Source organism: Papilio machaon, chromosome 13 (assembly GCF_912999745.1).
Source record: "Papilio machaon chromosome 13, ilPapMach1.1, whole genome shotgun sequence".
Lineage (NCBI taxonomy): Eukaryota > Metazoa > Arthropoda > Insecta > Lepidoptera > Papilionidae > Papilio > Papilio machaon.
Window position 1 is genome coordinate 7,018,174 of NC_059998.1, and position 144,179 is coordinate 7,162,352.

General features: G+C 34.5%; 7 protein-coding genes across 11 annotated transcripts; 4 read left to right on the forward strand and 3 right to left on the reverse strand.

Annotated features, from left to right (window-relative positions):
* The first annotated feature begins 270 nt into the window (after positions 1 to 270).
* On the forward strand, positions 271 to 70,004 carry LOC106709221. Its single transcript, XM_014500974.2, has 2 exons — positions 271 to 3,597; positions 69,947 to 70,004. The coding sequence occupies exons 1-2, from the start codon at positions 770 to 772 to the stop codon at positions 70,002 to 70,004; spliced, it is 2,886 nt and encodes a 961-aa protein (XP_014356460.2). The 5' UTR covers positions 271 to 769.
* An 8,390-nt stretch (positions 70,005 to 78,394) lies between these two features.
* Positions 78,395 to 91,753, reverse strand: LOC106709180 (ankyrin repeat domain-containing protein 13D). 2 transcript variants are annotated; one of them, XM_045680520.1, is made up of 12 exons: positions 91,514 to 91,753; positions 89,514 to 89,655; positions 88,639 to 88,809; positions 88,209 to 88,352; positions 87,696 to 87,870; positions 85,793 to 86,015; positions 83,837 to 84,010; positions 82,240 to 82,357; positions 80,876 to 81,141; positions 80,490 to 80,581; positions 79,486 to 79,750; positions 78,395 to 79,206 (listed from the first exon to the last, which is right to left on the reverse strand). In XM_045680520.1, the coding sequence occupies exons 1-11, from the start codon at positions 91,613 to 91,615 to the stop codon at positions 79,504 to 79,506; spliced, it is 1,854 nt and encodes a 617-aa protein (XP_045536476.1). In that variant the 5' UTR covers positions 91,616 to 91,753; the 3' UTR covers positions 78,395 to 79,206; positions 79,486 to 79,503. The 2 variants fall into 2 exon arrangements, with proteins under 2 accessions (XP_045536476.1, XP_045536475.1); XM_045680519.1 differs by lacking the exons at positions 78,395 to 79,206; positions 79,486 to 79,750; positions 80,490 to 80,581; ... (1 more) ...; positions 82,240 to 82,357; positions 83,837 to 84,010 and having other exon boundaries at positions 85,798 to 86,015; positions 86,608 to 87,870.
* Positions 91,754 to 92,250: 497 nt separating this feature from the next.
* Positions 92,251 to 94,649, forward strand: LOC106709202 (dnaJ homolog subfamily C member 28). Its single transcript, XM_014500922.2, has 4 exons — positions 92,251 to 92,392; positions 92,971 to 93,189; positions 93,369 to 93,719; positions 94,215 to 94,649. Exons 1-4 carry the CDS (start codon positions 92,294 to 92,296, stop codon positions 94,647 to 94,649), a joined length of 1,104 nt encoding a protein of 367 aa, XP_014356408.2. The 5' UTR covers positions 92,251 to 92,293.
* Positions 94,650 to 95,781: 1,132 nt separating this feature from the next.
* On the reverse strand, positions 95,782 to 118,287 carry LOC106709179 (trifunctional purine biosynthetic protein adenosine-3). Of its 2 annotated transcripts, none has more exons than XM_045680540.1 (24): positions 118,009 to 118,287; positions 116,849 to 117,096; positions 116,196 to 116,376; positions 115,165 to 115,378; positions 109,762 to 109,892; positions 109,400 to 109,523; positions 108,914 to 109,136; positions 107,507 to 107,723; positions 107,164 to 107,362; positions 106,466 to 106,673; positions 105,893 to 106,140; positions 105,115 to 105,264; positions 104,118 to 104,277; positions 103,556 to 103,640; positions 103,064 to 103,310; positions 102,287 to 102,402; positions 101,395 to 101,530; positions 100,634 to 100,812; positions 99,976 to 100,086; positions 99,388 to 99,531; positions 98,442 to 98,603; positions 97,256 to 97,389; positions 96,757 to 96,880; positions 95,782 to 96,133 (listed from the first exon to the last, which is right to left on the reverse strand). In XM_045680540.1, exons 1-24 carry the CDS (start codon positions 118,177 to 118,179, stop codon positions 95,948 to 95,950), a joined length of 4,098 nt encoding a protein of 1,365 aa, XP_045536496.1. In that variant the 5' UTR covers positions 118,180 to 118,287; the 3' UTR covers positions 95,782 to 95,947. The 2 variants fall into 2 exon arrangements, with proteins under 2 accessions (XP_045536496.1, XP_045536495.1); XM_045680539.1 differs by having other exon boundaries at positions 104,118 to 104,280.
* A 943-nt stretch (positions 118,288 to 119,230) lies between these two features.
* Positions 119,231 to 120,779, forward strand: LOC106709192 (mRNA-decapping enzyme 1A). The gene has a single exon (XM_014500906.2). The coding sequence runs from the start codon at positions 119,342 to 119,344 to the stop codon at positions 120,608 to 120,610; it is 1,269 nt and encodes a 422-aa protein (XP_014356392.1). The 5' UTR covers positions 119,231 to 119,341; the 3' UTR covers positions 120,611 to 120,779.
* Positions 120,780 to 126,414: 5,635 nt separating this feature from the next.
* LOC106709197 (CTD nuclear envelope phosphatase 1 homolog) lies at positions 126,415 to 130,762 on the reverse strand. Of its 2 annotated transcripts, XM_014500916.2 has the most exons (8): positions 130,738 to 130,757; positions 130,510 to 130,590; positions 130,357 to 130,423; positions 128,672 to 128,862; positions 128,261 to 128,373; positions 127,738 to 127,853; positions 127,386 to 127,537; positions 126,415 to 126,841 (listed from the first exon to the last, which is right to left on the reverse strand). In XM_014500916.2, exons 1-8 carry the CDS (start codon positions 130,747 to 130,749, stop codon positions 126,836 to 126,838), a joined length of 738 nt encoding a protein of 245 aa, XP_014356402.1. In that variant the 5' UTR covers positions 130,750 to 130,757; the 3' UTR covers positions 126,415 to 126,835. The 2 variants fall into 2 exon arrangements, with proteins under 2 accessions (XP_014356402.1, XP_014356401.1); XM_014500915.2 differs by having other exon boundaries at positions 130,510 to 130,762.
* A 298-nt stretch (positions 130,763 to 131,060) lies between these two features.
* On the forward strand, positions 131,061 to 136,336 carry LOC106709189 (AP-2 complex subunit mu). 2 transcript variants are annotated; one of them, XM_045680592.1, is made up of 10 exons: positions 131,061 to 131,221; positions 131,399 to 131,592; positions 131,973 to 132,135; positions 132,208 to 132,323; positions 133,120 to 133,222; positions 133,577 to 133,699; positions 133,931 to 134,324; positions 134,456 to 134,594; positions 135,205 to 135,337; positions 136,085 to 136,336. In XM_045680592.1, exons 2-9 carry the CDS (start codon positions 131,416 to 131,418, stop codon positions 135,310 to 135,312), a joined length of 1,323 nt encoding a protein of 440 aa, XP_045536548.1. In that variant the 5' UTR covers positions 131,061 to 131,221; positions 131,399 to 131,415; the 3' UTR covers positions 135,313 to 135,337; positions 136,085 to 136,336. The 2 variants fall into 2 exon arrangements, with proteins under 2 accessions (XP_045536548.1, XP_045536547.1); XM_045680591.1 differs by having other exon boundaries at positions 135,205 to 135,333.
* The last annotated feature ends 7,843 nt before the right edge of the window (positions 136,337 to 144,179 follow it).

Sequence of the window (144,179 nt, forward strand, 5' to 3'; positions counted from 1 at the left end):
GGCGGCGGCGTGCAGCGGGCGGCGCGGATCGATGCTGGGCGGGGCGAGGCGAGGGCGCGCGGGGGGCCCGCGGGGCGGGGCGAGCCGCCGACCGCCAGTCCGCCTCGGGGCCGCGTCCGCGCGGTTGTCGCCTGAGAGTGGTCGTGCGGCGGCCGGAGTGTTTTCGCGGGCGCCCGGCGGCGGCGGCGAGCCTCGCGCCGCCCGCCTCGCCCGCCTCGATGCCGCGCGCAGCCGCAGCGTGCCGCCCCGCGTCCCCCGTACCGCGGTGCCGCGCCACCGGAGCGCCAGCGCCGCTGTGTCCCCGCCCGCGCCCCTGCCGCGCCTGCGACCCGTCTTCCTCTGGGCGCGACAGCTCGACGGCAAAGTGCAGGAGGTCCGTTGTGAGGACTACGACCCGCGGAATCGCATCCGTATAGCGCGCACCGCAGCCGGCTGGCGCGTGATCCCGCGCACCGAGATCTACAACTCGATCCGTCTGCCGCCACCGCCGCCCCCGCAGGCGCGCGAACGCCGAGAGCGGCGCGGGCGCAGGCGTTACGCACGGTCCCGCCGACGCGCCCGCACGCCGCCCCCTGCCGATTGGGAGCTGACCCCCGATCTGGAGTCGCACATCCCATCCCACACGATAGCGGTGCCCCGAGCACCGCCGACGCCCACACCGCTGGACAACCTCCTGGCGGTCGCTGAGCTGGAGTTCAACCAGCAGCGCGAGGAGCGCCTTCTCGAGTTGGACGGCTTCCTGCCCGCCGAGGAGGACGCGCGCGACGTCATGTCGTTCGAGCTTGGCGAGCCGAAGTCTACCGAGGAGATGTTCTACGAGCGGAAGGCGCCGGCACCCGGCGAGCGCACCGACGACTCGTACCCGAGCGACGTCGCCGCCCACAAAGACCTCTTCGAGACCATCAGCGAGGCGCACTACCTCCCGGAGCTGGATGGACCCCATGACGAGACCTTACTGGAGTCGCTGGTCGAAAAAGGCTGTGAGGACAACCAGATCCTGGGGCAAGCGCTGGACAAGCTGGCACACCTCGTGCACGGGTCCGGAGAGTACGCCGATGAGGAGGAGGACATGTTGCTCGGCGACGCCCCGGTAGCCGACATCATCGACCGTCTGGAGCATTCGCTGGAGTCTCCGGGGCGGAGTAGCATCACCGCGGCACAGGGTTTGCTTCATCTGCATCACATAGGAGATCACATGCAACCGCCCGAGCACGGGCAAACGGTTGAGCAGACATTCATATCGGATCAAGTGTTCACACGCGAGGATCGAACTGAATGTTCCCTGGAAACCATAAGCGGCAGTTCGGATATGCGAGGGACGAATGAGTTGAACAATATAGGATTTGACCATAGTGCCGAAAAGATGCTACAAAATGACATCATACCAAATGATACGATGTATGCTGAACCCGTACCTGATCCCAATGAGACTTACGTCGAAAAATCTTTCGAAGAGCAGCGACCAAATTTGACGGAGCCCGCGTACTCCGATATCAGCGAAGTAAACGAACCCGTCAACGACACCGTCACGGACGTCGCTGATCAGATGGAGGAGAAGTGCATGACCGACGAGCAAACATGCAACGAGCAGGCGATGGCGTCTGAGATGCACGTGTCAGAAAATATCAAAGACATGGACGATATTAGTAACGATGAAATGCCCACCGACCTGAGCATAAAGAGCCTCGATAAGAATATGAACCAACACGTGGTGGCGAGCGATGCTCACACCACCAACACGATAGAAGACAATTTGTCGGACAAAAGTGACGAACAACCTAAAGATTTAAGTGTGCATCGGCGGCTGCCCACTCCGCATGCGTCGCCGCGCAGGACGGACATACCGCGGGCGCCCTCGAGAGAGTCAGATGCGATGCAATCTCCGCAACCAAGCGGTATCCCCGCCGTGCCATCCTCGCCGGAAATATTTACTATGCCACTTACAAAAAGTAAACAGACCTTGTTTTTGGAAACGCTACTTTCCTCGCCGTCGCCTAAAATGTACACGTCCGAGGTCACAATAACAAAACAGCAATGCGAGCCTTTGAATTTGGGTAAACATAGGAAATCGGCAAGTCCTACGGTCTCGAGCTGTTCCGATGAAATGCGAAAACTTAATAAAGATTTTGGTGAGCCCCAGGAGAAAAAGATGAGAAGAGAATCTAACGAAGACCTCGTCAAGATAACTAAAGTTTTTAACAAGTGCAGTGAAGATCAAAGCGTCGATAAATCTAAAAAGTCCGAAAGAGTCGCCCAAAAACCGACCGGCGAGATGTCCCCATTAAAACAATTACATCATTTGATAACGAGTTCCGAATATAACATTCCAGATCCCCTTTTAGTCCCTAAGGATAGTCTTAATGCGATTATTGCGGCCCCGGGCAAAGAAATACCGAGGTTATTGATGCAGAGACCGGAATTAATGCTGCCGGCGGTATTCGCTTTTCCCTCGGTCTTGCAAGATCCAGACATAAGCGTCGTGGCGCTGTCACAATTGGAGCAAATGATTATAGAAAACGATCAGAAAAAACTCACATCTCCAAAGTTAAAAGAATCTAAGTCAGCCCCGCCGAAGAGCTCAGCTACAGTTATCAGCTCGAGTGCAGAAAAATCCAATACACCCCAGCCGGATCAAACGATCCAACCGAAACCGATACCGTCTATGGACGCGTTGGCCGGTGACATAGACGCTGCCACCTCTGCAGCTCTCCACCAGATGCTTTGGCTGCCCTACCTCAACCAGCTGAAGGCGATGGAGGCATGCTCCCAGAACATGGACTTCCTGAAGGCGCTAAACTCCTCCGGATACACAGGGGCTAATTACAACGACCTGTCTCAAATGTTCAATCCCTCGGCACGATTCATGGGTCCGTCGGGCTTCCCGATGATGCCCCCGATGGACTACGACAATCGGTTGCAATTCGCCATGTGGCAGGAGGCGATGAACCAAGCGAACCCTTCGGTCCCCCATAGATCGAAACCTTCTCTGGAGGCCCAAATGAAGGAGCTTTCTAAAGCCAGCGACGTCCAGAACCCATATGTGCATTCGACAAAAAGCCACCAAAGTAAATCGCACTCTTCCGCTCGTACGAGTCCTATAGCTCACAACTACAATAACCAACGGCCAGTGCCCCACAATCCCTTCCTGCAGGGCATGTATCCCGGGATGGCACCCAACATTCGACCCAACATGCCGCTGCCGGGTCTACAAATACCGTATTTCAATCCGGGTCTCGCGAGTCAGAGATCGCCCCGGACGGGGCATCAGAAGAGTCCGTCGTCGCCGTACTACCCGAACAATAATTATCTGCAATCGGTGAAGCAGTCAGAGACGAGCCACCAGAGAAGCACGCCGAGCTCGCAAGAATCCCCACGGCCGCGCATTAGCGTCAAGTCGCTGCAGAACCTGCTGGAGCCGACGGCGGCTGCGGCGTCGAACGCGGCGGCTCGACGGGCGAGCGCCGCGCCAGCCGCGCTGGGCCGCCGCCGCGAGGAGCCCGAGGTGGGCAGCACAACGCCGGGCGAGCCGCCGCCGCACCCACCGCCGCACCCGCACGACCCCGCTTCCTTCCACCTATGGCATCCACTATTTGGCAAGTAAGTGTTTTTACATATGTAATCTTAACTTGTGTATAATTAAATAATTTTTTTACAGTTGACGTAGGTATACCATTTTATGTGTGAAATAAAATGTGAGTCTAGAGAAACCTCAACTCAACTTTAATACATACAAAAATCACATTTTATTAACTTATTCGTTAAGAAAAGTGTGTGTTGTAAACCATATCGGAAAAAAAGTTATGTTTGATTCAATAACGTTGATCTAAAATCAAACTTTTAAGCCTGCAGTTTGTTTTAAAATTATCGTTACAAACTCGCACGAACTATGTAGTTGGTAAACTTTTCTTATCTGTGGTATTATTAGTGCAAAATTTCTGCTTGATTACACCACACCATAAAACTTGCAAACTACGTATGTAGGTATGTACATAACGAGCGAAATGGAAAAAAAACTTGACCGTTTTACAGAGAATAATAAAACAAAATATGTTATCTGTAAAACATATCTGACGTGCACTTGGCGGGAAATTGATGTTCATCCCGATCGCCAATTTCGGGTTATAAAAATTTATAAGCTTTTTGCAAGCCTTTTTATACTTGTTATTATTAATAAATAATCAATAATTGCACATTATTAAATTAAGCAGCATTCAAAAGATTTTTTTATACACAACGTTATTTTCGTTCGTTGAATATTTTAAATGATGGCCAGTAATTATTAGCATCCTAAAACAATGTAAATAATTACAATAAACCTATTAAAAAGTTGCATTTGCAATTCGCTACGCAATTCTGATATAAAAAAAATATTTGTTTCATATTGTTGCACCAGCAGTCTCTTTGACAATTTGTTTTATAAAATGTATTTTATTTAGAAATAACCACATAATTCATATACAAATTAAAAGAATTCTTTTCCAACCTATTCATTTGGTCTTGACAGATATTTATTTTAATTCAATCAATTAACTACAAAAACACGATAAAAGACCAAACATAGAGTTAAAATTTTTATATAAATAGAGTTTCATTTATATTTCTGAATGATTCATTCAATAAGATGTGATAAAAAGTAACGCGTTGTACCACATCGTTAGCACATTTATAACGGAAAGAAAACACTGTTAGAAGTAACGAAAGAAATCAATAAGAAACTTGTGTCATCAATAAAGATATAGAGTCAATAGAATTATTGAACTTTTGTATTTTAATATACTGTATTCTATTAATGCATTAATTATCTATGTAAATAAATAAACTCAACTGTCATTTTGAATTTTGTAGGTTAGAAAAATACTTAAAATGTATATTGCTATCTTATGTTTTTTTATAAGTTTCAAATCATTCTATGACCTTAATACCTTCTTCTTATAATCTATTCTATATACATATTAATTAAATTAGAGTGACTGTATCGAGAAAAAAAAACATATCTCGTACACCTTGTAATCCTGGACTAGGGCATGTCCTGTAACGGTTCAATGGAATAAATTATATTGAATTTTTTATGAATATATTTTTCGCTTTATAAGTTGAGAGGTTTTGCATTTTCATTGACTTTCAATGAATAATAATGTAAAGCGCGTCGCTGCGTTATTCAGTTTGACAGTTTCGCAATCAAATTCGGTAACGAAACAATATTTGTATGAGCTATAAAGTGTATCACAAAATCCTAGGCAATATATTGAAATTGAATAATTTCATACCAAGGACGAAAACTCCGGGATAAGTTCAGAAAAATGACCTTTGATATACGTAAAATGTTGAATTTAACGTATATATTTTGTAGAACAAAGTAACAATTCATCTTTTAGTCAATTGTACACCTCTATCCTAGATACCGAGTTCAATTCCAGGTATAAACTTTTTCAATTCAGGTATTAATTTCCATACAACAATAAGTCTTTAAAAACACATACAAAATACTTTTTAAAGCATATTATTCTTCAATTGTTGAAATGAAAAATCCTAAAGTGCTTAGCCGAATTCGGGAGCAAATTCAACGCGTGACGTCACAACTGTACCTAATTAGGAGTACTTAGCGTTGCGATGAGTCAGAGACTGCAGGGGCCGCAATGGGCTTTAAAGTCACGGGTAACCGCATTATGTTCACTACGTTTAGAAACTTACATAAACGGTAACTATGGACAAAAGAAGAACGTAAATTAAAAATAAATAATAAATTAACTTATTGGATTTCGAATTTCGGTGGTAACGAAATATGTACAGAAGAGGAATATATCCGAACTATTTTAGTTTAAGAACGCTAATAATACAATTAGATTGAAAACCATCGGAACCAGCAGAATATAATGTTATAATTGAAAGCGCAAATGACACACTAGCTGTAAGCCCATACGCAAGGCGTTTTTTTAACGCGCGCTTAAAACGTGATGGGATAGAACAACAACATTTCCATGTATTTGTTCCTACGGCAGCGCTTTTAAAACGCGATACTTTTTATCGCGCAATTTTGAATTTTGCGCACTGGAAGGAGGAAACAAGATTGATTTTTAAGCTCATCGCTCAAGAGCCACCATCGTAGAGTCTTATCGGGGCGTTAAAAAAGTGCCTTTGCGAATGAGGGCTAAGATCCACTGCTATAACACCTGTCATCTTATTCAATCTCTTTGAATTAAATAAAGACATATGTTTCTGTACATGTTTCAGCTATGGAAACGCTAAAGTAGAATATGTTTCAATGAGGTCAAGTTAAATATAATAGAAATAACTCAGACGGACGGGATTCTTAATTGATTGAGGCTATTCTGAGTTCAATCAAAGGTTGATTTTATTCTATTTGTGCTTATTTGTGTCCTTGGGCTTATTAGGTCAGGCTTCACGGGTTTTGGGACAGATCGATGTTGCTGAAATAGCGAGAAGTCAAACAGTTACGTCTGACCTGACGACAGATGAGTTTCGTAATTATAATTCAAAGTTTTATGAAATTTTATACCAATTATTGTGTTAAAATATTCTTATTGAACTGGTAATGTTAATATTTAAGGATTTTTCTAATATTTTAAATCTTACTAATATTAAAAATGCGAATGTTTAGATGGATGGATGTTTGTTTGAAGGTATCTCCGGAACGGTTCAACGGATCTTGATGAAATTTTGGCACAGGTGTAGTACATAGTCTGGAAGAACACATAGACAAATATGAAGTTTTTTACGCGTGGACGGAGTCGCAGGCGACAGCTTGTGTTCTATATTTGAAATCCTATTTTTAATAAATTTCCAACATAGAATAGTTTCACAATATAGTTTGTAGGTACTAACCGACAGACTCAGGCCAATAGGCGCATTAAGTTCTCTTATCTTTTTGCAAGTTATTGGAGCGCAAAATCTATTGATTTCATTATCCAGCGCAGGGCAGATGGAGGAGTTAGCGGTAAAACCTCTTTATTATAACTTCATACAAATCATAACTACGAGTACAAGTTAGTATAGAAAGCACTTAAGTTGACACGTTGAGCAGAATAGTACTCTTGTTCCTGACGTGCCAAGTCAAATGCCATTATAGTTTTATTATTCTAACGATACAGTAGGGTATTTTTTCTTTTAATAGAGACTCATCCTCGCTTAGGTATTTAATAGACAATTGATATATAACCTTAATCAATTAAATACGTATATTATTAAAAAACTAAGACTCCATCTATTGGTGAAAAGAAAACAATCCTGAATAAACAAACTGCCACTTGCTCTACGTTTCCATAAAGTTCAATGCTAAATAATGTATTTGAATGTATTTATTTATAAAATCAAAGTAAAAAATCCTATATCAAAGTCCAATATCAAATATCCAAAGTGTAACTTTGCATACTATCAGGTAAAAGCGATTTACAAAATCAAAAGCTTTTCAAGTACAATTGGGACGCACCCCTCAGCCAAGGCGCACCCACAGTGCCACTGGAGTGTCTGCTAATGACACTAAGTATACGATAATCTGATAATATCTACTAAATTAGTAACGATCTGTTTTCTTTTTGTTTAATCCATTTGAAAAGACATATAAATTGGTCATTTTTTAAATTTTCGAAATGTTTACTTTTGCTTCTATCCGTACCGAAGTTGAGTGTAGTATTTCATCAAATTAAACACATAATCGACGCCAAAATTATGAAGCCCGCGTACTTCTCGCACAATCGAAATTGTTTGTGTCCGGGAAACGATCAAATTTGCAGTTTTTTGGACGAAAGCATCAAATGAAATCAATTTGATCTATAGTCAAACAAGGATATCTGCACCGGTGAGAGGGGCGCTACTATCACGGTTTCCGTCAGAATACATATAAAACCTACTTAAACCTAGAAAATGACATAAAAGAAAAAAAACTTGAGAGGTGTCAAGGGACACCCGGATGGAACGAAGTTCCTATGAATTTTCGTTATAAATTGTCACGTCGGTGCCATGGTTACTATAGCAAAAAGTGTCGTGATAACTTTTCGTAAGAATTTTTTCCGTCTAGTCCCCTTTCACAACGCGCGATAAGGAACTTCGTTCCAAAAATCACATGATAGCTACAACAAAAGAAGATCGTGTGATACTTTTGACGTTGACAGGAGGTCGCTAGTGAGCTGTCATAATTTATTTTGACTTGTGCACACTGGTTCAAATAGTCTTTTCAGTGTATACGTCACTAATCTGGTGTATTTTCATATATTTTATTTAGAACGATGAGAAAACATATATGGAGGTGAAACTGACGTGGTATCTTTAATATTTAAAAAGGCCACGTCACAAAGAGCTGTGTCTAATTGTGTTAAACGACGCCGGCAAATTATATGCCTGAATGTAGGTCGCCTTGAAACGGAATATTTTAAAATGTAGACACAACTGAAAGAAGTAACTGAATAAGTCACTGTCGCTGTATAAATTGAAAACATTACCACGACAGCCAAAATGCTTTTGTTCCGTTGTTAAAATTATTATAATTATCATGTAATAAATACATATTTATAGTATTATTTCCATTAAACTTTATTCACACCTAACTCTCGTTGTTAACTTCCCGCGCTAATCTCCTTTTTCACCTATCTTTTTCCAAAATTAAAAAGGCAAAGGTTCTTAGTGGCAAGCATGCCACCCCTTTGGCAGAATGTTTAATTCTGTATTCAACAGTCGCTCCTAGAGTCGGATAATTCTAAATACAAAAATTAAAAATAATTTTGAACGTGACACTGTCGACTTCCGTTTATTTCAGACGACATTTTAGTTGTAAATGTCAAAAATGCAATTTGAGTGTTTCCGTTACGGACGGGTTTCCATTACTAAACGTTAAAAAAATATAGTATAAGGTGGTAAACGAGCAAGCGGATACCTAAATTCGCCAATAAGCGAAACAAATGCTGCCCATAGACATAGACAAGGTAACATTTCCCCGTCACCGCGTAACAGTTGCCGCGTGTCACGTCAAATTCATAGCGTTTAGGGAAAGAGGGATATAGTGCCAGCTGTCGCTGTCGAAATAAAAAAACTTAATAAGTAGCCTATGTGTTTTTTCAGACTATGTTCTACATCTGTGCTAAACTTCATCAAGATCCGTTGAGCCGTTTCGGAGATACCTTGTTACAAATATCCATCCATCCATCTAAACTTTCGCATTTAGGACATTTGTATGAATTATTTTTAATTTTCAGAGAGAAATATGTTTTAGTATGAATGTTTCAAACCCAACGATTAAGTTTTTTAATATTTTTTTTTTTCATAATAATTAGCGGATATTTTTAGAATCTGGTACCTTTGAGACCATCTTATTTAACAAAAAAAAAGTTAAGACTTTAGTTTTCTTGTTTGAAAGTTTTTGGCTGTTAAAAACTTTGGTTAAAGTCTCGAGTGACCTTTTCGTTTTCCTTCTCACAAATTTCCAAGTAAAGTTTTCGCCCACCTTCCGATATTCTATACGAAGCCATAAACAGCTTTCAAACAGATTAAAAAAATATTTCTACTAACTTTTCGTACATATTTCTGAAGTTTTAGAAAAGTTTAAATCCTTGAAAACTTTATTTTTATTTCTTTGTGACCCAGATTTGTAGATGTCAAATGGCTTCTTTGGATTAAATATAAATTGGGTAATTAATAAGATATAGGAAAACTGATTTGAACTTCTTCTGTTTATTAAAAGAGGAAAATTTTGTATGCATGTATTTTTGTAGCGGATAAAATCAATAACTACTGGACTGATTACAATAATTCTGTCACCGTTAGAATACTACATTATCCTTGAATTACAAAGGATGGATGGATGTTTGTTTGAAGGTATCTCCGGAACGACCCAACAGATCTTGATGAAATTTGGCACAGATGTAGAACACATAGGCTACTTATTACGTTTTTTTTTTAATTCCGCGCGGTCGGAGCCGCGGGCGACAGCCAGTATTTAATATTGTTTAAAAATTGTACAAATACCCACACACACGAAAGCGGGCCGCTAGTACAGTACATTTCAAAGGAAATCACCCGTCAAATAGTGACATTATTAAATGTTTTACAAAGAGAATGTGTCTAGAACAAAGCGTGGGCTGCATTTTAAATCTAGACAAACACAAGTTCTATGTATGTACAGTTTATTTCATACAAGGACAGTGCATAAATAACATATGCGGCCACGTCTTACTACCTCTGAATCGATTTTCTATTAATTTATTCTTGTCAAATTACACACGAGACAACCTGTTTTCCGATAAAATGTTCCCATTACAGACCTTTTATTTTATAGAGACAGTATATTTAATCATGCTCGTATCCTCACTTACTTTGGTCACGTATGTAGAAGCAATGATGATGCATCCATTGAACGGTTAGTAGTGCAGGGTTAGTAGATCGCCCATGAGGTGGATAGACCAGGTCAGAGCCGCAGTAGATGTCCCCTTACATGTGTGTGCGAAAAAAGCAGTAGTCCGGGAAGAGTAGAGGCGTCTAGTCAAACGGGTCACTGCACCTATTTGTTGACCACGACCAGTCTGTAAAGACTGAAGCGACTGAGAAGAAGATCTTTAATCAACATGCAGGTTAGCACTGGCTGAATATTGGTGAAATCATATTGTTATCTTAGTTCAAAGAGAATATAAAGGGTGGCAACCTTTTTTTTAGTTCTTTTTTTATCTAGCTGTCATTCTATTCATGAATTATTCTAAAACTGACATGGATATTTTTTTTAATAATTTGGGCACTAAATTGATGCCTTTGCATTTGCCATCTTGGCATCTAAGGCAATGATTACAGTTTGGCATTTGACAGCGACTTGCTTGCCAAAAACTGAGCCCAATTTTGGCAATTAACTTAACACGAAAGTGTGTGACTACAACCTACACTTACACTACGTTCCAAAAATATTTGAGCGTCCTTACTTTGTTTAAAATAAATAAAAAAGTCCAAATTTGCAAATTTTTACTGACACTATTTTTTTTTGAGTTTTATGACGTCACAATATTAAAATCCATTTTTTAGTCCTCTTCCCCTTCACTCACTTTTCTTATAAGGAAGGGATGGGAAAGGGAAGGGGATTTGGTGAAATATGGGACGCATAGGAAGGGGGAATATCCTCTTTTTGTACATCCCCTTCACCCTTGATTAAAGGTAGGCATCTGCATTTGCGGATGTCTCTGGGCAACGGTTGCCTGGCTATTTCGGCGAATCCAGGTGTCCGTTTGCTCGTTTGCCACCGTTTGATATATAAAAAAAATAATCCATCTAAAAATATTCCAATGCGCTTTATTGCCAAACTTATGGTTGTTTAAGCAATCCCTCAGCAAACACTTCTTATTACTCCGTACTAAGGGTCATATTTTAAGTGAACCTAAATTTAGTATAAGATAACAATCATTAAACAATTCATTAGAGCAGAGATAAGAATAAAAATTTAAATTCATCTCTGTAAGGATGTTTTTCCGCTCTATTCGGGCATTGACTTTTCAACTAAGCTGTCTCTGTGGTCACGTGAGAATCGAATCAGCCACGATTATTTAGCAGCCGCCTAAGTCCATGTACATCACAGTAAAGGAGTTTATTGCATTAGAGGAAAATGTGAAAATGAAATACGAATGTAAATGATAATGTTTTTCAAATGGTTTGACTTGAATTTAAAAACATTACATAATGCTGCCGTTTTCTTCTATCTTCGTTTTAAACATACATTAAGTCAGCAAAAATTGCGTCACTAAAACGTGTCATCTATGCTTGTTACCTAGGGTGAGCACACATTTTAATTTGGTGTGATCTTTAAATCGATAAATGCGAATTTTTAGATGGATAGATGGAAGGATGTTTGTTATTAGGTAACTCTAAAGCGGTTCAACGGTTCGATTAAATTTGGCACAGATTTTCATCTAATTAAGTTTTTTTTAATACCGCGTATACGGAGTCGTTAGTGACAGCTAGTCCAAACAAAAAAAAAAAAAGTTTCTCAAGTACTCCTTATATTGCCTTCAAATTTCAATTATGACTTAGAATAGTATTATTAAATTTACAGTGACTTTTTACTGAAAAAATCTCATGTTTTTGTTTCGTTGTTTCGGCAGTGGAAACACACGACATGTTTTACAGTAAATATGTCACTTACATGTGGCACAAAGTTCGCTCTACCTCGAGTGTAAAAGGTTCTTTACAAATGTATTTGATTTGGAGCCTCCATGACCTATATTTGTGCTCCTGTACAGGCCATGAACTCCTCACCCCTGACCTCCCAACCCCCAGCTACCAAGTTGCCTAGCGGAAGGTTAGGGGGTGGAAGAGAACAGGGGGATCGTAATCGAATATATCACATTCACAGTTTATTGCTTTATATAAATACCGCGACTACGTTCGCGCGGCATTAAAAAAACTTTATAAGTATGCCTATGTGATATTCTAGACTGTGTTTTACAACACTGCCAAATTTCATCAAGATCCGTTGACCTGTTCAACAGATACCTTCAAACACACATCCATCCATCCATCCATTCATCTATACATTCGCATTTATAATCCTCCCATAAGATTATGATATTAGTAAAATTGCTAATTTTTTCTTTATTAAATTCTTGGGTGTTTCTTGTTCTTCCTTGAGAAAGATTTTTATAGTTCTAGTTAATGTTAAGAGGAATATATAAATAAATAAATAAATATAAATAAATAAATAAATAAATAAATAAATAAATAAATAAATAATTGTTGCGGGTTACTGCAAGCTTTTCAGACTAAATTTAGAAAGATTCGGGTGAAAATTACAAACGTATTTGCCTCTAACAATATAAATAATACGTGGTCTTGAAATACATTACTCAATCAAGCAAAAATATCTCTTCAATTGTATAATTTGTTGATGAAAATGTTACAAAATTTCTGCAATTTCCAATGTTACGTAACACTGAAAATGCTACATCCGTAATGTGTTTGCACACACAGAGTAAGGTCTGGCAAAGCTCAAAGCTTGTATATGTACATATAGTATGTATATATTCGAATATCCGGGCCCAGGCAATCAATGGAGCCAACTGAAGGCTGTTCGCGTGACGTACGTGCGAAAGAGACGCGTATATATCGTAAGCTGAAGTGTGAACGGTGTAGACGCCCGAAGCTATTTTATTAGGGCGTTACAGAGTTTATTGCAGCGTGCACCAACGTTTCGTTTTAATTGAAATTGCCCTATTTTTTTTTACTACCAACTTAAGTTTGAGAATATAAAATTAATTTTTTTTTTAATTATTAATTAGGTTATGTTAATTGAAGACTATAAAGTTTCAGTTTCTTACATAACGAACTCGTAATTTTAGTGACTAAATGTCCGAAATGTAGCATACATTTATGCTTCGAGGATTTAGACTTGTCGAACTAATGAGAAATTGAATTACATGTATGCATGTTAAAAACTTTTCAATTAACCTTCTCGTCTCCGTCTACCATAATTGGATAAAAGGATCGTAATAATTACGCTTTGTTTAACCTTAAAATAAAAAAATATTGACTGAGCGATGTTGTCAAATTTTCTGTTCCTGGCAGAACGTCACATAACCTTTTGCCTTTATAAAAATTATATGTCAATCGATTTTGGCGCGCTATTGTTGATGTATTTCTGAACGATTGAAGTTTCATAATCGAGTGGCGACTGTACCGATATTATCGTATTCCCATCGACATTCTTTCGCCATTAAAATTGCTTACCGCATTTTATATCTTGATTTCATTAAAAGAACGCATTAAATGCTGCACGTATGAATCGGCTTACAAAACGACAACTGATATGTAACAATGAGTTTCCATTGCCAAAACATTTGTACATAAACGTATGTTTTCTTACATGTTTATTGGCAGAGGAACGTAACTTACAATAGAATAAACATAAATGTTTATTTGTCACACTGCCGACATTTCGGTAGTGGATGACGCAAGTGAATGTTTTAGCCCTGAAACAAAAATGTTTTTAATTAAGTTATTTGGTACACAAATCTTGAAGCAAAACTTCCAACCTTTGGCCGACTTTTTGCTAATTAAATTAATCAAACACATTAATTAACAAACGGCTGGACTGACAAGGAATTAGTGTTAATTAATTGCATAACGTTTTGATTAATTAATTCGTAAGAGGACGGCTCTCCGCTTTAACGCGATTCTAATTGCGTATTGAACGAGCGCTTGAAAAACAAACATTTGATCGCAAATATTTTCATTTCAACGTCAATAAAAAAGTTAATTGATTTGAATAGATGTTAAGTAAATATACTAATTGAATGAATACAATTTTTATTAATGATGAATTTTATCGCAATATTCAAAAGAATTAGAATCTAGAAATTTATATTTTCGGCTGATATTTTCATCATCATCATCTCCTTGACCTTGTCCCACCTACGTAGGGTCGGTGCATCAGGCTTCCGTGCTCCAAATGAATGTCCGCCATCATCTCCATTGTCACCCCCTTCTTGATCATGTCATCTTTCACGCAATCCATCCATCTCTTCCTAGGCTAGGACTTTTTTGTATGTAATAATAGGTACGTAATATTGGAATCAGTCTAAATCTTAGTTGTAGTAATGAGGTTTATTCCTTTTTAGTATCTGGCAGTAATTGTAACTTTTATCTCATATATTTTTTTTTAAATTCGTAGTTAAATTCTGACTGGTTTCAAAATTAATATGTTTCTTATGAGTATTAAAAAAATATTATATTCCTTTTTTAAAATATATTCACAAAAACTTTATCACGAATTTCATAATTCAATTGTCTGACGCAACAGTCCTTCAATTCGTCCTTTCCGTAGGGCATTCAGTATTACATCGTAGGTCGTCTAGGGCGCAGATCTCCCCCTACTTCAACCCCCACTCCTAAACAGCCCCCCTGGCAGCCCGGCAATACAAACTTTCTACAGTCGGAAAAATACTAACATTTTTCTAATATTTTCTTTCCAATAACTGTTTACGAAGATTACGTTCCGAGAAAAATTTCTTCCATCATATTACTTCTATCAACAAACTTTCATCGCATTAGATTTCGTTCCAATATTTTTATATTAAATTTCTAATATATATTTTTTCATTACACAAAATGTAGCTTCGATAATATTAACTTGGTATTGAATTAATTTATAAGGTTGAGAATAGTAAAAAAAAAACAAAGAGTAACGTCTTGATACAAGCATTTGACATTTTAGTTTTTTTTTATCTTAGGACTTAATAAGGAGTCAAGAATTAGCTTTATTGATACTAAGCACAGATAATATCGATCATTAGGTGACTTACGTAATATATTTATTATCTATGTCAATTATTTTAGCAATATCTCTTCATAAATTTGTCGAATATTACAAAAAAATAATATTAATTCAGTGTTAAAAATGTAAGTAGTATTTATAAATATTTATGTAGTCGGTAAATTAAACTTAGTAACAAAATCGAATGTCACTATTGACCCTTGCATTGTAAATTTGATTTAATTTGAATCAAATTAAAACGGTACTTATTCGGTATTATTTAAAACTTGGTACACTATAAAGGTGTGTGAAGAGTGTGGTTCTTTTTTTACTTGTTTTTTAAACTAAGTACACTTAAAGTCGCTCAGGCTAAGTGCACTTCGCGCGAGGACAGGAAGCGAGTACTATCTCTGTCTATCCTTATATAAATTAGATTGAACTTATGTATAAATACCGACTACGAAATCAGTAATTGATTATTAAGAAATGGAAACGGTTGCTTTATTGACTATTTATATAAGAAGATGTTCTTAGCGATTTAATTCACTTGAATTCCTGACAAGTATAGTGGCAACATCTGTCTTGCAGTTATAAATAATAGCTCGGTATAGTCAGTACAGTACATAGTCAAAGTTTTAAAGAAGTACCAGCCGTAGATATGAAACAATAATTTCCATTTCGATGAACAGTGTTGAATTTGAAAATTTTATTTAAAGTTATGAGTTATACTTTTGTTAAAAGAAAACAATTTTCTGCTTTCTCTAAAATTGTTATTAACCATTTTGGAAGCTGTAAAAACAATTTTTACTAAGTTTTCGTTTTTTATTACTGTAATTATAAAACGTATTTACCGAAATATAATCTACATTTCGCGGTCAAACTGCGACCATAGATAAAAAATTACCATCATAAAATTCACACTGGCACACAATAAGCATAGAAGCGTTGCGGACAGTTATAAATTAATGACTGACTGGTTTTCGGACGAATGCAATTAAAAAAACAAAAGTCGATTACATGAGGTTACCTCACCGCAAGGTTCAACGACCTCGAACACGTCGCGAGTCGCGACCTTTGTGACTCACTGTAGCTATGCTAAACCAAAATAAACCTTTTTTTATTTTTAAGACGCTTAATAATAGATTTATTACATTTAAGAGATCCATGTGATGTGATGAATTAATTTTGTTTTTTTATCTATCATATTTAAAGTAATTTTTCTACATTAAATGAAATAACTGGTATAAAATAAGTTGAATTCCATTTTTAAAAAACTCAATTAATTGTATGTAGTTCAAGGCAGCCAGTATTATTTAACTAGACTGAGACAAAATAATTCAAACTTCATCACTATGAATTGACACGAGTGCAGGTGTGAAGCTATACATGGGTTATTTTAACCTTTACTGCCACTCTTATGTTTTCATTTCTTTGGATAATTCAACCACACTATTTATTACAAAGCTTCAGTAAATGGAGTTCAACAATTCGTTATATTATTTCCAAGGAAAGAGTTTTTGTGTAATTTGTAAATTCCTTTACGGGCTATGTTTTAATGAATTAAGTTTGCTTTTATAACATACCAGCTGTCGCCGGCGACTCCGTACGCGCGGAATTAAAAAAACACTTAATAAGTAACCTATGTGTTCTTCCTATGTTCTACATTTGTGCCAAATTTTATCAAGATCGGTTTAGCCGTTTCGGAGATACCTTCAAATAAACATGCATCCAAACATTCTCATTGATAATATTAGTAAGAAGTGAGATAAGTAAGATATTTTATCATTACTGTATATTAAAAACACATTATTTCAGATATACATATACGTTATTTGTTACTTTCTCTTTTCAAAAATAAACTTTATGTCACTAAAGACAGAATTTTATTTTTAAACGATGAAATTAAATAATAAGATAATTAAACTACGGAACCACTGATTTTTTGGAAGTTATATTCGTTATTAATAATATTTTAATGCATAAATTAAGATGTAGCCATCCAGAGTAAATCGTCAACACTATCTAATAAGTGTTAAATAAACTTCTTAGTTTGAACAACGAGTTCGAGGATAAGGTGTTATTTCGGAGAGTGAATTTAAAATCAAACATGGTTTATTAATTACTTATTAGATAATAGTTGACAGTTAACTAATTTACATTTGTGATTATAGAGCGATTTAATTTGCGTAGGCTTTTTCTATAGGCATGCAATTTGAAACAACAATCAAAATGTCTATAGCTTCTGTGAATTCAGCTTTATCAGCATAACGTGATCGCGAATCACGTCCGGCCATTGTTGTTTAATTTCTAGAAAAAAATATGATTGAACATGCTGTATAAACATTAGGTAAAGATCCTTTGCAGTAAGCCGAAGAATCTATTCGTGTAGGATTACTGAGTATTTTGTGGCTACTTATATAGATAAGACGATATAAATACATACGCAGGTTCTTAGAATAATGTGTTTGACTGTAGTCTGCGGCGCAATTTTATAGTCACAACAAACTAGTATTCTATCGTAATTTCATATGTTGTGGCGTGGCGATAGGTGAACTGAAAACCAGCGCAGGGACTGCTATAGGCCGTCTCTGCATACGCTGAGTTGGCCCCTTTTACCACATTTCTCTAAATTATTTTCATAAATATGTGGTGTGATTTTTTTTTTCTCTTGTACTTGTGTGGTAATAAACGAGTTTCTATATGCACTTTAGATTACGTCATAACTAATTAGTTTTTTTTTTAAGTAAAATTGACTAATATGCAAATTTTAATCATCAGTTTATTAGAAAAAAATATCCAAGAAGGGCGGTATTAAGAGCACCCGAAAACGATGTACATGTGTGCGTAGATGTATGAATGTAGAAGAAGTGAGAGATGTGTGTTAGGATCGCGCCAAATGGAGGTGCATGGTCTCTGTCTACCCATTTGGGTTACGGGCGTGAGTCATATTCTTGTAGTTTATTAGTTTAATTTAGTCCTATTAGATGCAAATTCCGACACACAAATTGAAAGTAGATAATAGACGTAGACTACACAGTTGTAGTCGTGATATTTTTGTTTTTTTAATAAATTAGGTAGGTACTCGTGCTGAAACAAAATTGTTGTATCTCGTTCCAGAAAGAAATATTAAAAATGTAATAAAATTTCCAAGCGTATCGTTGAACAAAGGGTTTATACATAAAAAGAACGATTGCGACAAACAAACAGGAAGATTATCCCTTGTTATATTTAACCCTAATTAAATTTCACCGTTTCATAGCGCCGGAGAATGTTGACCTCTTTGTATGTAGATTGTATGTGGATTGTATGATACGTATCTCATTGTTGGTGTGGAAAGTCGAGGTCTTATCCATCTATTGTTAACGTCTGATCCGCTTACATACATATGTATTTATGTTTAGCGCGGGCGCTGGACCATCACTGTTCAGAATATATCATCGCTTTCACTGGAACAATGCTTTACGATTATATTTTTCGCTGGAAACAAGTACATTATCATTACGACTGCCGAAATTTCATAGACTTATTAGCGTTCAAATTTCAAGTCTTTTAATTAAAATTAGACGAACGGGTCCATACGCATCGTAACTAGTTTTTTTGAGTAAAATCACTTTTTATGCTTTACAAGATATTTGTTGTTTAAATTATGTGATTTTGAAAGAAATGTAGTCTTAACATAAGAATATTTCTATGTCTTTAATGTATACTAAAATAGCTCTCCTGTAAAATAGCATTTTCCCACCAATCTGACGTAAAGAGTTACATATCTTGTAATTTAGACAATTTGAGAGCTGTAACTTTTCTCGGATGGGTCGTTTAATAGTAGCCGTCGTGTAATCATAAATGTGCGAACATAACTGTATTCTAGTTAGAATTACATATCGTAGTAAAATTACGAAGCCAACAAGTCGTATCATTTTGCGTTCTCAAATTACAACCCACTTGATTGTTTTTGATTGCATTAGATTACTGATTCGCAAGATAATTTCTTTTAATTAGAATTAATGTTGAGTTTACTGTCTCTTCTTAATAACAGTAAACAAGAAACTTTACCTTGGTGCTTTATAGGACGTGTTGTTAAACTCTATGTTCGATAACGCAATAAAAACATAATTAAATTGCTTGAAAGACAAGCATCAACTTGTGTATGCAGTAAACAAGATCCGAAGCTCACTCTATTCTAAATTCAAACAAGTGCAGCTTTACCAAACAGTATGTTGTTCCTCTGCCGACTAATTTTCGCGGTCGTCCACTGTTTGTGCAAGTGTACACTCCATTAAGCTCGCCATTAGTTGGGTCCAACAATAACAAAAAAGTAACGCCTTTCGAGAACCATCTTCCACCTCTGCGTCCCCGGTCAATCCCCCTCGGCACGTTTTTACATTTGGTCTGAAAAGATCCATTAGAAAAGTCCTTTTTTGGATGATTTTCAGAGCGAAGTGCGACCGGATTCGAACCGATAGAATTGAAAATGCAAATGGATTCAACGCATTCACGTACCAACGTATTCGAGTCTCAATTTTATTTCTGCTCAATGGTTTTTATACTGAGTCGCGCCTCTTTGGTGCGAAATTGTGATCGCATTGCAAAAAAAAAACCACTAGTTTTTTGCGGAAATTACACGCGTGGAAACGAGTATTTGAATCGAACATTTCGTCGATTGAAAAATACACATGTAATTTTACTAATATTATAAATGCGAATGTTTGGATGGATGTTTATTTGAAGGTATCTCCATAACAACTTAATGAATCTTCATGAAATTTGGCTCAGATGGAGATGATAGTATGGAAGGACACATAGGCTATTTATTATGTATTTTTTAATTCCACGCAGAAGGAGTCGCGGGCGACAGCTAGTTAAGGTATAAAAATAAAATGTATGTGAAGAAGTGTTATAAATTAAACAATACCAGATCGGAATTGAAAATATTTGTTTCGTGATATAAATCACTTAAAAAACCTATCCATTAGGTACTTTATTAAGTTAACTAGAATAGAAATAACAGCTACATTCCGGTGCAGTCATTTGTCAATTAGGTCGAAAACTTATCATAACAACTACATATGCGCCAAATTATAGCTCTTATGGTTACGGTATACTGTTTATTTGAACTTTAGAGGGTGCGAATTTCTCTGACTGTACCTATATAAATGATGAGGGATGTAATAATTACGCGGCTTTCATCCCTCTAGCTATTGACAGACGAGGGTTATTGATGGCGAATTGCATTTGCATCTCGTATATCGTCAATAGTTGTATAGTCGGAAAATGTTAGGATGGTTCAAGTTATTATTAAAATCGATTTCAAAGTTCTGCGCATCATTTACTTCAGCTGTATAAATAAATAAAAAAACTTGAGAGGTGTCAAGGGACACCCGGATGGAACGAATTTCCTTTCAATTAATTAGTGAAGGAACCAATATTTATTCTATGAATTGTATAACATTTTATTTCTATGAATTTTCGTTATATATTGTCACGTCGTTGCCATGGTGAAGTAGCGCTCATTCGTCGTTAACATACTTACTATAGCAAAAAGTGTCGTGACAACTTTTCGTAAGAATTTTTTCCGTATAGCCCCCTTTCACAACGCGCGATAAGGAACTTCGTTCCAAAAACTATATGCATATTTACATTAAACAATTCTATCTACACAAGACTACATCTCGTTGTTAACAATTCCCGCGTGATTCTCTTTATTTCTCGTCTATCTTTTTCTAATACAAAAAGGCAAAGGTCTTTGTGGCCAGTATGTTTGGCAGAATTTTTATGCACTCAACAGCTACGACAAAAAATTGCTTTTTAATCGTCCTAATCTGTACCAAAAATTTGACAACCCTAAAAGATCTGTCGTAATAATGTATTATAATGATACATGATGAATATGATGGGTTGATATAAGTTGTGACAGCCCTAACTGAGCATGGATTTGCGACAGGAAACAATTACTCGATTGCGTCCAGTTAAGGCGATTATTTATAGCTGTCGGCGTTCTTTGATGTCTGCGTTTGCGTGTCGCGGTGATCTGTAACAGGGCCGGCGCTGATTGAATCCAAACTTTCAGATACCTGCCTATCTATCTTTACATATATAATTTATACAGAATATTCGAAAATTGTGTATACAAGCTCTTTGGCCAAAAGTGTAATAATTTAATCCAATTTTTTGTATAAAACCCAAATTAGACAAATGAAAACTGGGCTTAAGGAGATTTTCTTTGCCTAATTTACAGCCCCTCCATGACATAAATTCTAGCATTACTTACCTACTTTTTTATTTAGTTTTTAAAGTTGCTTTGTCGCAATACGACTATACTGCCCCATAAGCCTTTCAATTAATAATACATCTAATCATCTATATTATTTCTTAAACATATGTCAATCAACTTAAACATCATCCTGGACTCGTCCGTAGACTGGTAAGCCAGGATAGCGTTTATCTGAACGAAATTACATTCGAAAAACTGAAAATAATTAAACTTAAAAGGTTCGTTCCGAGCACACTTCAATACAACATGCTGAATGTCTTCCACTGCCCCACAACTTCTGCAATTAGGTGAAACAACTTTTTTCATTAGAAACCTGAACTTGTCCGGAATGTGTCCGGAGCGTACTAAACTACTTAAATCAAATACAATAATAACGGACATCCATTTCACCAAATAATATCCTTATAACAATGTTTTAAATAGTTCCAATAAATTGGCGTAGAAGTAATAACTTCGTTCTACATCAGCTACTCGTAAAAGAAAAATACCACTAAATAGGTTATTTTTGTTTTGCACCAAGCGATATGTTTTCCTTTAAGTATGTAAGAATTCAAATTTAAATGCGACTGTTTGAAAGGAACTTATTATTTCCACAACAATATAGTTACGTGATGTGTTTACTAAATTTCAAATATCCAAATACATTTTCGTTACGATCACGTACATTTTTAAATTACAATGACAAGTAAACTTGACCCTCATTTTAACAAAGAATAATTTTAGCGTGTTTTATTTTCTTTTTTCTTTTTAAATATCGGTAAATGTGGTTAAAATCAAGTCCATGAACGTTCACATTAATGCCTATAGTTTAGGCACATATTCCCGACTATTTTTTTCACCTTTATTTCTTACCTTTTTTACATAGATAGTGGTCAACGAAACAATTGCTATTCTAATTTATGGGATACTAGCTATCGCCCGCGACACCATTCCGAATAAAAAAACTTCATTAGTATTTATGTATTCCAGACTATGTTCTACATCTATGCCAAATTTCAGCAAGATCCGTTGAGCAGTTCTGGAGATACCTTCAAACAAACATCCCTATCCATCCATCTGCACATTCCCATTTATAATATTAGTAAGAAGTAAGATTTTAAGGATTAAGGGTACACTTACATACGAATTGTTTGCTGTACAACTTGTTCCATAACTGAGGACCTTCAATACTAACATTCGTACAAAATTAGATTCATCTCTCTTATTCACTTTGAAAAAAAAAACAGAGATAACAATCATTTGTTCTTGTACCGTGTTTAAGTCGTGGAAACTCACGTAAATCTTAATATTATTATTTCTTTGCAACTTTTGTATTAAAACTATCTTTGTGTCTTTACCCTGCCTAGAGAGTAATGATAAATTAATTCAAATCCGCCTCTCAGTCGTTTCGGTTACTTACACCAGTAATATATGTATTTACAAGTTGTAATTAGAATCAGTAAATATACGGTTTCATATAATTTGTTGCGGCCTATTGAGACGGAGGGCTTCTGCCGCCATTTCACGTCTTTTAATTAAATAATAATACATTTTTAATATTGGTCGTAGAGCGCCTTCTACTGTATCATCTAGTATAGTAGGCCATCCAAATACTTAATAACTTTTTCTATTTTTATATTTTGTTTGTTGAAATTTCTAATATCTTGAATATTCTATAGTTGTTATGGATTAGTTATATATGTAATTTTTAAATTAATTTATTTAAACAAATTGGTTATGTTTTTTTTCGGATTTCAACTGATTTAAATAGGCAGAAAACTTTCTATACGCCTGTATTCAAAATTGAAGACATGTGCACTAACTTCGTAGACAGTATTTTGCTGTGTATATTATAGTACAAGAGCCTGTCTTTTGCAATCTCTATCTATATTCTTCTTCTTCTTCGTCGCTACAGTCTTTTCAGACTGGTCGTGGTCATCATGTATCGGTGACCCGCTGTACTAAGCGCCGCCACTCCTCCCTGCTCTCTGCCTTTTTTGTGCATTCGTACACACTCTATCTCTATACAATGATGTAAAGTATATGCAAATTAAGTCCAAATACATTTTGAATTTCCCTATCAACTGCCTCTAGGAACTTTATAACATAAATTCTCTTGTAATCTTATATTGTGTAGTTACAAACTAGACTGAAAGGCAGTCAACAACACTGACGTATGTCAAATGCACAATGCAACATCTGCGCATTTCGTGTTACACAAAATAATATTGTTTTTGCGAAATGTTGTGAAATACAAAGTACCACGATATTTTTGTTGCGGTACGACGCAAAATATCTAATGCACCTGTTGTTTTGATTACGTAATATTTAGTCAGTTCTACAATATTTACTGAGTTTTTATGTCGTTTATTTGATGTGGCTGTTCTTTTATTGACGGTTACGAAGAAGCAGACATTATGGTTTTCTAAACGTCTCAAGTTAGCATATATCTAGACAGATATTTAACAAAATTTTCTCACCGTATATCCACTGACTGGTTCAATCTAACGTCTATCACATTATAAAGGTATTTTCGGCTCAGTGATTTCGACTTGTATCAAATAAACTCCCCCTTTACAAATCAGCTGCTGTACACATACTTTTGTGTGTGTACGCGGCCTTATATCCGTAGGGCAGGATCCACTACCGTGTCTAATGAGTTAAGGAGTGGAGAATTATCCTCTACTATATTTTTTGATGCAACGCCGAATTTAAATAGTTTTGTCTTTGGTTAAGACTACATTGGAACAAGATTACAATTTAAAACAATTTCACACTTTGGTAAAAAACTTCGTTCAATATCGCGCATGCGCTTCTCTGTTCGTCCATTTGTAAAAATATTTAATTTGAAATATCATATATTCCTATTACAATTTACACCAGGAATGTACATTCTTAATTCAATTTATTTATCCGTGCACTGGCAGTAGTTCCTAAGTTCATTTTTGTATTGTGACAACAAACTACAAGAGGCTCTAGCACGTATAATAGTAATTTTAGGACGTTGAGTTCAGTTCAGTGGTGCCTAGAGCGTTGAGAAAACGTTCCTAGTTTTACGCGCGCGGGGTGTAGCGGGGGCCGGGGAGGCGGCGGTCGGTCGATCGCCTCAGCGGCGCGGCAACGTCGCGCGGGATGCGGGGGCGGGGAAGCGTGGCAACGTCGCGCGATCAGCTGTTGGGCTTTATACCAAAACAGGCAGTGAATCTTCGCTTCTAGGACGACGTATTTGGGTTTTCGGTATTGCGTTTTGATTAAAAGCTTGTTTTATATTTTTACTTTATTTAGACTTTACATTCTCTTTTTAGTATACCCTAATCTGTCACAACTGTCAGGATACTTTATTTTGGCTTGTCAACTGTCATATTTTTGATCGATTTTTTTTATCTTCAGCGGTTCTTTGTTTTTTCTTCTTTTGAACTAGATATTAGATCAGATGATGGCAGATGTTAGAAGAACGTCTTGGAATGTTCGCCACAAATGGTAGGAAAAGTGTAAGGCCTTCCAGATGGACCAATGACCTCGTCAAGGCGGGAAATGGTTAGATGTAGGAAGATAACAGAATAATATGTAAAATATCTATCTAAGCAATGATAATTTTTACAGATTTGTTGTATTTAAAGCATGTACCTATTTGCTCTTGTTCAAATAACTTTAAGAGTCGATTGGACTAGTTTACCTTTGCGTTCTGTTCAAAAAAACATTGTCGTTGTTGTTACAGTCATAGATTAAAAGATCTGATTTACCAAAGATTAACGAATTAAACAAAAATGTAGGTAACATAAATATATTCCATATGTGATTTTAACTCCATAAAAAATGTTAGGTAAAAATATGAAACAAACCAATTTAACTAATGGCCGTGCTCGTTACACCGATAACAGCATGTTACGCAATGCTACATTTATTTTAACGCTATTATTTTCTTTGAAATGTCTGAATCATGTATTTTTACATTTTCATATTATATAACATTCCATGAAACCGTTGTAAGTTTAGAGCATAACTGGCAGTACATTATCAAATTGTTATAAAGATCGAAAGACTTTAATTACCAAGGAGAGTTTGACAAAATAAGGTTAAAATTGTAAAAAAAAAATATATAGGTAACATATACCGACTGGTTTAAAAAAATAATCCTATAAATCTGAATTTCCCCAAAAAAAATGACTAATTTCCTAGCCTTGCAAAGTTGGGTAGCTAGTTCACAATTCAGAATATAAGATAAAGTATATGACTCTCGGGAATAACTTGGAGTGCTGTAACATAGCTGTAGCAGGTCATACATATATTCATAGTATATGTACCCATCTCTCAGGTGCTGCTCAATCGATCGCAACAAATCGACAGCCAACTAAAAAGAACAAACACACTCAAGAACGCTTTTAACGTAGCTAGTTGTTGCAAAACCTAACATTTTATGCTTTCAATGTATAAATTATTTAGATTTGTAATTTTAATGCATAATTTTATCATACCTAGCTGTATTTTTATGTCTATTTTAAGAAATGAATAGATTCCGGATCTTAAGTGAGCGTATACGCTTCTGTATTTTACCACGGTACAAAAGTTATAAGTAATTTTTATATGTCTTAAAAATTATAGTTTAGATCCCGAGAGATTAAACATTTCTAACATATTAAATCGCTTGTAAACGTAAATTAACTATTGCTAATAATCCAGCAATTAGAAACTGTCTTACCAAAGACTACTAATTATGTAAATTAAATTACGCCTCATATTTTCTACGTTTACATATCTAATCACGCGCATTTCTCAAGAATTATTCTAGTTTCCTATAAACAAATAATATTTATGGCAAATAACTAGTTCACTCACCTTTCACCAGAACGTTTTCAAATCATAACCTAACGCAATCGCGCGGCAAAATGCCCGTAGCGGGGGTGAGGGAAACGCGGGTGCGGGGGCCAGGAATACTAGGGACGGACGAGAAATAACAGAATGAGTAACTGCTTTGTATAACGTCGATAACTAGATACAATTTTAATAGTTGTCGTTATATTATAAAGTTTTAAGTAAAATTATAATTGTCAGAAAAACCCACATCTATATATAAAACAATACGCTTCTTGCGATATATCGAAATAACTGGTTCAATGTGGTAAAGTTAATAATAGCAGTTGTTATTTAGGTGTTGCTATAAATAGTTTTAACAAAAGTGAGAACAGCACTAGGGAGGCGTAAGTGTAAGGGGGTTTAGTTCAATAATTTGCGTGCGGGGAGAGAGAGGGGCATAAAACGTGTGCGGTGCAGCGGCCACAGTAGAGTAGCAAGGTCACTGTCGCTTGCACGCGACTTCCCATTCATGATTCCATGCTTTGCTTATTATCGGCCATTTTCCTTTTCAAAAATGGGGTCGTTGAACTTAGTGAATGCTAACCTGAGCACGATTCCTCTAGACTCTAGGGCTTTGATTAAATTAAATTTCTCTATGCTATTATAGTTACACCGCACGACCACTTATTGTTTTATTGTTATTCTACCAATTTTTATATAATAAGAACTTTCATATGATAAGAAAAGATAAATGTAACCAAATCTATTGTAGTATTTAATGATAAGGTGCGAATCTCTGAATAATTTGTATTATTCGATAAAAATATAGAAATGGCATGCGTTTTATGTACGATATTTTAAAATTCAGAGCACATTTATTATTACAATGTTTAATTTAACAGTTCAAAGTAACAGTAAGAACTGATTTTAATGTAATTTTCACAAGACATAAAGTTTTTATTTGCACGCTAACACATTTTACTGTCCACATTATGCGATAATGTTATGTAATGTTACGAGACTTTTTATTAATATTGTCTCTATTACGGTTTGAACCGTTTCTTTATTCTTTTATATCTTTAAATCCTGATTTTTATTATAATAATAATGATGGTTTTTAGGGTAAGGATATTACCATGTTCTCAATTTCTTAGTCAATTTGACGAATTTGAAACTAAAAACGTCCATAACTTTATACGTCATGGTTTAATACTCCAGTCAATTAGTCTTTATTTCCAATCCCATTTAATCTCTTAATTGCAAAGTACTGTAATATTTGAGACGATGAAATTGCCTTTTATGACTTACAAAACTCGTTATTGTAAAGTTAACTCTATAAAACAACGGATGCCTTTTATATAGGGGGCGTTGAAGTAGGGAAATAAAAGGTAAGAAAGTTGAAACGTTCAATAGAAAGCTAGACGCAGACATAGCTTTTCGATGGCGAATGGCTGTAAAGAAAGTTGGCTACGTGCATTGTGCTATATCTCGTACCTGAGATGTTAAAGCCAGACGTGCTTACAAGTGTTGCCAGTGCTTGCTTTCCTTTTTGATATATAGAAACTACACGCTTTGTAGTTTAGGAACTGAATGTCTGAAACTTATGCAATCTATATATAAAACTTGCTGAACTCCGTATTAAAAACAAAAAACAAAAGCATTTTTCTTAAACACTTAAGTTGTCATGTGTAACTCAACTGAAAAGGATCTTACATTTCGCATGTGTGAGCATCAATCATTGAGTAGATCAGTGAACCGGTTCGCAGATCAGCTCAATTTGTACCTGCATAGAGTTATGATTGATCTGTCAGTCAACTCACTGACTGGCTAGCGGCTCGTCGGCTCGCATAGTTAGTACTTTGCGTTGGGTCGTGAGCTGCGAACCTAGTTGAGCCGCAGCTCAACGGTTCAAGCCTATGTGAGCTGAACTTTTGTTCCGAGTCAGAGCTGATCTCCACACGTCTACTTTTGAGTTAGTAAACCTTGCGGACGGCCCATAAAACACAATGTTTTTCTTAAATCAATTGTCTAGAGAAGCATAGAGGATATTTGCACAATTTTTTCCCGACTAACACTAACAAGATTGCAATTTATAGTTAGTTTTTCCTGTCAAAAGGAAAGAGAGCAGGTGTGGCCAAGAATTTCATTAGACACGACGCGATGCCTTAAGCCGAAACTCGACAGCAACGGGAAAGGAGACAGGATTAGACGTTTCGTCGTTCTCACTTGGGTGATTTATTATAAAATAAGATACAGAAATAGAGGTATCAGATAAATACAAACATAATTTGTCTCTCTATGTTCAGGCATGTCTTCTGTGTGGACATGGTACTGCATGGGGCGAGCGACCAATCGTGCAACTAATGCTTCAGCGGACTTTACCACTGTTAAGTGCATTCTTTTTTAATCTGCGATCTAGTATAAAATAAAATTTATCTTCAGTATGACATATTACATAATCTGTGATCGAATAAACCTCATATGAATATGGTGAATAAAGTTCAAAGTTTATTGTACTGTATCGTGTTATGTTGAATAAAAAGCGATGAACGGAAGCCTACTACCGCAGATCGGCCATTGATCGACCACTTCAGACCGCGTCAGCTCGTGATGGATTTTACTATAAAAGCGAACATTAAATACAGTAAATCGCCAGTCGTTTAGTAAATAATTTGGTAAAATATTTAAATTTTCTTGAAAAAAACCACATAAAGAAGATTAAATATTTAATATTACTTGTTTCATCTGTACTTATTTCAACAATTAACGAATAGATTCAAAAATTAAAAACATATACTCGTTGATAATAGAAAATGAAGACTTCTTGTAAATTAACTTTCAGATCATATTTTACAGTCGCAATTCTTATTACCAAACAATATCTTACCATATACGACAAAAGAATCTTGAAAAATCTCTAGATTCAATAGATCTTAAATAAGACATTCAACTGGTACGGATAAAAAGAAAATCTGAAACAAATGAAATCCCTAAGGCTATCTTCTCTCGTCCATTAAGTATTAAAAAAGCGAGGTGAATGCACTGTGCATCTAGGGCTGCCAAAAAAACACTAGCGGCAAAAACCGACGTCCAGTGTCAACCCTTGATTTCTTTGCGGACGACGAAAAAGCGACGTCCAACCTTGATCCTAAGCATATGACTAAAAAAAATCTGACGTAAGGGAAAATGGAAAATTTACGTAAATAAAGATAAATAAAAGCGCGAAAAGTGTCTTTTCTCTAACCCAGATATGGGTACTAGTTATTTGATATGTCAAATGGCGTTTGTATATACTTGAAGAGGTGACAGCCCTAGCAACTAACAAAGCGTCTAGGCCTTATCTTTAAATGGAAAGAATTTACAATCTACAACGCAAGTTATTTCGCTTCCTCGTACTGAAACATTAAGGCAGTCTTTGTTAATTAAACAATGCTTTAAGACCGAACCGAAAACGGCAAGTCCATGCCTATACATACATAGTACCGTATCAATACTGTCCGACATTTCTGTACTTAAATTCTTTTTAATTTAAGAGATAAATAAAAAGTTAGACATTGAAAAATAAATGATTACTCCATTTTCTTTATACCGTGACAGGGAAAAACATTGTTAACCAGTGTCTCTTTTCGATCCAACGCCGAAATTAAGAAATAAAAGAGGAACGTTAAATTTCATACACTGCGGGCATTATCACCACTCACCCAATTTCAGTTTGTTAATTAAATTTGCACAGTAACACTTTATTTGGCAGCAACAAATTTATGTAATTTGAACTGCAATTGCCTTATACACAAGTAGGAGGCGATTAAACAAAAATGGATTACGCTTTAATATTTTTGCTCTAGTAATACGATATGAGAGCACGTATTTAAAATAATATTTACTTTAAACGTTGTAACTGTGTGTTTTTCTCGTACTTTCAATTTGAAATAAAATTTTGGTTCCTTAGCTTGGTATTAATATTACCCACGACTCCGTTCGCGCGGAATTAAAAAAAAATATTAACTAGTCTATGTTCTACATCTGTGCCAAATGTTATCAAAATCCGTTGAGCTAGCCCGAAGATACCTTCTAATAAACATCCATCCATCAATCTAAACTTTCGCATCAATATATATAAAAGAAAGTCGTGTTAGTTACACTATTTATAACTCAAGAATGGCTGAATCGATTTGACTGAAAATTGGTGGGCAGGTAGCTTAGAACCAGGAAACGGACATAGGATAATTTTTACACCGTTTTCTATTTTTTATTCCGCTCGGACGGAGTCGCGGGTAAAAGCTAGTTTATAGATATTAGTAATATAGTAAGAAACATTTAGACCAAATTATTAAAGGAACTAAATATTAATCTATACAATTAAATGTATCAAAAACAGTCCTATTGGGTCAATAGGAAAAAAATTCCCATTGACCCGACTAATCGGTAGGCCAATCCGTCCATCGAGGAACTTCCAAAAAACGCGTAGAAACACTAAACTAGGTATATAGTAAATTCATATCTGAATTTAAACACATATCACCATAAGAGTATCTGGAAACGAAGTGCATGAATGCGTATATGTATGATTATGGAAGAAGCGAGGGAATTGTGTCAGGACTGTGCCAAAGATCAGTGGTCACTGCTTAACCCTCTGAGTTAAAGGCGTTGTGTTGTTACTTAATACATATATTATAAAAGTTAGCTTCTAAATGTGTCAGCATTGTAAACACATTTCACCTCTTTCATTATTTAAAAAAAAACAGAGATAGCTATACGAAACATTTATTTTTTAATAACATTTAATAGTACAGTACTGTCATTCATATAATTTACGTTATTTCAAATGCATTCTCATAAAATACAGATAAATAACACTCGTATGACATTATGTTGGCCAGGGACGACGCGGCTGCTATATTTCAGCTATAACCTAGTTGAATAACCGTTATCTACGTTATATAAGATTAATAACTCATAACGGTATGCTGTGATAGCAATTATTGCTCGTGTCAATCTTTAACTGTCTCACTAAAGTATGTCATAAAAAGTGACTTACCGTTGGTCTCTGAGACCAAAATCTCTTCATAAAACATGTAGTCACTGTTATTATCTTTGACAAAACAAAGTAATATGTTTAAAACGGAAATCTTGGTCTATGAAACCAACAGTTAGAAGTTTATTTTGTTGCCGAAGTAGTAACCGAGAAAAGACCTAAAAATAACGGAATAAAATAATTATTCGATCGCTTTTTAATAACAGATCGTTTTTCAATTTTTATAGCGATTTTTGGATCGCTTAAATTTGAACCAAATACATCACTATCGATAAGTAAAAATGGTTACAGATTAGTTATTGATTTCGGTCCTAAGAAATCGAATAGACATATCGCTCCATATATGCGTTACTTCTGTCACTTTTATTATACAATTATCTTCTTATATATATAAAAGAAAGTCGTGTTAGTTACACTATTTATAACTCAAGAACGGCTGAATCGATTTGACTGAAAATTGGTGGGCAGGTAGCTTAGAACCAGGAAACGGACATAGGATAATTTTTACCCCGTTTTCTATTTTTTATTCCGCGCGGACGGAGTCGCGGGTAAAAGCTAGTATATTATATATATTGAAACGTTCTAATACTACGAGTAATATGTTGTGGAAGTTGTAAATGTGATTCTTAAACTGTAAGTCATTGTATGATTCCATCATTTCATTAATATGAGGTCATTGACCCAATTCCCTTTGACAGGAATGAATACAGATGTTGAATGGGTTTTTTCTAGAGTTCTTTGAAATATGGAGGTGTGACTCGAAAAGACTTCACATCTTTTAAATACCAGAGAAGGTGGAGTGAACAATATTTATGACTAGCTGTCGCCCGCGACTCCGTCACCGCGAACTATAAAAAAGCTTAAAAATTACCTTATATGTTTTTGACTATGTTATTGTGTAACTATATTTACATAATGAAACATGTATAAAAACATGTTGCCGTCTTAGTTATTCTTTCAAATAAAACTGACATAACAATATTTTTGTATGGATTTTTCGGCAGTGGAAACCGACGGCAATATAAATCAATTTAAATCTACCATTCAAACGAGCGTTTTTTAACGCACGTTAAAAAACTTACAAATAGAACAAATGTATTTCCATGACTATTTATGCGGCAGCGTTTTTAAATACGACGCTTTTTATCGCGCAGTGTTACATTTTGAACGCTAGGCGAACATAAAAATGAGTGATTTTAAAGCGCTTCGTTAAAAAAGCGCCTGAGCGAATGAGCCCTTAATAAACACATGATGTAATATTTTTAAAAAACTAAAAAGTTATAGCGCGAATTCCCTGCTATCGAAATACATTACAATTTTTTAATTTTGCGTCACTGATAAACTATTATTTTTACATTAATCTCAAATCCTCTACAAACCGCATACAAATTAACCGTTACAATAATTAGCAACAAAGAGCATATCAAATAAAAACGCAACTGAAAACAACGGCATAATTTATAACGTGTTTGAAATAACAGTCTACTATAATTATAGCGCGTTATGATTAATATTTAACGAAAGTACAACGGAGGTTGCGGTTTAAAGAGTCCTATTCCACCAAGCAACTAGTTGCACGACTAATATTTCTATGAGCAACTAATCAGCCGAACTTCTAGCCCGCTGAGAATTGCTATCGAGGTTACTTCTGTCAGATAAATATGAAAAAGAGCATAGAAAGAGAGCTACACTTCGACAAGGATGTTAATTCACCTGCTTTTGACATAACATAGTTCACTTTTCCCCATTGGTACAGACACATTTCTATTGCGATGTCGCTCTCTTATTGAAATAGTCGGTTCGCTTCGTGGAAAATGGATCTAATGAGCGGTCATTTCTTTTAATCGAGTTCATTATACTTCGAGAGTTGGAATTTACTAAATATAACTCTCGCAATCGTAAGATAGATTAAGAAACCACAAATGAGATATAATCATAACTCCGACTAGCTACCGATAAAGTTATATTTTGCAGGGCATTCACTTCAGTACCTAATGGATAGATTTTAACTTAATAATCAATATCCTTAGTAGTTTTCTAATAAGCGCTTTCTTGGATGTTTATTTAAGTTTCTATTTATTGTTATCTTTCTTTTTTTTTAAAAAATAAGAAGGATAGATAGATGTTTTTGTACATGCCTAGCGTTAGTAGAATACTCACTCTTGTAACCATTAAAGTTCCATCAGATACAAAAAAGGACTGACAATAATTTTTATTTTTGAAATTACGACATAAAATATGTAGGTTTTCATTTCTATTGAAGCACTCGTTAAAATAATTACAGACTACGTATCGTATTACACTATTATTAATTCTTAATAACCATACTTTTATTCCATTTTTATGTAAAAAATCGTACATTCAGTAGGAAAATGAATGTAAAGAGTATAATGTTCTTTTCATTTATTATTTACGATAAGCTTTGTATTCGAATTATTGTAAGTTTTTTTAATGGACTATACGAGGACAATTAAATTTTAAAAATAAGTCAAAACCTAACTGTTGTATTTAATTTTGGGTTGACACTGAAATTATATGAAAAAATAAGTATTATGTTCCGCGGAATTATTTATTTTTCGGGATCAAAGAATACTAACATCCAAATATCAACATCCGTTTATACGTTGATAAATTATGTGCTAATATAAAAAACTGTATCATTTCCAACATTAATTAGTTAAATGTAAAAATTGGGATGTTCATTAGCAATTTCGATGAAAAGATTTACAACATTTTCCGACACACTTCATGTGACACTGAACTTATATAAGACTTGACTTTCTGAATTGTAGAGATATTATAAATTAAATACTTATGCAAAATCCTTCATCGTTATTGTATTGTAAGTCTGAGATGATAAAATATTCAACATTTTACAATTGCAGTCGTGGTATGACAATAATCCGGGGTCAAAGAACTTCTTACCGCGGAAGTGTGGGTACTAATAAATTGTACATAATGACACCCATTCTACTCGCCATCTTAGAGAAATCTTTGCTTTACTTTGTAACTAATACTGTCTCATTTACGTAAATAATTGTTTTAGAAGTCAAAATGTATGTTCTTTTGTCACTACATTGACTAGACTTAACTGCAAGCAAATTATAACCTAAAAATATCATTAGAAAATATACATTTCATTGTTAGATACGTTAAGCAAGTATTTTTAAGTAATAACGCAAATTATTAAATCACAGATTATTTGAGTTTGATATTGTGAAGGATTAGTTTAGTTAATTGCTGAAATGTTGCAACCAACGAGAAATCAGTGAGTAGAAATTGTTATGTAACAACACCCTAATAGTTTTATATTTATTTTTTTATAATAGTAGAGAAAATATTTTGTTCTCATTCTTTAGTAGAGAAACGTTTTTTTTTTATCCTTGCTACATAAATTCCTGTAAAGTATTAACTTAAGTCGAAGTCTAAGCCGGGCTTTCGTTCGGAGCTTTTAAGTTGAAACTTTTTAAAATGTCTAAGTCTTGTAACCTTCCGCCACCTCGAGATTTAAAGTTGTGCCTTCTTAAATAATGAAAAATTCTTATAATCGTAACTTAACTTGAAATGTAACCCTTTGACCGCCGGTGATTAATATTATGGTCGTCAACGTGGTTATAAAAGTGTGTTTTACCCTCAAAAATGTAGTCTTAAATGCATTTGAAACACTGTATAAGTTTTTTATGGTTAGAACCCAATCCTTTAAGAGTCTTAAGTACTTTCGATTGTCGTGACACATGTGTTATATTGCCATCCTTTTCATTATCTTTGACAGAACAGAGACAATATGTGTTTACATACAAATGCCACGGCAGTCAAAAACCCACTGTTTGCGATAAATAACTAAATGATGTTCTATTTTCAAAATTAATAATTTCCGAACCCCAATTTCCGAACGAGTGAGACGTCATTTTCAATTAGTGCGTACCCCAAAAACTAATACAAGTTAACAAGTGTATTTATGGTAAATCAACTCACCCCTATGTTTTCATCAATTAAACGCTGGCCCGCAGCAGAAAAGCTGTCGAGAATGCATGCATGTAGGAATGCAACGCACGCACTTTTTATAACAAAATCAATCTAATTTAGACTTTAATGTCAACGTGTAAAGTTTATTTTCACTTGTAAATAAGTGTGGTGAATATGACAATATTATGAAACAGTTTTGATTAAGGATATTGAGCTTTGTTCCGACGGCTTAAGGGTTAAAGTGACGGTAGATGATTTGTAAATGGTTGTTTTATAGGAGAGAGAGGGCGCGCCTCAAAGCGCAGGGTCATTCGATACGTTAAGTGAGACGGAATGCGACTGTTTGAGTGTTCCTTTGTTTCTTGTTTTGGTTGCGAGACAAATTGAGTGTTTAGTTGTATTTATTGAGGACATGCTTAGGATTTTTTTTTTTTTTTTAGAAAAGGCAAAAGCAATCCTTCCTTGACGTTGTTAAAGACTTGGTAGATTTATTCCTTTTTTTAAATGAATGAATAATGAACAATAGCGATTTATTTTTATTAAATTAAAAAGAAAAATATTTTACCTCGAATTTACTAAAAATTATTACTAATACACATCAGGTTTTGTTTCTATGCATTAATCTCAGTAAATACCAATCGAATTTTAATCAATCTTTTTGCATTTAACAGCCTAAATATATTAAAAGCGCTATTTTCCTTAAAAGCATTGAACGTGCGAATTCTAAATTGATTTTCACCAAATTTCCAAGCCACATAAAAGGCACATTAATCCAAAGTATCAAAGGCTATTTTTATTAATATGTAGAGCAAAATGCTAACGAACATAAAATATTGTAAAATTTCTATTTATCAAGAACATTTTATTATCAAGTTAGAGTCGTACGAGAAAACGTAATTTCCTTCGGTTTCCTAAGCCGGGAGATGTCATCTATCTTGGCAGATCTACGCGAGTTTCTCGCAGACATGAAATAAGATACTATAACTGTAATTACAAAATTATCTGCTAATTTATTATAGTTTTTAATTAACGTAATTAAAAAAGAGTCTTTTGGAGATGGTAAATTTTGACAAGAACGTAACGTAATGAAAGAAATTAGTAATAGAAAAATTAGTTGCAAATACATACAATAAACGTGAATTTTCAAAAATCATCTATCACTAATTTGACATTTAACCCAAAAAAGGTGACTTTTTATCGTCAAAATAACATGAATTAAAAAAATAGTGTTCTGCAGAGTAGATAAAAAAAGTAATGTTATAAATGCGAATGTTTAGATTTACGTAACGGCTCAACGGATCTCGATGAAATTTGTCATATATGTAGAACATAGTCTGAAAGAAAACTACTAAGTTTTTTTTTAAACTCCGCACGGACGAAAATGAGGGACAATGCTAATTATTTCATATTGGCAACACCACAACCAACCATTGACAGATAAAACAGTTGGTAACTTGTAATTATTTAGAAATAACAAATCTATGATTAGCAATCTCTCAATCGGCATTAAATCGACATTGGTACTAGAAAGCCTAGATACATTCTGAGTAGTACAGTTATCTGACTGTTACCGTTACCGACCGCTTGTCAGGGGAACGAACAAATCGTATATCTGAGAGGAAGGTGATCATTTATGCTGGTAATAGTATCCTTACTCAATATCCCTTAAACATTGTCCAGGTGGCATTTCCTCAGACGTTATTATAATGAAAATTTCGGGACACTGACAATCGTTAAATGATTCTGTGTGAAATAGTTTGTTAGTTCAATATGTAGGAAACGCAGTGAAAAATGATCAACATTTTTGATTATAGACCGTTCGTTAATAATATTTTTGGTATATTTATTAGAAACAAGCTGTCGCTAGCGACTCCGTCAGCGCGGAATTAAAAATACATCATAAGTAGCCTATGTGTTCCTCTTCTGTTCCAAATTTCGTCAAGATCCGTTGAGCTGTTACGGAGATACCTTCAAACAAACATCCATCCATCTAAACATTCGCATTTATAATATTAGTATAATATATTATGTTGTTCTTCGATAGTTTCTGTAGACGAAGTAAATAGACTGTTGTTAAAAGTTAACTCATAATTTTAATAAATAATGTTTGCTTATGTAATATAAAAATTGGAATCCGAATAAATACAGTGTACAAACGAGCTTGTTTTTTTTCCGTTACAATTCGTTCTTGTGGAACGAACCAATGATTGTGGTAAACTGGCCTAAATTAAATTGCTCTTGACCTCTCTTTTGTTTGGATTCGGGTTACTGTTTCACTTTACGGCATTTAATTTTCTGTAATTAGTTATTTTGTTTTTCTGGTAACGTGATATTTAACTTTGGAACATTTAATTTTTAACCTTAAATTCAAATCTGTTCCTTTAGATTTACATAGTGTTTTGTTTTTTTTTTATTTAATGTACAAGGCCTTAAATAAATAACTAATTTTTTCTTTTTCTTAAGCTTTCTGTAATAAAACTAACATAACAGAATAAAAGTATGCTTTTTATATTATCAATGGATGAAAGAAAGAAAAAAAAGTTATGTTCACGAGGCATGCATTTTTTTAAGTCGCGAACTAAAGAATAGTTTAAAAAAAAATTGTACGAATTCCAATTTGTAAACAATGCGAATGTATTAATTGTACATTTTTATTTACGAGTTGTTTGAATCAGAAAACTTTCCGCAATAAAATACCGCTCATGTCGCACTAATTGCAACTCGACATTCCTGCAAATACCGAGTTACACGCAATGCGCTGTCGCATCTTCTTTGACACTCGATACATCGTAAACATTTTCAGTATTAGCTGTAAATGTCGCTATCGAATTGTGAAATCTGTCATAATGCAAAACAACTGTTGTTTTCAAAATTGCTGATTAAGATTTAAGAGAATTGAACCAAATTAATTAATCGTCAATTTTTGCATTCATTTTTATATTTGAATATTTTTAGCATTGCTTTCATAAAAGGAATGTGTTCATTTTTATGAATGCTGTTTTGCAATCTCTGATTCGTTGGCATTAAGCTTCAAAAACCCCAGCAATCAATTATCAGAGATTACATTCAATAGATACAAGTACCAAAATGATTGGAGATTTCGATAGCGTCGAGTACATTTCTTATGTCCGTAACTAATTGGTACTTTATAGGTACTTTTAGTTTTAGTATTTACTTTTCAAATAAATACTCACTAGTATTCAAGTGAGTGAGCTGTACAAAGAAGTAAAGTATAATAAACAAGACCTATTTCCCCAGTGGTCCAGATTAACTACTTAGAACTGTTTCTCAAACTTATTGAATCACGAAATAAAGGATTGCCCCTTTCTTCATATTCTCATGACTAGATAGAAATAACTCTTGAGTTGGATTTATAAGTTCTGATATCAGGAAAGTTTTAGTTTTTAATTCTTTCACTCTACACTCACTTTACACTCACGTAGAGTACTAGAGTACTTTATCATCATCTTACTGGCCTTTTTCTACTCACGTAGGATGGGCACAAGGTTTTACAAACCTTAAAGTTTTGGATTAATTTTTTTTAATACTTTTTAGTTAATGTTTTAGAGATTAGAGGCATGGTGAATTAATTATGATGTATCAGTGTGACCCAGATGTGCCTCTCTGATGGATCATGCAGCGAGACAGATAGCGTCTACATTTAACCATTAATTTTGCAGTTCATTGATCTAAATAATATGAATATTTAGTCTCATTAATTATAAACTAGAAGACAGTATCAGTATATTTTTTCATTTGAAATAATTTGTCTAGCTAATTCTATAATGTTTAACTAGCTTTTGTCCATGACTTCGTCCGCACTGAATTTAAAATTTTAATATAAATAGCCTATTTTACTAAGTGGTAATGGCAAATTTCTAATGGTAACTTTCTAATGGCAAATTAGTTTTGATATATGTAGGTCCAGTAGTTATAGAGTTTTTTCTTTACGTACAAAAATACAAATCGTTTGTCTTTTAAAGTACCTAAGTATAGATATAATTAACTAGATATGTTATTACTCTTTTTTAGTTCGATTTTACTGAAATTTCGTAACATTTCGATCTTTAAGAATATTCAAATATATATATATATATATATATATATATATATATATATATATATATATATATATATATATAGTTGAGTCCCCCAAGTCCTGTTTTCCAACAAACATACATTTTCAGAGCAATTAATTAAAAAATAATAAAATTTATATATTAAAAAACATTAAAAGAAATTTTGAAAATCATAAAAATAATTTAGGAAAGACAGTCATATCTATTTCGTTGTAATACAGTGTACATGTGTTACGGTAGTGGAGAGTGGAGACCCACGGTTAAACATTAAGCTGTATAACGGTGTAGTGAACTAATATTTGATAATTACATTAACCCAGTTTAACTTGGCTCTAGGTACTGAGGCGTGAAGGTCAAGGGGAGGTTGAACCTTTAGTATTCCATTTCGTTGTTAATTTTAATACATTTTCATTTTGTACACCGAATAAATTCTGTTTCAATGACATCTTACTAATATTATAAACTAGCTGTCGCCTACGACTCCGTTCGCGCGGTATTAAATTAAAAAAAACTTAACAAGTAGCCTATGTGTTCTTCCAGACTATGATCTGCGTCTATGCCAAATTTCATAGAGTTCCGTTGAGCCGTTCTGGAGATACCTTCAAACAAACATCCATCCATCCAAACATTCGCATTTATAATTTTAGTAAGAAGTAAGATTTTTATTATGATACGTACTTGTGTATGTATATATATATATCAGTAAAACTTGTCCGATTAACATGAAACATCATTACATTGACAGGAGATATATTTTGTCAATTTTAACGATGTAGCTTCAATGACTTGATCGATCTTCAAGAGTGTGGTGTCTGTTTTTATTCTTTTCTTACATTACCTAGTTCTTAAGTGAAGTAACCAGGAGTTTTTTTAATTATGTATTCACATTAAAACGTCTACTATGCGCCATTTTGTATGTATATTAAGTATAAAACATAGTATGAAAAGCACCGTATTTTAAGTAAAACGTCGTTATAAAAGAGGCGCAGATGAAAAAACATCTGAAGAATCATTCAAGTCTAGTAAAAACGAGTTAATAGCGAAATGAAAATATTTATAAAAAAAAATAAGTTGAAAACTAATTTAACTTAACGAGCTTCTGGAACTAAGGAGAGAAAGAGAAAGGCAAAGGGTAGGAGTGAGAAAAAAAGAGTACGCAGACGTGAAAACACGGTTTTTATTTTTTATATTTCGCTCGAGGAAACCGCTCGGTATATTGGAGAGTTCACGCGTTTCTTAGATTCCGTGCAATATGCTTGTGATGTTTTATAGGATGCCTTCGTGCGATGAATCGTCGGGACTCGGGAACCGGGAGCAGGCGGCGGGGGTTGAGGTACGGGTGTTGAGGGGAGGGGGATGGGGGAGGTCATCGACCGCAGCCGAGACCGCTCGTCTCCATTGCACCACGTCACTCAGAGCCCGGACGTAGCGAGACTTACGTTGAGATGTTTTACGACTGAACGTAGTTCCGTTAGACATTTTTTTCATACACATATTGTGGTGACTGTTATCACTAGTGTGTCATTCATAAAAATGGTAATTTAAGATGGTTACAATATCTATTTTGCTTTGTAGATAGCGTCTTAATGTGAACTATTAATCCAAACCTCAAGTATAAAGATAATGTATATTCTTTAGATTTAGAGATAACGGAAATAAAAATAACATTATTGGAACATAAACATATAAAAAATATAGCTAAGTATATCTGTCATTAATCTCCGCGCAGCGCGGCGAGGCGGGCGTAATGGACGGCAGCAAATGACATAATTCTGAGCGATATCCCAGCTTTGACATATACCGTATCCTGCAGCTTTTTAATGCTAAAGCCAGACTTAAACAGCTTTTTGTTTTTATTTTCATTTCATTTAAAAAAGAGCTCTAATTTACATAGACATAACGTTCATTTTAAGTTTTTTAAACATTAATGAAAACGCAATGTTCTATAAATTATAATGTTTACGCTCGCATCATATTTAGATTGCTAGTTTAAACGACTACAAATGTATGATGTTTAGGAATAAGTAAAGAATCAAGTGTATATTTCTGTGTTTTAAATTATCTTAGGGCGCACCAACGCTCCCACCGAGCACGGCCGAATTTATATCAATATGACAAAGCGAAAACACTCTTCATTATAACGCAGTAACGTAGCAATCACGGCATATTTTTGAATAGTTATTTCGTAATAAAAGACCCTATACTTACGACGCACTTTAGACTATATATTTTGACACTATAAAATTTAGAGGGTGAGTAAATTGAAAAAAAAAAAATGTTATGCGGGAAAAGGACGAAAATCGCAAGCCAATAGCAGCAAAGATGGATGGTTGCCATGGTAACGGTAAATCTCAGCTAATGGCGAAGGCATTCGTTGTTATTTAAACATTTGCATTTTGACATTTGCAATTGAAAGTTTTACGTAATGTAAACAATAAAACAAAGTTTTTTGAGTGTAACAAAAATGAATGAAATTTCATGAGAATAAAGCCGCACAGGAACAGCTTGTATAATATAAATTATGGCCTCAAGCATAGCAAATAACTAGAATCCCTTATATTTGCGTAATGTTAAAATATGTGATTATCTTTGTCCAAAATACTAGTCTACATTAATGTCGTGGAAAGTGTTTTTAATTGCGACAAAATGTATACTAAATTAATTCACTTTTAATAATACTAGCAAATTTAAACTAAAAGCATTAGGCCTAGGTCCGCTCTGGTCCGGACAGAGCGTGTACAAAGGAGACCACAGACCGCGCGGCCTCCTGCCTGAACTAAACCACTGACTTAGGGTTGTCACTGCTCAACTTATTTTTGATTAAATAATGACTACACAATACGTCAGTATGGATGCAAATGGGATTTTTTAAGAAGTATTCGTAATTTTTTCGACTTCTGCCACTCTCATATCTATTAGTAATTTACATTGAGTCTGTTACAACTAATTACGTATAAGAAATCAGCACAAAGTACTTGTTTACGTAACTATTAAACAACTCTATAGAAATTCTTTAATTCGAATTCAATTTTTTAGTCTAATTTATCTTAATTAATTAATTTCTAATCCAAAATACATATCTAAGAACTCAAACACAAAAATTACTATTAATTTTTAATACGTTTTTTTGCTAAAATGATATAGCGTAGTGGCAACCCTAGATGAAACCGCGCTAGCCTCGTCGGTCAGCGCTCTAATTATAGTAGTTAAATTCAACTACGTTTTATTTCTACTACACCTAAAATTGTATACTATTTAGTCGCTGGATATTTTAACAAATTGACTCTTATGTTGTTTAACTACGTTTTACTGAATTTATTTTTCTTTTGCATACAAATTCTATATACATTTGGAATTATTAAACACGAAGATTAAGGAAAGCGCCATCTAGTTTGATAAATTTAAGACTATGAAATAGAATTAAGTAAGGATAAAGGTTAAAAAGTGTTGAAACAACTGCACAAATATAAACATATACCCACGTTCTTACTGAAAAAAAAACAACAATATTTCTTCGACGGTAATGATGGAGAAGTTTTTTTTTTATATCAAAAGCTGGCAAACGCGCGCATAGTCTTCTGAATTCGCCGCAATATCGAAGCGACCGCTGCCCATAGAAATCCACGATTGCAGATGCGTTACCTACCTCTAGTCGAAAAACAGTGACGTCCAGAAAGACTTGACGCCTGTCTTCTGTGTGGTCGTGGTACCGAGCGAGCCGACCAATTTGTGCAACAGATGTTGTTGCTGGCTTCTACCACTGTTAAAACGAGTGTTTTCTTTAAACTAGGTCTAAAATAACATTAAAAAGCAAACCAAAGTCCAAGTTTAATTTCTAGATCATGGATTCGGATCACTACCATATTTATGTTATCTTTTTACATATCGAGTTTCTTTATATGCTATTTTATCATACATTATATAGTGAATTCTGTTTATAGTACCAGTAAAGTCGAACATATAAATGTTAATCAGGACCCCATTTATGTCAATGTTCAATCTTTTGGCTAATGAGGTCGTTAAAACCGATCCAAGGACTCGCTTTGACTGCTAATTGGTAGTTTTCTATTATTTTTGCCCTATTAACCATGTGTTTTTGAGACCGTAATCTCTGTATAAAACATATCGTCATTCCTGTCATTATCTTTGAGAAAGCAGAAATAACATTATGTTTTAAACTGAGATATTGGTCTCAGAAACCCAAGGTAACTAATGATTCAAGGTTATGTAAATGAATACAGTCGAACTAGGAAAAGCGAGAACTGGATAGTAATCTCTATAGTTCAGTCCAGACATACGACTTCCATAAGCGAGTATCTCGGTTTAGAAACAAACCTCTATAAGAGAGAAAAATAACTCGGTTCCTTGGATTCTCTCATCCAGATTCGACTGTATTTATGGCAGTCCTATTACGATCTAAACGACTTGACCACTTAGAAAAGTTGGATATTATTCAATTTATACATAACTAGCTTTTACCCGCGACTCCGTCCGCGCGGAATAAAAAATAGAAAACGGGGTAAAAATTATCCTATGTCCGTTTCTCTGGTTCTAAGCTACCTGCCCACCAATTTTCAGTCAAATCGATTCAGCCGTTCTTGAGTTATAAATAGTGTAACTAACACGACTTTCTTTTATATATATAGATTTACATGACATTTCACTACAGAAACATGTATAAAAACATGTTAATGTGTAAGTTTTTTCAAAGATAATAAAAAGGGTGACTGTATATTTCTGTAGTTTGACCGACAGATGGCAAACTTTACTATCAATGTCTATGTATAAAACACAGCATGTGATTTGGCACGTCATGAACAAGAGTACTCTTTTACCCGACGTGCCAACTCAAACACCGGTAAAAAGACTATCGGTAACCATTCTCATTTCAGTATGACTAGACGTAGTTCACGTGAGACATTAGTATTCAATAAAGTAACAACTCCCGCGCTATACAAATCAACATAAATTGATTTTACGCCCGCTTTAGTTCTACAATTGTTTCTTTATTGCCCTCGATGTCGGTATATTTAAATAAATTGCTTCTTAAAATTAGTTTTAATGCTCACTCTGTTATAGGTCACTCGTTATGGTATTTAAATTAAATAACAAATGTTTGTCCTTTAGCTACTATGTTAACGCACTCACGGACCTTTAATGGTTACTCAGCGTTCTTTTAATATGGATTTAACCTATTAAATAATCTAAGGGACATCCGTTAATAGATATATCGTAGGTTTTTGAGGCCAAAATACTAGTTTAAAACATATTGTTTGCTATATCTGTTTTGTTAAAATAATGACAGAGATGAAGGTATGTTTTAAACAGAGATTTTGTTCTCAGAAACCAACGATTAGTATATGTCTCAGTTAATACTAGATCTGTTGTACATTATGTGCAAAATATTTTGTATAAACCTAAAATATCAAATTAAGCAGACCGATATGTAACTTAAAAGAATTTTGGCAAACATCAATGACGAGGATGACGATTTATTTTATACAAAGATTTTGGTTTCAAAAACCCACAGTAACATAATCATATTTGACATATTGAATATTCGTTTTTTATTTGTATGAAATCATCTTATAGTTATGAGTACAAATAAACGACTTATGTATACATCAGCTTATGTTAAAGTTTTCCATTTCTCAGAAGGTTTGAATGCATTTAGTAACCTGCACATGTACACATCGCCGGAAGATTGTCATCAACGCTAAATGATCTATAACGTTGCAGGATTGTATATTGCTTTATTAATGATATATTTTTTAATAATTTTTGATTGATATGTTGTTATGTTTTATTAGAATTAAACACATCAGTGATTCGATGTTCCTTATTTATTATTCTACTAGCTTTTACCCGCGACTCCGTCCGCGCGGAATAAAAAATAGAAAACGGGGTAAAAATTATCCTATGTCCGTTTCCTGGTTCTAAGCTACCTGCCCACCAATTTTCAGTCAAATCGATTCAGCCGTTCTTGAGTTATAAATAGTGTAACTAACACGACTTTCTTTTATATATATAGATAAGATGCGTACCACTTTATATATATTGACATATTCCATTTGAGTTATAACAAATTGATGGAGTATATATGTGCTTAATAAACTAAATATAAATACAATGCAATTACCATTTAAAGTGTATGTTTAAAATTTTTTTTTATTAATTTTATACTTTTTCGTAATAAAAATTTAATATCCGTACAATTGGGTTTAAGTTAGTGCATTCAATTATGAATCTAGGTAATCCAGGATATCACGCGACATCGCTATTTGACCTCCGGTGCATAGGGTTGTCACCTTTTCAAATTTGACCAGAATCTTTAATTTGCTTGGTGCATATTCTGATTACGGATATCAAGTAAGAAACAGTCAAAATTTGTCAGTTGAAACAAAAATTTCACTAGTAGTATTTTTGTTGTGACGGTAGAGTTATAATAAGTGATAATATTTCGTAGTCTGATATGGTTCGAACTGTTCTAAGTCGCTGTTCGAAAACTTAAAATTTAAAGAATTGTGATCCTAGCACGAATAATTGTGACAAACGTCATCGTGTCGTTATCGTCAAAATTAGTGCAGTGCCACTATCAGGCTTAAAGTACACACGTTGATGATGACAATTGTCACAAATATTGGTCCTAGGCCCATTGACATTTTGACACATTGTGACAATTCTAATAGCGATGCGATTAAGTGTGATCGTCGTTTGTTTTTCGTCACTCTAAAAGTGAAGAGTTAACAAGTTGACTTTGACCGTCTTTTTTGGCCGTTAATATTATGGTCTCAGTGTCTTAGTTGACAACCCTATAGGTGAATGACGCGGGGTGAGTGACTGCGCCACTGCCTGAAGCGTTTCGTAACACTTGAGGTCGCGACACCAAATGTCATAGGACATTGAACTTAGTGTTGGCATTATTTTGTTATAAGCAAGCCCTTTGTTTTCTAAATATTAATGATGTTGAAATTAATTTGCATATTCACTTGTCATGGGTTAGTACTGCAAAAATACATTGTTGTCCCTTTCGTTATGCTTAAAACAAGCGAGATACCAATATTTTCATATTGATAAAAATCCACTCAATTGCACACATTTCTTTTTACATCTTAAAGGCACTTAGCTCTCGAAGAGTATGTCTGGGTTAAGGAATGCAATCTCTGTGTGCGAATTCCCGGAATTAAGTACTCAAACATTACAAAGTAGAAATTATTACAGCAATTAGATGTCTAAATTCTATAACTAACAGCTTTTGCCCGCGACTTCGTCTTTGTAGTATGAAATAAATGTGAAAGTATATCATGTGTTACTGGAATCTATGTTCTATATCTGTGCCTTATTTCAATAAGATGTGATAAACCGTTGCGGACTTATCAAGTAAATATGGGAATCAAACGTATTCTCCAGGAACCGTACACATTTCGCGGATCTGAGGAAGCCTATGTGTTCTTCCATAATGTTTTACATCTCCATTCGATCCATACAGCCGCTGGTTATACCTTTTAACATTCATCCATACTGAAATTCATGAAATTTCAGACTGAAATGATGAACGTGTGACAAAAGTAAATTTAATTTAGAGAATTTTTTACTTATGAATTATGTTAGATTTTTACCTTATATGATTTGTTTAAATAGGCTTTTGTTTGAATATCAAATTTCTTTAAGGTTGATGCAATTCATGCTCCAGGTAAAGTCGGAGCGAAGTCGTTAGTATATCTGGAATATAACACAATTATTTGTTAAGCAGCAGTCAGTATGTATGCAATTGACTTATCTTTAATCTATAGATTGCATTGAGATTACGAAAAGTATATATTTTATAAAAAACGAGAGAAGTACCAGTCCCGATGAAAAAAAATATCAGTCACGATTCACTATACATTCGAAATAGATACATAAAACTATCTAGTATAAAGGTGCGAATCGCTTGCATTATTACAATACTTACGAGTTAAGTACATTTATAACGGTACGTAATAACTGCAGTGGAAACAAAAAGTTCAGACGAAATGTGCTCACCTGGCGCAGAGGACGTGAGGAATTAAACTTTACCTTTATATATACCTATATACATACTACCTTATGGTCAATTCGTGTGAACATTCATCCGGTGAAAACAGTTATATCTCTTAAGATATTTCATAACTTAATCTTTACCTCGAATGCGTAAATTTTGCATAACATCGACCGCATCAAAATGAATTTATTCTTCCAAAATGAACTTGAAAATCAGCTGTAAACCTCTCTCCGTGATTATATAAATTTGCATAGGTGCTAATTGATTTAGTGTTGTTTTCTAGTACATCATACTTTGTCATTTCATGTTTATTAGAAACATTGAATTTAGCAGCTTTTGCTTTATAGCTTTTTAACAAGTGAATCGTTATAAACCTACGCATAGCCTTATTTACTGCAACGAATGATAACCATTGTATTCTATAAATAGAAAAACTTTTTTTGGCGCCATATCCTGCCTAGATTTCATACAACAATAATGTACCAAATTAGCATATATCCTTGTACGAAACCATAAGCTTTTAAAATCATTACAGTCACAAATTTGTGGTCAAAGGCCACTTAATACCAGTATTTAACGGCTATTATTGTGGGCATGCAGTTTGCGTTCTGCGCCCGTACCGGCATAGCAACAGCCTTGGCCAGTTACGTTGAACCTACGTCAAGGCGTAGCCGGGGCGTGCATGGCGGAGGGGAGGGGTGTTGCAACTGGCAACATAAATATGTAAGTTGCCACGACAACTGCGCCCCCGAGCTTTTAATACGAGAGGTAAATTCCTCAAAAGTAGCACATTTTTTAAAACGACTAATGTTAGTTTTATATAAAAATAAATCCAATTCGTGAGATGTTGAAAACTGTATTTGGTATTATTAATAAATGTCGCGTAAAAGATAAAAAAAAAATATTATTCATATCTGATAGATATAAAACTTTTATACTCTGTGGAATGACATACGTTGCTAATAATACTCTGTGGAATATTTTTTATTCGACCTAATATTTTTCATATAAATATGTAGAATTTACTTTTAAAAGTTTTTTTAACATCTAATTGCTTTCTTAATCGCCATCTCTGCTTACTCCTTTGATTCACGTGCGTGAGTTATTAGAAAATTACTTTTGTTTTATTGCAATTTACGTTTATTGTTAAGAATTTCAATAAAACGTACACCAATGAACATTTATTGGTTTATTTAATTATTAACAATTGATTGCTTTTCGTGTATGTGCTTTATTAATAGTAAAACTATAAGACACGATAGATAGGTGAGGATTCACATAGTATTTATACCTTTAATCAAATCGACATCGACTAAATTTATATGCGATTTGTGCAGCGCCCCCTATCGGCCGTAAAATCTACATAGGCATATAGAATTCAAATTTACTCTATTTTTCAAACAAATTTTTTGATTCATAATTATGTAACGTCGCTTCAATATGAGATTACGACATCGTGAAACCTTTTTGGCACAATTCTGCAACTTGACAATTTATTAAATGACTACCACAACTACTACAATCACAATAACTAAATATTTCACTATATTTGTTGCCATCAGATGAACTTCGTATGTTTTTAATTTCACTCATTAATATTACAGAAGGCAATTTGTGAACTAAACTTTACAGTCATTAACAATGTTTTAAACATCGTAATTGATGTTAACTAACTTTGTAGTCTGTCAAACTTTTATGACCCCGTAATCATTTAAACTAAATTAAAATAGCACATTAGCATTCTTATATCATTGTAAAATAAGTATCACAAGATCATTGTCCGAATATATTTTATCATATCTGATCTTTTGTGAAGTCTAAATAGTTTTACATTTCTTTTGAAAAACAAACGCGACACAGAGTCTCTTAAAAGCCTATATAAATAAGTTTATCACACTATACAAATGAAATCTCACTTTTACAATCTAAAAAGTCTGAACATAACAGTTATTTCAAAATATCTTATCGAACATAAAATTTGATTGTATAAAATTGTAACGACAAAAAGCAACAAAAGACAACTCTACCGTTATAACAAAGATATCCGTAAGATTAATTGCGAGATGTTATTAATATTAATTTAAGCAACGAGACAGATAATGTTTTTATTTGTGAACCGTTAGGAACATTACTCTTTATTACTTTAATATTTATACCGACTTAGGTAATATTAAGATGGATGTAGGCTGCCATTAATTTATTCTACATTTACGATGTAAGAAACATTAATTAAGTATTTTATACCTCGCCTTAAAGCCTGGTACACGCGTTCAGTTTTAACTGAAATGTCAGACTGTTTAGTTAAAACTGAAAGTGTGTAGCTGTCTTTAATCTAAGCATACGTACGTTTTTATTGATATACTAGCTTTTACCCGCGACTCCGTCCGCGCGGAATAAAAAAAATGCACACAAGATAAAAAAGTTCCTATGTCCGTCTCCTAGTTCTAAGCTACCTCCCCATCAATTTTCAGCTAAATCAGTTCGACCGATCTAGAGTTATAAATAGTGTAACTAACACGACTTTCTTTTATATATATACATAGATAGAATTCAATGCAAATTATAGTTTTGTGTTTCGAACGAAATAAAAACTCGGTACTTAATTAAAAAAAAAACTTTAGATATTAAAACGAATCGCTAATAATACAATAATTGTGTAGTTTTTTATTACCTTTTGATAGCTTATTAGAAAACTGTAATATTATCAAAACTTTTGTAGAATTGTAAAGACTTACAAAATAATTACCTAATACCTGCACATAATTATACTTTCCTCTCATATACCGGATGACTGGTAGAGAATGCCTTTAGGCATTAAGTCCTCCTTGTACTTATAAAAGTGCTAAAGAATAAATAAATAAATAAATAAATAAAATAGATATCGTGATGTAAAACTAGGTTTACATTAATTCTTTCAAATACCTTATAACTATCCAAAAACCGAAATCCACTTAAATAACAAATGTATCCAATTCAATGAATAACTGAACCCTTCAATCCGGGATCTCGGGTATTGATCCCATGGGAGCGACCAATGCGGGATCCAACCGCTACCGATAGAGATCAAAGTGTGGTAATACCGCGGCTTTGCCAACAGACTGGGGATCCGTTTCCGCGCTATCCTCACAACTGGGTTAATTGAACTGGGATCTCGAGTGTACGAGTGAAATTAAATTTAAAATTTTCAATTATACCATATCTACTGCAGAAAGAAATGTAAAAATAAGTTCAGAATTTGATGATCTTCAAAATGTGAACAAAATAAAATCGGTTTTCGAATGTGCTTTGTTCCAACACATTTGTGAGACTGATTAAAAAGTCGTCTAAATTTAAATAGTTCAAGCTGACACACTTGCGACAATACCCTCTTGTAAGTCGGGCTATTGCCAGTCAAGTATAACGATTACAATAAAATTGTAGTATGTTCGGTTACATATAATTTTGGAATTTACTCTGTCCAACGCCTTCCACGCTACCGCTTGTGACGTGGACCGTAGTTGGCTTCGTCCGCTACCGCTCGTGTCGTGTAACGCAGCCGGGACACAGCTCACAAAATGCCGCGGGCTTAGATAAGGCATCTACATTACAAACAGTTTCCGTTTCCGGTAACGCGAGCGCTTAATGCTCGCTCAGACAATGCCATTAATGTAATTTAGGTACATCTTGTTACATTGATCTTATAGATATTACTATAAGCTACAAGCTATCGCAACATATTTATTTATAGCTATTCTACTAATAACTAACATCCGTGTTTCCATCCTTAAGTAAGTTTAAAAATATTTTGTTGTCTGTGTTTTTCTAAAAAAAAAATTAGGGAGATGATGCTACATGTTTTTGTATACTCACAGTGGAAACTCACGCTAAATTTTTTATGTAACTGAATGAAACTACGCCGATTACTAGCTGTCACAAGAAATTCCGTCCGCGTGGAATAAAAAATGCACACAAGATAAAAAAGTTCCTATGTCCGTCTCCTAGTTCTGAGCTACGTCTCCATCAATTTTCAGCTAAATCAGTTCGACCGATCTTGATATCTTATAAATGGTGTAACTAACACAACTTTCTTTTATATATATAGATTCGCATTTATAATATTAGTAAGATGTCTATGATGACTCTTATTATTATGTTCTAAAAAACATGTTACGTATCCAAGAAGTAATGACCATTTTATAGAAAACAATAAATAAAATGCTTCTAGTATAATTGAATAAGACTTCCATAGCTCAGATCTTTGTTATTTACTAATAATCCGATTTACGAAAGCCTCGTAAAATTATATCAACTAATAATATAATGTTATATGGATTCCTTTAATGTATTTAAAGTTAGCAAGGTTCTAAGTTACATACGTGATATATAACAACATATAATTCTATGCTTTTAAAACCACATTTCTATTAAATAGTAATCCATATTGCTTTTATAGAGATTTTTTTAGAATTATCTAGTGTTTTTATTCGGCACATTATATCACTAATTTAATTAAAATATCAATTATATATTAAAGGAAAGGAAAAGGTTCTTTTGTGATCATTTAACCCTCTTTCCGTAGGTTTCTGAGACCAAAAACCCCGTTTAAAACATACTGTCATCTTTGTTTTGCTAAAGACAGGGATGACGATATGTTTTATACAAAGATTTTGGTTTCAAAAACCAACGGTCACTCACTTAAAAGCATATACACATATATATATACTTCAACTATAAGTTGAAAATGAATAATAAATAAATTTAAAACTACTTTTAAACAATCTAAAATCAGTTAAAGATCATCTCATTTTAAACTCAGGTGAAAAACAAATATTGTATTTGTGTCACGAAACGGCCCTTTATTGGCTACTTGAAGTAATTCTCAAGATGGCTCATAACTTATTAAGTGCTTTTAGCCTTGTATATATCATAAAAAAAAGTTGTCAACACTTTCTAGGTTATTTCTTAAAGCACTTAGAGACACCATTATTGTAAGATTCTCATCTAAGTATACAATAAACATTATTATAAAGATTTATATTTTTGTATGTTACGAATAAGCTCAACCTACTACCTAACCCTACAACACCCTTAAACAAAGTGCATTCGCTCCGAAGCTATTCCATAACAAAGTTCAAAAATATATAAAACTGACAATAACTTTAGATATGTCACGTGATTGTCATCTGTCAGTTCTGTACATTTTTAAAATTTCGTTATGGAATCACTTCGGAGCGAATGTATCTTTTGGTGGGCTGAACCCATATTAAAAATTATTTTACCACAACATTGACTGCGGCATTAACTGTTGATTTAGCATGAGAATTCAACCTAATCATGGTTCATGATAGCCTACAAATGAACCAAGTCAATCATATCCACCATTGTAAAGTGAACTATTCGAGACAAATATGTTAGATAGGTTTTGTTCTAATATATAATAACACGGAATCCAATAATGCTACAAATTTCAAATGAAATAACGTTAATTATTTCTCAATAAAATGCACATAACCAGCGTTACTGTGAGCGTAAATTGAAATCGCAAATGCTAAAGGAATTTATGACAGCCATATTTTGTATGCAATAAATCAATTGCCATAATGTTTTTATAAATAAGTGAATCCGAAAAATTGATTTTAAAAATTTGTATAAAGAAAGACAATTACTTTAAATAAATGTCTGATTATGATATTATAATGATATTATGAAAATTACGGATCCCTAACTATTACGTAATTACTTACGATTTAGACTTATTAGATTTGCTTTAAATCTATTGTACCCTGTCGAAAACAGATACCACACTCATCATTATGTGCTGTGAGTCGTAAGCGGCACAACAGATGTCGCTGACTGTATAGCGTACATCCATTCCAGATAGGTTCCCTTATCGATCACAGCCGGCTCTTCCTATACCAAAACATGTTATATATCTGTTACACGCCGCAAGGGAATGTAAACTTAATTGCGTTTGTGTTAGAGTCGTGTTTAGTTCGGCGCTCCGTGACCCATAAACTTGTCCGGATTAATTTGCGACGGGTATGTGCCGGGTGAGAGAGAATATTTTTTTGACATGACATGACGTCATTAATATTAGTTTCCGTATGTGTGCACGCCCCGGGCGAGGCGCTAGGGGTGGGACCAATTTGTTTTTTTCGACGTTTTGACGTTTGACATACGAATTGTACCTCAAACGTCAATTTCACTAGAGACGTATTTGCATATTGTTTTTTTATATCTGTTCGGCTTTTTGATATATTTTTTATTTGTATTTTTATTTTTAGTTTTTGGCAACCTTTATATTTCACAGTAAAGATAAATTAACGAAGGATTTGAGAAGTTGTATAACTATTCTTCTCTATTTTAACTCCTAAAAATATTACATAAAATTGATTTTGTACAACCCTAATATACGATCGAGTTCTGGTATTAAAAATGCCAATTTGCATACATTCCCTAAAACTCCACGGTGAATATTTTTACATGTGTAGTTCCAAAAAGAAAATTACATTGCCAAAGTGTTCGACCGTGTATTTACGTTTAGCAAAATTTTTATAAAATACCTTTTGAATGAAAACAGAAACAAAAGTTAAAATAAAAAACAAACTGTTTTGTTTCATTTTTCTTTTAAATAGATGTAAAATTTTCATAGCGGTTTTAAAAAAAAAAATTAAATAATCAAACATATTCAAGTAAGCTTTACTGGCGCAATACCAAAATATGCACAATTCTCCGAGGCAATTTTTAAAGTGAGATCCATTTTATAAATAGTGATCGCTCATTGGTCGTAATTCAACCATAATTTAAAATCAAAGATATTTAATTTTATACCTACTCTTCTTCAAATTAACAATGTTAAATTTGAAGTTAATCTGTTCGCATAATTTCCTCAAAAAGGGGTACAAAGTTTTCATTACACGTATTAATAAACTGATAATTTCAACCATCGCTTTTCATGTGTAATTAACAAAAAATAATCAAGTCCAAATACACCATCGTACACTGTGGTAAGTACTCTTTTCTGAATTTATTATCACATTGTTCAAGTGCTTGTCAAAACGTTTTAAGTGGAAGATACGAGGGGAGGTCCAAAAGTTCGCGGAATGAAAGGGTTGTCAATGAAATATAACAATAAATTTATTTTTCCTTTTCAATATAATCACCCTTAAGTCTAATACATTTATTCGATCTATGAATTAATTTTTCTAAACCATCGAAAAAATATTTTTTGTCTTTGGCCTCAAAATGGGCCGAAATTGCCTCCTTCACTTCATTATCGTCGGAAAATTTCCTTCCCCTTAGCTCTTTTTTTAAATTTGGAAATAAATAAAAATCGCTAGGAGCCAGGTCTGGACTGTAGGGTGGGTGAACAAGTGGTTCGAACCCATGTGTGTGCAGAGCAGCCATGGCAACTCGGCTCTTGTGAACCGGCGCGTTGTCTTGCAAAAGCAACACACCCTTGGCCAATTTTCCTCGACGTTTTTCTTTAATTGACTCCTTTAACTTTTCTAATATGAGTGCGTAGTATTCTCCGGTTATAGTGGTACCTTTTTCTTTATAATCAATGAGTAATATTCCCTTACAATCCCAAAAAACAGTGGCAATCAACTTTCCCGCCGATTCTGACACCTTGAATTTTTTGGGAGGTGGTGTACCCTTTTTGTGCCATTGCATGGACTCCTGTTTGGACTCAGGTTCAAAGTGATGAACCCATGTTTCATCTCCAGTAACAATCCGCTCCAAAATCTGCACGGGCTCGTCTCCACACAACTCCAAAAAGTGCTTAGACGCGTCGACGCGCTGCTGTTTTTGAAGCGGCGTGAGCATTCTCGGCACCCATCTTGCACTGACTTTTGTCATGCCCAGGTGGTCGTGCAGGATACGCAAAATAGTTGTATCTGATACTCCAACAAATGCAGATAATTGTTTCTTCTTCAAACGTGTGTCTTCGAGTACAAGTTTTTCGACTTTTTCGACGATGTCTGATGTGGTGGCGTCAGCTGGCCGCCCAGAGCGAGAGTCGTCTTCAATTGAATCTCGACCATGTTTAAAAAGACCATGCCACTTATAAACCATTGTTTTACCAGGGCACTGATCTCCATAAACGGCTTCCATTTCATTTAAAATGGTTTGAACGTTTTTTCCTTGCTTGGTAAGGAATTTTATCACAGCGCGATGTTCAATTTTCTCCATAGTTGCAGTTTGCTTCCGGATTGACTTGTTCAGCAGGCGAGTACTCGTAAACGAATGGCACTATAGGGTTGAAATGTTATATATATACTAATTATGAGTGCCCAATTAGTATGACACTAAGCGAGCTACCCTATCCCCACTCCATCCCCTCCATTCCGCGAACTTTTGGACCTCCCCTCGTAAGTGTAAACAACGCTTCAACAAGTTATTCGATAGCCGTTATGTAAATAGAATAGCGTTGTTAAACATTACATTAATAAGATATTCGTGTATACGTTCTTGAACAAAGTTGACAACAGTACGTTGCCCCTAAGAAAAATTAACTACAGTAGCAATAGTGTAAGTGAAAATTTCAAATTGATATCCGAACAAAGAAAGTCAATATTTGTCTGTGACACTTACCATTGTCTATGCTTTTATTGTTTTTATAATCTATGTTTACTGGTAATATTTTAGTATTTATTTCAATGAACTTTTGTTCCTTTTAATTTAACTTTAACCAAAAATCTATTTATTTAAAAAGAATTAATAACATTATTATTAACAACTGGATATTAACAAAATATTGAAATTAAATATCTATATATATAAAAGAAAGTCCTGTTAGTTACACTATTTATAACTCAAGATCGGTCAAACTGATTTAGCTGAAAATTTATGGGGAGGTAACTTAGAACTAGGAGACGGACATAGGAACTTTTTTATCTTGTGTTTCTCAGAAACCAACTATTACGGAAGCATTTAGATTTGTTATGTGATGACTAAGGAGACCTTTAGTGTGGATTTAGTATAAAAAGTTACATTGAGCTAACTTTTAAGCGATGAAAAGAAACAGTCAATTAGCTTTAAATTCTTATATTAAATCCATACTAAGTTTCTCTTTTCCCTTAGTTACGACTGTAAGTGCGGAAGTAAGCACTAATTATGTGAAATAACGTGATATATTTGTCATATAAGCAAGTATATTTGTGTCATTGTGCACGTACTCCATGTAATATCCGGGATTCCATTATCCACATCTAATATTCTACCTACACGTGACATGTCTCTCGGAGGACGTATAAATCCAGACAATACCTAGCAATTAAGGCTCGATTCTATAGCGTCCTCTTGTATGTAAGGCTCGTTCACTAACACATATAGTTAGTTGAAACACAAATTGAAATGAGATTGAAAATGTAATTAATTTTAAAATATACATAAAGTTCTAGTTGAATTATCTAAAGATTTGACTCCATAGATGGCGTTGTTATAAAATTGAAATCGAAACATTTTTTTCAAGTCATTTTCTTAAAACCAATGTTAATCACATCAAATAAACAAAAATCTATTTATTTATAAATTCCATAAAGACTCATCCTATGAAATTATAAAAGGTGTGTAAAAAAAGACGATTCTAACATTCAACTTCTTTAAAAGTTATTTACGTCAAGAGTCCATCGCAATGTTAAATGTATCAGCGTTTTTTGTCTTAGCAGGTTGGTAGGTCGTAGAGTTCTTAAGTGACTTGACCTTCTGTAGAAGTACTTCTAGTAGGGGAAATGACTTCTGACTTTTTTCACGGCCTGTATACTAATCCAACTTAAGACCTATATTAGTGGTAACGTAGTTGTTACCTCCCTACCCTTTTTCATACATGAGTTTGGCACAGTATTTATTTTTCTATACATCTCTATCAGCCGTCTCATACAACCATCCATACTTTCTTTTCTCTCCCCTTTGTAACTATCCACATATTCGATACTTTCTTGTTTTTGCTTCCTAAGTATTATTTCTTTAATGTTAGAAGATATTTATACTAGTTCTTGTCAGGGGGATGAGTATGTATACAATGGCAATCCCCACCCTCCAGCCTTATCGTGTTACCGTCTTTGTCTGCGCTCTCTAGATGCTGTCACAGGATCTTTGTTATCACATCACACACGCTTTATACATTTACCGGATTATTGAACCATCCTGTATATATACTAGGTACATACATCGAATTCAATACAAATGAGAAATTATATTTACAATGTCACTGGCTGATAATTTCATATATTGTATATGTTTTTTTTTTAAAACCATGAAAAATTTCAATGTTTAAATTGATGGTATAAAGTTGTCATACGTAACAAGTCTTACAGTTTTATAAAGGTAAAATTGTTTAGATAGGTGTTAAAATTTCTCATTTCCAATTCTACAATACAGAATATACTTTGACTGTATGGACGGATCATGTTGAATCCCAAATATATGTAATCTTTAAAAAATCTTACTCCTCAATCAATGTACAATTAACTTTTAACGAGACCCTTAGTGTTGATTTAGTATAGGAAATCTTCAGTCGAAGAGACTGGTTAAAGAACTCTGAGAATGGCAGTTGAAGAGTTAATAATGAAATGTTAACTCAGATCGCTTTTTTTTTGTTTATTAATCAACGAAAAATGTGTTCAACTGGAAAATAAAGTATAGAATGTCTTTTTAAGTTTTATCCCTTTTAAGATAGAAAAGATAATACTTTACCGTCGTAGCGTTTGTAATTAGGTAAGCGCGGAGCACACCCGCGGCTGCGACGTAATCCTATTAACACTGCCCTGTCCTGCGCTAATGGTCGAATTGAGTTAACGCTTTCGTCGGCGCTTTCAAATTGTTTTAACGTCATATCAACTACACAACAAGTTATGTTATATTTCCACCACTAATATGTCTTGTATGTAAAACATTGAAAATCATATCATGACTAATCGAAATCTGACGTAACTTGTCAGATTTCGATTATTCAGAGGAGACGCGTTAAGAGAGGTAACTGTTTTCTGCGGATGGGTCACAATAAAATTGGTGATAACAAAGAATTTCGATATTAAGAGTACCTTTTACTTTTTAGCGTATAAGTGAAAATAAGTGTATGGAAATAAAGTGAAAGAAATGTACCAGAAGGTGTACCTTATTTGTAGTGGGTGATCTCAGGAATGTTACGCGAATTGCCGCGAAAAGCCGTCAATGTATTATTCTACTAAAGGATCTTTTTTCTTCTTCTTTTCCTTTTATCCAGTACCTTTTTAAATTTACTAACGTGACAATATTATATATGCTTTTTTAAAAATTAAAACTGTGAAGCGTTAAAATTCAATATGGCCGCTTGATTGGCTTTCGTATCGTTTGTGGAAATATGAAATAAAAACATTTAATTTATTCATAACTGGAAACTTTTAACGAGCTGAAGAATATTAATATATTCAAATTGTATTTTATTTTTTATTTGCTTCGTTTGAAACATGAAATAGTCCGAATACGATGAAAACAAAAATACAGCTCCTAATTGTAGACAGATTATTCAAGTTATGGTTCTAACTTCAGTACAAAAAATGGCAAACACGTAGCCAGTAAATGTAAGCCATCTTTTTGGTAATTTTAGTACATACATACAAATTATACATACAAACATATTTGTGTATTTTTCCTAAATATAAAAATATTTTACCGCACCGAAAATCACTAGTTGGAAGATATGAAACATTTAAAAATAGACTGGCCTACTTTCCTCAAACCGCAAGTATCCCTGTAAACGTACCCTTATAGACACGCACAGGGGGCGGGGGGTGTCTGCAGGGGGCGGCCACCCTTCGTTAGCGGGGGGTTGGACACACCGCACCACCCCGTGCGTGTACTTCCACATTTTACTATTGTTATATTTAGATGTTTGGGCTGATGTCGAGCTGATTTATTACCTAGGTAACCAATAGAATTTGCGAAAGAAAATATTCAATGATAATTTTCCTTGGAAAGTCACCTTGTACGTTGATACTTTATTGTTCAAAGCAAGTTTATGTTCATACATTTGTATGAAATTTTAGCTAGACAAAAAATGTTTATTCAGTAAACACTTAGGAAATCTAGTAAATTAAAATGCAACGTTTTAAACCATATTTTTAATTTAATAATTAATTCTCGAGAGCGTCGGTGGCTCAGGGGTTAAGCACTTTACTTGCAATCTGTAGGTCCTGGGTTCGAACCCCGCCATGTACCAATGTGTTTTTCGATTTTCGATTTACATATGTGCATTTATCCGACGTTCTTACGATGAAAGAAAACATCGTGATGCAACCTGCATATATCTGAGAAGAAATTCAATGATATGTGTGAAGTCAACCACTTGGTCAGCGTGGTTGACTATGGCCTAGTCACCCCTAACTTGGGGTAGGCTCCGAGCCCCTCGGCGGGGACGTATGGTGAGCTGATGATGAATTAATTCTACTTGACTAAAAAAAATTTGTTGAGATTTCGAAAAATGTTAAAATTTATAAAGCAGGTCAGATAAATCAGATTAAATATGTTCAGCTCTAGTAAATAAAATGTTGCAAAAAGTATAGGTTTTAATAAAAGTTATTTGATATAAAAATATAACGGATAAAAAACTTCAGCACAAAAGCGAATACTTTTTACTTTCACATCGTTAACATATTCCGACCTTTTTCATTATACTTTTTTTTTCCATTTCAGTCACCCGCATGCATTTTGTTATCTAACTCATGTTGGTATTGCATTTTAAACTTAATTTCTTATGGTATAAAATAGAAATTACGTTACTAAATATGGTACCTAAAATGCCGTATAGAACAATCACGGATAATAATATCAAGGGTTCCAACGTATACGGCAGTAACTCGTATTTTGAGTAAAATTACTTTCTTTACTTTTTGAAAATTAGTATATTTTGTTTAATTCATGAATTTTTTAATGGAATATACTTTTACATAGGAACATTTCTATGTCATTAACGTATTATTTGCGTTACGACTTTGCTTAGGGACCATTTATTTACATGTCTATAAAGATCTTATTTAGCGAAGAAAAACACAAAAATAAATTATGCTCAAAAAAAAAAGAGTTACGACCTTATTTGTAGAACTCGGACATTTTATGAATAAGGCGTCGGAGCGGTACTCTGACGCTTTTAGTTAATTGTTTTGGCACGAGATTTCGCTTGGTAAAGAACACGTGCGGAACTGTAAAAGGGTAACCCTCCGCGGTTGCTTATAGAACTTTTTTCTATAATATCACGTAATATTTCATTACCCAATGAATTGCGCAATGATACCCAAATGACGAGTTCTATGTATGCTATTGAATTACTTTGTAAGTACAAAGCTACAACGTTAATAATTCCCTTCTTTTGTTGAAGTCCTTCTTAGTCATATTCTTACTTTTGGTTGGTTCACACATTCTTTTGACATACTTGAAATTAAATCCGAGCTTAATTTTTGACACTTAAACTCCTAAATGTACAAAAGTTTAAAGAAATATTTGATAATCGCTTTCGTCATGATCTTAGGGCTGACATACACGAACTGTTCGATGACAATCACCACACCACCATCAGCTCACTACATCTCCACCGAAGTGCTCGGAGCCTACCCTAAGTTAGGGGTGACTAGGCCATAGTCAACCGACATGACGATCAGCGGTTAATAATTGTTTGTTGACCTTTATCAAATGACCTTGAGATGAGTAAAAGCCATGATAAATATTAAATCTAATATTCAAATTAATTTGATCCCCTCACGCGGCGCCCCACTGAACAATCGGGACTCATTATATCTGCTCGAGTAAACGCAATGAATTATTTATTACTACACCCTTAAATACGTCAACGATGATTATATCTCGAGAATATTTTGTTTCGTTTTGAAACAAAATGAAATTTACCTTAATATCCGAAATTAATTTCGAAGTCTCTCATTGGGGAAAACGTGTACGATATTAAATTTTGACTTATAAAACAAAATGTGACATTAATTTTACGGAAATATTTTTTTTATTCATATCCAACCAAACGAATCTTACTATCTTACTAATATTATAAATGGGAATGTTTAGATGGATGGATGTTTGTTTGAAGATATTTTCGGAACGGCTCAACGAATCTTGATGAAATTTGACACAGCTATAGAACACAGTCTTTAAGAACACATAGGATACTTTTTAATTTTTTTTTAATTCTGTGCGGACAGAGTCGCAACCGACAGCTATTTTAGTAATGTACAGTAATTAAAATAAAAAACTTGAGAGGTGTCAAGGGACACCCGGATGGAACGAAGTTCCTTTCAATTAATTAGTGAAGGAACCAATGATTATTCTATGCATAAAAAACTTAAGTCTTCACAAGAAGTACATTTTATTTCTATGAATTTTCGTTATATATTGTCACGTCGTTGCCATGGTGATATAGCAAAAAGTGTCGTGACAACTTTTCGTAAGAATTTTTTCCGTCTAGCCCGCTTTCACAACGCGCGATAAGGAACTTCGTTCCAAAAATGTAATAAAAACAAAACTTGTTTCTCAGTGACTTATTCATATATATTACATTTCTTTGTAAAGAAAACATGTAACATTTTCATATTTACGTAAACTGTCATATTGCGTTTGTATCAGTAATTTGGAAGTTGCGTGGGCGTTTTGACGCTGTAACGTGTCGCCTTCTCTCATGTTTACCAAACACTCCAAAAATAAATCCTTCACAGGTTATTTGAAATGATGATATTTGTCACAAAGTGTACAGTACGACAAACTCATTCGTCCTGGAAAGAGATGTAATTTATTCATTTAAAAAAATCAGCATAAAAATATAAAAACAAAAGATAACTAAAGATCGTGTGGCATTTTATTGACTTTAACAGGACGCCTATAAAATAAAAAAATAACTGCTTTATTGTGACACTCATATACACAATTATGTGGAAGCCTTGGTTCCTGAACTAGGGCAAAGCCCTGTGTTTCAGCCTATGACTTAGTACTTTAGTTTAAATTTAACTCATCAAACCAGATAACTTCGTCGCACTATACCACTATACGATACGAACACTTTTCAACAGTAAATTTATACAAAATGAATAAATAACCTTTCTTAAGGCTAGATTTTAGTATATAAGTGATGAAAAACTATATTAAAATTAATTACATTATGGGCCACACTAACAGTAATAATATTAAGAAAGTTCAGTGACACTTAAGCAAAGCATATTTCGGTCAGAGAATACGCGTTACTACGTCACAACTGACAGTAACGATGATATATCGATTGGGTAAAAAAAAGAAAGCCTGGCAAAATAAGTCGTGCTCTTACAGATGGTTAGATATAAGGCCGTGTAAACTAACAAGGGAGGATATCGAGTGGTGTCATCTTACCAAGATATCATAATTTCTTATGAATTTTAGTGTCATTAGCAAACTTTTTGTGTGGCAATAGGTCACCAGTATTAGAGTAAAATATGATGCGAAATTTGTATTCTACTTAAGCATGCTACGAACTACAAAAACTTTATTGCAGAATTTTTATGCTAGATGGCAGTGTGTTTTAAATTGTAACTTATACTCTTCTATCAAAGGCTGACAAACATCATTTTCAGGGAACAAAAGTGCTCGCTGCCCTCAAATGGACCGTCCGAAACAGATATCCCGGGCGGTAAAGCATAAAACGTCACGAAACGACGCAAACATAAGCTACCGAGTTATAGCTCAACTACTCCCACACCCGAGCCGACCCCGGGCGAACCCGGGCATACCCGGGTACAACTGGGCAAGAGCTACGTACACCCCCACTCATCCCCCTTCCCCCATAACCTCCTTTACTTTCGTGAACACTCTGGGAATAGAGGGAAAATCTCGAACATTTTTTTTCTACTGTTCGAGAGAATCCGTGAAAAAATTCCGAATATTTTTGCATGGGATTAATTTTTTTTTCGCTCATTCGACCTTTCAGTGGGGATTTTGCGTAGCCGGCTGTTGCGAAACTTTGACGGTATTCAAAGCTAAAAGCTCAGGCGAGTAAGCTGCTTTTTCATATGAATTAAATTTATATTCCGAGAATGTTATATAAAGATTTTTTTTAATACCAACCTTTTTTTGATTTTATATTTAAAAGAAATATATATAAGTAGCATAAATACATATCAAACACATATTAACGAAATTAAACAGTAGCACGATTCTATCCCACGAAATAACAAAAGGCAATCGACAATCAATTTCGATTGGCATTAGGCTACCTAGATGCTGCAGCTGGCAACCCCGCTGACCCCAAGCCGTGTACAATTGCCGCCAATTGACATGGGACCGCGCGGCAACCGGCAACCGTGAGACACAGCCACGAAGCCGACTGGTACAAACAGACAATAAAATAAATCTACTGTCCTTTAATTGTCACTCAGGGACTCCTCAATGTAGATTTAATAAATAAAAATTGATTCAAAATTACGTCATATGTAACTATTACTTGATTTTAAGTAGCCGTTACAACAGCCATACGCGGGTTGAATTGTATAATCGTAAAACTTGAAGTGGTCGGCGTTGGTCTGTAGTTTTCATACAAAATTGATATACGAAATACAAGCATCACAGTTTGCAGTCGCTAAATTATGAAAATAATCTGTTACACAAGAACTTTATATGAAATTAAAGGCAAATACATTTTGCGTAAAATTATAAGCTGTCAAACAGACTATAAAGTGTTTGGCGCCATTATAACGCGTCCTAACCAAAGGTTGTCAAGTTACCATCTAAATGCTCAAAGTAATGATGTATACTTACTTTATTATCCATCTGACAACATAAACGTTATGACATTTCGCTTAAATACTAAAATCGTGGCAAATAATTGATTGGTTGTTATTTCATTGCAATTGCCTCTAAAGGAATTTACTAGCATTACTAGGCACTATTTAAATAAATTTTAATTACATTTGTCTTAACGATTTGGTGTCAATTATTTGACATTAACAGTTAGCGTCCTGCCGGTTTGTGCGATGTCATAATTTAGTTTGACTTATGCCCACCGGGTCAAATAACTTTGTCAGTCTATAGTGAATCCCATAAACTCAATAAATCCTAGGACAATTGTCTGAAACTATGAGACGATAAACTTAAAATAAGTTGTACATTTTTCACAAATACAATAGCTTTTTTATAGTCGATGAGAAAACAACTAACAACAACAATTCAATGAATAATTGAAATTCAATATTTTAAACAATGAATTAATTAATTTTAAACTTTTAATTCAATTAAATACTTTTATATTTATTTATACAATTACAAAACAATGTAGGGTTAACAACCGACGCTCAGGTGGCAGAATCACGTGCAGTGACATTTCACGTTAATGCCATAATCAAATCATAGTGTTGTACAGTCGCCGTCTTACGCGGTGTTCCGCCTTAAGAGCGACAATCGTACGAACGTCCGATAAAACGATAAATATCGCAAAATTATATTATACAGTATTCAGGAATAAAGGACAGGTTTTATACATTACTAGCTGTCGTCCGCGACTCCATCCAAGGCGTTCCGCGGATACCTTCTAAAAACATCCATCCATCTAAATTATAAACTTTCGCATTTATAATATTAGTAAGATTATTAATTTGATAAAATAATATCGTTAGGACCTGTTGTTTATTTATAAAAGGTGCAGTTTAAGTTATTTGCGAAGTGCATGGGAAATTTTTTGAACTGTAACAACGAGAACGAAGGCGACTGTAACTAGCAGTAGTGATTGGCGCTTAAATATCGATAGTGCATTGTAACCATTCATTTTAAACGGAACGTGAAATGTTTGGTTCATTTTAAAATAGGTGCCACGATACCAAATATCAATTGCGATGAGATTTAAATGTCTAAGGTGCGGAGGATAGTTCACCTGGAACTATGTAACCTTTTATTTCGTAACATTTCTTGATCCTTTATGTGATTCCATTCCTAAAATCTTGTTTAATAGATAATATCGTGCTCTGATCGTGATTACCACTCGTTGGTAATTTACCTAGGTAAATTGTGATGTCAATAATTATTTGATATTAAAACAATAATTCACAAAATTATGACTTATATTTCGATGTTTTATAACTTACGATACTGTCCAGTTATTTCATACATTTTTGTAATAAGAACAGTGATCAATAGACTATCTATCGATCAATGTTTCTGAATAGCGTTATTCATTATTTATTTTAATGGTTAGTCCTTCACTCACTTCAGACTATTTTCATCGAAAATCAATAACCAACTACATGAGAACGATGCTAAACGTTTGTTAAGATCTGATTTATTCTTTCTTTTGAAGTGAAAAGAATATCCAAGAGATCTTATTATTACTTCATTTTGAAATTAAAATTATTTTTTCTATTTTTTTTTTTTATAGGAGAAGTGGGCAAACGAGCAACGGACCTCCTAAAGTTATTTGATCAGACGCCCATGAACATTTCTATATAGGAAAAATGCTGTTTACGTATAGTATAATTTTCTAATTGTGTTTTAATTAAATAATAATATTATTATAAAACAACTAAATTTTTATATACGAAAATACAAATAATAAACAACACTCCTGTCATGAGTATGGTATTTAATTTGACTATTTGCTTGTCATTTAAATTATGTAATATTTGATGATGCGTACTCAGTGAATTAATCTATATATATATATTATATATATATATATATATATATATATATATATATATATATATATATATATATATATATATATATATATATATATATATATATATTATATATATATTATCTATATATTAATTAATCTATTCAATGTTCCCTAGATTCATCCACATTGAAATTTGAAGGGGGGCAACGTAGCGTCCGCAAATTATTCCAGTCTCCCGCAGAACGCGTAATGAAAGACTGAGCTCCTACAGAATTAGTGGAACGTACATAACAAAAGGACCAAATCCCAGCGTCCATCCTAACGTACCTTGTTGAACATAACTCTAACTTATCGTTGAACTAATTAATAACGCGACTACACATTCTTCATATATCACGATTGTTTCTCGAACTGAAAGTTTTTTTTTAATTTGACATATTGCAAAATTGTCGAAGGTATGTTCTGCTTCTACAATTTTATTATCATTTAAATGTTATAATTTGTTGCATTTAACGATGTTTTACGAAATTAAGTCTAATTTAGTTGCACGTAAACTAATATTAAAACGCTATTAAATATGATAAAAGCAAGCAGCACAGTTTAATGACTACGATATATCATTGTTATTGGACAGTCCCGTACTAAACTGTGTTACGGTATTTTGTAACGTGTCGACATTGTCGCCGACTGTGACTGTACTCGTTAGGAGCTGTGACCAGATGTGCCCTATTTACGATATGTTTCGTGCCAGATACAAAATTATTTGTTGTTGTCAACACGATGTTGTAAAAGAGTAGAAATACGTGATGGTTGGATCTGGTTATTTTGGATCTTGAGAAAGAAAAGGCTGTTACTCGTTCGAAATTTATTAACGACTCGCCATCTTTTACAAAAATCATAGATAATTGAATCGATCATAGATTATTGAATTGATCATAGAGTAAGTATAGATTATTATCTAACAATACGTTTATTATAAAAGATATTTTTCCGTAAATTCGGTTGTTCTTTTACATAAAGTTTATACTAAATATTAAATAATAAAAACAAATAAGAAAAATATAAAAAAAAAAATAATTAGACTAGTTAACAATGGCGCCCCAAGACAAAGTAAACAGTACATCGCTTCGGACATTCGAATCACGCCATATAGAAATCAGTCATGTGATTGCACAATAATATTGCATTTGAACAGGAAATTGCAATTGTTGAAGGTTTACTCTTCGACGTTATGATTACAAAAACATTTTTTAATGTACAGATAAAAATGCCTTCGGTTTTCAATTACAATACGTCTCCTAGCTGTCGACCGCGACTCCGTCTGCGCAGAATGAAACACAAACTTTATAACTAGCATATGTGTTTTTCCAGACTATGTTCTACATCTGTGCCAAATTTCATCAAGATATGTTGAGCCGTTCCGGAGATACCCTTAAACAAACATCCATCTAAAATTTCGGTCCAAAAACATGTTTTCGTGTGATTATTGATTTTTATGGCAATTAAACAGCGTTGAATTCAACGAAGGACAAATAAATAATGAATCACGTACACTGAAAACAATATTAATCATAATAACGTTATGAAGTTATATTAAATTGTAGGTATTTGTAACCTGAAATAAAACTTCAAACAGTTATTATGTTTATTTATCTTACTTCTTTCTATTATAAATGCGAATTTTTAGATGGATGTATGGATGTTTGTTTGAAGGTGTCTCCAGAACGGCTTAACGGATCTAGATGAAATTTTTCACAGATATAGGTCATAGTCTGGAAGAACACATAGGCTACTTATGAAGATTTTTTTAATGCCGCGCGGACAGTGTCTTGGGCTACAGCTAGTTGTTATAAATGCGAATGTTTAGATGGATGGATGGACGTTTGTTAGAAGGTCTTTCCAGAACCGCTGCATGATCTCGATGAAATTAGGCATAGATGTAGAAAGTAGGAAGAACACATAGGCTACTTTTTTCTTAATTTCACGCGTACGGAGTCTCGGTCGACAACTAGTAGTCTTTATAAATATAATATTTTTAAAGGTACGAGTACGAGGTTAGACTACGATATAAATTTCGACATTAATGTCTACACTATTTACACATGTACGGATTTTTACACAGCGGCTGACGCGCACTTATTATATCTTGTCTCAATAAATTTTACAATCAAAGACACTCTTCATAATGAGACATTCGACGTACATTCACTCAGGAGAGTGTTAATTCTAAGACGTGTAAAGTCAAGCAACCCGCACTGGGACAGCGTGGTTGTCTATGGCTTAATCACTCCTAACTTGGTTAGGCTCCGAACTTCTCGGTGGGAACATAAGTTGACGAGTTTATTACAGTTATAGTGTTCTTATACTTCACAATACTCTGGAAAAAAGAGAAATTTTTGATATTGACGCAATAAACAATAGAACTAGTTCCTCTCGTTTCGTCAGGACGTCTTTAAATAAGAGCAAGTTGCTGCATATAAACAAAAGGCTTGTATGTACCTAATTAATTCAATTTCTTGTCATTGTGGACCGTTGTTACGGAATCCCTGACTGAGTGGATCAAGTGGTCTGTCCACACGTACACACTTCTTGTCCGTTTATACAATGATCACCACTTTAAGCGACTTGCTTATTTGTGTGGTGACAGTGTTAGCGTATAAATTTTAAATTATTTTGTATTTACCGATACCTAAGATTAACAAATCAATATTTCATTAAATATTATGTACTAGCTGTCGCCCGCGACTCCGTCCGCTCGGAATTAAAAAAAATGTTAAGTATTATATGTATTCTTCCAGACTATGATCTATGCCAAATTATATCGAGATCCGTTGAGCCATTCTGGAGATACCTTCAAACAAACATCCAACCATCCAAGCATTAACATAATATTAGTAAGATGTTAGTCGCAAAAAAAAAATTGTCTTATTTTTTAATGTCAACGTACCTTGTTAATCTAAAAAAAAACTAAAGCATCCAATCTTGAAACATTACCATAGTCAATTGTAATAAATTAGCTCGACAAAACAAAGCTGACCTTAAGACAAGCACATTGATGCCACGCTTCCTTTGTGATACAATCATAAGTAATTGATGGCAACATTTAAAAGTCAAATCGACTGCGAACAATCGTTAAGAACACCGCAGCTTTCATCTTCCTTTACGTAGGGTTGCCGCATTAATGCGCGCCAACGTTATTTATATCTATCACAACTTACATTATAAATTATGTTTATGTTCCAAATGGCTATTTGCCGCTATAAAATGTACATAATCATTACTTATGAGTAGGGCAGTATACTTAGATTTTTTTTTAAATTAGAAATAATGTTGTTAGGTCACATCTTTTACTCTGTGCTGTGCTAATCAATAATGTGTAGCTACTCACTGCACGTGTGTAGTGGAGCCCCACCCATTCTATAATTACTGTATTTTAAGAAAGTTTGCAGAACATTGCGTGCGCTTGAAATACGTCGAGTAAATAATTCATAACTTCCAAGTAGGTCAAGTTCGCGTGTGTCGGCTGGTCGGTGCTCGCATCCTTTGCCACAGACATACAATGCGATGCAACGCTGAAAAACCGGTCAAACTTGACACTGGCCGTAGGGCTATTGCATTGCACCAACGAACCGCACGGTAAATGTGGGAAATTACTTGATTGATTCGCTCCGGACCTTTTCACAGTCGATTATTTCAAAAGAACGAAACAACTCAATAAGGCTATGGCCTTATTTAGACAACAGTTCGAAAACTCACATCAGCAGTACATACAGTCATGTTTTAAAAAATGTACTTTTAAAGTGTCATCAGTGATCACCTGTGTTTGACAATATTGTATCAGTCACAATTTTCCCCACTAGCTAGATTTCTTGGTATGCTAGGGTAGAGACCACCTCATTGTCGTCTCGAAAAGGGATCAGCCACTACTTGAGCAATTTGATATATTTGTAACATTATGATTTTCTTTATTTCCAGCCAAAAAAGCTGCTACAGCCCTTGGAATTGGACGTCGGTGACGGCGACGGGCGACTGACCGCGGGCGCCGCGCGGGCCTGCGCCCGCGCGCCCGCCCTGAGCGGTGGCTAGCCGCGCCGGCGGGGGGCTGCGGGGCTGCGGGGCTGCGGGGCGCCCGCGGGGAGCTGCACCACACACTACGCTTCAATAACAACTGTCACTTCGCCCAAATTTCAAGCAAAGGAACAGTTATGGACCCGTTAAATTTATGTTCTAAGTTAGTATTTATGTTTATAGACATTTATATTTATTTTTTGTTTTATATGCTGGAATCCTTTGTTGTCGTCACTGGCGAGGCATTACTGATTTACGTTTAATTATGTTCTATTGTAATAAATTTTATATTTTCAATTGTTAAAAAATAACGCAGTATATTTTTGTACCTCGAAGCAAAGTGTTGAACGAAATTTTCCGTCCGATGTCGTTAGCTCCCCGCGCCCCCTGCGGGCCCCCGCACTCCATAATCTGCCGGTCACCTGTTAACTTATCTGTACAAAGCATTATTCAGCCTATTGTTTTATATAATTATTCTAGCCTTAATTGTTTTTCTAAAATGTTTGTATTAACATTAATTCTTCTGAATTATGAGTCTGTGGTGAATGATGAATTTCTTAATTTTCTTTAAAGGAGTAATATAATTTAGAACCTTCAGAGAACTGTGATAAAGTCTTGAGCATTTAAGCGAGTAAATAAATGTAGTGGAAAGCTATCGCGCATTTACACTATTTCTCCGACGCAAGAATATCTTGTTTCCGAGCCATTGAAACTACCGATTCAGATATCTTTGTATCTACAACTATAGAATATTTCTACGTCACAGACTAAACATCTCACATTTTTTTTCTAACATTTTCTTTGCATCGATATGTGAATGTAAAAAAACCTTCATTGTCTTGTCAAAAATATTTTTTATAACTCAATTTTTTTAATTATAAATTACTATAATTGTACATTTCCGCAATCATTATAAATGTTGCCAGTTTAATATTTTTATTGTGTTGTACAGATAAGTTCACACCGTTCATGCTAAACCACTGGAACGGAATTGCTTATCCTTAAAAAATACACACCTTTACTAGAGCCTCTGTTGTCTAGATCATAATCGGTACAGCGATTCAACAGAAACACTACAGTTATGTACGTGTTTACCTCCTCTATGCGAACAAAATGAAAACTATTTTTGATTACATGAATTTCTTATTTATTTTCAAGTTTATTTGTGGTTATTTCCTAAGAATAGTTAATGCAATTATGCACTCAAAGAGATATCTATAGTTTGACAGTTAGCAGGTGAATTACATTTTATTTAAACAGCGGCTTAGTTTTGTTGAAATTTTAATGTTTCCAAGAAAATATGTGCAATCTGTTGATTTTTTTTGTATGTTTTTACTAAAATAATGTTAAAGTTCATTACAATGCCTTTATTATTTATTAAAACGCTAACCGTTGCTTATAAATGAATGTCGGTATTAGATCTATTTTTTAATCTGTTCCATCTTTTGTCTACTCTTTTATTTGTGATTTTGTTTTGGTATTTTGACTCAGTTAACTAATAACTATAAACACATTTAAGTTTTATTTTGTATTTTCATTGTTAACTCATAAATAGATACGATTTATTTTTTTCATAGATTATATTCTTATAAGAAATCTTTAAGTTTTCATTGTAATTAATTATAATGCATGTGATTAAGAGGTTATGTGGAATCCAACTCTATAATAATAAACAGTTGATCTTTTTAAGGTTGTACTAGCGATAGGTATCTCTTTAGTTCAAGAGATGAGGCCGAGGTTATGTATTTTACGTACCTGCCAAAGCTAGATAAGTACATAAAAGTATTTCTGTGTATTAAATACTTTCAAAGAAAGGCTCTCTGGGTAGGTACAATTCCATTCGTACCGTATAAGTGTGAACATTTTTAATACCATATCTCTAAATTATAAGATGGTGCAAAATAAATGAGTTAAAGTGGCGGACAAAGTGCACAGAGAGTTTAATTATAATTTAGTTGTGATACAAGTGCGCGGAGGCGTTCGCATTGTTGCAAACAAGTGCAATCCTGTTGGACTGTAAATGTATATCGTAGTTAGGCAAGTTAAGAGGTACGGTGCATTTAATTTATCTATGGGTGCGACCGGACCCAGGTTGATTTTGAAATTAATTGTTTATTACTATGTATTTCCGATTTACAGTTGTTTATGGAAGATTCCAAGTTTAAAAAAACCTTATTGTTATATAAAGGCTGGGTAATCTGGATTATCATATTTTTTCCTTTTCATATAAATTTTGACGAAGCTCTCTTTTGCAGGTATAAATAATTATCGACTTTTATATATCAAAATCAACCTGCGTCCAGTGCTCATTATAATAAAGACAAAACGTTACAAGTTGACATCTTCTGATGAGAACTCATAGTATGTCGTGTTTAGTCGTTCATCATACTGGCCCAGTGAGTCGTGACATTTTACAAATTTACAAGGCAGAATAATTGCCGTCAAATATTCAATATTTATTTATTTAACGTTCGACTAATGTTTGAGTCGTGAGTTCTCGTCCCGAAGAGTCGACACGAGTGACAGCAATCGGGCTAAAATGAGAGTAGGACGGAGTTTATGGTTCCTTTGAACTTAAAGCCACGGCCACATTGATGGAATTAAAATTTTAAATATTATACTAATTATTACTTATCGAGATAAGTGTAATCCTACGAATATATTTCTATTAAACTTTTTATGATTAAAATAAATTTAAAATGATAAATATTCCTCTCTCAATTTAGCCATTTTGTATCTGTGTTAGCGTCGTATTTAAATTGTATGATTCACATGATAATAATTCCTTTGACATTTCTCTAATATTCGGTTTATTTAGGATAGCTTAAATGAAACAAGTAGTGTCTGTAGATACCAAGTTATTAAGTATGCTAACATTGGTTATGACTAAGTAACTTCAATAAAAAAAATAGTCAATGTTTGGGCTCGCCGAAGTTTGCCTTAAGATATGTACAATAAAAATTAGTGATGCAACGGAAGTGTCTTACCGGAACCAGAAACGGAAACAGATGTCAAAAATAAATTTTAGCAGAAACGGAAACGGAAACGGATGCGGAAACAGAAGTGTAAATAATAAAAAAAACATATTTACAAAAAAATTTTTTTTTGGAAAATCACTTTGTATTCGTTTTTAATTTATTAAGGCATTGGATATCGGTGTCCTTTAGCCTTCAATGTATGTATTTTTACTGTGCTTCAATAAGTTTTTAAATTTATTTTCAGGAAACAAAATTACACTATTTAAAAATTAATGTTCGCCAAACCACTCGTGTTGAAAAACAACAAATATATTTTTTTATTAATACATTCACTGCTGACCACTGTTAAATACCTCCTGAAACCCATTTTGCTCTCCCTTCATTGCCGCCTTCAGAGCTACGTTAGGGATGCGATCCATACCCGGCGCCTTCTTATTCTTTATTGCGTTGTATGCGCCTACGAATTCCTCGTTCGTGATTGCAGGGACTTCGGCGGCGTTTGCGGGTATTTCGTAGTCCAGGTCTTCTTGTTGTGGGAATAATGTAGTGAAAATGCTATGACACATGTGTGTATGTGTGGGTGTGTATGAAATGTTACAAGATCTTGAACCGAGAAGATAAAAGCTGGTTTTGATTAGTATCCTTACATGTTCTACTCAATATTCTGGAATTTGATGAAAAACTTGACATTGTCAAAATCTTGTAACATATTAGTACATAGAAATGCAATAGTGGAACAAATATTTACATATTAGTGAACTAAACCATTGCCATCCCTAGTGCTCAAAATGATGATCCTAGTGCTCAAATGCAAAAAATGTGTTTTTTTTAAATAATTATAATAACATTATTAATTTATCTATATGTTCAAACATTCCCAGATACTAAATAAAAATTCACCATAAAAAGTTTTGGCTCCCATCTGTTACCTTTTTTTATTTTGTAAACAGTGAATGTGCTAAGTATCAAATACACCAAATCTAGATTAGAAAAAGATATAATTATTAGGCGTCGGTGGTTCGTGGCACTTGACTTCAGGTCCTGGGTTCGAATCCCGCCATGTACCAATGTGTTTTTCGATTTAGATATGTACATTTATCCGACGTTCTTACGATGAAGGAAAACATAGTGATGCTGCCTGCACATATCTGAGAAAAAATTCAATGATATGTGTGAAGTCAACCCGCTCTGGGCCTGTGTGGTTGACTATGGCCTAATCACCCCAAATTTGGGGTAGGCTCCGAGCCCCTCAGTGGGGATGTATAGTGAGCTGATAATAATAATGATGATGATATATTGCATGGTTATCACTTATTCAAAAGCACATTTAATAACTCGTAAGTATGAAATAGTCACATTTTGCCAGTTGTCAAATTTTATATGGACAACAACTAAACAGTCAACTCCAGCAAGAGAAGCTGATTGTTTCAAACAGCAGCAGAAAATATTACGCGCTTAAATTCACGAAAAAGTACGTAAACAAACAAATGCGACAAGTGCCGAAAGGCCGCGCGCGGACTGCGCGTCTCGCGCCGCGCATTTGGATCTCCCAGGTGTCGTAAAGTTCCGTTTTATCTCCGTTATAAAAGTTGCGGAAACAGAAACAGAAACGGATGTTGAAAAGGGTGCGGAACTTCCGCACTTGCGGAAACGGAAACAGACATCCGTTGCATCACTAATAAAAATATTAACTTAATGTTTCACTGTAACTGTATTAATAACAACAAGAATATATTATCAAAATAAAACCAACGAAAAACGATGCGTAAGTTAACATTTTGGAAATTTATCTTATCATGTAATAATAAATAAAATATTGTTAGTACATAAACGTGGAGTTCTGTCATAAAATGTATATTGCGAAGGACACAAATAATTCCGAGACTTTATGTTCGCGCCGGAAACTTTATAGATCAATACCGAACGAACATGGCGGCCATCTTTTAATCTATAAGAGAAATGTCATATCTCACAATACTGTCCTTTTGAAATAAATTTAGTTTTGATTTTATTCAAGTTCTTATATGTAGGTTAGAATTATTTATTTCGTATACGATTTAAAATGTTAAATGTAATTGAAAGTGTTGCAAAAAAATTTACTATATATATGAAATGTCAATGGAATTGTTAAAACGAATCAATGTAATAAGAAGAAAAAAAAACATTTTTAACTAAAGTATTTATTTTGTTATTATTTAAGTTTTGGATGATTTTAATTGTTCTCGTTGCTTTACTTGGGAATCTTTATAGATTTTTAGACGTAGTAAGTACAATACAGTACGGAAAGGAGATCGAACACATTTAGTACACGTTTGATGTTAATTTATCGAGTTAGGCTACTTTTCTAGTGTACAGTTCCAATTTTTCTATTCCGATGTTCGTGTGTCCGATCTTTCCCCGAAGTGTAATGTTGTTATGATTCGTGAGTACTCACTATTCCAAAAGTTTCCTGATGTAATTTATTAACTTGATAAATAAAATGACGCTTCTAAAGTGTACTATTACATATGTAAATATAGGACGAACTAATACCTATTATAATAGTGAATGTTGTAATTTGTATATAAGTAACGAAAATTAAATTTTAAATACATAGATAATATTGTGCGTATTCATTTATTTCACTGTTAATATTCTGTTCTACGGTAAATAATATTACAAACTAGCTTTTACCCGCGACTCCGTCCGCGTGGAATAAAAAATAGAAAACGGGGTAAAAATTATCCTATGTCCGTTTCCTGGTTCTAAGCTACCTGCCCACCAATTTTCAGTCAAATCGATTCAGCCGTTCTTGAGTTATAAATGGTGTAACTAACACAACTTTCTTTTATATATATAGATATATGTTCAAGTTGGGATTCTTCCTATATGTTCGCATCACTGAAATTAGCACATTTTTTATATCAAAAGGTGACAAACGAACACGGCCACCTGAATATCTAAAAATGTGTCCGTTGCCCACAGACATCCGCAATTGTAGATCTGTTGCCTACCTTTAATCGACAAAAGAGGGGACACAGAGAAAGTGGATATATCCCCTCCCTATGTCAAATACACTTTCCTTTATCACCCTTTCCTTATAAGAAATGGGTGGGGAAGGGAGAGGACTAAAATGCTTTAGGCACCACACATAACAAACTGGACGCGGAATTACTTCTACTTGACGCTTGTCTTCTGTATGGTCAAGGTATTTCACCAGGCGCGCCAACTTCGTGCAACAGATGTTGTTTCCGTCTACTACTATTAAACATGTTTTTTTTTAATAAGAGAAGGGGAAAATGTGCACCGGCAACAGAGATGTGTTAAGATGGAGAACTTACCTGGAATAGTAAAGGAGTGTATACAAGGAAAGGGAAGATTTTTAAAATAAAAAAATTGATATAATTCAATCGATTTTTAATAAATATCACCGATTGTAAAACGTATGTATAACTGCATACAATTTTTATTATTAAAACCAACTTTCAAATACTGACGGTCAAAAATGTACCCTAATACGATACAAAAACGATACAAATTGCATTGGATACTTATTAATTAATTTTGTCTTGTTTACAACTCAACAAACAACCTCACTCACAACTAATAGGAAACGGGATTAGGAATCCAAAATGTAAACAAATTTCACATTTATTGCTTGGCGTTATGGACTTAATTTGATTGGCAAAATAACCGATAAAATTATACATAAATAAATACAATTCAAATTTATTACATTAACTATCGAAATAAAATTAAAAAAAAATTGGTACTTGTATGATAAAATCCGACTCGAAGGATCAAAGATTTTTTTAAATGCAATATAATTATAGAAAGTTCATTTTGAGATCATTTTCGTATAAAAATAAATTAATGCAAACAAAATATATTGAATCAAGGACATATTTCGCACCTAGTCAGAGATTTTAAAGACAAAACATAGCGAAAAAAAATGTTTTCATACATATGAGTAAGGCACCAAATAATACTCACCAGCTTTGGTAATTTACTCAAATATTATGTATATACTAAAATAATTAGTTGAAAAACGTTGCTTTTTTCTTATAAATTATTTCTAGGGAATTTCTACTGTGGAAAAAAAAATAAAAAATTTAGTATTGGACAACCCTAATCACTTAGGGGTGTGAAAAATAGATAGAAACAGAGTCTCAGACCTAATGAATCTAATATATAAAATTTTCGTGTCAGTTTTCGTTCCCGTACTCCTCCGAAACGGCTTGACCGATTCTCATGAAATTTTGTGAGCATATTCAGTAGGTCTGAGAATCGGCCAACATCTATTTTTCATACCCCCCCCCCCATTTTTTTTTAACTGCGCGCGGTCCGTCCGCGGGCGACAGCTAGTATGTATATAAAATTACATAAAAATCTGTCAAGCAGTTTCAGAGGAATATGGTAACACACATTGTGACACGAAAATTTTATAGATGTATAAGATTAGTTAAATAATAAAATAGTGGATTTTAACAAGCACAAGAAAAATAATATCAAAGATAATTTGACACAACTCCATACATACAATTTAAAAAACCATATTAGATTATAAATGCTATCTATAAGTATACAGTAGGAAGAACATTGAGGCTTTTCAGGACGTTTTTGGGGCATCATTACAGTCTGCTAGATACAATAAATAAACTTAAATTAATAAAATTTAAAATACACCCTAAATAAGATTTAAGTTTCGAAGGACGCAATAAACAAATTGGTTTTTTCTAGCATTCTAGATTTTTTTATTTGGTTCATATTCTTTGCTGCGTCTTTTTATCTAGTAAATTATAAAATTAACGCTGACTTTTTACTGTGGAAAGTTGTCAGAAATACATTTACTATAATTTATACAATTTATTTCATAATAAATCAAAAGTAAAATAATTGTCTATGGTATTTTTGGAACGAAGTTCCTTATCGCGCGTTGTGAAAGGGGGCTAGATGGAAAAAATGCTTACGAAAAGTTGTCACGACACTTTTTGCTATAGTAAGTATGTTAACGACGAATGAGCGCTACTTCACCATGGCAACGACGTGACAATATATAACGAAAATTCATAGAAATAAAATGTACTTCTTGTGAAGACTTAAGTTTTTTATTCATAGAATAAACATTGGTTCCTTCACTAATTAATCGAAAGGAACTTCGTTCCATCCGGGTGTCCCAACACACCTCTCAAGTTTTTTTTTAACATAGAGCTTAATATTAAACGCGGTTTAATTTAATATATTTTATTGTATCTCATTTCTTTGCAAGAGATTATTTAAAAAAAAATCAAATTAGGAATAGACAATTTTATGACAGATCATTTGATTTATGATCAAAAAGTACTTTTAACGTATTTTACTAGTTATAAAAAATACGCAACTACACTATTCAATGTAAACTCGTAACAACTTTCCATCAAAATTGACATAACCTCCAAATATAATCACAAATTCAACTGATATCACTGAAATGAACATAACATTTCAAATTACCTATTCATATAAGCCTTATTTGAACCCTATATACATACATCCATACATACATACATACAGATGTAATATACTAACGTAAGTATATCACAATATTTTAATTATTTATTTTTCTAACAATTGTTTGTTAATTTTTTTCGATATATGGTACTTTTGAGGCTATTCATTGGTGACATAAGGCTTTCTAGGGGGAGCCGTTAAAGAAAATGTTAGTAAGGGGGGTGTAAAATAAAAAAAATAGCAAAACTCGAAACAATCTTAGGTAAGAATAAGATGTTTTGAATTCGCTTAATTCACCCTTACGTAATAAATTGCCCCTTGTGTTGTATATCAGCCCTTAGCCCCTCCCCTCTCTAGACTACATAACTAAAAAACTACTTACCACTTTTTTTCATTCCCTAACTAATAAGTATTACCTTTGGAAATTTTTCTTACTTACGCCCCCCTAGATCTAGCCTAGATCATCGGCTGACAACGCCCTCTGTTGTTATTATGTCAAACTAAAAAACAGCATAATGGAAGGTCAAAATGTTTAAGGGTTCAAAAAAGGCTTGTAATTATATAAAATTCACTATCGTGTTCGCATTTACCGCGTATTGTCACAGACAAGGTGAAATAAATCTAATTGCCTTTTAAATAAGAACTAAATTTGTCTGCAACATTGCAGCGCAGTTGTAAGGCGAAGTCAAACTTGTGGACGCGTTTACTTTGTGATGAAACCTGAAAAACATCTATTTTAGATAAAGTAGTGAAACAAAGAACAAAAAAATTAAAAAAAGGATTTCTATGAAATTACATTTAATTTTCTCAGGAAATAACAAAAAAGCAGATGTTTTTCTCATAAAATAAACTGTGTATTGATGTTAAATACTAACAAGACAGCCATTAAGGGGGTTTTAGTGGGATTGTATCCCCCCCACCCCGATACAAAAAAAAGTGTAAAGGGGGAGGAAACTGCACAGTTCAAGGTCAAATGCCAAATATATTAAAACCCTTTACCTGTAGAATGTCACTTCGCTACTTATCAATGAGTGAGAGACGCAGCACTTCATCTAGCGCGCGCTCCTCATCCTGCCTCCGCCGGTCCAGCTCGGCGTGCTCGCGTGCTGACAGCTCCAGTGCGGCGCGCAGCTCCGCCTCCGCATCCACCTCCACCTCCCCGCCCTCCCCCACCTCCACCTCCGCCTCCAGCGCCGCGGCCAACATCTCGTCCGCCTCCGCGCGCTCCTCCGGACTCAACAGCGACAGAGACGCCTCTATCGCTCTGATACAATACTTAGCGTTACACAAACTCTAGCGGAATACAACTCATAAAGCATAAATATAGCGTATTTAAAGCATATATCACACAATTGCTAACAAAAGTACTTGTCATATACGATTTTATTAGCTCAATTAATGTTCTAAAATTTCCAGAAATTTCATTTCAAGCGTATAAAGAACTTAGATCAAATAGTTGTTTATTTTAGCCTAAAAATCTATTGTAACTTGTAGTTATTTAATAGCTTGAGAAGTCACATATATGAAGTTTATTAGCCCATAATTAATGTATAGTTGGTTTCTGAGATTGAAATCCTTGTAGAAAACATATTGTTATCTTTATTTTATCAAAGATAATGACAGAAATGATATGTTTCTCAGAAACCAACCAATAGTCATAGACTTATTGTCAACTGTACCTAACAATAATAAATACTTTAGCGAAAATTACTATCAATTAATCAAAATAATTATTGAATTTAGTCGCATTAAAAAAAAAGTTCATATAAATATCGCTAGAAATCATAATAATAGCAGATTACATAATTAAGTAGATATAAAATAGCTAAGGGTCATAAAAATAACAACTAAAATCTCCATCTCCTGCAAAATAATGAAAAAATAATTAAAAAAAATATGCTTTCCAATCAAAGACTATACAAGTAAATAATATCCATCTGAAACTTAAATACAATAGAAAGGTACCTTTTATAATAAAAAAGGTAAAAGGAAAGGAAAGATACCTTTGCAGTTGTCTTTCTTCAGCTGCGAGGAGAGCGCGGGGCGGCGCGGGGGAGGAGGGCCGCGCACCGCGCAGCGCCTCCCACACATCCACCTACATACATACAAATTATGCAATAAATATATTTTAAACTAGCGATCACCCGCAACTTCGTCTGCGCAGAATTAAAAAATATCCTATAACATGCCCGCTTTCATCAACTACCTTCCATTGAAAATCACGTTAAAATCGGTCCAGCCGTTCCGGAGATTACCCGGAACAAACGCGGCATTACAAACAGACAAACAGAAAAAATTTAATAAACTGGTTTTTCGTTATCGGAATTTTTTCATATTTCCAAAGGTAAAGCAAACATTGTCAACTATACATGACACCCTGTCAACTGACCTGATCATCATGTGTGCCAGCCTCCATGAGACTCTGCTGTATCGCGTATTGGAGCAGACCTTCATCATCGTCGGTGCCATTTGACATCCTGTCATCAGAGGCCGCCGCGTCTCTGTACCCTCGCCCTATCTCAAAGCAAGCGTCGTCCACTATACACGACAATCTCTCCCCTTCCTGTATACACTCGATGTTCGGTACAGGGGACTCCGTCGCGAATATATTCCCGAATGTTATCCGAGCATTCACCACGTGGAAGAGTGGGATCTCTGTAAGAATACATCTAAGGTACTTTCTAAGGTAAAAGACTATGATGGTGCGTAGTGCGAAGTTTAACACGTTTAATGCCGACTTAAATCGATGTTGAAATAAATTGTGGCATAAAATGTGTTAAGTATATAATTAAATATAAAAAAATGTTTATTATGTTACCGTATTAAAGCTTTATTGTGGTATTCCTAACTTTGATAGGCAAATATAAGCGCGCCTCACTATAATATGCGAAACGGTAGCGTCAATTTCATATGTATTTCCGACTTTAGATAAATCTGTATTTAAGAACTTTTTGATGTTTTTTTTTCTTCATATAAAAGGAAGATATGATGGCAATATATTATTCTACATGTATTTCCACCAATCAAAGTGAGGGTATTTGAAATGTTGATGAAAGAAAATAATAATAAATAATTTAATAACATTGTAAGAATTGATTTCAAAACTAAATACACATTTCTTTCTCTTAGTTATCGTCTCGCATATTTAGTATTTTAAGCTCTCAGTATAAGACTTCGCTCTAATATTAGCTGTTATAAATAAAAAGACATGCCATTTGGCAAATATTACGTACGCCTAATAAACTGGCATAACATTCCCATATTTCTGTAGTTTTGCTGCAAATAATTTAAAAGGCGCCTAATATACGTGAGAAAAGTGTCGAAAAGTTGTAATTAAACGCGTTATTTTTTCTTTTCTGTCTACTAAAAAGCAAGTGATGTATTTGCGGGTGATAAATGTATTTTTTTACCTTCCACAGAGCGTACAACTGGAACGGATATATATAATATAAATGAAGTGTGAAAAGGACAAAAAATGTACAAAATAATAATTTTGAGACGCGCTTATTTCTAGTAATATTATATTTTCAATTAGTTAACTAATAAATGATTAATTCACTTTTTACTTTTCATTTCAATTCATTTTCTTACATTTTCACGTTTTTTCACTTGAATTGTCAGAATTATTATATCAAATAATTAAATTTATAACACAAATTAGTGTATACCACGTACAGTCGCTTACTGAATACTTAAAACATCCTTAGTAACCATTAAATGACTAAAATATTGTTATAATTGTTACCAACTTACCAATTTTAACAGGGAAACCCGCTGGCAGTTGCATTTGTATAAAATCTTTCAATTTAGCGAAGTGCGGAGATGATATCGCCGTCATTAGATCAAGAATCGGCATTATTTGTTCTTGCAACTGAAAAAATTACAAACTATGATCACCTTTAACTTATGTATATATGAAACTTAAAAGCTTTGCTTCGAATAACTTAGAAATACAGTTGAACATAGATAAGAAATAATCCTTAACTAATATATAAACGGCTAAAACACTAACGTACATATGTCCGGTGTCGGCACCGACCAATCACCCCAATGGGCTCGAAACTAGTCGGTGCCGACATCAGACAAATGTACATGAGTGTTTTAGCCGTTTTATATATTATTTAATGATAATATCTCACGAAAAGTTTAAATAATTTAAGACAGGAATCCCCAAACTACTTTGGACAAGTGACCCCCTTTTCCAAAATGAACTGTTACCTCAGACCCCCACATGGTCAAATTACCTATTTTTAAGATCAATTATTATTATTATTCATTCTGACTTAGGTCAATAGAAGACAGAGTGAGAATTAGCAATCCTTTAAGTCCAATATCGTCCACTTTGGGAATCCCTGATTTAAGAGATAATCCAAAGATATTTCCCTAGCACATAGAGGGTTTTCTCTTATCTAAGTCTTTTTTAATAAAAATAAGCAGGCAAATGAACAGCAGAAACACTGATGTGTTCAACGACATCCATAGACATCTATAATATTAGAGGAACCACAGATTCTTCTTGAAGGATCATAAATCTTAACGGTTTGTAATTATAATTTAGGAAGAATTATTATCCACCATATTCAGGTTCAACTGTATTAGTACAATCATCATCAACCTGTCCTTATTCCATATGGCGGGTCGGCACAGTATGTACTTCTCCATACATCTCTATCAGCCGTCATATCTGATATTACCCCCTTCTTACACATCCTCTTTCACACAATACATCCATACTTTCTTTGGTCCTCTACATCTATCATCTACTATATCATCATCTACTATAGTCATCCACATTCAATCAATTGCTACAATCACAAATCTTATTATTTCTGTCCTATTATTTAAGATGACAAATATAATTTTTCAATAACCAACCCGGCTGCATACAAGTGGTTTCTTTACTAAAACTAGTTTTAATCTACTAGTTTATATTTAAAGATAGTTTACTTAGTCCAGTGTTTCCCAAAGTGGGCGATAATTCCCCCTTGGGGGCGTTTGAAACCTAGGAGGGGGCGATAAGGGGCCCAAAAAATGGGGGCATTGAAATTAATAAAAAGTAAAGAAATTGTGGTTTTTAAGTTTTAGGGCTGAATAAAAATTAGGGGCGCTCTGAAATATAATTGATATTCAAAGGGGGCGGTGAAAGAAATAAGTTTGACAATCACTGACTTAGTCCAACATTTTATAATCTATAATAAATTAGATGAACTCTAAGTAAAAAAATATGAGAAAATAATTTTTGTGGCGTTTCAATAAAAAAAATTAAAAAAAAAATAGCTCTATAAAAGATATATAAAAAAAACAAACCCATAAGAGAAGTGAACCCATAATTAGTGATTACATGTCTTACTTCAAGGGGGTAGTCCTCACAGAGCCAGAGCGTGGCCTTGAACTTCTGCACCTTGGTGGTCATCTCCTTGGGCCTGCCGATGTCCCTCTCCAGCGGCATCTCGCTGAAGTACTCGCACCATGTCACCGGCTTCACGTCTTCTGAGGATCTACTCGTATGAGGCTCTTCATCTACCTCGTCCTGGAAACATTTTTTTTTTCATTTTCAATTACACAAATTGTTAATTCTAAAATAGACGTGTGTAAATAAGCTCAGAAGCTCAAAAGTTCAACTCACATAGACTTGAAACTTAGAGTTACGACTTAACAACTAAACTAGTATCTCACGACTCAACGTAATGTACTATAACTATGCGAGACAAAGAGCTACGAGACATCTAGTGAGTTGCAGAGTAAATAATACAGAGTACAAAGTGAGCAGTAATAGTTCACTGATCTGCTTCACGTAAACGAAACGTGAGCTGATCTGCAAGTCATCAATTTTAATTGATTTACCCATGACTATAATTTACATTTTACACATAATAAATTCCGAATTTGACATTGTTGTTTTCTGAACTGGTTACTAGATAGCGCTGTACAGATAGAACCAGAGCTGGGCATTAACTCGTTAATCCGTTAATCGTTAATTAACGAAGTTAACATTTTGCTTAACGGATTAACTTTTAAGTTAACTTCAAAAAGTGTTAACGCTTTTGTTAACTTCCGTTAAACTCAACTTCCGTTAATAAAAGTCCGTTAATCGTTAAATTAGAAACTTTGAGACGTGCTGTTATTTTGTTTAAATTACGTGCCACGCCACGCTCGTAAGCTCGTAAGCTATGTTGGGCGACTGTCGGTGACTCGAATTGTGAACGAACGAGTTGATAATTGATATAATATGTGAAGCGTGCAAGTGTGATGCATCAGAGCGTCCGGGAAAGACGTGACCAACAGGACAAAATCAAAACAAGGTTCGAAGTAGTATATTTCATTACGAGTATATAAAAGCATGAGTATGTAATAGCCCACATTCCAAACGCTCTTCGTCCCTGCAATACGCCACTTTTTGAGCAACTGTATTAAAACACTTTTTTACTCTTGCTTTTTCTTTAGCTTTTCTAAACTTGTCTTTCCCAACTGTCAAAATAATGTCTGTTAAAAAGAATAACCAACCACGAAGTTTTTACAAAAAAAAATCATTGAAGTTTTTATGATTCATGCAAATATTTCTAAAAAGAAGCTTCTAATTTGTTATAATATCAGATTTAATGATTTGATTCAATGAATTAGGTTAGTTTTCATTTTATTTCATCTCATTAAATTTCATTTTCATTTCATATCAATAAAAATAATCTACTGAAGACTTGGCTGTTTGGGCATAGTTCCCTTTGCCTACCCAGAATGGGTGAAGAAATTGGTGAAGAAATTCTTTTACGGTTGGCACCATTTTCCAAACATTTTTGTTAGTTGAGTTTATTTTGTTTTTATTATTCTATTAAATTGCTTCATTTTTTCGCAACTGTATCAAAAATAGTTGTTTAGTACACGTGCGAAAATGTCATTACAACGTGTTCCAAATGTCAACCGTCACCTTCGGCTGCGCTGCGGCTCGGGTAGATATTTGTCGGAACTCTTTGCAATGACAGGCTTTCCGCACTCGTAATGAAATATACTATAATGCATTCATATTTGTCTCTAATACTAATGTGTACATTCTATAACTGTATAGTCAAATTACAATTTTAAACAAGTGTCGCCACATAAGTGTGAAATTAGTATGTATAACTTTGGTATGGTTAACTGTTAACGATTAACTTTAACTTGCGTTAAAATTTCGAGAATTTAACGCTTTAACGATTAACGAAGTTAATTTTTTAATTAACGAATTAACGATTAACGAAGTTAACTTTTCGATTAACTGTGCCCACCTGTGGATAGAACGTATCCTTACATGACGGTAGCGAGTGCGGTGTACCTGTTCGGGTGTGAGCAGGGGCGAAGCACCCTCCCTGTCGGCGAGCGCGAGCAGGCCGGCGAGGGGTGCGCGGGGGGTGGCTCGGGCGCGCTCTCCGCGGGGCACGTGCTCGCTGCGCGTCTTCGACACCAGCTCCACGTTGTTGGCGCTGAACACTTTGCACTCGTAACCGTTCACCGTCTCAGTCTTGTCCTGTCTCCAACCCCAGATGCCACTTTTGTTCCTATAATACAATTTGAAAAGTACATTGACACGCTATTATTATGCATACAAAGCTCTTAAACATAGAAATGAGGAGTGTCGGTGATTCAGATCTTGAACTCTTGACTTGTAATCTGCAGATCCTGTGTTTTTTGACGTTCTTACGGTAAACTTCGAACACATGCGAACATATGCTGCACATATGGACCAGCTTGGTTGACTATGAGACGTAGGCTCCGAGCCTCTCAGTGGGGACGTATAACTGATGATGATGAGCTATAGAAATGTGCGTGTCATGTCATTGGTAACAAAACTAAAAATGATGATTTGCATCTTCGCTCTCAGTTCACATGTGTAAAGCAAATTAGTAAACCGACTAGCAGCTCAGCTCGCTTTGTACCTGTATATAGATTTACATTTCAGCTGCGAACTACGAGTCTAAAAGCAGTTTGCGACTCTTCATCTCACATAGTTATAGTACATAGCGATGATCCGTGAGCTGGTAATTTAGTTGTGGAATCGCAGCTCAGCAGTTCAAGTCAATGACCTGAGCTTTGGTTCAGAGATGATTCAATCAGTTCTATCGTGTAGTGTTTGTGTGTGTGTGTGTATACCTCTCGAAGCTGATCTTGTCTGTGTCGAGGTAGTTGAGTGCGAGTGGTGCGGCGAGACGCTGCAGCAGAGCACGGCGCGGAGGTGAGTGGTGCGCTGCGGGCTCGCGCGTGTGTGTTTGTGTGTCTGTGTGTATACCTCTCGAAGCTGATCTTGTCTGTGTCGAGGTAGTTGAGTGCGAGTGGTGCGGCGAGGCGCTGCAGCAGAGCACGGCGCGGGGGCGAGTGGTGCGCTGCGGGCTCGCGCGTGTGTGTTTGTGTGTCTGTGTGTATACCTCTCGAAGCTGATCTTGTCTGTGTCGAGGTAGTTGAGTGCGAGTGGTGCGGCGAGGCGCTGCAGCAGAGCACGGCGCGGGGGCGAGTGGTGCGCTGCGGGCTCGCGCGTGTGTGTTTGTGTGTCTGTGTGTATACCTCTCGAAGCTGATCTTGTCTGTGTCGAGGTAGTTGAGTGCGAGTGGTGCGGCGAGACGCTGCAGCAGAGCACGGCGCGGGGGCGAGTGGTGCGCTGCGGGCTCGCGCGTGTGTGTTTGTGTGTCTGTGTGTATACCTCTCGAAGCTGATCTTGTCTGTGTCGAGGTAGTTGAGTGCGAGTGGTGCGGCGAGGCGCTGCAGCAGAGCACGGCGCGGGGGCGAGTGGTGCGCTGCGGGCTCGCGCGTGTGTGTTTGTGTGTCTGTGTGTATACCTCTCGAAGCTGATCTTGTCTGTGTCGAGGTAGTTGAGTGCGAGTGGTGCGGCGAGGCGCTGCAGCAGAGCACGGCGCGGGGGCGAGTGGTGCGCTGCGGGCTCGCGCGTGTGTGTTTGTGTGTCTGTGTGTATACCTCTCGAAGCTGATCTTGTCTGTGTCGAGGTAGTTGAGTGCGAGTGGTGCGGCGAGGCGCTGCAGCAGAGCACGGCGCGGGGGCGAGTGGTGCGCTGCGGGCTCGCGCGTGTGTGTTTGTGTGTCTGTGTGTATACCTCTCGAAGCTGATCTTGTCTGTGTCGAGGTAGTTGAGTGCGAGTGGTGCGGCGAGGCGCTGCAGCAGAGCACGGCGCGGGGGCGAGTGGTGCGCTGCGGGCTCGCGCGTGTGTGTTTGTGTGTCTGTGTGTATACCTCTCGAAGCTGATCTTGTCTGTGTCGAGGTAGTTGAGTGCGAGTGGTGCGGCGAGACGCTGCAGCAGAGCACGGCGCGGCGGCGAGTGGTGCGCTGCGGGCTCGTGGGCGTCCAGCTGCTCGCACCACGCCGTACCCAGCGTGTGGTCCAGCTCAACCAGGCTCGCACGATTACCTATACACAAAACATAAACACACAAACTAAGACAATTTTAAAGTGATTTCCTCCCCCCCCCTTTCTTTACTAGTTATCGACCGCGACTCTAACAAAAAAACTTAATTAGTAGTATTAGTAGTATACATTCTTCTAGGCTTTGCTCTACGTCTATGCCAAGTATCAGCTAGATCTATGCAGTCGTTCTAGAGATACCTACTAACAAACATCCATCTACCATCCATCCATCCGACATCCAAATAGTAGCATAGTAAGGTTACTCCATCGTCTCCATTTATATAGTGAAGATTTTCATATGTACGTTCTTTGCTTAAGATAAGCTGACGCAGTGTCCATACCCTGTCCTCGGAATATATAGGACCGCTCCCCGCGCTGCCAATTGGTGTCATCGAAGCCGGCGAGCGTGGTGTCAACGCGCACGTTGCCACCGCGCTTGTACACCTTATACGTATCGAAGGGACAGTAACGGGACACTAAAGGCACTGTAACAAACGACGTAATACTTCGAACAGCGCATCTCAAACAAAACAGGCAGAGAAACGTGATTTTATTATTGGAAGAGAGGACAGAGACATTTAGAGCATGCTGAAAGGTAAATGTCGTTTAGTTTCAAAATCTCAGTTTGTTCTACATTTTCTTCAAAACAATTTCAAATATTCTGGATGCTGAGAGGATACAATTTTTAATTACACAAATTCATTCTGAAATTACTAGTCAAACTAATTTCCAATAATTTGATTTTCGAAATATTAGCTAAAATGAACTTACCCCAGCTGGTGAACTCCCACTTCATCTCAACGTAGAAGTCGGGTGCGAGGCTGAGCCGACGCAGCAGGTCGGGCACGCCGGCCGCGCGCGCCGCCTGCCGCTGCCGGTCACGGCGCGACAGCACCAGTGATAGCAGCGCCGCGTCACCCCGCGCCGTCGCCTCCTGCACGGCTACAATACGACCATATCATCGTAAAAAATGTTTTACTTTAATTATTGATACTTTAAATTTGAACTCAATTGATAATGTCTATAACTTGTTCCAACAGACTAAAACATCGCTCGTTTTACAATAAAAATAATGTATTCCAAAACGTGTATAACCGTAAATCAGATAAAACTTTAGCTTTCATATGATGAATGTTAGGCATTTTTAGAATTACAAGTACAACAAAAATGTACTTTTAATTTTTTTTTATAAAATATATTCGCAAATTTAATACCAGTATTGTTTTAACTTTATTTGAACTATAGGTACACGAACACATCGTGATAACTACATTGTGAAAGATAAACTTTTGCCGATCGATCGTTAACACAAAGGATTGCATTAAACAATGGCAGATTGAGAGATATCAAATAAATAATACAATAGTAAAACTAAGACATTTTCTCATGGGATACCTAATAAGCTATCAAAACAATTTAGTATACACGGTAAGTTCTTGTTTACAAAACTTTGGTCTTGAATCTTATAATTGATTATTTATCTTGCTTTACGTAGTCGTAAGTCTATACGAGACCCACACCACAGACAGACATCGGTTGACCCGGCCAATTCATGCACCCAAAAATATTGTTGTTACAATTTGAATGTGGCATTTAAGATAGGTTTTGTAAGCAGGTTAAGCCTACTCCGTTCATTCACATCTTACCAGTCCATCCGTCTTTCTCGCAGTTAACATCAGCGCCGGCATTGATGAGCGCCTCCGTAGCCTCGATGTGTCCTAGTGTCACCGCCAACAGTAATGGCGTGCGCCCGCGCGGGTCTCGCAACTCGATATCTTCTTTCGTAAACTGCAATATGATACATATTGGAATACAGATTATATATATTTTTCCCATTCTTAACAATAAAAAAATACTATACCTACTAAGAAATGGAGAGATAGAGTTAATTGCGGCACCATCAGTCATAAGGAAGAAGTTTTTAAATCTTTGTTACTGTCTCCGTATGTTTTTTAAATAAACAAGAGAGATGAAAATATGTTTGTTTACAAGTGTTTCGACAGTCAAAACCCGCAATTAGTGACACTAACTCTTTTAAAGAAAGTTTGCCAATGTTTTGGTATATTTCGTTTGGCATAGTATACAATATGGCATACTTAAAAAAAAACTATAAGTGAATTTTATCTCTTATCGAACGCTTATTGAGACAAAATTCGGCGTGGTTTTGCATATTTTCGTAAATGTATCACATATCATGGCCACGTCGATTTGTACGGCTTTTAATGATAATACGATTATGAGTATGTCTTATAAACACGGCTATATGTTTGTTAGGCTTCAAAGCCGTATACAAAAACTTTACTTCCTCGACAGACGGACTCCCACACATTTACGATTAACATAATAATCTACATTTACCCACGACCTACATTTGTATTACACGGTTGGGATAGGATTTTATGTTCACTAATATTATAAATACGAAAGTTTGGATGGATGGATGTTTGTTTGAAGGTATCTCTAGAACGACTCAACAAATCTTGACGAAATTTAACACAGATGTAGAACATAGTCTGGATTAACACATCCGCTACTTATTAAGTTTTTATAATATCGCGGGGAGGGAGTCGCGAGTGGCAGTTAGCGTTTATATAAAAAATAATTAATTAAATTAGTTAAAGAATGGATTAAATTAGTTAATGTATGTGTTTTTCGATTTACGGTTTACATATGTACATTAATCCAACATTCTTATGGTGAAGGAAAACATTGTGATGCAACCTGCACATATCTGAGAAGAAGTTCAATGATATGTGTGAAATCAACCAACCCGCACTGGGCTAGCGTGGTTCACTATGGCCTAGTCATCCCTAACTTAGGTAATGCTCCCAGACCCACATTGGGGATGTATAGTGAGCTGATGATGATGATCTGGAGAAGCTCTATACTCAATCTGAATTTGTGTAAAACAAAAGCTTGTATTTAACTTCCAATATAATAAAATACATATAAATATCATATAACATAGTTACATGTTGCATTTATGTAACCTTGTTAGGTTAATATATGTTAATTATATTCAATGGCAAGTTGTTATCAGTGGTCAGCATTAAAAGTGCTAACTGAGTCATACAATGTGATGTCATTTTGTAACTACATAGAACATTGTGTTCAAAACTTTCTTATATATATTTCTGTATTTTTACCATTTTTTTTCTGTATTTAAATTGGAGTATGTAAATATTTATATGGTAACACGACAATACATTGTACAAACCTACACATTTAAGGTTTTTGCAGTTTCAAATTTTAATTGTAAGTTGTAAATATTATCCCACAGTTTTAAAACATCAAAATAATAATATGTATAATGTAATATATATAACAAATGCAAAATTTCAATATGATTGTAATTAAAATAAATTAAGTAAAATAACGAAATCCCCACAGTATTATCAATAGTATATTTATCTTATACATACAAATAAAAGTAGTTTCGATATCAGAAATATAATATTAGTTTTAACATATTATTCATAGTTTTTACATAATAATTTAACCTTTTTAATGAATATTGTTTCTAGCATTGTCTGCATTAAATTAAATACAAGCAACAGTTATTACTTTATATAATATTTACTAAATATAATTCCTAATTACCGAGTTATAGTTGTAGAATTAATAAATTATGAGATCCCGAGTGTACCTTATTAGCTTCCAAGGAGTTTTTGAGTTCTTCATGCTCGTTATTCCAAACCAGCCAATGAATTGGATACCGTTTAGCGACGTCTTGCACATTTAGCGGCATTGTTTTAGAACATTTATCACATACACAAGAAAATTAAAATTTCACTTAATTTGTTCCTTATTCAAATGATAATTTACAAATATTTTACACTAGAATAACAACGAGTCACAATTATTTCATTTCACTTAATGTCAAAAATCTAACGCAACTCGCAACTGCTGTCGCGGATATGTCAAATCAAAATCAAAGAGTAAATTATTCATGTCAGATTTAAGTTTTAATTTTCATGAGGAAGTGAGAATGTGAAACCAAAGCCGTTGCTGATACAGTAAGAAGTTTACAAATAAGTTTTTATTTGAAGAACATACATATTAATCGCAATCACTTCTATAATGTTATTTCGCCCTATGTTCCGTTACAAAATATAATTTGGACTCAACAAATTAGGACATAAAAGATATTGACATTATCTTTGTTAAATGTTAATTTTGGTTGTCACTGTCAGTATTTTTTATCCTAAAATTTAAAAATAAATAAAATGTCATTTTGTCGAAATCAAAAATGTTATCAAATTTTGTTACGTATTAATGTATAATTATTGACGATGCAATTTCAAGTTGTTCTCACTAGGAACTTATATCATTAAGAAAAGATTATTTATCGTGTTTTCAATTTAAATTGTCTTTTTTCACTCTGAGACACAGTGTATACAATAAATATAAGATCAAACAAACAACAATGAATAAAACGTTGTTACAAAGTTACTACCTAAAAACGACTTCACTTTATTACTGTCCTCGTCGAAGAATTGAAACTATTTCCAAACAGAATATTGAAGTAAGTCAATCATTTTCATTATCATGACTTAAACTAATTTTAAATGCTAAATATACCTTAAAAGAAAAAACTTTCGCGTCAGAGGCCTAGTTTGTTCTCTTCGGTGGAAATAGGATTCCCGATGGGAAGGTGGATTCGGTGGAGGAGACGTATAGGAATGGGTAATATCTTCTTTCTGCACCTCCCCTTCTCTGTCGATGGGTAGCGGTCATTTTGCTGCTTTGTGGATTTCAGATCGCTGCTTGCTTTTTACCACATATAAACATGTATACATATATTCATGTTAAAAAAGATAAAAACTTGAGAAGTGTCAAGGGACACCCGGATGGAACGAAGTTCCTTTCGATTAATTAGTGAAGGAACCAATGTTTATTCTATGAATAAAAAACTTAAGTCTTCACAAGAAGTACATTTTATTTTTATGAATTTTCGTTATATATTGTCACGTCGTTGCCATGGTGAAGTAGACGTTAAAAGTGTCGTGACAACTTTTCGTAAGAATTTTTTCCGTCTAGCCCCCTTTCACAACGCGCGATAAGGAACTTCGTTCCAATTATTATTTAATGCTTTACTTTCAGAATAGTTATAAAGTACTTAACTTACCACTTAATTCAAAACAAGAGGATGTTCGTAATGCATTTCTTGAGCTAGCTAAGAAGTATCATCCAGACTCAGGGTCTCCAGATGCAAATATTGAGAAGTTTGTTGCTATAGAGAATGCATTCAGATTGTTGTCAAAACATAACACCGGAGTCAGCAATAGCAAGGAAGTGGAGAAAATTGTGCATGATGTCAAAGTATGTCATATTTATGTACACATTCTTAATAAAGTGCTGATTTCACATTTAATATCTGTTTTAAATATATATTAAATCAATTTTAGATTTCTAATTTTAGGAATTGTTTAGTTTCTACAAATTTTAATTGTGTCACAATAAAAATAATTTAACAATACTAAATAAAAAAAAAATTGCAGCACACAGCACCTCAACATCGTCAGTACCTAAGCTTTGAAGGTGTAGGTTATGGAACTCCCTTCCAAAGACAGAAACAGTGGCAACAAGCAAGAGCACAGAAAGCTGCTGCTAATGTAATGGAACATCGTATCTCTAAAGCTGTAGCTTCCGATAAGGCACTACTAAAAAAGGAAAGCTACAGTAAGAAACATGATATCAAAACTAAATACGGTTTTGATAGATTGGTTGAGGATTTAATACAAGAGTCAATATCGAAAGGAGAGTTTGAGAATTTAAGTGGTAAGGGAAAACCGTTGAAAGATCAGAATACAAACCCATATGTTGATTTTACTACTCATAAATTGAATGAGGTAAGCATTAATGGCTTTTTTACCACTTGTAAAAATATTATGATCCAATAAAATTAAGTAAAAGGTAACATCAAATACCATATCGACGCCCCCACCGAATAACCCCTTAATAGGAAAAATAAAATTTTTCAGGAGAAGCAAAAAACCGTATTTCTTTAATAACTTCATCAATAATTATTTTACAAGAATCTTTTAGATACCAAAACAAAGCTAATTTTTATAGCTTCATTGTATTTTCATTCATGTATTCTGGGCGTATTCTGTGCTATGAAGGAAAAATGATAATACCGGAAATAAAAAAAATCTGTTTCCATAATAAGTTTTTATCTCCGTAATTAACATTAAGAAAAATATAAAAAAATGTGTAAAAGGACCTTTAGATGCCGAATTCGACGGAAAAGCAAGAACCCGGTAAGAGTGCATTACAGGATTATTCGACAGGGGCGTTGATATGTTACAGCATTGAAATACAGTAAAATTCTTTGTCTCTTATAGGTGTTAATAAACAATGGTTTTACACCAGAATGGATAACAATGAGAAAAGAGATAGATCAAGATATTGATGCTTTAAAGGAGGAAATAAAAAAGGATAGAATGTACTTAGGTCCATATCCATTGAGTGACGAAGACGGAATTAAATGGGAGAAAATATATAAAAGTAATAAAAATTTAGCCGATTCTATCAATATAAAAATCAACACATACAATTTGATAGTTCCAATGATAAACAAACAGAAGTTTCATATTGAATTTGATAGAATTTGTGAAGACATATTGAAGAATGGTGAACATTCTGTTATAAATAAACAATCTCAAGATCAGATTGTGATAAAGGAACCGGAAAATGACAATGGCGATATAATAGGCATTTTATTTAATGCTTTCGGTGAATTGTTAACATTTAATAAAGAAAAAAAAGAAAAATGTTGATAATTATCTGCAGTTACGATATTATATAGAATAAGTGATAATCTATTAATTTATTTGAAACAAAGGATAACTTGAAAAAAAAAATCTGTGATATATTTTAAATAAAAAATAAAACTAAATTAAATATATAATAATCTTTTTATTTAAACATTCACTAAAATTACTAAAAATGTCTTAAAATACATTAACATATTAAATCTACTTAACATATCGGATGAATCTATTCGAGTTCATTCAATTTATGGTTTGACAAATATCATGTAAATTAAATATTAAATTGCCATCAAATATGTGATAAATTCAAATCTTTTGGGACAAAATATTGTAAATTGTAAAAAAATATCACACTTATGGAAGACAATAACATATAAGTTTCAAAACATTCAATAATGTTACAATTTTCTTCAGTATAAAAAAAAATCAACTTGAAACAAGTCAATGGCCACTGGAATGCCACTGACTCAACTAACGAGTCCAGTTAACGTATGCTAGAAGACAGTAAAAATCATAGTATGTAGATAAGCAATTTTTATTAGTCAATATTGAAAATCATAGGAACATTTAAACATTATGACTATTTTATTAATATTTATAAGGCACAGAGAGAAGGCAAACATTTAAATCATCTAAATTCAATAATTGAGTTGCTTATTAAAAAAAATCTTTTATCTATGGATTTCCATATTTTATTTTCTTGAGCAAAAATCAGTTAAAGAATTATGCAATCATTTCTATTCAGCTTGTAACAGAATATAGTTAGAAAATCAGCCTAATTTATTTTTTACCAAACATTGTTGTAAAAGATTTAAATCAAGTAATTTTTATTTATTTAATTTACATAAATAGTGAAATGCCTTTAGTTGTTGTTTATTTCTGTAAAATTCTTGGCTTATTTTCAGTTAATTCTATTTTTACGTCTGATCATATTTTATATGGGCACGTATCTTTGAGTTTTTTGTAGTTATAAAACCATATTTCCACTAGCGATTAGCAGCGCGACTATTTGTAAAATTAGTACAGTAAGCGTCGTTTGCAGTGTTCCACTTTAAAAGTGACAACTGTTTGAGTGTATGTCTTGAAACATAAAAGTTTGTGTATTTTTATTACATTTACTTACCTACAGTATTCATTGCAGGTAACTAGAAGTTTTTTATTTGACTGAAACATTAATAGCACCCTAATTTTTTTTTATAAGGTTTAGTTTATGTTTGTTGCGAGGAGACATATTTCTGACACCGGGAACGAAGATGACTGTACATGACCATTGTACGGATATGCGACTAGTCGTTAAATGGTGTTTAAGAGTGAAACAGTACTTCTCCCTCTGAGCTGAGTCGCACGCGACCGGTCGCGAGCAGTCGCAGCGCACGCGGGTATGCGCGGTGCTCGGCCTGGTGGATGCGCTCCGTGAGGCTCTCCTCAGTGTCGTCTTTGAGTACGGGTACACGCTCCTGTGTTATTATAGGACCTGTGTCTACACCCGCCTGGAAAAAAAAATAACCTTGAAATATCTGACAATATTAATTTAAGCTTTTTAGGTTTTTAAATTTTCACTACCACCATCTTTGTAAATGTTTCTTAGAATGAGATAAGTGAAAAGATTTCTCTTATCACTGTTTTTGTATGTTTTCGTATCATAAATCTATATAGCCTTTGTTGCATCGAAAACAGACAGCAATAGGAATAGTTTTTTTTGTGGTTAAATTCTTGCTCGCACGTGTATTATACAAGCTGTCGCCCGCGATTACGTTCGTGCGAAATTAAAAAAAAACATACAAGTAGCTTTTGTATTCTTCCATACTATGATCTAAATCTATGCCAAATCTGTTCTGGAGATATCTTCAAACAAACATCCATCTAAACCAGTGATTGTCAAACTTATTTCTTTCACCGCCCCTTTTGAAAATCAATTACATTTCAGAGCCCCCTAATTTATATTCAGCCCTAAAACTTAAAAATTACAATTTCATTACTTTAAAATGCCCCCCCTTTTTGGGCCCCTTATCGCCCTCTCCTAGGTTTCAAACGCCCCCAAGGGGGCGTTATCGCCCACTTTGGGAAACACTGATCTAAACATTCGCATTTATAATATTAGTAAGATGTTTACATCAACAAAGTGCACAGTGCAGCCGGAGTCTGCATCTCCTGCAGCGAGACACTGTCGCGCCGCGTGTAGACCGGGGTGTCGCGGCAACAACGACGGGTGGATGTTCACCAGACGACCCTTCCATCTGTAAACAGAGATAACAATTGGAACGAAGTTCCTTATCGCGCGTTGTGAAAGGAGGCTAGAGGGAAAAAATTCTTACGAAAAGTTGTCACGACACTTTTTGCTATAGTAAGTATGTTAATGACGAATGAGCGCTACTTCACCATGGCAACGACGTGACAATATATAACAAAAATTCATAGAAATAAAATGTACTTCTTGTGAATACTTAAGTTTTTTATTCATAGAATAAACATTGGTTCCTTCACTAATTAATCGAAAGGAACTTCGTTCCATCCGGGTGTCCCAACACACCTCTCAAGTTTTTTTTATAACTGTGACGTCATAATACATAACAAATAGTAAAAAAATAGCATTTTCAATGTATTATACAGACTTTTCAACAAATTCTGCAGACAGTATACGCATGTAACCAGCGAGGCAGACCAGGTCTATGCGGTGAGTCTCCAGAGCAGCTGACACAGCGCGGTCAAACTCCTCACGTGAACTGTACTCCTTGTGATTGAACACCTACAATAATTATAATAAGAAATTATAAAAAAAAATATACAAATAAACCAAATTATTCATTAACCAAATATGTCATCGTGTAAACCATGGATTCACAAACTATTTTGGACAAGTGACCCCCTTTTCCAAAATGACCTGTTACCCCAGACCCCAATGGCCAAATTACCTACTTTTAGGATCAATTATTATTATTTTTCATTCTGACTTAGGTCAATAGAAAAAGACAGAGTGAGAATTAGTAATGCTTTAAGTTCGATATCGACCACTTTAGGAATCCCTGATTTAGACTATTATGTAAAGTGAATAGTGTCAAATTGGTTGCATACTGTAAGGATGATATGCAGTTGTTTGTAAATTAAATATAACGCTATAATACTCCGGTTAGCTTACAACAAAAACATGGATGTAAAATGTATATAAAAAGTTCATGTTTACATCAGTCGGTTGCTCAGGGGTTAAGTATATTGCAATCTGCTGGTCCTGGGTTCGAATCCCGTCATGTACCAATGTGTTTTTTTTTTCGATTTACATATGAACATTTATCTGACGTTCTTACTGTGAAGGAAAACATCGTGATGCTGCACATATCTGAGAAGAAATTCAATGATATGTGTGAAGTCAACCCGCACTGGGCTGTGGTTGACTATGACCTAGTCACCCCTAACTTAGGGTAGTCTCCGAGCCCCACAGTGAGGACGTATAGTGAGCTGATGATGATGATATTTACATCCAACAAAAAGAGGAATTCACTACTGTAATTTAGCATAAAAAATATGTAAAACTGTCTAATTAAAGAAATAAAGACAGTGCAAAAAAAAAACGTGAGCCGTCATGGGACGTCTGGCAGATGTGAAACATCGTGTGTGTACAAGTAATATGCATAAAAGATAATATTATTTAAAAAAAATATATATATATATGTATACCTTAGTATAGCGTGGCGACCCGTCGCCACGGCAAGCGTCGCAACGCCAACAATTCGGTTTAGAAGTGAGCCTATACTTTTACATCAAAAGATGTCGTTGTTTTTTAAAAACAGTTAACATCCTCACCAGTGCAGGTATTCCTGCAGCCTCAGCCCTCTTCAGCGCATACGCATCAGGTTTGTTGGAGATGACGAGTGCGACGTCAGCGTACATGCAGTGTGCCGGCTCACGTGATGCCTCCACCAGCGCCTGCAGGTTGCTGCCATTGCCTGACACCAGCACCGCCACCTGGTGGTCATATTTTCAACTATTTAATGAGGAAAAAAACTACCTTTTGATCACTACAGATGATCATGATTAGAAATAGCCACAGGTGGGCACAGTTAATCGAAAAGTTAACTTCGTTAAGCAAAATGTTCACTTCATTGATTAACGAGTTAATGGCCACCTTTGGAAATAGCATTTAATATAATACAGACATAAAAAACACTTTTTTCTATCCGTGGAATGTAGTCATAAAAAATAACTTCTGAAATTTCACTAAAAAAAAACAAAAGTAAGTAATATTTTTAAGATAGTAGATAAATTATTTATAACAGAAAATTAGCAAAGGAATACACTTTTTTAATCGCTAAATTTGACAGATAAACTACTTAGAGCTTTCAGTTTTTCTCCCCATAAAATTTCCACTACCACAAGATATGTAGATAAGGTACTTTACGATGTTTCACTGACAGAATTATCTTATTTGTAATGAGACAAACTCCGTTCCTTCTTGCAAAATAACCAATTTATTAGCAGAAAATTGCGCAAACGATATTAAAAAGCAATCAACCTCTGACAAACATTTTCTAACAGACACATTTAAAAGCTGCATACTATTGGTTATTATGCGTCATAATCGCAATGCTTACGAAATGTTCAAACAAATATTCCTTTGAAAGTGGTATACCGCCAGATTCCCTGATAGTACATATTTAAAACTTCATACCCACATTCAATTTAGCAAATACAAGGCATTTTTTTATTTAACAGGACTAACTTATTTAGCTTCTTATCAGTTTTAACTTACCCGTTTGTTATTCAGCAGTGGCATACGACGTGTAAAGTCGAGTGCTGATGCGAAGTTGTCAACGAGTACACGAGCACCGCCAGCGGGCCGCGCTTGTATAGAACCGATCACCATCGCACCGAAGGAACGCGTTATGTTCATCACCTGAGTACATCATCACATTATACACATCACCTTGCTTAGAGGGGTAGGCAGAGATCACGGACCTCCATTTGGTGTTGCCAAATGAATCTCCGCAATCAACTTTTCGCCATTTCGGGAGACGGAACATCATTGTCTTTTTCTTCTGGGAATTTACACATATGTGAAGTATCACAATGTTTTCCTTTACAGTACGAACATTGGATAAATGTTTGTAAATCGAAAAACACATTGGTACATGGCGGGATTCGAACCCAGGACCTGTAGATTACAAGTCAAGTGCTTAACCCCTGAGCCACCGAGGCTATATTGGTTATAAACAGAACTGCGAATTCTCTTATTTGATTTTTGTAATAAATTGTTTTTTAAGAATAAAAATACATTTAAAAAAAAATCTCATTCCCTCCAATACAAAGTGAGTGTGACAGAGTATTATGATGTACTCACATCAGCCTGGTCCTCCGGGGAGACGATGAGCACCATCCCGATACCACAATTGAAGGTGCGCAGCATCTCCTCGTCCTTCACTGAACCCGTGTCCGCTATCCACGCGAACACCTGCGTATATAAAATATATTATACTAGCTGTTGACCGCGACTCCTTCTGCTTGAAATTAAAAATCTTATTTAGTAGCCTATGTGTTCTTCCAGATTACGTTCTACATGTATACCAAATTTCAACGAGATCCATACAGCCGTTTTGGAGATACATTATTCCATCCAACCATGGTATTTTTTTTATATTACAAGGTAGCAAACGAGAAAGTGACCACATGAATTCGCCGAAATGGCGAAGCGACCGCTGCCCATAGACTTTCGGAATTGCAGATGCGTTGCCTACCCTCAATCGAAGAAGGAGGAGACGCACAAGAGAATATTTAACCTTTCAATGCATCTCCTCCTCCATCAATCACCACAAATCAACCCCCCCCCCCCTCCCATCCTTTTCTTATAAGAAAATGGTGAGAAAGGAAAGAAGACTAACATTAGAACTAGATTGTTTCAAACATAAAAGGAAACCGACGGCAATTTATCGTAGAAACTATGTTTTCCACAACGGATACTGAAGAACTCGAGTAGTTCAAGTTATACTGGTATCAATTACCGGGTGCACGTGCCACCAGTGTGCGTTGAGCCTGGCGCGTACGGAGTCAGGCACGACGCGTGGCAAGTTGTCAAGCAGTCCACCACCAGTGACATGTGCCACCGCCTTCACAGCACCACGCTGCAGCGCCGGCAACACGCTCTCCACATAGATACGAGTCGGCTTTATCAGTTCCTCACCTAATAAATACATTTATTATCTCTTAAACTCATTCCTACTATTTGTTTCAATGAAAAATAAAAGCCTGAGGCTGTCATAAGAAGAGCTTCTGTCCTATAGAGAAAGGCAACTGTTATAAAAGAAAAGCCTCTCTCATAAACAGAAGGGTCTTTGTCCTAAAGAGAAGGTACTCTGTCATAAAAAGGGCCCTGTCATAAAGTGAAGCTTCATCATAAACAGAAAGACCTCTGTCTTAAACAGAAGGGCCTTTGTCCTAAAGAGAAGGTACTCTGTCATAAAAAGGGTCCTGTCATAAAGTGAAGCTTTATCATAAACAAAAAGACCTCTGTCTTAAACAGAAGGGCCTTTGTCCTAAAGAGAAGGTACTCTGTCATAAAAAGGGCCCTGTCATAAAGTGACGCTTTATCATAAACAGAAAGACCTCTGTCTTAAACAGAAGGGCCTTTGTCCTAAAGAGAAGGTACTCTGTAATAAGGAGAAGGCCTCTGTTATAAAAAGAAAAGTCTCTGTCATAAAGAGAAAAGATTTTGTATCTTTTTATCTCATCAACTTAAAAAACTACTGGAGCTAAAACGAAATACCTAGTGTGAGTCCCTCTTTGCTGAATGGCGCTTTATCTTCCAGCGTGAGTCCTGCCTTCTTCATCAGCTTGTGTATCAGACTGAAGCCATTGCTGTGTACACCGTTAGATGGCAGACCTATTATTATGTCTCCCACCTGTTAAACACAAAATTACATAAATTTCATCCATATGGCGTTATCAATTAATTTTAATTTTGATATTAAATTTTTAGTTAAAATTACATCAAAATACATTTAATTCGATTTACATATATACATTTATGCGTTCTTACGATGAAGGAAAACATCGTGATGCTGCACATATCTGTGAAGAAATTCAATGATATGTGTGAAGTCAACCGGCACTGGGCTATGGTTGACTATGACCTAGTCACCTCTAAATTGGGGAAGGCTCCGAGCCCTTCAATGAGGACGTATAGCTGATGATGATGATGACATTTATTCAGTGTCTTTAAATGAGACTTGAAAATTGTGACTAAATCTATATATATAAAAGAAAGTCGTGTTAGTTACACTATTTATAACTCAAGATCGGCTGAATCGATTTGACTGAAAATTCATGGGTATGTAGTTGAGAACTAGGAGACTGACATAGGATACTTTTTATCCCGTTTCCTTTTTTTTTAATTCCGCGGGAACGGAGTCGCGGGCAAAAGCTAGTCTTCTATATATATAAAAGAAAGTCTTGTTAGTTACACTATTTATAACTGAAGATAGGTCGAACTCATTTAGCTGAAAATTGGTGGGCAGGTAGTTTAGAACCAGGAAACGGACATAGGATAATTTTTACTCCGTTATCTATTTTTTATTCCGCGCGGACGGAGTCGCGGGTAAAAGCTAGTTTTTTATAAAGTTGTGATGATGTTTTGGCGGATGATGAAGACTACGTACCGTGATGTCGTTGATCTTGGGCAGTATATGTGAGCGCTCCACAACACCTAGGGCGAAGCCCGCGATGTCGTACACACCAGGCGGGTACATGCCTGGCATCTCTGCTGTCTCCCCACCTGCATACATACATTATACATTCAGAATCAATTATCTTACTAATATTATAAATGCGAATGTTTAGAAGGATGGATGTAGAACATAGTCTGAAAGAACACATAGGCTACTAATTAAATTTTTTTTTAATTCCACGCGACTGGAGTCGCGGGCAACAACTAGTATATCAAGTTGTAAACATATTTTTGGAATCTATGATACTGAGGTTTATCTTTGCAAATTTATAAGAAAAGATGCGATAATTTTTGCTGTTAAATATATTTTTAATTAACATATTTAGTAAATTTGCTTTAAATTCATCATATATAAGCAATATTATTCAAAAAATCGTACGAATAGTTCATAGGGTGAATGAACCATTTTAGTCCACCTAAAAAAAGTCAAAAGCAAACTCTAATAGATATAAAAGATCGAATATTGGTTTGGGCTATTGTTTAGATCAATGTTTCCCAAAGTGGGCGATAACGCCCACTTTGGGGCGTTTGAAACCTAGTAAGGGGCGATAAGGGGCTCAAAAAATGTGGACCATTGAAATTAATTAAAGTAATGAAATTGTGGTTTTTAAGTTTTAGGGCTGAATAAAAATTAGGGGGGCTCTGAAATATAATTGATTTTCAAATTTGATCGGTTAAAGAAATAAGTTTGACAATGACTGGTTTATACCTATAAGAGCAGCATTAGCTTGACGACAGCCATCTGCAATACCAGCGACCACTCTCCTGGCTACATTCACATCCAATGCACCACATGCGAAGTAATCCAGGAAAGTGAGAGGCCGCGCACCATTACATAGGATATCATTTAGACACATCGCGACTAAGTCTAGACCGATTGTGTCATGTCTGTTAGCGCGCTGGGCCACTTGTAGTTTTGTGCCTACACCGTCAGCTGCCACAACTAGTACTGGATCCTGGAAAGATTATTTAAATAGTTGAAAAATATTTAATTGTCTTAAATCATACTCATAATCATTAAATAGTTAACAAGGAGGTTCTTTAATATTGATTTAATTTTTAAAACTACTCTTAGCGACTGATAAGTAACCATTAAATAATTTTGAGTGCGCTCTTCAGTATTTAAAAACAATTTGTTATAAAGAGAAATTAAATAATTTCACATTAATGTTATTATTTTCCGTAATAAAAGAAAGATTACCTTATATTCGTGTTCAATTGCCTTCAACTGGAAGCATCCTCCGAATCCTCCAAGTCCACCTATCACACCAGAACGAGTTGTTGATCTACAACAATAAAGATGAAGAGGCGTGAAGTGAAAATTATTTCGTTTGTCTTACTAGTATGCTTTCCTAAAGTCACATTCTAATCCCCTTTCATTTTTCATCCTTTTCTTAGGCATCATACATACCGTCACAAAAATTTCATGATTTTTATCATCATGTATGGTCATATTTATAAGATCACCTTACTCTGCCTAATGTGGTGTCACATTTGTCAATTTTAAATTTAGAAATTTCTTAATTAAAAAAAAAAACATACAAATATTCCGTAATTATTTTTTATTTTCCACTAGCTGTCATCCGCGCGGCATTAAAAAAACTTAATTAGTAACCAATGTGTTCTTACGATGTCACAAATTTTAGAACCCCTCTCCGTCTCTCCTTCCCCTTAACATGTTAGGTAATTTATGAATAATTATAAGAAAAAAAATATCCTCCTCTGTTAATTTAAGGAAGCCATCACCTATTTGTGTGTATTACCTTGCGAGTGGCTTGATAAGAGATACAAGAGAGTCTCCAGCCTCGATGTCAACACCGCTGTCTTTGTACGAGAGTGCCTTCTGCAGCGGCGGTGTGCCGGAGTACGGCGCCCGCAGCGGCTCCATCGCCTGCTGGAACTTCTCCACCACCACTTGGTGTCCTCCTGTCAAAGGTACACCTTAAATATCTCACACGTACTAATGTACTTATCAAATATCTTGTCGGCTCGGGATAACCTACACAAAACTCATTTTATAAAGAAGTATAAATGGTTTCAAATATCTTGTTAGACCAATGATAAGTATAGGGCATACAAAAGTGCAGAAGGAGAGAGGGAGGGGGGGGGGGCAGCGCGCAGATGACCTTGAGCAGGCGAGATATTTGAAAAGACTTATACAGTTTTGTAAAATTTGTAAAGTTAATTTTTTATTCAAACTAGACTTGGCTTTTTGTATAAATTAGTAATTAAAAAAAAGTTAATCTGAAAATGTTATCTAAGTTAACCTAATTTCAACTAACTGTCGTAACTAAGTGTAGGTGTATTACTAACCGTTGTTTTCTGAGACCAAAATATTTGTATAAAATATTGTTCGCGCCAATACGCCTTCCTAATATTAATAGCAATGTACATTAAATCAATTAACCAATAAGCGATGACGTGAAGTTGCATCCACCGACATTACCCTTGCATTTTTGTGATTTTCGTATGTAATGAAGTTCTTTCTGTAACTTGCTCGATTAAAAGGCGTACACACCGCATCTGAAGTTTTATATTTTCTCAATAACCAACTACTCCGTCACATTGAATTTTTACAAATATATCATCCCTTTTATTTTTCTTGATAAAACAGATACAACATTTTAAACGAGAATTTTGATCTCAAAAACCAACGTTAAAAAAGCTCCTTAGTGTAGTATTATTATAAATGTACATCTACTAGGTAAGTAATGCGGTATTAGAACAATATTTGTTCATCTTCATTATTGTCTCGATTACCTTCTTTGCCCATAGCTTCCACCACACCGATGACATCTATAGGATCTTCCACCATGGCCAGCAGCTCCTCCAGATGTCCTGGCTCCACAATCACCACCATACCAACGCCGCAGTTGAACGTGCGCAGCATTTCAAAGTCTGACACTATGCCTGTGGATATATGAATTAATTTATGTTTTTTTCGTAGTCGAACAATCGAAGCTATGGGGAGAAAAGCTAAAAGTAGGTGGCGCCAGCAGAAGTCGCCTTCTGTCAAAGTTCATAATAGTTCTGTTAAAAAATATATAAAACCTATATGGGCTTAGAAAATGCCATGAAATAAAAAAAAGAACGACACTTTTTGGATAGGCTATAAGACGTAGTATTTTGTGCCTATTTGATTTTCGGCGCTGATGGTTGAAGTTTGTAGTGGTGGTGAGGATTAGAAATAATATTACAGATAGAATTAACTGCCAGTAACATCAACAGATGCGCTTAAATCGGAAAGAAGTAAAAGCTGTCATTTCCAAGTAAATCAACTATTTATTTATAAAAGGTAGCTTTTAACATAAAAAAAAGTAAAAATCATTAATTTATTACTTTGGCCCTTATCCATAGGACCAGGCAGACATTAGGAAAAGGCAGTTTATCTTCCCATTTGGAAGATAGCTTCAAAAGATTGCAATAATTTGCCGGTGACAGTTTCCGAAAAATAACCACAATATAAGTAATTATATGCGTAATTTAAATTACAGAGATATTTAAATTTGACGCTAATAGATTTTGTTTTTTCATTTACCTTTAGCCTGCAGCCAACCGAAAACCGGCTTTATTCTGAACTTGGTAGCGTCTAATTTAACTTTGACATCAGATGGCAGTATCCGGGGTATGTTCTCGAGCAGACCACCACCGGTGATGTGAGCGAGACCCTTGATGAGACCCCGCTTGATGGCCGGCAGTAATGTCTTCACGTAAATCGCTGTCGGTTCAAGTAATTCTTCTCCGAATGTCTTGTTTGATGTAGAAAATGGTGCCTTTTCATGATAACTGACGATTGGAAAAAAGGGAATAAATTTTAGGAGTTAAAAACTCAGTAATCTATGTGTTCTTGAAGATTAAGTTGTAACTACATCTGTGACAAATTTCATCTAGTTCCGTTGAGCCGTTCCGAAGATACCTTCAAACAAACATCCATCCATCCATCAACCGTAATCCATTCGTATTTATAATATTAGTAAGGTAAGGTAAGGTATTACAAAAATTACTTCTTGTAGTTGTTTTGTCTTCAAGAACGGCAGAAACCTAAAGTCGATCTATCTAATTATAGCCTATCTAAAATGGATCGAAGCATATCTACGATGTTTTAGATTACCTGTGTCCTGAATCGCTGAGGATCCTGTGCACGAGACTGTATCCATTGCTGTGGGGTCCTGTGGAGGGCAGACCGAGCACGAGGTCTCCGGGGCGCATGGTGGAGGCTCGCGGGAGCTGCTGCCCCGCATCCACCACGCCCACCGCGAACCCCGCCAGGTCGTACTTCCCCACCTCGTACATGCTCGGCATCTCCGCCGTCTCACCACCTGATACCATCAACTTTTGTATGAACTTGTATGGTACTTCATACACATGGTGAGTTCTTTCACACGAATTAATCGTTGTCGCATTAAAAGTGTTAATCTAAGACTGTTCCTTTTACCATGATATTATAACTAAGGATAAAACGCGACTTCGTCTACATAAGATGCCTACACATCTGCTACCTTCTTGTGAAAGTCCCGTCAAAATCGGTCCAATTTTTTCGGATAACCGAGACAAACAGATAAAAAAAAATGATGTTTCGTTGTTGATAAAGCAAAGACATCACATAAAAGAAATATGTTTTTTTTTATATATTACATACAGACAATCCAATTTTATTAATTGTATAGATGAGCATCAAATATGGTTTCGACTAAAACTAGTAGCAGTAGTACTATTACTACTATTTCTAAAAGGTTTTTCATTTGTTCTTTTCTAACCCAACACTTGATGTTTCTAACCTAACATTTATATATTTATGACGTCACTAACCTAACAATGCGCATCCAGACATGATACAAGCATCGGCGATGCCCTTCACAATGGTGGTAGCGACGTCGACCTGCAATCTGCCGCACGCCATGTAGTCGAGGAAGGCGAATGGCTCTGCGCCCGCGCATAAGATGTCATTCACACACATCGCCACTAGATCTTGACCTAGCGTGTCGAATTTCTCCATCGTTTGAGCCACCTAGATATAAATCATGGCAATATAAATGTATAAAAAAACTCTTGCCTTTATGCTGCTAATCGCTTGGTGAAAAAGAGTTTTAAAACATCCAAAAATAAAAAACGTTTGTAGCAATTGATAAATAAATAACTTATAGCTTGATACCTTCAACTTGGTGCCGACTCCGTCAGTACCCTGCACGAGGACGGGATCCTTGAGGCGCGGGTCCATGGCGGAGAGTTGGAAGAGGCCGCTGTAACAGCCGAGGCGGCCGAGCACGCCGCGCCGGTGCGTCGCCGTCGCCAGCGGCTCTATCTGACGGACCAATGTCGCCGCCGCGTCTATGTCTACTCCGCTCTCCAAGTATGACAGGCCGTTTACTCTGACGAATAAGGTTTCAGTAAATACGTTGTAAGGCTTAGGTATCGTCTCTTCAACAACGTATGAGTTCATGTCCACACTTCTCAAGACGAGTCTACATATTAGAGGTACATGAGGTCAAATGCTGAAAATAGACTAGCTAGAGATCGGATAATCGATAGAAATTAGATGTTTTTATAGCCTAAGTCACCTGGTTTTTATACTATTTTTAATTTCACCTATCTATTATATACTAGCTGTCGCTCACAATTCCGTCCGCGCAGAATTTAAAAAATCCTATTTAGTAGCCTATTTAATCTTCCAGACTATATTCTACATCTGTGTCAAATTTCATCAAGATTCATGTAGTTGTTCTGGAGATACCTTCTAACAAACATCCATCTAAATATTCGCATTAATAATATTAGTAAGGTGGTAGTAAGTAGGTAGTAATAGTTGCCTTTCACGCACTTTTATCTTCTATTTAGCTTAATTACGAAAATAATTTTAAAAGCACATTCAATTTTTGAGCTCCCTTTTTCTACCTTCTTCCTGCACCTATTTCGTCTCCAAAGTTGCTTCTTGTTTTCTTCTTCTTGCTAAGTCAATCCTAATCTCATGCTTGAATATTAAGAGTTCGTATTTTGTTAATCCATTAATTACGTTCAATTTCCATTTTTAAGTAATAGTGGATAGATGTAATTTTTTTATCTTGTGTTTCTTGGATGTTTCTTACTTAGAAACAAAGGAAGGGAACAAAAACAAAAGAGGAATAAACCAAACATTTTTATTTGGAAAGAAAAACCAAGATAATCATATGGAATGTTTAAAAACAAATAGCATTCAAAGTTAACCATAGTGTTAATTATTTAACATTACAACACGTTTCACTGCTCGAGTGACATCGTACTGAAACAAATGGACACAAAACAATCAAACGCGACACAACCACCACAAATATATTGACTATTACAATAACAAAGACAAAAGTGGAGAGGAGAAAAGAAACAAAAGAAGACGCAAAAGGAAAAAAAGATAAAAAAGCGGAAAGATTCGACAGACCCTACTTTCTTGTTGATAATTTAAGAAAAGAAAACATTACGTTAGGACGACAACAAACAAATAGAAAAAGGAAAAAAGAAAGTTGTGATAGCAGAATAGTGAAATGTGAATGCATAAACTGTGGAGGCAGCATTTAAGAGTAGCACTTACTTGGAGAAGGCGCGATGTGCGATGTCCTTGCGGTAGTGTGCGCCGGGGAAGTCTATGGCAGCGGCCGCCGCTGTGGCAGCAGCCGCCGCCGCCCGCAGCGCCGGCGCACGCGCAGCCACCAGCAGCACGCGCCCGCCCCACGTCACCAGCGACCCGTTGGCGCCGCGAGCCACTCCGCTGTGGAACACCGCTAGACCGGGCTGCGACGATACTTGCGACAGACCTGGTGTACGTCAAACATAGCACTGACGTCACTGCACCTTAAAACATCTTTATTAGGGCCAGTGGAAATCTTAATCAGTCACGCAAAGCCAGAGTTTTTTGGTCAACTGTGAAAATAAAAGTGGAAAGATGGCCTTACCGATGATTATTAAAAAGAAAACAAATAGACCAATTATTTGTTCCCTCTGGCATTCACAGTCCTGCTTCCTTTCAGTCTTTCCTCGGAGAGATTACTAGTTTTCTTGTAACTTATCCAAAACTCACCACTGATAACGCAGCCTTTGGTAGAAGTTTCTGGATATCCTTTGGAAGCGATAACAACCCCAACTGCGCTCATCTTCGTGTTCCAGGCCACTTGATGTTGTTTTAAATTGCCATTCACACAAGCCTACAAAAAGTCCACATTGGATTAGATTGTACACATATTGTAGACACCATTTATCGTTATAACTTTGTTGTAAACCTTAAGGTCAATTTCCACTGCCGAAACCCTCGTATAAAATCATCTTGTTATGTCAGTTTTACAAGTAGAACGAGATGGATGTCAAATATGTTTTCATACAAGTGTTTCGAAAATGTAAACTGACGAACACCATGCTGACCTAACGAGAACATTGCGGTATTACCTTCATGATAGTGTAGAGGTCAGTTTCGAGCAGCATCATAAGAACCTGGGTCTCAGGGTCACCGAATCTGCAATTGAACTCCAAGGTCATGGGACCTGACTTGGTGATCATTAGACCCGCGTAAAGAACACCTGTGGACAAAGGACTATCTTGTACAAGACACAAATGAAAAAATGTTTAAAGATAATTCGCCGTGGACGACATTGTTATCTTTTAAATTTTCTTTTAATTTGAACACTGTGAAAGCCAACAACACAAGAACCCAGTTAAAATCTGTTAATTTCTAATACTGTTGCATGTCGGCAAGAGTGGATAGACATTTTAGAACCTTTTTAACTAACGCGACTTGCCAAGGGACTCTTGGCTCCTACCAGTTAAAATGGTACTAACATACATTGCGATTTACGCGATGCTAGTCGCATTAGTGGAATAGGTCTTGCTGTTAAGCTAATCGTTGATTTCTGATACCTAATTCCGTGCTTAAAACATATCTCCATTACTTTATTTATTCTTGACAAAACAGAGAGATAACAATATGTTTTATCCAGGAATATTGGTCTCAAAAACCAACGATGAGTCTAAAGAAAACATAATCATAAAATTAATTTTATTTAACTTTTTATAAGAGTCGTATGAAAAATTTGCGTCATTTTGCCATGTCCGGAACGGGACATTGAACCTTGGCATTGGTTCATACGATCATCACTTGTTTGTCGATATTATCACTGCAAACGCAACTTTTTGGTCTATTGCTCACATTTTTACCGCTGATATAATGTAATTGATCCTTAACTTGTGAGCAATTAGGTCTACTTTTGAATGGTTCTTATGTATATTGATGTTTACTTCAATTTATCTTGTATCACAGTTTGTGGCATTGGTTATCAATAAATATAGAATTGAATAAATTTTCATATTAAGTTTGTTCGTTGTAATAAGAAAAAAACTTTAACCCTCCGTTTGGAATAGATAATCTGATGGGCTCTAATGAGAGAAAGTACTTCGGCCAAAATAGAGGCCACCGTACGATCCTCTTCTTCAATAATGAAGCAATTACAACGGCTATTGTATTTCCATCGTAAAGCTTTAGCTCACATGCGTTCAAGGTAGGGTAGGCTAGGGTAGATAGGGTGGGCTTAAGTAACTATAATAGGCTTGGGTAGCGGTTAGGGTCATAGTGTACGCACAGTCCATACCAAGGAACCTGAGTCTACCCTCAATTATGGGTGACTAGTTAAATCAAGTCAACCACGCAGGCCCATTGCAGATTGCCTGAACATACATCTTCATAAATATGTGCAGGTTTTACACTAAAATACCTAAAACTAATAACCTATGCAAGGAAAATAGGCTCGTTGTTGTATAACTGTACGAGATAAACAAGAGGTCAGAGTATGATGACTCTGTACCCAGTATGACGCTGTTGTGATAATTGTCCGGCTAATACTGCTCTATGTCGTATATCTATAATCTATTATCTAAATTAGTGCATAATATTAGGTCCTTACATATGAAATTGGCGTTTTGTATGGGAGGAACAAAAGTCGAATATTTTTTAATATAATATATTTAATTAATCAAAGTATGAACCATTATTTTCTATGCACTTTTGCCATCTCATAGGTAGTTCATTGATCCCTTTACTAAAAAAACCAGTCGGACGGGAATCAATAAAATCTTTGAAGGCGATTTGGACTGCCCCATCGGAGTTGAATTTTTTCCCTTGCAAGAAGTTATCCAAATTTCTAAAAAAATGGTAATCTTTTGGAGTAAGGTCCGGGGAGTACGGAGGATGTCTTAGACTTTCCAATTGAAGCTCTTCTAATTTAGTAGCCGTCTGTTGCGCAGTGTGTGGTCTAGCGTTGTCGTGAAGTAGCAGTCGCGTGGAGCGAATGACCAGCCTAGGTTGTTTAGCCGCTAGCTTTTCCATCATGGTTTGCAATTGCTTACAATAGACATCAGCCGTAATAGTCTGGCCAGATTTGAGAAAACTGTAATGAACAATACCGTCACTAGTCCACCAAACGCTTACAAGTAACTTTTTTGGGGTTAATTTTCGCTTGGGGCAGGATTTGGCTGGCTGGCCAGGACCCAACCATTGCGCTGAGCGCTTCCGATTATCGTAAAGAACCCATTTTTCATCACAGGTAATGATTCGGTTTAAAATACCTTCATTATTGTGCCGGTTTAGTAATGTAACGCAACAGTCGACGCGCGTTTGCCGGTTTGCTTCAGTCAATTCGTGAGGTACCCACCTTTCAAGCTTTTTAATCTTCCCAATTTGCTTCAAGTGAATTAAAACAGTTTTATCACTAACATCGCAGCCTGCAGCTAACTCGGACGTGGTTTGCGATGGATCCGCTTCCACAATAGCCTTCAATTCTTCATTATCAACTTGAGTCTCAGGCCGTCCACGGGGCTTGTTCTGCAGATCGAAATTTCCAGAACGAAAACGTTGGAACCAAAAACGAACTGTGTTTTCTTTTGCAACACGACCGCCATACACATCATTCACCCTTCGAGTCGTTTCCGCAGCACTAGTGCCACGGCGGAACTCGTACTTGTAAATAATGCGATATTTTAAGTTTTCCATTTTGTAAAATGAGTGACGCAAACAGAAAAAAAACAGAAGAAAAAAACAAATGAATGACGGTCATCGAACCACAAATACATGAGTCTATAGCTGTACAAATTTTAATTTGGAATTCCTTACCAAAGAGGAGAAATTCGTGATTAAAGTGGCCAGTACGAAAAACGCCAATTTCATATGTAAGGACCTAATAAAAGGTAAAAGACATGGCTGTATATTAGTGCATTTGCCTTAAGGTAGGACAAAAAAAGTTGCCTTACTTTTCAACTAGATGGCGTAGATGATGACAGAAAATATTGAATATTTTGTATCTGTGTATCTTTTTATTTATGTAATGGTTTATAGTTTAACTATTGATTCTGTTGTCTGTGGAGTAACCACATTAAAAATAATTATCTTACGTTTTTTATAAAAGTATAACATTTCATAAACAATAATTTAATTAGGAGAGAAATTTGAGCAAGATTACTTACTTAGGTGCTTTTGATAATTACAACCGGTTTAAACCAATCTAAGAAAATATACTTATCGTTTTTTTCTGAGACAAAAATCTCTATATAAAACATAGCAAAAAACAGCGGTAATAATTTGTTTTAAATGGTGATTTTAATCTCAGAAACCCACGATTAGACATGTCGGGTTAACACACATTTATTAAAAGGCAAAGTTGAAAGACCGTACATGTGATATTTTTATTCATTCGAAGAAGTAAAAATAAAAGACTTGTACAGGAACAACACTCGTAAGGAGACAGACTGTTCCAAGAAATAATTGACGTAAAATCATTTTTGTTTATCTTAATTTATTTTTTATCTATATATATAAAAGAAAGTCGTGTTAGTTACACCATTTATAACTCAAGAACGGCTGAATCGATTTGACTGAAAATTGGTGGGCAGGTAGCTTAGGACCAGGAAAAGGACATAGGATAATTTTTACCCCGTTTTCTATTTTTTATTCAACGCGGACGGAGTCGCGGGTAAAAGCTAGTTTTTAATAAATACTTGCTCCAAATTCAATCGAAAAACCTAATCTATCGTTAAAAGGCAATCAATATTCTTTTGTATACTCTTAACAACTCAGTAAAAACAGTTATACTCTATTGTATCTAGATAGACATTCCAAATTGACGCACATATAGGGGCAAATCTTACTAATATTATAAATACGAAAGTTTAGTATGGATGGAGAGGAAGCTGAAATGTTCATTAGGTTAAAGAGATATTGCTAAAATTTGGCATAGAAGAACACAGACTACTATTTTTTTAATTCCGCGCAAATGATGTCGCAGGCGACATAAAGGTGATGAAAAATCAATATAGTTCGACCAATTTATCTAACCCGCTGTCGTTGTCGTGTTATCGCAGATTGGTTCTGTCACTAAACATGACCTAGACCGACATGGACCGTAGTTGTTGTTTCTCGGAACTACGGTCCGACAATTATCTCGTGATACTTTTTAAATTTGTTTGTCTATACAGATGCAAATAGCGCCTAGAGACATGTGTCAACTGACATAAAGGGCATAGCTATCAGCTAATGTACAACTCGTGCCGATGGTACGTGCAAGGGTCAGAGGTGGAACGCACCGACTGCCCTCACCAATGATAAACACCCTATATCATTTTATTATTTGATATATTTGCATCTGGCAAGATAGATCTCGAAACATAATTGTAGCTAATCATAAATATATGACAGACATTGTGTCGGTGACAGAAAGATAATTTTCTTAGCTCCAGTAACGTTTCTATCCCTACTGGCGCCCTGAGCGAGATTTCTGCGCCGCCCTCTGTTAGGCGGATTGACAGAGTTAGGTGAGACTATGTTATTCGCAGACCTGTATCGCCCTGGGCATAGCGCCCTGAGCGGTCGACAAACTACACCCTACACTTACGGCATAAAATAATTTTTGGTGTTGACTGAACTAGTGTCAACTAGCTGTCGCCCGAAACTCTGTCCACTCGGTATTAAAAAAAACTTAATAAGTAGCCTGTGTTCTTCCAGACTATGTTCTACATCTGTGCCAAATTTCATCAAGATCCATTAAGCCGTTCCGAAGATACCTTCAAACAAACATCCATCCATCCATCTAAACATTCGCATTTATAATATTAGTATGAAGTATGATTTAATCTTCAAATATGCTAAATAATTATAATAATGTAAACAAAATATCACATAATTTTATCTACACGTATTTTTCTGTTAAATATAATTTTGTACATTAAAAAAACGAAACGATACGACAAAATAAACTATTAAAACAAACATAAAAAAATAAAGCCCTAAAGGTTAGATATTCATTCATAAACATACAAATACGAAAGAATCGATAAAATTACGTACAAATACGTAGCGACAACATAAATAACACGTATGTTAGCAACACAACGCTAGGGTTGCGAATCAAACAGCTGACCTTTTGTAAGCCAGCTCAGATAATATAAAATAACGTAATAAGCGCTGCAAAAATTAACAAACAACGGAATATTTTTCAATGAGATAAAGAATAACCAAATGTCATTGACGATGCATTTGGCGGAGAAAATAATTAACAACGAACTTTCCTGTTCTTTTATTTTTTATAGGTTTTTTCCTACGCGTTATCGGTTTTTTAAGATCTAATTAAATTTAAATGAAAAAAATATATATTAATAACGCCAACACCCTTACATTATGATTGTTGCAACTCGCTCAGAGTGGTTAAGGTCCCAGGAAAAAACCTTAGTAACCAATAAACTTATCTGAGTGCGGGAAAAAACATCTAATCAAGTAAACAGATTTAATTAAAAGGGGGTCAAAATACTCACCGACATACTTGATGCCCTCAGCTTTTAGGCCATCGACCGCTCTCTGTAACACCTGATCCTGCACATCCGCGAGCTGGTCCCTTGTGATGAGCGGACAGGGGCAGTAGGCGCCCATGCCGCCGGTGTTAGGCCCCGTGTCGCCCTCGCCCACGCGCTTGTGGTCCTGTGCTGGTGGCATCATTGATACCGTCTCGCCATCGGTGAAAGCTAGCACCTGGAACAAGATACATTTGAAATAAACAACTATTCAACATCTTTGGTCTGTAAGGGAGGTTTGGTTGAAAATAGATGACTATGAAATATTAAGACCCTTAGTTACTACTTAATCCTCAGAACCTAAAGATACTACTTTAATTTATACGGAGTCAATTATTATCAGTTTTATAAAAAAAATATTAAGACCATTACCCGATATTGTCATGGCAACATAAAAAAAACTAATTAGCAGTGATTTCCAAAAATAACTCTTTAAATTCGTAATCTTATCCAGAACCCCAATGGCAGTGGCGACAATACATAGTTTGTTTGTTCATTGTGACCCTTGGATAACGTTGCCCCAAGATACTTGTTGTGGCGTAAAAACATTGATAGTCCGACTGAGGTAAACGTAGTTTGTAATAACAATCAGATACTGTGAGATGACGCAATATGTTTACGAGTAAAACATATGTTACACCGAACAATTAGAAAAAATTTAAGAATTATGGTAATCTAAGAGAGCTTATTATTTCCATATTGACATATAAACTTAGATAAAATTAAAGCTACCATATATAGAACTTGTTCTCAAATATGATGTAAAATGTTTGAAGAATCATGAACAAAGGCAATATTATAGGATATGCAAAAGTAATATTAATGGTACAAAAACAAAATCGATATATCTATCAAAAACAGTAACACCTTCATTTAAACCAGTATGCTTTCAGTCGATTAGATTTCAGTCCCTAAAGTCACAAATATTACCATAAAAAGGTAATAAATAATTTTAATAAGGTCAGAACAGATTAAAATGAGATAACATAACTTACGGAAACTTCATCTCCTTCTAAAAGTTCTTCGATCACAACCGTCTGTCCGGCAGAGCCATACTTAGCATCTGTCAGTATCTCATCCACAGCTTGACAGGCTTCCTCTTTACTGGAAGCTACGACCACACCTTTGCCAGCTGCTAGACCTGATGCCTTCACCACTAATGCTGGGTATGGAGCACTACAAGGAAAAATACAATAAAATATATTTTAGAAACTTTAAATATTGATTCAATATAAGAATGATATTTTATGGATAATTTTAATATATTTCTTATTATTATTTATTTACACACTGGCAGTTAACTGATGCATGTGTCTTAAAGTTTGGAGATATCTTGATATATGTTGATAAAGTTCTTCGTGACATGTCCAATACTATATAATTAAAATACTAACACTACAGAACTTTTCTAACAGTGAAATCAAAAAATTAAAAACAAAATTAAATAAAAATCTAATTATAAATTTCAAAATTAGAAGACTTTATAAAAAAAAATTACTTCAACCATTTCGGAACAAAAATTCTGTAATTATAAAAGTTTCCAGCAATATGGGTGATGAATTTTGCCACAACTGACACCAAAACGCATAACAAACGGACAAGTTTACATTTCTAGTTACAGGAAAAAAAGCTTGCCGAAATAACTTACGTCTTGATAAACTCCTTAGCTGCAGTAGCATCACTGAAAGACTGAAACCTTGCAGTTGGGATTTGGTACTTCATCATGAATTTCTTTGACCAGCTCTTATTGGCTTCAATCTCTGCACCAGCTTTCTTCGGGCCAAAGCACTGTATGCCTAATGGAGCAAGCGCATCTACAATTCCATTGGCCAGTGGGTCTTCTGGACCAATGACAACCAAATCTATTGAGTTCTCTTTGCACCATTTTCCTATTGCCTGAGAAATAAGAAACCAAAATTTTCCAATGTGTAAGAAATTTGCTTAAAATTAACTTGTTAATATTTTTAACATTAATAACAAATTAAGTGATTTTTCCATATTTTTATTGCATTATGGACTTGTGTCATGACCTTTATAAAAAGTAATAAATAAATTAGAAATTATTTTGCATCTACATAACTTAGTTCTAATAGAAAGATAAATCAAAAATAAATTATAGCCCAATATAGTTGCTGATAGAAAATTATTAGTTTTTTTTAAAGAATTTTACACCTTTAGTAGTTTCTCAGTTTTAACAGGACAAATAAATTTCTACTATATAATATTAATATAGATAAATAATTTCTCTCAACAGCAATAGTTTACAGATACAATCCATTATTTTATGATAAAATTTTATAATGAACGAATTTGTACAGAAGCAGGTCAAAGACTATCACAGTGATAGCTTTCATTTAATTAATCCATAGAAATGATAATTTGCTGCCATTATCTAAAACTTTAAATAATACAATTGCAATTTGGTGAACATTTGCAAATTAATTCTATGAATTAGTAACTGTCGCCCGCGACCGCATTTGCACAGAAGTTAAAAAAGAAAACTTAATTAGTAGCCTATATGTTCTTCCAGACTATGTTCTATATATGTGGTAAATTTGATTGATATATGTTTAGCTGTTCAGGAAATACCTAGTAACAAAAATTCATCCATCCATCCATAGAAACGGCTAGGAAAAGGACTAGAATTTGGGCCTTCGGTACACACACTCGCCAAACGAAACACTGACTTAATTCATTTTCACGTCTATCATGATAGTGCGGTTTAGCGTGCCATTTGTGTAGCAGTTAATGCTGCCGCGGACACGACCAGTATTGAATTATAATTTTAATTAATTGATTAAAACTTACCGGGAAATCTTTGATGTTAATGTCGAGATTTTCAACCTTGTTTACAGATGAAATGCCGACACTGCCGGGTGCACAGTAAATCTGCTTTACATAAGGAGAGTCCGCTAATTTCCAACAAAGTGCGTGTTCTCGTCCTCCACTTCCAATAACTAAAACTTTTGCTTCAGGCATGTTAAATACTTTTTGTAATATTAAACACGTTGATTAGTTATAGTAACAGTAGTTTAAATTTTTGTAATTACATAAACTTAAAATATTTTTTTATGCTAAATAATCCACATACAAAATAAACTTAATAAACTAAATTAATAAACATAAAGTTTAAAAAGTTCAAAAAACTTTTATATGCCACTTTAAAGTTTGATGTTTGTGCCATGTGTCACCCGAATACATTCGACATTCGGTCTCAACTGCCACAGAGAATTAAACAAAAGGAGATTGATAACGAAATAAAGTTAACTGCTGACGCAACTTAGTAATTTTATTGATAACAGGCTTAAGTTAAGTGTAAAATACAATACAATTTATATGTAATTTTTCTATTAGAAATCTCTTTTACTAGAAAAGCGTACACTGTACAAGTGTTATTTTTATTACAAAACTTGAGAAAAAAAATGACGACGACAAAAAGCAAATAAAACTCGGCAGTCATTATATATGTATAGCCTTCCTAAATAAAGGTACTTTTTCTCGCCTCAGAAGCGGGCCCGCAAAATGTAATCTACCCACAATAAATTTCAGTATAGCTTAGTTTAGAATCCTCCTAACCTCTCACAAAACACAATACTTGAATGTCCTCAAATATTCCATCATCTTGTGATGATAATTGATATAAACTGTATGAGCAATTTTTAAGAATACAACGATTTTATACAGTATGCCTGAGAATACCGTGTACAACTGTGTACCACAGATTTCTTGGTCGAAAGTATGACGATGTCATTTAACTTACCTCTATCGCAGTTTTGGCGCTAGGTTTAGGTTTTAAAATTTCCAAATTAATTTACATTTATTCAAATCTCTCGAAAAATCTCTTATATATTTTATACATAATGAAACCATGGTTTTTGTTTGTTAAACTACACCTTTTTGCAGAACAGTCTTGTTATAAACCAATGGGGCGCTCGAACGAATTAAAATAATATATCTATAAAATAATTTAAAACTACCTTCTAATTTTTCGTAATTTTATTACATTTACTTGCATATTTTATATGCGCTTTAATTTTTACAGAAAATGGAACGTTAACAAATATGGCGAAAAACTTATTCTCGCTTCTTGTCATTTTATTGTGATGCTCGTTGTGTAAAAAGTAGTTTTAGTTGCGATAAAATGGCTGACGTACGAATGAATTTAACAGCTTTAAGGAGGGCAGATCCATATGCGCGGGAAATAATCGATAGTGCTACCCACGTTGCTCTGTATACATTCGAAGAACAGGAATGGGAGAAAACTAACATCGAAGGTGCATTGTTTGTGTACAGTAGAAATGGTGAACCGTATCATAGTTTGGTAATTATGAACAGATTGAATACAAATAATTTAATTGAACCAGTATCGAAAGGAATAGAGTTACAATTAAAGGAGCCTTTCCTGCTTTATAGGAACTCCAAGTGTCGTATTTACGGCATATGGTTTTACGATAAAGACGAGTGCGTTAGGGTGGCCACAAAGTTGAATTCTATAGTTAAAGATTCGATGAAACCGGTTGAAAATATGTCGCAAAATCCTGTATATAATGCACCCACTAATTCTAGTGCTCCAGTTGATATATTTTCAATGCTGAGCAAAGCTCAAGATGATTTTAAATCTAACAAAGGTCTAACGAACAAAAATGAATCAACACCGTCTAGAGCTCCCGATATGACGTCGCAAAGCGTAATGGATTTCTTTGCTAAGGCTGGTAGCGGCGCCGCTGCGCAAATGCCAGCAGTGTCTTCCCTCCCGTCACCTGGCGTGTTCGGTCCGCGGCCGTCCGACTCTCGCGAAGGACCGTTGCTTCTGCAAAGGCTGATGAGTAACCCTGCACATACAGTGGAACACATAGAGAAACAGCAAAGATCTGTCACTCCGCAGGAGAGTCAAAATGCTAATGGTGTCATTCCTTTGGATACTGCAATGAGGCAGAATACTGGATTTCCACTAAAATCCACACCAGTTGACTCACAAGGCCAGCAAAGGATATCCAATATGCAAAAGATGCCGTTAGATACAGTGGACGCCAATGGTCCCAATCCTTTAGAGAGTGAACTGAATCTTATGCATATTTCATCACCCAAGCCAACATCACCATTGGCATCGTATTTGAATCAATCTCAGGACCTCGGTCATCCGGTAAGCTCTTTTAATGGTAAATATGAAGAGGTGGGAATGTTTCCTTTGGGTAATCCTCTGGCTGCTCAGCAGAAGCCAGCTCTGATGCCTCCGACAATGTTCACTGTTACCTCGGGAGGTGATGTCCAGCCATCGCCCGAACCTTTAACTAGGAATCAACTGCTTCAAGCTTTCAACTATCTTCTTAAACATGACGCTGATTTTGTTAACAAGTTACATGAGGCTTATGTAAAATCTTTTTCTGAAAAAGCATTTTCTGTATCATAAATTTGATTTATTCAAAGCTATTGTTAACAATCAACATGTACAGTTGTAATTTGAAGTATGAGTTGTTTAAAAGATGTTGCGTAGAGCCACACTAGTTTTATAGCAACTTATTTGGGAAGATTATTTTTAAATAAGTTTTAAACATTTGACTGTGTCATTCAAATGATAATAGAGAATAAATTTTTAGTAACATCACAAATTTAGAAATTTATCTGTACAAGCTGTTTGTGATATATTCTTGAATTGAATACATCTGTGACTATAAAATGTAGTTTACTAGTGTTACAAACAATCCTATTTGCAGGTTAATATGTTACCTGAAATTGGTAAAATTATTCAACTGTTGGTTTCCTTTTCATAAAATGGACTAAGTATAAGATTTCTATTACATATTTTCAGTTCTAACTAAACAATTTGACTTAAAAATGCTGATAATAGCAATTGATTTTTTCTTTACATAGATATTTATGATGAGTCATCTCAAAGAGATGATGACAAAAATTTATTATGACAGTTTGTTGCAATAAAACATAAAAAAGTAATAGTATTTGAGACAATTATATTGCTTGATTTTAAGGACTTGAAAATACTATTTTTAGAAGGTAGAAATACTTTCGTCTGGTTAAATTTTACTCATTGTATACCTTTATTTCTGATAAGATTTTGAAAAGTCACATGTTTTATATTTTACAAATTCTTAAAACTTTTCAACAGCATGTTACTTGTTTTAGAAATCGTAATTTTTATAGTAAGGAATAATTTTGATACACAAAAATACAAAATAACCCTACCCGGGAGTCCAGTGAGCAAATAATTAACTTAGTAAGCCTATTTTGTGTACATAAAAACAGGTTGTGTTAACATCAATGTTTTGATTGAGATAGTTTGTGTATATATGAAGTAAACCATGGTTTAATTAGATTATAATATGCTTAAAACATACATGATTCATTTAAGAAAAAAAATGCAATAAAACAAATATTCTTTGGCTAATTCTTTGACATAGATTAATAATAGATAATTTCTTATTGTGAAAATCCATCTTTTACACCATTTTTCTAAAATACAGAAAGAATAAAAAAAAGTCAAACATCTTGAATTCATCATCTTCATATTTTCACCACAAACTATTAATTATAAAAAATTTTTGGTTTTCTTTTCATTCATAATGCACACAATTTTTGTTTACTGAGAGTAGTTTGAATTTTTTTTTTTTAATAAACAAAACGACAAACTGGAGTTATGCTTCCTCATTTTTATGATTATTTTTGAATGTATCCTGATGCTTACAAAATATGCATGGCCTACACAAACTTTACATTTTTTGGCAGAAAATGTACAACAAAATATTAGAAAGACATTGCATCAATAAAAAAATAAAAAGCCTTTATGAAAATGTTTGTAGACAATGTAAAAATGTGATTTTGTGAACAATTTTCATTGAAAATAAAATTAAACAGAGTATTGAAATTAAAGGTTTGATGAAGTAATTCAGTTGTTTTAATTGCCCAACATTTTTAACAAAGAATATATGCCCGTAAGCGGTAACGAGGTCTACTAGAGGGATACTGTTGCTATAAAAACAAGACCTACTATTTCACAACAAAAAAATTGAAACTTGCAAATTTCAAAATGTTTTTGGCTTACACTTTTATAGACAACATAAGCTCGATTAATATTCTAAAAGGTGATGTCTTACGAATCATCAGAAAGTCCGATAAGTTTCATGACAAGAATAAAATGAAAGAAACCAATATAGTTTTAAAATCGATTTTAATATTGCTATTTTACAAATCGTTTTGAACTTTGATCATCATGAGACCATAAAATTGTTTAACAATTTCTTTATCTCGACACAAGTAGCCAGTACGGCTGGTTTACATTGGTTCTCTACTGCAAAATAAACTAACGGTCAAGGCAATTTCAAATTTAAACAGCAAATTAAAATTTTTATCGTCATTACAATTATTTTGTTGCAATCCAAAAAACATTTTATTGTTTACGGCAATAAATCAAAGAAAATTAAACATTAAAATTGTCAGATATTTTAGAAAACCTGAACTCTAAAAGCAATTTTCTTTTTAATTTAAAACATACAATTATGTACATTAATATTAAATACATACTGTTTGTAAATATTATATTAATATAAGAAATAAACAGTAGGACAGTAAGGGACTACATACAAAATTCAACATAGTGTTAAAAATGTTTAAGATGTATATTTGAAATTGCCTCAATTTTCACATTAGTTGCTAATTGAATTAAAACATTAAACGCATAAATCACATTGTTTATCTATTTCATCCATAAATAAGGAAACAAGGATTATGATGGATGAATAAAAAAATATTATTTTTTTCATTGTGCTATGCATTGTGTTTGTTTACTTATTTATACATGTGTCCAATATTTGGGAGTATGTTTAAATTGTTTTCCAGTATTTAAAAACATAATACGAAACGTTTACACCGACCAAATTATCTGTGAAATGATATATGTCGCCACTGTCGATAATGCAGCCAGCTGATTGGCGGAAATTATAGCAATCGTTCGCAATTTAAAAAAAATGGCTGTCATTTTACAGATATATTGGTCAGATATTTGTACAAGTATTTATACAGTTTAATGTGCATTTCCACTGCGGCAACAGCTGTACAAATATTGTCATCTATTTCATTGTTTTAAAAAAGATTTACAAATAATGTTTTACGGGACTGTTGCCAGTGGAAACTCGTTAGGTTCAGAATTCTACAAAACGCATATGAAGTTACAATGGTAAATGTGAATTTAGTTGGATTGCAAATGAAACACTTTCTAATCTCATTTTGTAAATGAATCAATTGTTTTTAAAGATTTTACACTTGATATGAATACTATTTACAATTAGAGAAATAAACATAATTTTAAGTTTTTTCTCCGATAAGACTATATATAGAACTAAAGGTAGATTTACATTGTGTACGTAAAATTTAGCACTACCCACGTAACATCGTCATACAAATTCATTTTTGAACAAGTATATCCAATGCATGATTAGTCTAATCATCTTAATTTTTCCCTATAAAATGACTGTACAATGATAAAATGTTACACTTTTTATACCGTTTAGTATTTATATACAGCATGTTTCAAAACGTACAAAAATTTTGTATCACTAGAAGAAATGACGATGCTACGTTTCTCACGCTAAAATTACAAACCCCCTATACAAAAACAGTAGAAAATTTGTCATAAAAGGTGAGTGTAAATTCGCTCACAATTTACGAAATATTTAATAAAGTATATTCAGACGAAAACTATAGATAACTTTTTAAATTTTCGTTAAGTGACGAAATGTGTTTTAACCGACGATAAATGTGGATAGATAATGGTCTTATTTAGTCTGGAAATACCTTAATAAACAACTGCTGAACCGAGACCAAGCTAAGTGTTTTTCCATTCAGCAGTTAGCTGCACACGGCCCGCTGCTAAGTGGAAAAAGGGTCTAAGTGCTGAAAACGATACGAAAAATATAAGCTTGGAACTATCCACCGAATACTGTATTTTAGTAATACTTGGAGGTCCACAATCAGTTCAGAGCCAGCCAACGAGTAATATTGACTATATTTTTTTCATTATTTTATAAAACAACTACGTATTTCAAGTATTTGGTTTCAACACTTTCTGTAGAATGCTCTTAAAAATCCCTAAAAAATCAACTAAGCCGAATAATTAAGTAAAGAGCATACAGTTTTTAAATACAACTGACTGAAATAAATTTAATTTCAAATTTGATATAATTAATATAATAAAAGAAAAAAAAAACCTCGATATAATGGAATCATGGTATAAAATTAAATATTCAATAAAAAAATGAGCATTTTTAAAAAGTGTAATTTTTTACTCACTTCGAAAATATTACCAAAAAAAAACTACTGTAGTCACGTTTTTCTTGAACATCCAAATAAAATCTGGTTACTTCACGGTTACGATGACAGATAATAAAGTTTTTGTCTCACGAACGACTTCTGGTTGGTTGGTGCGTTTGTGTGCGTGATAGCGAGCGCTCCCATTGGCTGTCTCTCCAACGCACACAATAAAACATACGTCGCAACAACAAATGCAGTGAACTTCGGAGTCAGAATAACAAATAGATACAATGTAACAATTTAATTTTTTTTATTGTCTGCTCTGTGAACGCTAATTTAGCTAACTTTGATGAAAACAAGACTTAAAGCTCAACCCTGTCGTTCCTTATAAAATTGCTATTTAATTCGCGAATAGAGAGGAGTTTGAAAATTAACGCGACCAAAAATGTTTGCAAATCCTTTAAAGTTGTCTATTATTAAAGACAGATTATTTGTATTTTTGAAAAAGGAAAAAAAAAAAAGAAAAAATTGCTTAATTTTTCGTTAATCAATACATTTACCACAAAATAATAATAAAACTTGGATGTATTTACACTTTGTTTTATAGCACATACACTTAGTAATCATAGACAAACATATTTTATCGCAATACCACAGACTTTTAAAGCATTGATTTTTTCATTTTTAAAAAATGTTTAAACAAGAATTTTTTTGTAATCTTTTTCATAATTTACAGAATTCCACCTATTTTTTTTTAATAACTTTATATAGAAGCTAAACCAACTTCCACGAGCAGACAGAAAATCAACATATTAGGATTATTTTGTACATGATAGTTCTAGTATTACTACTGTATTGTCATAAATCAGGCGCCACACTGAGACAGTACCTTAGCTACTTAGTTAATTGTTAAAAAAAAGTAAAAAAAAAAAATAAAAAAAGAAAAATCGGAAGGCGTAGTATTATATTCAGATAATCATGTTTTCTGAATTTTGAAAGAAATGGGTTACCAATATAATTTATTTCAAATACGTTTTATTTTTTGTACCGTCTTTATGTAGGCCTGCATTTATATTCACAGCGCATTTGCCTTAAAATAAATGGTATTAAAGTACTAGAAAGCGATTTGCCTTTTTTTATTCATCATTTTGTTGTCTGGTAAAAGACAAAATTGTAATGAAATCAGGCAAATCGTAGATTAAAATTATATTTACAACATCTAATGGTATCGAGTTATATAAAAAAAAATTAATTCAATATTAAAAAGTATGACTGTAACATATATGTTATGATATATTACACTAAAGTAACATAAACGGAAATATACAAAAAAAATTGCCATTTTTTTATTTTTCGTATCAAGTGGTTCCATTTGGCAGTACTGTAACAGGCATGTATGAAAATTGTAGTATTTAAAAAAAAATCTGAAGTTTTTTTTTAATTTAGATTTTGGTCATTTTGAAAACATCATAAACCTGACAAATTAGAGTTTTTATTTTGTTATTTAAATTTAATAAAAAAAAGTCAAATACTTTATAAGAACATAAAATATTTTTCTTATTTAACAAAAGTGTAATTTATAAGCGTATATTTATTTCATGAAATTATAGCTTTTTATTAAAAATATTACGTTTGAAAAAAAAAAAGAACAATTCCATGCCATTGTATGATTACCACCAAATTAATTTCCAAAAAAAAAAATTGACGTCATTTTTGAAGCTAAAAAAAAAATCAATCAATATATAATTAAAAGGTAATGATTCGTTTACACAAAAAATGGAATTTATTTAAAGTAAATAAAATTTTAGTATGAAATAAAAAATATCTGCTTTTAGCTATAAAAAAAGATCGGAACTATTATATCAAACTTAATTTGATTATTTTAATTGCAAGGGCAGTTTTATTTCTATTTCAGACAAAAATGTTAAAAAAAATTATTCAAATTAACAATAATTAAAATTAAACTAATTTCAAAACATATTTCACAAACGTCGATTAACTTTTAAGCGGGAAAATGTGACTTTAGTGACATTTCCCGTTCGCCATTTTGATTAACACACTGTTGACAGATAAGTTTTAACATATAACTGGAAATATATACGTCTATCTCACTCATAGGCGATATGAAAGAGACGCGTAGAGTTCACTCGTAACCACAGATAATGTCCGTCTACATCAGTAGGCTAACATACATAGTCTATGTATAAACGCTAATCACATTTATTTATTTATATATAAAAAAAAACTTTTTTAAACCCATTTATCTACGTTATTTCTATATGTATATTTGAATAGAAGCTGGGATCTTAACAAGTGACAAAATAAATAGGTTCGGGCGTTGTTACCGCGCCACACATTTTGTACATAAGCCGGTTTATATCTGAAAAGAGAAAGAAAAAAAATTGACTTAATTTTACTCATATAATTGTACTCATTCATTCAATTGAATATGAAGGAAAACATTTATTCAATCTGCACCTATCTGCGAAGATATATGTGAACTCAACCCGCACTGAGCCAGCGTGGTTGACTATGACCTAGTCACCCCTAATTAGGAGTAGTCATATTTGTCTGATCTGATCCGTCTATTTGAAGAAGACATAAGAATATGGGAGCTTGTGTTTCTCTTAGATCCCGTAGGACCGCCAATGTCTGATACTAAACATATTAAACTGTTGGCAATAGTAGACAATACTTGGCAATATTTACTAATAGTTGGCAGCAGTTGGCAATCATGGCCAGTAGTTGGCAATCATTGTCAGTAGTTGGCAATCATTGTCAGTAGTTGGCAATCATTGTCAGTAGTTGGCAATCATTGTCAGTAGTTGGCAATCATTGTCAGTAGTTGGCAATCATTGTCAGTAGTTGGCAATCATTATCAGAGGTTGGCAATCATAGGCAAAGGCGTGACATCAGCAGCTCACCTGGGGATACCAGAGGCGGTTGAGGTGCAAGTTGCGTGAGAGCACGGAGCGCACGTCGTGCGTGAAACGCAGTGCGTCCAGCACCGGCAGCAGATTCAGCAGCGCCACGTCCAGCGGGTCCGAGAACCATGACTTTATTGGTATCGCGTTATCTGAAATACAAGACAAACTAACAATAATATTGACACAAAATTGAAGACTCTTAATGTAGTTTTAGTACAGAAATCTACACTAAACGACTAAACCAGTGCACATAGTGGAAAAAGGGTTTAACAACACTGATAGAATACTTAGCAGGATAGGCACAATCCTAGCAGTAAATTAAATACAATAGTCAAAGAAAGTTAAATACCTGGAAAGTCTCTATATGCACCCGGTGAGTTGTCGAGTATGAACACCCTGTTTAAGTCGTCACATATTGACGACAGGTTCTTTGTGTACGAGCCGTGCTCCGGCGTGCAGTGTTGTCTGCAAATCAAAATTTTATCATAGTAATAAAATGCCTGGTTTACATTACCCCAGTACAGTAGCACTAGTCTGGCAGACTGTATGAGCTCACTGGCGTCAGTCAGTTGCATTACTTGCTATAAAATGTATGGTAAGTGTAAAAGTACATTTCTAATAAAAATGCATCAACCCGTGCCATATAGTAACATAGTTACCACATTTTTTCTTTATACTTTCAAGCTAATAATTTTTGTTGAAATTTGCACTTTTCTAGTAACTATTTGACACATCAAGGTTTTTAAATACATTCATGTTATCAAACCACCATTATATATTAGCCAATACATAAATCCATCAATCAAAACTTTTTTCACCAACAATACACTTGCAGGTTATAAAAAAATTAAGAAAATATAATTCTTCACTACCTGTAAAACCGACGCCGTAGTATGCCCCGACCGTTGTCTAGTTTGTCTGCCACCGCTGCACCATATATCTCCATTGAGGCTGTAAACACCACTAGCTCATACCATTGTGACACCTGGAACAGTGTTTAAAACTTATTTAGTTCCTATAAATTAAACAACAAACACAACAGACCCCCCTAACATAGTCATTTCAGATTTCCAATTCGTATGGTTCTAGTACAAATCTCCATACAAAATAGACAGAGAAGAATATTGTATAACATATATTTGTACTATAAGAAAAACTATAAAGGAAATGACTACATAAGTTTTTTTTGATACAATGTCCAATTAGTTACTCATCTTTCACAAAAATAGGTCTACTTGCTTTTTGGATTCTAAGTTTTGTTTTTTTACATATGGTTTACTTACTATATTTAGGAAGTAGTCGACATGTGGCCTTTTATGTACAAAGAATCTGACAGGATGCTTGTCTATGGTGACTTTGAGCACAAAGTCGGGGGGAGTCCCAGGTTTGACAGTCGGCCGCAGCATTGCATCATGGTGCGAATGTATTAGTGTTTCGTCAAGATCTAACACAAGCATTTTTCTTTTTACTAAACCTGAAACAAAAAATAAATTCTTAAAGTATGCACATAACATATTTTTATAGTAGAAGGTAAATAAGCACCGGGTCGCCTCATATCTAGTGATCGGAGAAACAAAAGTATTTAGGTAGAATTTCCTAGGGAGACTATATGTAGGACTATAAGTAGTAATTGCAACACAGTCAGGATTTTAAAGAACAACTACTTTATACATTCCAAAGCTAAATCCCATCCACTTTTTATATATTTAAACCCCTATTATCCCGTCACATTCCGTCTCTCGAAATGGCAAAAAGTGGATTGCCGAGGTTCATTTGTCCACATCAAATGGAGGTATGTGATCTTTGCCTATCCCTCTGAGTTACAAGTGTGAGTTGTGTTATCAACACTGCCACTTTTTAAAGTGACACAGCAATTTTAAGTTGTAATTTAAATGCTGTGTCACTCTTAACTGTTGTTACAAGTGTGGTTCTCGATCAAAGTTTACTTGTTGTGTTTAGTTGTCTGATGGTATCATTATTATGATAATTTTTGAATGATAAAATACTCAGGAAGGGTGGTATTAACACATTCACTGCCAACTACATGGCGCCATGTACTCGGCCACACACATCTCCACGGCGCCGTGTAGTTGGCAGTGAATGTGTTAAGAGCACCCGAAACCAATAAGCATGTTTATATTAATGTATAAATGTAGAAGCCAGAGAGGTGTGTCAGGACCGAGGATGGAGGTCTGTGGACTTTGCCTATTCCTTTGGGTTTATCTTGAATTATGTTGTTGATTTTTTAAACAACAAATTGTAAATTTTTTATCTGAAATAGTTATTTTTACTATTCCAATTGGAAAGAAGGTTATCGCTACATTCCAAACCACAACAACTTTAATATTTTCATTAAGCAAAGTACTTCAATAGATGATCTATACTTAATATTAGTGGAACAGATTATGTTATACATACATTTTTAAGATAAACAAAAATATTGAAAAATGAAACTGATTTTCAAATATGACTACCAGCTTCCTATTAGTTATTTCTGTAATTTTCATTTAAGACTTACAAAAGCTCAAACAATTATGATCTCAATACTTAAGATAATACTGCCAGCAAAGGCTACATATTATTTGCAATTATTTCACTAATAATGATGTAATATAAGAAAGTATCCTGCAGTTTAGTAATAAAAGATAACAATATCAATATGATAAGCAAGACAAAGTGTATGACGAAAAAAAAGTTATTCAATACCATTGATGAATAAAAGACATATTGCATAAAATATTAGTGAAACTGTTGTCGGATATTATAGTATTCGGTGAAATATTTCCTGACAATATTTATTAAAAAATTCGCTTGTTTACACGTGAAAGTGTACATGCAAATTGTATCTTTCGTATCCGTAAGAGAATTAGTCGATAACATGCGTCCTAAAGATAAATACATTGCAAATCATTCTATCATTTGCAATAATAATAATAATAAGGTACTGATAAAAACTGATTATACTCACTCAGCCTGTGTCGAGATACTGGTGAAAGAGGATAAATTTCATATTTGACAGATTGATACTGAGCCAACTGCAAAGGAAACACCACATGTAGGCACACATTATACTTTTCTAATTCACCAAATTAACGATTCAATTCTGAAATATTATATTTACCGCTCGATACTGCTTTCTAAACATATAACAAAAACAACTCCATACTTTGGATGCGATAAGCATGAACGTGCGAAGGCCCATCTGCAATTGTTTCAACATTTGAAAGGGTTATAGAACGATCACTAGAATGCAGATACCACAAGTTTTAAACAAAAGCGTAGGAAACGAGATCATTGACGGCGTTATTCAAAATAAATTCAGTAAATATAAGCGCCGAAAACATCTAACCCGCCATGACATAATCGACCCAGTTCACGAACCATAAACAAAGTAGAAATTTTGCTTTCAACATCAAATAGGGTTGCTCTCCTATTAAATATAATATTGTCAAAAATTAAAACTACTTTTGCTTACATCTTAGATTATGTACAGTTACAATAAGTGGATGTAATATACATTAAAGATTATCATTTTTGAGTGAGTGATATCACAAAATGTTTTGATAAAAGTTATAAAAAAGCAATACTCTTTTTATTTTATTTGCAACGTTTCTTGACAGATGTCGCTTTTTTGGTAAAAGGTCTATGAATTGTCTTTGGTTTCTGCAACTCATTGATGCTATTGACGTTTCATTTTGGGGGCGGGTATCGAAGTTTAATCATTTTATAATTAAAATAATTTAGAGTAAAATGGTAGCGTTAGATCCCTTATATTAGATTACACAAAGTTAGGAAATAGTACGTTCTCGATGATTGCCTTTTGGTTGTACTAGGTAAGCACATCATCTGTACGTTCTTGCTTCGAGTTAGCTCTTAAAAATTTATTTTATTGGTCATATCCTGTTCTATTGATTTGCTTATCGACTTATCCCTTATATTAAAGTACCCCATTGAATGAATAAAACCGTAGTTGGAAGAAGGTAGTGTTTAAAGGGTATTTTTTTCAACAGCCTAAGTTGAAGTCAAGATGATTGGTGGCTTATTTGTCTACAACCATAAAGGCGAAGTATTAATTTCGAGGGTATATCGAGATGATATAGGACGAAATGCAGTGGATGCGTTCAGGGTGAACGTTATCCATGCCAGGCAGCAAGTGCGATCGCCCGTTACGAACATCGCTCGCACGTCTTTTTTTCACATAAAGGTATGTATGACGCCCCTATTTTTCTCTTTATTGTATAACTGCTGAATTTCGTATGATTTATTGTCAACCAGTAACCTTCTATTTTAATTTTAACAATTACATAATTATACATTTTATGCTTTTGATTAAGTGCAACAATAGTTTATGTGATCACAAGTAAAGAATCTTGAATATTTTTTTCTTTACACTACAATAGATACAATTTATGCTCTTACAAAGTATGTGTAACATAATTTAATGACATTGTTGCAAACATCAATCTGTAACTGTGTGATATTGATTTTTATAACTTCATGTGCTATATACCAACTTATTCAAATCTAAATCTGATGTTATCTTGCAAGAGAATATTATTGTAACAGTAATTAATTTATCAACAGCGTGCCAACATCTGGTTGGCAGCGGTGACCAAGCAAAATGTGAATGCTGCAATGGTGTTTGAATTTCTGCTTAAGATTATTGATGTCATGCAGTCATACTTCGGGAAGATCTCCGAAGAGAATATTAAGAATAACTTTGTTCTTATCTATGAGTTGCTTGATGGTAAGTAGTGGAAAAAATAAAGTAGAGAAAACTAAAAAAATTATTTACATCCTTGTTATTTTATTTTTGTAGAGATCTTGGACTTTGGTTATCCTCAGAACTCTGATACTGGGGTTCTTAAGACTTTCATAACACAACAGGGCATTAAGTCTGCTTCTAAAGAAGAACAAGCGCAGATTACATCACAGGTAATATTAAAGACCATTTACAACCTTAAAGGCTGGCAATTTTCAGTTGTCATTCATAATCATTGTATAATTTACAAGCTTTTACCCGCGAATCCGTACGCGCGGAATAAAAAATAGAAAACAGGGTAAAAATTATCCTATGTCCGTTTCCTGGTTCTAAGCTACCTCCCTATCAATTTTCAGCTAAATCAGTTGACCGATCTCGAGTTATAAATAGTGTAACTAACACGACTTTCTTTTAAATATATAGATAAGGCTTTCAAATGAATAATGTTTCAACCAATATGTTCTATTACGCAGATTCTATTGTATACCATCTTACTTCTTATTTGATGGGAAAACATTAGCGTATGCTGCTTATGCTTATATATAACCTGTATATAATATATGCAAAAAATTCAAAGATCTGTGATGTCAACTACTCACATTAAGCACACGTTTGATGAAAGCCTAAACATACTTTCGGTGGGGATGTCTATTGTGATATGTCTTCAATAAAAACATGTTTGACTTCTTAATTAACAAATCTAGCAATCAACATACACAACATAACTATAACACCTTGGTGTTCCCACTGCTTGTTTGCCCCCTTCTCTTATAAAAAAAATTGAACAGTGTTGGACAGAGAGAGATTAAGTCCAGACAATCCCTTTCCCACATCTTTGAAACTTAGGCCCATTGTTCTATTGTCCATTTGTTTAAATACAATACTAAAAATAAATGAATAATTACATACCTACAAAATATTGTAATGTTACCAATTTGAATAATTTTTTATCTATAATTTTTTTTTCAGGTGACTGGACAGATTGGTTGGCGTCGCGAAGGTATAAAGTACAGACGCAATGAATTATTCCTTGATGTGTTGGAGTATGTCAACCTCCTTATGTCTCCACAAGGTATGATTAAAAAAAAATCAAACTTTTGTCTACACTTTTACTTTTTGTACTGCCTTTACATGAAACTAGCTTTTACCCGCGACTTCGTCCGCGCGGAATAAAAAAAATGCACACAAGATAAAAATGTTCCTATGTCCGTCTCCTAGTTCTAAGCTACCTGCCCATCAATTTTCAGCTAAATTAGTTCGACCAATCTTGAGTTATAAATAGTGTAACTAACACGACTTTCTTTTATATATATAGATAAGTTTAGAGGATTATTTACATGTATAATTTATTTTTAATAAAAAAGAAACCTTTGAAACCCTTGTACTTTCAGTATATTATTTAATTTTATTACATTTTTTACAATAGGTCAAGTGTTGTCGGCTCATGTGGCTGGTAAGGTGGTGATGAAGTCCTACCTCTCCGGCATGCCCGAGTGCAAGTTTGGCATCAATGACAAAATTGTTATGGAAGCTAAAGGCAAGGGTAATGGTGAGTAGTTATTTAGTTTAGTTTTTTGTTGGACTTCCTCTGCCATATTGTCTATTATTTTGTCTATTTTTGTATAGTTCAATATGTTTATTAAAATTATGTCAAAGCAGACATAATTATGCTAATTTTTAAATGAGAATATTTCATTTTTTGTAGATTTGTTATTTTATAACCTATACCAGGTTCTCTAGTATCTATCTATTTTTAAATAAATAATATTATTAATTCTAGGTGGTATATCTGGCAACACTGATAGTGAGGGCGCTCGCTCTGGCAAGCCAGTGGTAGTTATCGATGATTGTCAGTTCCATCAATGTGTGAAACTCAGCAAATTCGAAACGGAACACTCCATTTCGTTCATACCACCAGACGGAGAGTTTGAACTTATGAGATATCGTACAACTAAAGATATCTCTCTGCCGTTCCGTGTTATACCTCTAGTGCGTGAAGTTGGTCGCACTAAGATGGAAGTGAAGGTAGTTTTGAAGAGTAACTTCAAGCCGTCACTGCTCGGACAAAAGATTGAGGTTAAGATTCCAACTCCGTTGAATACGAGCGGAGTTCAGTTGATTTGTCTTAAAGGGAAGGCAAAATATAAGGCCTCCGAGAATGCTATTGTTTGGAAGTAAGTTTTCGTATGTCTTTTTTATTTGTCTGTAATGTCTCTCATACTATTGAATATAGTTTGAACAGAAAAATATTCATATTTTTACTATTTCTATGTAAAAATCGACAATTTTTTTTAAATGCTTCCAGGATTAAGCGCATGGCTGGTATGAAGGAAACCCAGTTATCTGCTGAGATTGAACTCCTGGAAACTGATACTAAGAAGAAATGGACGCGCCCACCCATCTCCATGGGCTTTGAGGTGCCTTTTGCACCTTCTGGTTTCAAGGTAATATACTATAGTATTATTCAGATTTATTAAATACTAGCTGTCGCCCGCGATTCTGTCCGCGTGGAATAAAAAAAAAACTTAATGAGTAGTGTATGTGTTCTTCCAGACTATGATCTACATCTATGCTAAATTTCATTGAGATCCGTTGAGATGTTTTAGAGATACCTACAAATAAACATCCATCCATCCATCTAAACATTTACATTTATAATATTAGTATGATATTTAAGCTTACCTTTGCAACAGATTTAAAAAAAAAAATCCGCTATATTGGAAGATCTGTTAGCGTAATATTGAGATTTGTACATACTTGTACTAGTTTTTTTTTAACTTTGTTAACATTTCAAGATCAGTTTAAGATACAAAAATTAAAAATTTCTAAAGAGAGAACAATAAATGTTATATCAATACTAATATTATAAAGAAGAAAGATTTGATTGTTTGCATTGAACAGTCTCTGAAATTGATTAGAGAAATCCAATGTTAGACAGCTACACTATCCCCGGGTGTAATAGGCTATATTTATTACTAAATTTTTTTTTATTATTCGCAGGTCGTGGGCAACTGCTAATTTAAATTAATATTTAATAATAATTTTTGCCCTTAGGTCCGTTATTTGAAGGTGTTTGAGCCGAAGCTGAACTACTCAGACCATGATGTGATCAAATGGGTGAGGTACATCGGACGTTCCGGACTTTACGAGACACGATGCTAGACTGGCGACTCGGCTTACACTGTAAGTATTTATATTACTGATCTATATAAATGGATAGGTGATTACTTGGAATTGACAGCTTTCAATTCGTTCAAATTTAAACACTTCTGATGTGATCGTTAATTCTATCTATATTATTAGTTAGAAGCTACACCACAGCTATAAACCATCAGCGCTAAAATGTCGAAAATCAAATAGGCACAAAATACTACGTCTTAAAGCCACTACATTTATAGAGTCGATGATTCACTTGGATCATTCAATTTGATAAAACTGTTGTGGCAACACCGGCCTCGGGGTTGCTTGGTTAGTGCGCGTTGCGGCATAGTTAAACTTTTTTTATTTTTTTTCTTAAGAAAAAAATATTTTTAATCAACCAAACGGAAAACTAAACAGTGACAGAAAAAGTACAAAGTAAAAAAACGGAAAAGGTTAAACTATGACAATCCTGGGGCCAGTATTGCGGCAAACTCTACTAAATATATGAACACTAGATTTCTACGGGATCAGCATACATGTAATATAAGTCCAATTGAAGGCATAAAATATGTTAAATTTTATACATGGCGGCCATTTGACTTTTACATTTTTTTTGTTAAGTTTGTGAGAAATCTGTACGAGAAAAAATATTTTAACAGAATCATTTTTAAATTTACTAGTTTTAGAGCAAAATATGTAGTTTGTTTATAATGAATATATAGTTATACAAGTTTTTAATTGAAACTTGATATATACAGTAATCATTTTTTAAACAGTATTTTTTTTATTTCAGTTTGCCGCTGACAGTTCTACTTTAAAGGATCAGACGATATGGCGTGTTACATAAATCTAAAACATTTTGTATATAATTTGTCGGTACACTTTCATCTATTTACATAACACGAGATACTTTTATGAGAATTTATATAATTTTTTTTTATATATTTGCTGATAATGTATGCGAGGTCATACATAGTTGAAGGGATTCCCAAAGTGGTCGATATCGAACTTAAAGCATTGCTAATTCTCACTCTGTCTTCTTCTTGACCTAAGTCAGAATGAATAATAATAATTGATCTTAAAAGTAGGTAATTTGGCCATGTGGGGGTCTGAGGTAATAGTTCATTTTGGAAAAGGGGGTCACTTGTCCAAAATAGTTTGGGAATCCCTGGTTTAAATTATACATACATCTATATGAAAAAATAAATTAAATCGTTTTTTTGAATCTCAGAAAGGAAAAAAATTAATTTAAATCGATTGGTAATCTTATTAATTTGCACAAAAATTTTTTTTTTCAAAATGTAGTTTTTTTCGAAAAATAATTTCTAACATATTGATGATATACTCTTATTGCAGCTTTTGCAAATAATTGTCAGAAGGCTATGAAAAGGCGAATTTTGATGTTCATGTTCATAGTGTATTAGAAATTTTAAAAAAAGCAATTTTTCTCTAAATTTAGGTCTGTTTTATAGATTTTTCACTAGGATTATTGCTTAGAATATTTGAAAAATATATAGAATGGTTTGTTATCACCAAATAATCCTTAATAATATAATCTCTAATAATATCGATATTGTTTATTAATGTTGGACATCACTAAAGTATGTAGTAAATGTCATATAGAACTCCACTCCAGTGACACTTGGATACATATGGCCATCTCTTTTTTTCATTTTGACAAAACAGAGACAACTATATAAAACAAGTTTCACTCCAGTCAAATTTTACTGTAATACATTTTTTGAATATTCACCTTTCATCCTCATTATTATTAAGCCATCTTATAATTTTTATTTTAATATATATATTTTTTTAATTTAAATATGTAAAAAAAATGAATTTTTTGTTTAAAAATGAATTTCAAATTATTTAGAGTTAATTATAATTTATAGTGAATTTCGATGTTTTTATCATTCCTTTAGTGTAATAAAGATGGGTCCGTATGAGGTCTTTGTTATCGATGTTTTTCATTAATAATAATTTAATTCAGTACAATATTTTCTGCTGTAATTCATTTAAGTGGTAAAAAATCTTGGTAAAGTAATAAAAATACCCCATTTTAGGAATCTAATAAAGTGTGTATAACATATTTATATGTTGGTTTGGTTTACGGTATTGATCTTTATATTTTTTTAAATATATAACTTTCTTTTTTTATGCTTTTTATTAGCGAAGTCTTTATACGGATCCGTTAATTAATATATCATCGTATTTACATATGTAGATATACGTAATATGTTATATGTAATGTACTCTACATTTCAAAATGTCTATCTATCATATAACATTTATCAAGTAATGTTAAATGACAAAACTGTCTTATATAGAAAAGTATCGATAGATAGGACATCACTAGATTTTTTTATTATAATATAGTACGTATGTATTTTATCATTAGTTATTAATTAAAAAAAATAATTTCAACAAAAAAGATACAATTTTTATCCATACCTTGTTTGGAATTATCGACATATCGATTATAATTTTTTTGATTTAATCGATATCGATATCTATAAATTACACAATGAATTGTCACATCATTAGTATTTTTATTTGTGATCAGTTTTGTCATTTAATAATACATCTTATTTCAAAGGGATAGAGTTCATTTCAGTTTGTCCTGGGTAGTTGATACGCGCTAGGTGCGAATTAATGTATGCATGCTGTTATAGAAAATGCTTATATCGTATTGTGTTACAAACTATGATGTATAATAAAGCTGTTAAAAATATTACCAGTTGTTTTATTTAAAAAAAAGAATTATAAGATGTCAAACGAGCAATCGGTCACCTGAATCCGCCTAAACAGCGAAGCAACCGCTGCCCATAGACATGCGTAATTGCAGATGCGTTGCCTAACTTTAATCGACAGAGAAGGGGGATTTGGGGATGCATAGGAAGAGGATATATCCCCTTTCTGTGTCCTTGTAAAAAGGGTGGGAAGGGAACATGGACTAAAATTAGGCCTCCGGCACCACACTCATCAGACTACGCGGAATTGCTTCCACTTAACGCCTGTCTTTGTATGCTCGTGGTATTTCACCGGTCGACCCGGCCCATTCGTGCACCCAACAAATATTGTTGTTGCGGGATCTACCACTGTCAAATTAAACTAAATATTAAACTCTTACTACGGCCATTTAAAATATATTAGGGGCTCAATGGCATCTGAACGCTGCGCAGTACCCTCCCCCCGCGTTCCTTTAACTCCGTTATACCTATAATTGTGTACTGTATTCTCGTACTATGTTCCGAGCCGCCAAAATATTTGAAACCCTTAATACTGGTTAAACCTGGATTTCATTTCTAATGCAAAAATCGATATAACCAAAAATTATAAAAAGAAAACTGTGCCAAATGGAAATCCGTAATCTCGTCGTACCTTTTTGGGGGTGTAGGTTTTGTTGTAGTCATAATTAGAAATGCTTTTGATTCTTAAAAAATATAAAGAACAAAACTCAAATCATTCAACAATCATTAGGATCTTTCACCGCTCAACAATTCTCTTGGCACATATAATTAATATTCCGTAGATCCTTGTTGAAATTTATGTCTGTTTACAAAGTACAGTTAAGAGTGGTGTCTTGGGGCCTTTGACTTTTAAGAGAAAGGACCAGTCAAGCGTGCTCATTCTCCATCAGTTCTGTCACTTTGCTTGTGTACACTTTTTATCTGTTTGTAAATTTTTGACTCACAAGGCGTTCATTAAGACGTAAGTGTTTAAATATATTGTAATTATTATCTCACCCACCACTAAAAGCAGCAGAATTTAGTACAATGACTGGTATTTGCCTAGTCCGTTTCTCTACAGTCAAAGTTCGAGTGTAAGGAGAGCGACGCCAGGCGCGAGGCTTAATTAATTATTTAGGGTTCCGCGAAGGGTTGTTTTTGTTCAACATCTTGCCTTTCCGTCTACAACGCTCAGGGGACCGTCAAGTACGTAATATATTAAGGGTACGATACTCGATGCAATTAGCTTACTCAGGATATAATATCTGAGAATATTTTTCTAATAAAAGAAAGTAAATTGAAGAATTGATTTAAAAATTACATGATTACCATGGGTTTCTGAGACCAAAATCTTTGTATAGGACATATCTTCATCCCTGTCATTCATCATCAGCTCACTATACGTCCCCACTGAGAGGCCCGGAGCCTACCCCAAGTTAGAGGTGACTAGGCCATAGTCAACCATGCTGGCCAAGTGCGGGTTGGTTGACTTCACACATATCATTGAATTTCTTCTCAGATATGTGCAGGTTGCATCACGATGTTTTCCTTCACCGTAAGAACGTCGGATAAATGTACATATGTAAATCGAAAATCGAAAAACACATTGGTACATGGCGGGATTCGAACCCAAGATCTGCAGATTGCAAGTCAAGTGCTTAACCCCTGAGCCACCGACGCTCCGTCCCTGTCATTGTCTTTAATAAAACAGAGATAACAATATGTTTGATACGGAGCTTTTGATCTCAGAAACCCACGGAAGAATAACACTGTGAGAGACGTTCTTTCGACACCATCTTTTCACCTTACTTTTTCAGTTATGTTCCATACTTGATATTTGCTTTATGATTTTTAATTTGTAACTTTACATTTAAGTACAATATTTGTAGTAGTTATATCTGTAGCTGTGTAAACAATAAGCTCGTTTTAAAATGCTAAGTTGAAGCGTTTATTCAAACGTTATTCCAAACAAACAAAATGCGAGCATTTAAAAAAGTCATCCGTCCGCGCATTTCCGCACAGTTCCGTGCAACAGATGCTCCGATTTCGTATTTTTATTGTTTTGACAGAAACTATTTACTATTTAAAAAACGCAGTCTTTATATAGCTCTATTTTTGTAAGTGATTTTATCAAAGTAGAACACATCTGGTTTTTTGGTTAGATAAAAATTTGTTTTTGATCTTTCAGAACTGCACTGCTCTCTAACCATTCTACATCGGACGTTCAGACATACGACTGGAATCCATCTTTATGTAGTAGACGTGCCGCGAGTTCGAACGAAAAGGTTTGATTCATCGTTCCTTGTGTGATCTTTAGACCACATCATCACTTCATCGGGTAAGATCGTGGTCAAGCGCTAGATTTTTCAATATATAAAAAAAAAACTTGTGTTACTTCAGTCGAAGCCCATAATCTCACCTGTTGGTCTCCGAAATACATATTATTTACAACCAATAATTTTCAACCTCAGTCGAATGTATGTCAATACAAATCACTACGAAATTATTTGACAAAATAGATTTATTATCATAGTTGTTGTATGCATAATTAAATAAATACATTTCAGTAATAAACCAAGTTTTAAAGTTACATCTGGAGAGTGAAATTTGGGATTAATTTGCTTAGTTTAAAAGGCTTACAGAGGCGGAAACGTCTTGAAGTGTTTTGGCTGATTAATATGTGCTGAATGACGAGGGTACAGCCTCGCTATAGAGCTGTAATTTACTGATGAGCTTCAATTGTTTAATTATATTAGAGTTTCTTGATAAATTATTGCCTAACTTTACAATTAAGTTTAGACTTTTTACATGTATATTTGATGTTATCTTATAATGTGTTACATATAATATCTTCTTGAATTTAATAGATTATTATTTCTAAGAGGACAATATAGGTTGACATAAAAATTGATGAACGATTTTGTTGCCGAAATTCCTGTGGACATCAAAACATATTTTGGGTAGAGATAGAAAGGTATGAAGTGTGTTAGTAAAATTTATGGAAAATCGTTACTTAAAATAATAAAAGTGCTTCAATAACATAGAATATTCTATTTTAATGTTTAACATAAAATAATTCTTACTTTAAAAAGCGATAGCTAAAGTTTTACAGTCCCCGTGGTAGCGTAGCGCTTGGCATTTTGAATTTTTATCTGACTACTGCGCGGAGTTTCATAATGCTTTAATTAGAGAGATTTTATAACGATTTAAAAATGTAGTACATGAAAGAAAACTTGAACATCTTATACAATAACTATTTCTTTTCCTTAAACTATTAAAAAGCCTAACTTCAAACGAACCGAAATTATTACTGATTTTTTTCATACATCTCTTAGGTTTTGTGCATTAAAAAATGTTTTGTATTGGTGAAGATTGATAAAGGTTGTGACTGTGTTCCATATTGTCATCCAAACCAACATATTATTTATGAAAAAGAAATAATAACAAAACATGTATGACGACAGTGGAAACTCGTTTTAAAAAACTAATTGTGAAATTGACCTCGTCCTAAGACAGAGCTACACAAATAAACAACGTACTATAGACATTGTTCTAAGACGTATAACAATGCAACAGCTGTCTACCCGACCAACTTGACCTGACACGGCGAGCGCGAACATTTGCATAATTAAGACGGGTCTATGCAACACGTAGGTACTGACGTAGGCAAAGCTTTCGCTACGAGTGCACTACGCATTATAATTTATATTAAAAAAACTAGAACAACCTTCTTCGTTGGTTCTCTTTTTACCTTTTGAACTTGCTAATCGAGTCGAAAGGTAAAGGAAATAAGGTTATTTTTCCAAACTCGTAGAATGCATAATATTAATATGTAGGTTTTTGTGTTATCGTCCTCATTTCCGGTGTATACAAAATGCCTGGGTATTGCAGAATAACCAATTGATACGGTTGCTTTATTGACTTTGTTTATAGGCACAGATCTTACTATATATATGACACGTTTGGATTACCTATAAGTATAGTGACCATATCTCTTACAAATGGTTATGTTGCGTTATTATTATATTTAAGCTACAGATCTCGCTATAAGATTTTTTACCCTTGTGAATCTACTCGAGGAAAAAATATTCATTCTTAATCAAAACAATAAGCGACCTAAAAAAGGTAAAACCCGATTTGAAAATGAACATTCATATAAAAAAGTCTAATCTCTTAGATGAAAACTTTTTTTGCCGTAATAAACCATCGGAATAGAACGAACGCGAGCGATTTCAATTTGAGGCAATGAGGGGAATTATATTGGAACAATCTCGCTTAGTTCTCGAAAACAAAATCCAGGCCCCGCTGATCTCGCGAACTGGCTTTAAGACGAATGTACAAAGAAGAAAAAAAAACTTACGAAAACGTATTTGTGAGAAAAATGGAAACGTTACCTCGCTACGAGAATTAATGAGGTTTCTGCAGTTTTCTATGTAAAGGTGTGTTCACTATGACCATTTATATTTTGTTACTTGAATACTGGCAGTTAACATATTTAGATAACTAAAAACATAAATTAAATGCTAACAACAACAGTACAAATGACATTCGTAATTTGGCGCGTTCTTGGGATACCACTTTCACATAATTGTTAACAAATTAAAAAAAACATTCTTGCAGATTACGCATATAGTCGTAGCTAGTAAATATTTAGCTTTAACTAGTTCTAGTTACTTTCCAATCTTTTATTTCACAACAAATAGGTAAACATGTAAACATAATATTAATCTCGTAGCATAACTGGGGGAATTTTGTATTTATTTCCTTATATTTTTTCAGCAAATATCTTTAAGTCTCGTAGGAGAGAGCCTTTCATTATTTGTTTGTATTTAACTTGTACGTATTTAACAACGTATATTGGTATGAGTATACATGTAAATCATACGATATTGATAAGTGTAGTTCTTGTTACACGTGTATTATTTTATAACATGTCTTGAATACTTTTTTTTCTGTATAAATAAATACGATTTGAATTCCACAATAAAATGCAGTTTGAATAGACTGATTTTACTAATACACTTCCCATATAATTTTTATAAGAAAGATATAACATTAAAAAACTTCTAACTTGTAACTCTAATAAATCTCGCTCTGCATTTTGTTTATTTAATTGGTAATTTGTATAGCCGACGGTGCAGTAGTCAAGCGCTTGTAAGGACTGGATCGAAATGTTTAGGTTCGATCACCGTCATGTACGAATGTATTATAGATTTTAGAATTTCATATTTCTGACATGCTTACGATGAACGATAACATCAAGATGCAACTTGCACATATCGGCGAAGGAATTCAAATTATATGAAACCAACGAACCCACACCAGCACAGCGTGATTCACTATGGTCTAGTCACCACTAACTTGTTTTTCTCAAAAGCATTAAGCATTAAGCTATTTAAAGTTTTGAAGTGTCATCGTGCAATTTTTTATAACTGGATCTTGGACTCAAGTATAAAAAAGTTAATCAAAAATTCGTAGATAAATGCGATAAAATAGAACTAAATATATAGTTACTATGTGTTTTTTATGTTACTCGTATATTTAATAGAATTAAAAAATGTAGTGTATATATATAATAGTAGTTAATAATTTATAAATGTAATTTTTCCTAACCTCTTTTATATGATAAAACATGCGTAACACGTTCATTTCACCTATGTGGGTCAATGTAACAAAAAAGGAAAGGCTTTTACAGGCCGGGGAAATTGACTTGGCCAACTTTAACCTCTCAAATTAATTACCTACATACGTGTATATGTAACTTGATTCCAGTTTAAAAACTTCGCACTGCGTTACAAGAAATATTAGAAGTTCTGCTATGAAATTATACGAAAAATTGCATTATTAAATATAAAAAAAATAAGTCATATTAAGGCAATGTTATACGGAGATGTTTCTGCAGTGAAGGTTAATAACTATACAGGTTTACGTCGAGACCTATTGAAAATTAAATTTCTAAATTATATCAATTCAAATAACATTTTAACGTTTGCGCATACTTATAAAATGTACTATTCATCCCCTATTCTACAATCAAATGTCTAGACGCATCCCTTCTCTTACCATTCACGAGACTGAATGCTCCCCAACGTAATTAATAGTGCGTGCTCGCTCGTCGAAGTCTTTGACTTAATACTGATGGTTTCCATTACCGAAACA

Coding starts and splice junctions, on each gene's coding strand:
- LOC106709221 (XM_014500974.2), top strand. CDS start 770: ATGTCGTTCGAGCTTGGCGAGCCGAAGTCTACCGAGGAGATGTTCTAC. Junction 3,598..69,946: donor TGGCATCCACTATTTGGCAA/GTAAGTGTTTTT, acceptor CTTTATTTCCAG/CCAAAAAAGCTGCTACAGCC.
- LOC106709180 (XM_045680519.1), bottom strand. CDS start 91,615: ATGCCGCTAAATGTGCAAGACGTCGCTAAACGGTATCCAATTCATTGG. Junction 88,810..89,513: donor CGAGAAAGACGGATGGACTG/GTAAGATGTGAA, acceptor GTCGTATTGTAG/CCGTGCAGGAGGCGACGGCG. Junction 87,871..88,208: donor CTATATATTCCGAGGACAGG/GTATGGACACTG, acceptor TTTTGTGTATAG/GTAATCGTGCGAGCCTGGTT.
- LOC106709202 (XM_014500922.2), top strand. CDS start 92,294: ATGAATAAAACGTTGTTACAAAGTTACTACCTAAAAACGACTTCACTT. Junction 92,393..92,970: donor TTTCCAAACAGAATATTGAA/GTAAGTCAATCA, acceptor CTTTACTTTCAG/AATAGTTATAAAGTACTTAA. Junction 93,190..93,368: donor AAATTGTGCATGATGTCAAA/GTATGTCATATT, acceptor AAAAAATTGCAG/CACACAGCACCTCAACATCG.
- LOC106709179 (XM_045680539.1), bottom strand. CDS start 118,179: ATGCCTGAAGCAAAAGTTTTAGTTATTGGAAGTGGAGGACGAGAACAC. Junction 96,881..97,255: donor TCTGCAGAATTTGTTGAAAA/GTCTGTATAATA, acceptor CTCTGTTTACAG/ATGGAAGGGTCGTCTGGTGA. Junction 96,134..96,756: donor GCACTGTGCACTTTGTTGAT/GTAAACATCTTA, acceptor TTTTTTTTCCAG/GCGGGTGTAGACACAGGTCC.
- LOC106709192 (XM_014500906.2), top strand. CDS start 119,342: ATGGCTGACGTACGAATGAATTTAACAGCTTTAAGGAGGGCAGATCCA.
- LOC106709197 (XM_014500915.2), bottom strand. CDS start 130,608: ATGTTGAAACAATTGCAGATGGGCCTTCGCACGTTCATGCTTATCGCA. Junction 128,863..130,356: donor AGTATCTCGACACAGGCTGA/GTGAGTATAATC, acceptor TTTTTGTTTCAG/GTTTAGTAAAAAGAAAAATG. Junction 127,854..128,260: donor CTACGGCGTCGGTTTTACAG/GTAGTGAAGAAT, acceptor TTTGATTTGCAG/ACAACACTGCACGCCGGAGC.
- LOC106709189 (XM_045680592.1), top strand. CDS start 131,416: ATGATTGGTGGCTTATTTGTCTACAACCATAAAGGCGAAGTATTAATT. Junction 131,593..131,972: donor CGTCTTTTTTTCACATAAAG/GTATGTATGACG, acceptor ATTTATCAACAG/CGTGCCAACATCTGGTTGGC. Junction 134,325..134,455: donor GAGAATGCTATTGTTTGGAA/GTAAGTTTTCGT, acceptor AAATGCTTCCAG/GATTAAGCGCATGGCTGGTA.